This window comes from Tiliqua scincoides, chromosome 4 (genome assembly GCF_035046505.1).
Source record: "Tiliqua scincoides isolate rTilSci1 chromosome 4, rTilSci1.hap2, whole genome shotgun sequence".
In the NCBI taxonomy this organism is placed as follows: Eukaryota; Metazoa; Chordata; class Lepidosauria; order Squamata; family Scincidae; genus Tiliqua; species Tiliqua scincoides.
In genome coordinates, this window is record NC_089824.1 from 188195882 (window position 1) to 188329809 (window position 133928).

A 133928-nucleotide genomic window follows, 5' to 3' on the forward strand; every position below is an offset into this window, starting at 1 on the left:
CTACCACACTAAGGCCAATGGAGGTGTCTTGCAAATAAAACAATAAAAGATACATGTATATGTGTGTGTATATGTATATATATGCATGTTTATCTGTGTATATGTGTGTATGTATATGTATATGTGCATGTGTGTGTATGTCTGTCTGTATATATATGTATGTTTATCTGTGCGTGAGTGCATGCATATCCCTGTGCAGTGTTTCTCAAACCGTGGGTCGCGAGCCCATTTCAGGTGAGTCCCCACTCACTTCCCGGGGCAATGAGAAGCGCTTCCGGGTCGTGGCTCTCACAGCTGTGTGTAGCGACGGATCCTGCGAGGGCCCTGCGTGGCTGGCGGGGGCGGAGCCAAAGAGACACCGCAGGGACAACGTTTGACTGATTCTGATCCCACACCGGAAGCGAGAGCCACGACCCGGAGGCGCTTCTCTCGACGCCCCCGGAAGCTGCTGTTGACGCGTGCGCACGGAGGGAGCCGCCTGTACGAAGCGGGGGGAGAAGAGCGGCGACCCGGCCCCCCACCGGAAGTGGGGGGCCGGCGTCGTGCTCCCCATTGGCGCCCAGGGACGATCGCGTCAGAGAGGCGTCGAGGAAGCTTCGAGAGACCGGAAGTGCGTCAGGGCCTCGGGCGGGGGGAAGCGGCTCCTGCGGGCCTGCGAGGGGAGCTTCCTGGCAGCCATGTCCGGAGAGGCGCTGCTGGGCCGCCGGGAGGGCGAAGGCGGGAGGGAGCCGAGCGCCGGAGCCTGGTGAGTGGCAGGGGCGAGGTCGCTCCCGCGGCCCCTGGCCGGACTGAGGGGTCGGCCGGGGCCTGTGGCGAGGGGGGCCGGGAGAAGGGCGCGCCCCGCCTCTCCTCTCCTCGCGGGCTCCCCCTGGCGGCCTCGGGAAGACGCGCTCCGCCCTCGGCTGCTTCTCCTCAGGGACCGTGCGAGGGGGCCCCTGGCCGCGCGGGGGGGAGGCCCGCAGGAAACGCTCTGACGGCGGAGGCGGCCTTCCCTGCGCAGTGGAGCGAGCGAGCGCGCCCCCTAGTGGTGCAGCCGGCAATGTCGTGGAATTTATCCTTGTCTTTCATGAAGATGTCAACCAACATCCAGAGTGCGCGGCCCCAAAGCGCTACAGGCTAAGCCAGGGTGTCCAGACGTTTTGGCAGGAGGGCCGCGTCGTCTCTCTGACACTGTCGGGGGCCGGGAAAAGAATTAAAATGTGAACACATTTACATAAACGGGGTATATTAGAGATGGAACTGGTATGAATGAGTGAAGGTCTTGCAGTTGCTCAAGGCCTGCAAAAGGCCCCAGCCTTTCCTTCGCTGCCACTGTTGCCTCACAGACGTGAAACAGCAAGCGGTGGAGGGAGCCTCGTTCCTCAGATCTGGTGAGAGGCAGAACAGTCGTCCTCATGCTGAGACCAGTTGCGTCGGGCCAGCACAGGCTCCAGCAAGTCTCTGGAGGGTATCCTTTCCATAGGTCTGTGGAGGAGGTCTGTGAAACTCTTTGCCACAGGATGTGGTGAAGGCATCTGGCCAGGAAGCCTTTAAAAGGGGATTGGACAAGTTTCTGGAGGAAAAACCCATTATGGGTTACAAGCCATGATATGTATGTGCAACCTCCTGATTTTAGAAATGGGCTATGTCAGAGTGCCAGATGCAAGGAAGGGCACCAGGATGCAGGTCTCTTGTTATCTGGTGTGCTCCCAGGGGCATTTGGTGGGCCGCTGTGAGATACAGGAAGCTGGACTAGATGGGCCTATGGCCTGATCCAGTGGGGCTGTTCTTATGTTCCATGCTCACACTCAAGGTGGTGTTTTGTGGTACTGTCACGGGTGCGCGCCCTGCAACTGGGAGGGCGCACTCACGGGGACCCTGACCAACGCGAAAGGCTCGCACACATGGGGAGGGGCAACCTACCCGGCAAGGAGTGGCGGCGGTGGGCGCGAACACCCTGCGGCCAGGCTGGCGACAGTCCCGGGTGGGACGACCGCCTCTCCCCCAGTCCAACCTCGCCCCGGGACTCCGCCAAAGGTGGAGGACCAGACCCCTATCCATGATGACGGCAGTGGCCGGAGGGAAGGCACACGTCCGGTGCCTTTGCCAGGCAGCGGCCGCGGGAGAGGGCTGGACGGTGGGAGGGGGGTTCCCTGCCTGCGTTAACCCAGGAGGGGAGGAGCCTCACAGCTGGGTTCCCATGGCCTTGCCGGACCCGGAAGGGGGAGGGCGCGGGAGCCCGAGGGAAAGCCTCATAGGGAGCAGGGAGGGCAGCGTACAAGAGAGAGGAAGGACAGGGGCAGGGAGGACGGCCCGTGAAGGGGATGAGGCCACCTCCTGCCGCCCCAAGGGGAGCGAGTGGGGAGCCCAGGGAGGAGGGCGACCAGGCTGGGCAAGCCCAGAGGGAGGCACCCACCCCTGGCGCCCCAGGGCAGGCGGAAGGGGAAGGAACCCAGCAGGCACCCCCAACACTTACCCAGGCTTACCTCTGAAGGCTTCAGACACGGAACGAAAGACCAGGGACGCTTCCAGACTGCTTCGTCCAGTGAGGCAACTCAGCAGGGCGTCTGTGAGGGAGAAGGGGTGGAAGGAGAGGAGAAACTCTTGTTAGCCGGAGAGCGTTGTAACAACTCTCGTGAATATGAAGATACTCACCTGATTAAACCGTGTAAAAAGGACCTGGACTGCTGCCTCTGCTTCGGCTCAAACAGCGGGTAGGCGACAGGGAACCCCGGTGGGGGCGGCCCCCAGAATGGACATAGCAGGTACTCACAGGACCCTTGCCACCCGGCAGCAAGACCAGGAACATGACACAACAAACAGTGGTAGGAGGCTCTGAAGCATGCTTTCAATACTCACACATGAGGTGTACTTGTGGTGTCTGGTGGTACTCACAGGACCCCTGGACAGCTGCCATCTGGCAGTAGGACCAGTAACGTGATACAGCAAACAGCGGCAGGAGGCTCTGAAGCATTCTTTCCATGCTCACTCTTGAGGTGGTGTCTGGTGGTACTCACGGGACTGCTGGACACCTGTGGCCCGGCGGCGAGACCAGGATAGCTGGACAGCTGCCATCTGGCAGTAAGACCAGTAACATAATACAGTAAACAGTGGCAGGAGGCTCTGAAGCATGCTTTCCATGCTCACTCTTGAGGTGGTGTCTGGTGCTACTCACGGGACTGCTGGACACCTGTGTTCCGGCGGCAAGACCAGGATAGCAACACAACAAACAGTGGTAGGAGGCTCCAAAGCATGCTCCAAAAAGGACTCCTTTCCTCCCTGATCCTCTTACTGGTGTTGCATCACGTCTGGCCTTCCAACATTGCCAGAAGTAACTGGCAATGATGTCATCACCAGTTACGTCCAGTGGTACTTTGAATAGGTGAACTATGTGAAGTAGTACAGTGGAGGATAAATGTTGAGAAACACTGATCTAAACAGATACCTATTTGGCTACTCACTGCCCTTTGCGGTTATTGCAACACCTGCTTCCCCTTGGTGAGGATTTTTGTTGTGCTGCAAAGATAAGGGCCAACTTGGCGGGGGGGGGGGAGGTAGGCAGAGATCTTCCTTAAAGTCTTCCTTGACACACCCTAGAAACAGATCTGGTTCTATATCACTATTGTAATATTTATTAATATGTACCACTTTTGGGTGAATTTCACCAAATGGATAAGTCCAGGCTTAACCTACTTTCCAGTGCAAATGCAGCCCTGAGGTATCTCAAAGCCTGCCTATGTGATCCGCCTTGAATAAAGTCAAAGCAGTACTCCAATGACCAGAAAAGCAGTACATAAATACTGGTTATTATTATTGTTGTTGTTTTCCTTACCCTGAGGAGGCATCTGTGACTGCCCCCACTTGCTGCAGAATGCAGTGCACTCCATGTTGGCACAGCTGCATCGGTCTTGGAAAATTGGTTAGGATTGGGCTATGAGTCAGCTAAAGTTACACCTTTTTTCTCTTGATAGAGGCTCCTGTGTCTTAAACAGCTACATTGACCATAGAAATTCTCTTGGGAAGCTAGCTGTAAATAGACTCTTTATGTACTTTGTGTGATTTTAGTTATCATACCTACTCATGTATAGGTCTAGAAATTAAGTCTTAAAATTGATCCTAAAAACCTGGGTCAACTTATATACGAGGGTATACAGTAAATCTAGTTGCAAACTTGCTCTTAGAGCAACTCTGAGACACGAAGAGAGGCCTGAGAGAGAGCCCTGTTACACATGCACTCACCGGTGTTTTGTGAGCTGTACAGAGCATGTTTGCAGCAGTAATGATCTTGAGTCAGTTGAAGGAGGGAGGCCTGTATAAGATGGAACGTTCCACAGCATCACAGCATCGTTTGATTGGAGCAACACCAGCTTGGATTGGTTGGAGGAAGGGAATAAGCAAAACCTGTAAGGAGTTGACTGTTTCATTCCAGTGTTTCTCAACCACTGGTACGGGTACCACCAGTGGTACTTGAGTTGGTGTCCAGTGGTACTTGCAGGGCATCTGTCACCCAGCAACAAGACCAGGAATGCAAAACAATAAACAGCAATAGGGGGCTAGCTCTCAGCATGAGGACAACTGTTCTGCCTCTCACCAGAGCTGAGGGACGAGGCTCCCTCCACCGCTTGCTGTTTCATGTCTGCAGGGCAGCCTGTACTCCAAAAAGCCCTCCCATCCACCCTGAGCCCTGAGTACCCTGAGCCCTGTACTGTGTTTGTTGTGTTGCATCTGGCCTCCCAACCCAGAAGTAACTGATTATGATGTCACCATTGTTATTGATTTCTGCTGGTACTTTGAATAGGTGGACAATGTGAAGTGGTATGGTGGAGGACGATAATTGAGAAACACTGTTCCATTCAGCTGCAACAGCATCAAGTTTGGTTGCAAGTATACCTGCCTCAGTAGGTTGGACGAAATTAGCCTGTATAGAATGGAACTTCCAGTGGCATAGCCCTGCTTGAGTTGTTTTCACGGAGGCAATAACCTTCCCTGAAGTCAGCATATCCATGGGTCATAGAAAGTGTCTGGATTTTTTGCTTCAGATTTGTCCTCAACTTATTTATGAGATTGACTTATACTCGAGTATATACTGTATGGTATGTGGCCAGCGTTCCTTGAAAAGGGTTTTAATAGGTCTGGATACAATTATCTGAAATACATGGATTTCAGATAATTGTATGGTCTTGGTGGCAACATGAGAACAGATTATAAACTGTAGCAACTGACAGCCCAATCCTGAGCTGCCCAAGGTGCCCAGGCCCGGCTGCACCAAGAATGGCTACTGCCGGATCCTGCGCACCCCGGGCTACCGCGGGAGGCGCCTCAGGAGAAGGGGCTTTCGTCCCCTTCTCCCGGGTAAGGTAAGCAAAAGGTACCTTACAAAAGGTGCCTGTGTAGGGCACAGAGCCCTCCCCGAGTGCCTTGGATCCTGTGGAGCAGAGCTCCGAGGACCCGCCTCCCTCCCTGCCTCCAGCCTGCCCCCTCCCCGCGTCACGCCTCCCCTGCCCTCTCTCCACCCCCGCTGGCCTCCCCCCTCCCCAGAACACCTCCTCCTCACCCCCATTCCCGCCCGCATATATCATGCTGTGGCTTGGCGGTCCGGGAGACCGCTGAGCTGCGGAAGCTGAGCAACTGCCCCATGCTAGCCCAGCACCCACTGGCTGGCGGGAGCCCGGTGGTGAGGCTAGCAAACGTGCCTTATGGCACGTTTGCGACAGTGCTCGGCGGCACTGAGCCGTGCCATCAAGCACAGGATTGGGCTCTGAGGTGTTGACATAAAAAGTAAATTAGATTGACACTGATTTTACCTTCCAGACAAGATAGATTTTCAGGTCAGAGTCACATGTATTCAATGTCTGAAATTAGATGATGCACTGTTGTTAATGCAGAATAATCACAATATTATTTCTACATTATTCTTCTGCTGATGAATGCTCAAGGATGCTTTTGTGAGTGCTAGTTATTTATGTGACGTTTTTCCCTTTAAGTATTGTAGGCCATGTATATCGAATAGTTCAAACGACTGGGTTGGATGGAAAAAACCTTCTGAAGTTGCTTCCAGTTTCCAAATCTCCAGAAAATCTGTCTTTGGCTCCATCTTCAGCTATGCCTGATAATGCTAAAGGAAACATCTCAGATTCTGGCCATATTTCATTAAAGGGTCTTTTGGCAAATAATACTACATCTCTATCTGTTAAGACACCTGAATTTAAAATGTCTTCTCCTGGAAAATTAATTCTACCACAGCCATTGGGTCAAGTGGGAAATATGACAGTAACTACTAATATAAAAGAGAACCCATCTATACCAACAATTTCTAGCATTCAGAGTAATTATCTTTCAGATGATAGATCATCCTTGCAAAAGGATACTCTGTCAGTTTCATCCGACAAGAGCAAAGCTTCATATGTATTGTTGAATTCAGAAAACCTTCCAATGATGGTAAAGTCGCCCGTAGTGCCATCTGGACATCACCTCCAGATACCAGCTCATGCAGAAGTTAAATCCGTTCTAGCTTCTTCTTTGCCACCAGCAATTCAGCAGAAGATTTTGGCAGCAGCATCAAATGCCTCTGGGACATCTGAAGCTGCAAAACAACCAACAGTTATTTATATGTCTCCCGTAAATACAGTGAAAACATCTGTTTCTATCCCCTTGCAAAATGTATATCCAAAGCCTATTTCTCAAGTATCAAAATCATTGGTATTTACAACAGCGCAAACAGCAGGCAATCATTCTGCCCTCAGTATGGTAAAATCTGATGGCCAAAAGACTCAAGGAGCGCCTATGAAGTGGGTTGTCCAGGAAAACCCACAATCGCCAGCATCTTGCCTTGTTCCTGTACAATCATCAAATAACATGGCATCAGAGATCTTAAAAAGTTTGGCGAACATGAAGAATGTAAAAAGCAACCCCTCCAGTATTCTTCCTGCCTGTGCTAACAGCCTGAGTGGAAGCCAAGCAAAAATAACGTCTATTAAAGAGAATGCCCTAGTAATGTATGATGGAAAGATCTATCTGTTGACTAAAAAAGAGGCCAAAATTGTGTCAGCTCAAGATGACAATCAAATATCATCCAGTGCTGAAATACAGTCTAGAAAACATACATCACAACTAATTCATTCAGCTGCAGATAGCACCGTTACAAATCAAGTCGTCAATCTAGTTTTATCAAAAAACAAAGGTATTGTATTTAATGCAAAGGATCTGAAGTCAAGTGAGAATAATACACCTCATCAGCAATATGAATTGAATAAGAATTTAAAAGCGATACCTGTTCTTTCTACATCCCCTCATGGGAATCTGCAAGTAACCAGCACTAGCCAACATGAAGCAATCTCCACATCTGATCCTGTTCCAACTGGAATGGACGTTGCTCCAAAAACAGTTGCAAAAGAAAATGCTGTCCACCATGTCCTTGAGAAATGTTCTCTTAAACCATCCTCTGCCGTTTTACAGCAGTTTGCTTTCACAGGGGAAGAGCAAAAGGTAACTCTTCACCAGAGCAAATTGTGCCAATGTTTCTTAAATCAGTATCTTGTCAATAAGTGCGCTGTTAAAAAAAGAAAAACCACTACAGGTATAACCTAATTATCCACAGATTTTTCACCTGCTGTTTTATCTCAACATGATGAGAGGGGCCCTTTAAATTAAAGGGAAAATGTCTAATGATATCCTTGTTAATGTGAGAGAGGGCAGCCAGCTGACAATCCGTCATTCATTCTCTCTCCAGGCACTTAGAACAGCTTCACTCCAAGGCAAGCAATCCCTTCCTTCCCCGTGAGCACGTGAAAAGAGTGAAGCCTTTCTAAGCGCCTGGAGAGAGACTAATGGATTGTTTGCCTAATGACTCTTACATCACAAAGGTCAGAAAGGCTGTTTTTAAATTGCCTAGTAAAGGAACTTTTTAAAAATATGAATTTGCGTAATGCGATTTTTACCATCCATGTGAGTTGGTGAGTAATGAGACTCAACCTGTAATGATTTTGTTTCCTCACTGAAGATCAAAGCAGATTTTACTAGTGCATGTGGAGGAGCAGGTGAGGTTGGGGAAGAAATTCCCCTACCCCTGTGAAACTAGTTTTATTACCTGCTGTCTCCATTCTGTCATTTAAATAGAAAATCACTAAGCCACGTTCTGAAATGCTGCCTTCTGGCTAAGTTGTTAGATAATATGAAGTTTACATTTTGGCATCTTTTATTTTCCCCATCAACAAGGTCCTGCATGTCTGTCTTAAGAAAAAAGGAAATGCTTTGTTTACGGAGTGTCGGATATGGAGGCCCTGAAAAACCAGAGCTGCCATGCAAATGACCTTGCAGCTGTGGCTAGCCATAACCCCCCCCCCCCCCAAAAAAAAACCTGGGGAAGGGATTGAATGGATGTCTCAGTCCCCAAGTCACTTGTGTCATAGTCTCGGTCAAATTCTTCTGCAGGATTGGTTTGGGGTTTCTGGCTGCTTTGGCCAGTTGCTTTTTTCATGGAATTTTCTTTACCGTGCTAGTTTCTGAACTTTTGTTTACCTCTGAAGGGGCCATAAGAATAGCTGGAGAAAAGTTTTGAGGGAAAATAACAGCCTGGTGAAAGTTTAAGAACTCTTCTGCCCTTTTTATCACTTCCTGGTGCATACAGCCTCTTTCCAAGGTTGCTGTCAAAAGAGGGTATCACAGCTTCTTATGCACGAGTCCGTTGTAAACATAGTTTCCTCTGAAGGAGTACTGTGTTACAGATCTTACACAATACCTAAATTAGTTCTATAATACTTGAATTGAGCATTCGAACAGGAGTTCATTTCTTTCACCAACCTAGATTTAACTGATCAAAATGCTAAAGTGGTTAAGTTAGCATTTAGTATATTCTGTTCCTACATTATTTAATTCCCCTTTAAAATACAGCAAGTCCTTGCATTTGTAGTTGTTAATGTGAGCTCCCTTGCTTATTTTGAAACAGTAGTTGTTCTGAAACTGCAGTACATTAAAACATTGGTTCTGCTCTCAAGGAGGGAAGGGAGACTTGATAACTTCTTCAGGTACTAGCCTTAAACATCCTGCAGGCCATTCTGAGGCCTACAGAAACTACTAGAGTGGGTTGCCAACCTGGCGCAACCCAGAAGCAGCTTCTCTGGCACCACCCGGAGCATCACAACCCACCGCAGAGGACAAGGTAGGATGCGGTGGTTAAAAGATTGGGAACTGCTGCTCTAAAGCAGGGGTGTCCAAACTTTTTTGGCAGGAGGGCCACATCATCTCTGACACTATGTTGGGGGTTGGAAAAAAGAATTAATTTACATTAAAATTTGAATAAATTTACATAAATGAATGTATTAGAGATGGAACATATATGAATGAATGAAGGTCTCACGATAGCTCAAGGCCTATAAAAGGCCTTGCGCAAGCAAGGCTGGCCTTTACTTCGCTGCTGCTGCTTCACAGGCATGAAACATTAAGTAATGGAGGGAGCCCTCAGCCTGCAGCTTGTGCAAGAGATCGAACAGTCAGCCCTTGCGCTGACAGCAGTCACATTGGGCCAGCCTGGACTCCAGCAAGTGTCCAGCGTCCATAGGCTCATTGGAGACTGGGAGCTCCCTTGGGACGGATTGGGGGTCCCCAAGGGCCACAAATGACCCCCAGGCGGGGGGGGGTTTGGGCACCCCTGCTCTAAAGTATACCAATTTTTCAAACTTTGTGAACAACGCCCTAATTTCAAAACATAATTTAAAGTGTTTCTCAAGTCTTTAAGCCATGAATTAAAGTACATTGTAGGATTTAGTCCCGGCATTTTGCTTTCAGCTGTGGAAAACATCTTCAGGGGTTTCAAAGAATGTTCATCCTCTCAACTGTTAGTTGGCCACCAGTTTAACTGCTAGTTCCTGCTTGAGTTGTTAAAGGCATACTAACATTCTTTGTCTGCTATGTAGGTTTCTCTTCAAAGTTTTAATTCTAGTGTATTTAAGTGCTGGAAGCCAGGAATTACTTATGCTGAGAGTCTCTTCTTTTTTTGTTGAAATTCAAAAACATAAGGATGATATCAATGGCCTTTATATATTCTGGAATGGTATTATTGCACTGTGGAAAGAACTTGAGTCTGATTAAAATTTATTTGGTGACCAGTTCTCACAGCATACTCTATCACTGCCACTGCTGAAACCTCTGAAGATGCTTTCCACAGCAGAAAGTGAAACGTTGTGAATAGATCCTACAATGTACTTTAATTCATGTCTTAAAGACTTGAGAAACACTTCAAATTATGTTTTGAACTTATCCAGCCACGAAAGCCTGAGTATGTTTGTAATGTCCTAATTGTATCCTTGCATGTTTTTGCCTATGCCAAATGTTTGCCTTTTCAGTTTGAGAAGATAAAGTCCTCAGGAATGGCTATTCAGATCAAGCACAGGAAAGAACGACAGAGAAAACAATATATTGAATTGAGAAAAAAATTTGGTCTCTTTAAAGAGGAGAGAGTGTATTTGAGAAGAATTCCTTTATCAGTTTCTCTTACAAGACCAGAAGCAGCTGTATGTTCCAACAATGTACAAATGAATGATCCTTGTGAATTGCTACAGACAGTGCCTATAATACCTGACCATAAAGAGAAAGAAAAGGTACTTGAAATTTTTACTTATCACACACTCTGTTATTTGAATTGGTTGTTAGCATTTATCTGTATTGTATTATGTTAAGAGTAATGAAGCCTCAGGCAATGACTAGCCAAGCTACCGTGAGATCATAAAATGTTTGCAGACATTCCAATAGCTGAGGGGCAGCCCAATCCTGAACTGCCTAGGGCTTGGGGCTGCTGTGGCGCCAAAATGGTTACAGCAGCATCCTGAGACTGCCAGGCAGCTGCCAGCAGCTCCTCAGGAGAAGGGGACATTTGTCCCCTTCCCCAAGTAAGGGAAGTAGCCCCTTGGCTACTTGATTTTGCGATGTCTCTTTAGCCAGCACAGAATCAAGGAGTCTGCCTGCCCAGGAACTCCTCCTCCCTGCCCCGGAACTCCTCCTCCCTGCCCCCACGCCCCGTCTTTCCTCTCTGGCGCTTTGCATGGAGCACCAGGTGGCGGACCATAGCTTGTACTGGGCTAGCTCCAGCTCTGGACCCATGGTAAAGCTTGCTAACATGCTTTATGGCATGTTTGCGACAGTGCGCACCGGCAGTGAGTTGGCGCATGAAGATCTGGATTGGGCCCTAAATGAGCCACCTTCTGTGAGGACAGTTTTACTTAGAAAAACCTAGAATACTGAGTGGAAGGGGGTTGGTGAGGAAGTGAGGAGATAGGAGCTCAGAATAGACAGTGGACTGGACAGCGATTCTATGCTGACCTGCATGGCAGTAGGTCCCATTGCACGCAGTGGAGAGTCTGTGTAGATGTGCCTAGGGTTGTACTGTTAGAAGCAGAAACTTGAGAAAAAAACAGATTGAGTAAATGGAGCTGAGGAAGCTCCTGTGAGCATGAAATTGTGTAAAAATTACACATTTCCTAAGGATTTGTAATGTTTCCAGAATTGCAGTAGAAATGTTGGGCGCAATCCTAACCTCTTATGTCCGTGCTTTCCAGCACTGGCATAGCAGTGCCAATGGGACATGTGCGGCATCCTGCAGTTGGATGGCACTCACAGAGGCCTCCTCAAAGTAAGGGAATGTTTGTTCACTTACCTCAGAGCTGCATTGCCCTTATGTCACTGCTGGAAAGCACTGACATAAGGGGTTAGGATTGCACCCTTAGTATTTTATATAACATAGTATATTTATAGTACAGCAGTATCTTGACTTTTGTCCATTTGTGTTTGTTGCTTTGCTCTTTCAGCCATTTTCAATTTTGACTACATTTCAAATTTTGTCCATGTGCTTTCCTTTTTCATCTATTCTCCACATTCTATATGTCCCATAAACTCTTTTTTGTTCAGCTTTTGCAGCTGAGGCAAAAGGTGCCTTTTTCCCTCACTTAGAATTCCCCACCTCTTTTCCCCTTTCACACACCCCTTTATTTGATAGACTATGCATGCACAAGACCCTCTCCTTGTAAGGTACTGTTGGTTCGCATTCTCCTGCCTTCCTCTCAGGATTGACAGTATTGGGTCATTGGGCTAAAAGACAAATGGAGGAATGAGACATGAACCTTGTCCATATTGAAACTCTTAAATTTGTATTTATTCATATAGTATTACTTGACATTTATCCATTTGTGACTTTCATCTACGCTCTGGTCCCTAGCCAGATGAAAGGGCAAGGTATTCCTGTATTTATTTTGGGAATAGCTTTACTTGCCATTTGTAGATTAAAAGGCAGAAAATTATGAATATTCAATAATTTGAAAGGAGTAACTTATAAATGATACTATTTTATAAGGACCTGTGGTGCATGTTCCTTGCACAAATATTTTTAAATTCCAGTCCATAATTTTCCCATATGGTGACAGAAGCTCATGTAATCCTAAGCCAAGAATTCTGAGGATAAGTGAAACAATTACTTACAGTTCTAAATATGAAATAAATTTGTCAGTTAATGTGTTAGCTTAGGTAACATTGATTCAACTGCTTATAACATTATTTAAATAGCTGTTTTATTTTTATAAAGCATGGGAAAACTTTATGCTGGTATAATGCAGTACTATCTAATGATTTTTTTTTCTTCTTGACGCCCAGATAATCGAGAAACAGGGAGAGGAAGTGAATATAAAGAGAAAGGTGGAAATGGCACCATTACTAGAAAAAACAAAGAGAAGGAAAAGTGAAGTCAAATCTGCACTGGACCCAAACTTGAAATGTAGCGACTCATACCTAGAAATGGATAATCCATATAGCCCTTGCAGCCAAGTTATATCACAGCAAGAAAATCCTACAAGTTCTTCACAGTGTTCTCCAGGGGGAGATTCTGATCCCAGCCCTAGTGTTCAAAGTAATGAACAGGACAGTTTGAGTCCCGCACTGCATTATTGTGAAAATGAGACCTCTTTTAATGAGGGGTCTTTCAGAGATGATATTTTTCTATTCAGCCCTCCAGACTTGGAGGAGACAAAAAGAGATGAAGAAATAACAAGACTTAAACTCCTGCTTAAGGAACAAGAGGCAGCATTGGAGGAGATTCGTAAAAAAATGAAGCAGTCTTGACAAACTTAGTAGTATTTAAACCAAAATTCTGCTGCAGTTGTTTCACTTCAGTGACTAAAAAAATTGACGTTAAGCATAAAAGTCATCTAGTTTTCTGATGTGAATATGGTATTAATGTCTGCCAGTATAATGTATGAGTCCCAATGCCAAGACGCACATCTCGAATCTTATTGGACATGTATGCTTTGTAGAAAACATAATTGGGCTACTTCAATCTGTTCCCATTTTTGTTGAGTACAGTTTTGCATTGAATACTTGCAATAAATATAGTTTATACTTTTGCTGGTAATTTGATATTAGAGGCACTGACAATAAAATGCGAAGGGAATTTTTTCTCAACTGTAGATGTTCTTGGAGCACATGGTTTGCTTGGTATTAAATGAAACAGACTAGCATACATTTGATTTAGAACCCTTTTAATAAATAGTATTTGAATAACTTCTATTAAAAAATTGATAAAATAGTTACAGGAATAGAATAGTATAGAATTTGTCAAGGTCAGATAGTAATAAACTTTATTTTATGTTGCTCTATAAATGGTACAGTGCCATGTTAAAATTTCAAATCATAAACCTTTAACTTTGCTTTTCCATTAGAATTGATTTTTAATTGGAACTGCCACTTTGGAATGGTTGTGTAATGTGACTTTGAAGATTAACAACTCTAAGCTTCCCGGCACCTGGAGGAACAGCAGTGCAAAAAATGGCAACTGCTGTATCCCACAGGTGCCATGAGCCACCAGAAGTCTCCTCGGGCTAAGGGGCGTTCCATCCCCTTCCCCTGAGGAAAGCCCCAGGCTGTGTAGTGGAGCTTCTCATGCCTATATTGGCTATTTTGCTGGTGCAGGCTTGAGAACCTTCATGTCAGGCTTTGCAACTTGACAGAGGATAGGATCCAGTGGAGGAGACCTCTGCTGGTCTCATTCCCTCCTACCCGTTACCCATTCTGCCCTCTCTGGAATGCCTCATCCCTTCCCAAAAGAACGCACCACTACCTGGTGGTCTTACTTTCCTCCGGGTGTCTGCATTTGCCTGGCACTGGTGTTCTTTACTCCAAAGGTGCTGTAAACGTACTTTACGTCACGATTACAACACTCAGTGCTGGTGCAATGGCCTTTTAGGAATGGGCCCTAAATACCATTTTATATACAGCCCAAATGTTTTCATTAACATTTCTTTGGATCGGTTTGATCAGTTTCTTCGGATCATTCTGGGCTTTTTTCAAAGTATTAAGTGTATTTCTACTTTTTCCATAATTAACAAATAGCCAGAAAACCCCAGGGTCTTTCATAAAACTGACTGCTTTTTTAAAGTTCTAAAGTTCTTCTCTCTCTTGTTCTGATATATTTTATCATGTCAAAATGTATTTTATAAATGAAAACTCATTCACAAAGCCATTCAGCACATCAACTTGGTTACAAAACATGTCCAACGGTATTTCTGAATCATGTTTACACCAAAAAGTTTAATAGCACTTAACTAATTCCACAGTATATTTTCAGTTTTTAATCTGTTATACCCTTGTTTATTGAAGTTAGCAAGATAATGGCTTTGTACATAACAGGAAACCATGGTTTTCTTCTACAAGAACAAGCCTGGAGAGGCATAATCCTGCGCCTTCTCTCCCCCCCCCCCCAACTCAAGGTATACATGAGAGGTGGGGAGGGAAAACTCTTACTTAGGATTTGAAGTAAACCACAATTCAGACCACACATTTTGGGAACTGTAGTTTACTTCCAACAGTGAAACAAACCACAGTTTGAGTCCTGGATTGCTTTCCAAGTACAATTTCCCAAGTTGATATGCAATGCAGAACTGCAAATTGAAGAAAAAGCTTCTCTTGCAAGCTAATGAGGAGCCAATGGGGGGCAGTGTATGAGCTTGCAGGTGTTCTAGGCCTATAATCATTCCTGGTTAAAATGGATATACTGTTGATTATTGAAGGTTATACTGTTTGTTGTTCTAAAGTTTATATAGGCAGATATATGGATGTGTTCATCCAATACAATTAACTTTTGTTTAGTATTAGAATTCATTTCCTGTTGTCCATTTCAGCTTTGCACTACATAAATAATTCTATACATATCCTTATTACTCCATGTCTTGAATTCTATATATTTTTAATGTGGAATTTGAATAGTCTAGAGAAGTATACTTGCAGTACAGGAAAACCTGTCATGATTATGTGAGCACATTATGTTAAGTTATAGTCTCTGCTAGAAAGCAGACAAGAGCTTTGAAACACAGATAAGTGTTTTGGCAGGGAGGGGGGAAAATCAAATTATTCAGGAGGTCTTCAGTGAAACCAATCCTTGCAGTGGACGCTAGGCAGTAGTATAGCTGGGCAGTGCCATGGTAAGTACAGCAGTTGCCACAACTTGTGTAAGCAGCTCCCAGTTACTGTTGTTTGGGACAGTGACAGCAACAGCTATATGCAGGCATTTACCGATTGGCTCAGCAAGCTCCTGGGCATTGCTGTTACTGCCCGGAATGGCTGCAACTGGGAGCAGCTACTTATACAAGGAGTTGTGGCACCTGCTGTACTTATCACACTCCTCCCCTGGCTACACTACTGGCCCTCAGTATCTGTGGGGGATCTGTTCCAGGATCCCTCATGAGGATCCATTCCAAGGTCTCTGGATACCAAATTCCATCTGGCTAGAGAGCCTCAGAACACTTCCAGATGTGACCAAGAGTCACTAGCACAAACTGGCAATGCTGGTTGCAGCCAGGAGGTCCTCTGAGGACCTTGGAGGTCAGATAGTGAAGGCTGAAGATGCTGAACCCGCAGATAAGGTGGTAATTGCAGGATGCAGGGAACTTCCCATTGGTACAGCAGCAGCAGCAGCACTGATTAGTTGGATGGGATTGGGCCCTAAGTCCCAGTATCTAAATTGAGAACATCTTTTCATAGTAACTGTTAGCTGGCTTAAATGTATTAAGAATCTTGTTTACAAATGATAAGAATTGGAATCAGGTATTAATGTGTTTGATTTGGCCTGACTCTTAGAAACTTAGAAGTAAGCTTTTCAGCTAAGGGTATCTGCCATACTCTGTTGTACCAAGAATTTAATGACAAGAAGGTGGTATTTTTCCCCAGTATAATGCTATTTTTCAATGAACAGCTGTCAATGGAAAAACAATGAATTCTTTGTGTGGAATATTGCCATATTTAATATCAAGTGTTAGCTTTATTACTAACAGTGGATCTGGACAGTTACAAACATTAACACTAACTGAAATTTCCAAAAATGTCTCTGCCTAATAGCACATTTGCAACACTGAGCCAGCATGGAGTCATCTGTACTAGCTAAAACTTAATTTAGAATTGTGCTGTTAAAGGGTTTTTTTCTCCCACCCACATTGCACTCCATTTTCTGCATAGCTAGGACAGTAATTAAATTGTCCTCCCATACTGCTTTGATGCCACTGACTAGGGGAGGAGCATATCATGCACCTTTAAGGCTGACCCTTAAAGAAATATTGAGGAGCAACTAATAAGGACTCGGGCTTCTAGCATTGAGTAAAACAAATAACCTTAGTAACAAATGTACAGGTCCCAAAATTACAGATGTCTTACAAACAGGCTTGATTGAAGCTTTCAAGCAGGTGCTGCTGTGAAGAAATTAGCAAAATTAATATCAGAAGTTGCTTGGTGACAGTCTTAACAGCTCAATAGCTTTGAAAATATTGATCCTTGCTACGGCAATGGGGACAAATCAACTGTTTTCTGAAAGGAAGCAGTCTAAATCTTATAATGTAATCATTTATGTGACTAAAAATAAGTCAAAGGAACATTCTTATGGCAGCTCCCTCTGTGCTGTAATTGCTTAGCCCAGTGGACACCCGAGAGTCATACTTTTGCTCACAGACAAATGTCTGGAATCACACTGGCTTCTCGAGTTGTGGACATCCAATATACAGATGACTATGTTGGCACTTTCAGGCATAGTATGTCCTTCAGTGGTGCTTTTGTATATACACAATAGTGCTGGGCCAGCAAGAACCAGATGCTTCGACCTAAGTACATTTTGTCAAGTATAGGCACCTGGAACTATACTAATCTGTTGAGGACTTAAAGCCCAATCCTATCAAGCACAGGAGCAGTGGCGCTAAACGCATACCACTGCATCCTGTACTGGGTCTGAGCAGGCTGGAGGTCTCCACAATGCCCCACCCTGCTCAGTGGCACATGTTGTGACGCCGAGTGCAGGCCGTGGGACCACAATGCCCCTGGTAGGGTGTCACTGGATCAGGTTGCCTGTGTATATTGAACATCCCAAGTTTAACCTGCATTTGAAGTCCTGTCAAAGGGCATTTATTAAAGGATAGGTTGCTCACCACAGACACGTCATGGAGCTCCATGCATAGAGCCAGCCCCAGAGACTTCAAGAGTTTAGCTGAACATTCTGCCTCTGATAAAATTGCTTGCGTCTGGTATAACCTAGATCAGTGGTTCTCACACATTTAGAACCAGGACTCACTTTTTAGAATGAGAATCTGTCAGGACGTATTGGAAGTAATGTCATGACCGGAAGTGACATCATCAAGCAGGAAAAAATTTTAACAATCCTAGGCTGCAATCCTACCCACACATACCCAGGAGTAAGTCCCATTTACTATCATTATACATTTATACATTATACATGTATACATTTACATGTATACATTTACATGTACATGTATACATGTACATGTATACATTTATACATTATACATTTATATGTATAAAGAATATACATAGCTTGTTAAAAGTACAGATCTGTAACATTTCCTCAAATGCAGTCACATACCATAGTAACTTCAAGTCTAATATACGAGTATTAAAAATAAAATATAAATGAATGGGGACCCACCTGAAATTGGTTCGTGATCCACTTAGTGGGTCCTGACCCACAGTTTAAGAAACACTGACCTAGACCCCACATTGGCAACTTCACTTTTGGTGCCTGTGGCATCCGTTTATCATGTGCTTCTGTTCAGCTTGTGCAGCCTGGAGGAAGTGGACAGATTCTTCGGAGAGATTAGATCATCTACATGTGTTCTTGGCTCTTGCCCATCTTGGCTTCTAAAGTCTGCCAGACTGGCTGAATGGGCAGGGCTGGCCTTACTATGAAACCTGAAATGGTTGTGTGCAACAGCAAAGTTGGAGGGGAAGTGAATGGACAAGTCCCCACCCATCGTTCTGCCACTTCCTCCAGTCTGCCATTCCAGTGGAAGCTCCAATCCTATTCCAGCTCGATGAGACTCAGAAGAAAACTGCTGCAGCAGCCTGAGAATTGCTTGAAGGAGAAAGAAACCAAAAGCTGACACAGCTCGTTTGCCTTTCCCTTCCCACTTGCTGCTGTGTAAAGCACCAGGTGAGTGACATTCTGAAGCCTGCCCCCCTCTCTTAACTTACCAGGTGGTACACAACCTCCCTCCTCCATGCTGCTCCTGTTGCAAATGAAGAGGTGTGGTGCATGCTGGGAATCCAGTGTGACACTCTTCATTCCAAACAGGGCTTTTGGAAATATTCGTTTGGCTTGGTCTGTGGCTGGCTCTAGCCACAATGTTGTTCTTTTTTCACTTTCCACAGGGCTATCTCATCCATTCTCTTGGATTTCTGTGCAAGTATACACATTTATAACATATACACATATACAATGTACCCCCTTCCTTTTATCACATTCATTTGGTTTAGGCAAGTAACATGCTTCCATGCAAACATTCCAATTGCGAGAGTCATCCCACCAAGTTTTGGTTATATCCTTCAAGTCACATTTATCTTCCTATACAAGAAGCTCAAGCCTGTTTATTTCCCATATCCTGCATGTTACTATATACTTTTCATAAGCTCTTGACTTTATGTTCCAAAGTCTCTTTTTTCAGTTTGTAGAGGTGCCTATCAATCCCCAAGCTCCCTAGTTATAATGGAATCCCTCCGAAGATTTATAGCCATTCAATTCTCAAAAGGCTTAGGACATGTCTCCCCATCACACAAACACATCAGATCTCTATTTGAAAAAAAGGCAAACACTGAAGACAAAGAATACGCACTGTACAAACAGCTCCCAGCTATTCCAGACTTGTAGCATTGGCTACTGCTCTTCCATTCTTGTGGCAGACACTTTTAGTAAGTTGTAATAGCACTGCCTGGGGAATTAGCTCTTGCTCTTTTCCATATATGGGTCATCCGCACCTTGTCTAGAGAAATGGTTCTCTGCTTTTGATGGGATTTTTACTGGTTCTTCTGGGTGCTGTTATGTTGACCTATACCAGGGGTCAGGGAACTTTTTTACCTCTTACCCCCCAAAAAATTTATAAACGCAGACGTTACCCCCTTGATTTGAAAGTAAGGAAATAAAATAAATAAACAATAAAAATAAATAAACAATACTCACCTTACCTCGATCCCACGTCGGTCAGCGCGGCTTTTCTTCTTCCTCCCGCTCTGTCCGCTCGGCGGGAGACACTGACGGCCCGGCGCTGTGTGATGACATCATCACTACAGCGCCGGGCAGCTCCAGTCTCCCGCACAGAGCGGAGAGAGCGGGCGGCTGCGATACAGCCTGAGTGTATCGCCTGCTCCCTTCCGCTCACCGCATCTGAAGGTGAGTGGAAGCGAGCAGGGCAGCGGGCGGTGTGCACACAGCGCACCAGCCCGCTGCCGGCCCCCTGGAGCGGGTGGAGAGCGGGTGCGCTGACTCCCTCCGCTACCTCCCCGCCCGGCGCCCGCACACAGTTAGGTAAGGCAACCTTATTACCCCCAGATTTTCACTTTTACCCCATTTGGGGTAATTTACCCCTGTTCCCCGACCACTGACTATACACAGAGATCTTTTGGAATCTTCTTTCAATGTTTGTGTGTGTTCAGAATTCAAGGACCCCAGTCAACAAATTCATCTGTGCCTTTATTAGTTTCTCTATAAAAATGGTAAAATAAATGTTATAGCTTTATTGAAAATATTACTTCATATCCAGAAAGGCATTACTTCATGAGTTAATTAAAAGCTCTTAATAAGTGACATATTTCAATCATATTCTTTCATTACTAAGAGCATTTCAGTTAAATACATTAAAATGTCTTTTATTGCTTGAACGGAAGGCCAGCAGTATAACGTTTTGGTACTTGATGTGTAGATTGGGTTGATGACATAAGAACATAAGAACAGCCCCACTGGATCAGGCCATAGGCCCATCTAGTCCAGCTTCCTGTATCTCACAGCGGCCCACCAAATGCCCCAGGGAGCACACCAGATAACAAGAGACCTCATCCTGGTGCCCTCCCTTGCAGGACTTGTAAACATGTACTGGTTGGAACTTTTAGTTGCAAGTGCTGCATATGGTAGGACAGATGTCAAAAATTCCTGAGTTGTCAGAATCATGAACACAGTCTCTCCTCAGTTTATTTTCTTGTTCATATATTTCATGAGACTAGCATTCTTGTTCATCTGCTAGCAATTGCTGGTGTCTATAATAAAGATTGGGTCCATCCAGGAGGGCTTCAGTACGCAACGAGATTTTCTGCAGTAGAAAGGAAAAATATGAGGTTTGTTAAAAGTCAGCCAGTCGTCCTGGTTCTATTTTCATAGAGCTACACATAAAAACCATGTCAAAATGTTCTGCACAAGCAAACTCATCTTGATCCCACTTCACAAAGAACAAGAAATAAGAAAATTCAGGGATCTACCCTTCTTATAGGCAGATTCCTACTTGGCTCCATTTTGTGTCTATAGATCTGATGGAAAACCTTTTAATGAAACACTGATGTCTAGAAGTAGCAGAGAACTACAGGTACCTAGTCAGAAAAAGGTGAGGCAAAGGAAACATTCTGCAGTGCTCAGTGACAAAAAGTACATGTATTTGGAACTGATTTCCCTTTACTAGAGTAGGATACCCCAGACACCCAATAAAGATTTAATGCCCTGCTTTGAAATTTTATTAGCTCATAAGCAAAGAGGGTACTGTAGGCAATATTGTACTCAAAACTGGAAAAATGGTATTTATGGGGATCTCTGACAATAAGATATACAGGTACTAAGTGGTCTCCTCTTTCATCTCCTTGTGGCTCAGAGTGTGTGAAAAGAAAGAGTATGTATGGAACTAGGGTGCATTAAAAGGTTCATCTAGATCACAGGTCTATCCAACAGAAGTACATAGGTCAGAAATCATGACCTGTTCACATGAGATAGCCTTTGCCTGTCAAGACTTGCCACAGGAATTCATACTTCAATTAGTCCATAAAGTATCTTCCACTTGTGCCACTGGAGTTGACTGCCTCTACTGCAAGGTGGTTCACTAGTACATAGGAACAAAATGATTCACTAATTTCTTATTCAGTAAAGAAATACTGGTTTACCTGGAAGTCACGGATGTAAGTAAAGAAAAAGGTGAGGAAAGAGAAAGCCAAGGACCACTCAGAGACTGTGCTTGCAATGTGAACAGCATAACCCTGTAGAAGACAAAAAATAACAAAATCTATATAATAAGAATGTTTTTTTTTTACTTTTCTTGTTGTTTCAAAGCAAAATGCATTGTTTAGCTGGCAGCCTTACTAGAAAATAACCCCTTACAACAAAAACTTACAGAAGCTGCTGAAAGGCCTATGGCTCTCAAAACACTTAATATCACTGATGGGAATGATCCAAGCAGCTGGCAGGTAGTTTATGTCTTCCCATTTCTTTCTCCCAACACTTTGGTTCAGTTAATCACAATGAATATGATAAGTTCAGAAGGTCTTTGTCTTGCTGTGAAGTGCTGTGGCAGAGAATCTGATGTTTTGAAGCGCTGAGTATTTCTGGAAAACTGGTTTGAACCAATGGGGCTATTATAAGTGGGTGAAATCATTTCTCTCTCTCATTTTAATGAAATGAACTGTGTGTCGCTCCAATTGCCAATGCTTGCCAATTGCCAGTGCTTGGCACAGAAAGCTTTTTGCTGCAGAGATGCTTCCATCAGCAGCCACAGAGAATCACAGCCATTAACAAGACATTCTTCTCTTATTACTCATAACACAGATTCTCTAAGGGATTTAAGTCATTTGCCTTAGACATAGGAGCCACTATCAGGTTGGTCCTGGGGCTCAGTGACTGAGCATGAACTTTGCACACAACAGGACCCACAGTCAACCCCTGGCTTCTCCAGTTAGGGCAGGAAAAGACCTCCTCCTGAAATCCTGAACAGCCACTGCCAGACGGTGAATATAATACTGAGCAAGGAGGACCAATGGCCTAACTTGGAATATGGCTGCTTCATATGTTCAGTGTAGTACAAGTGAGCCCTGATGTTATAACCACCTTCAGCTTAGATGTGGATACAATTTACAGAGTATAAAGAAGCACTGATTTATGGAAAGCAGACAGGAAGCCCAATCCTGAACAGCCCAGTGCCCAGGGTTGCAGCAGCACCGAAAATGGTTGCTGCTGCACCCTGCGTGCTTCGCAGGCGCCGCCGGCAGCTGCTTGGGAGAAGGGGACTTTCATCCTCTCCCCCCGGGTAAGCCAAGTAGCCCCACAATAGGGTTATTCAATTCCATGCTGACCCTTGGGTCAGCGTAGAATTTTGAGCCTCCAAGTCAGGCCGACGGCCCGAAATGGAGGCTCAGGACCCAGTGGAGCAAAGCTCCACCAGTGCCACCTCCCTCCCTCTCCCGGAATGCCTACGCCCACGCCTCTACCTACCTCACTACTGCTCAACGGTCTGCATGACCACTGAGAGGCAGAGCTCTGGTGCTCGCCTGGCAGTAGCCCAGCACCGACCAGCGCTGGGCTACCACCAGAGGAATACCAGGATTAGGGATTGCAAATGTGCCTTATGGCATGTTTTTGTCAGTGCGTGTTGGTTGCGAGCTGGCGCACTGAGTTAAGGACTGAGCTTACAGATTGCTTTTGCCAGAGTTATCTGTCTGTAGGTATACAGAATGATGGAAAAACGGGCTCTGATTTTTCCCTCTACCTTCATTTTAGGCATAGCGAGTCAGGGGTCCCACACAGCCCATCCACAGTGGTGGGTCAGTTCCACTGAAAGAAAGCTTTTGCAGGAAGAATTACAGAAACCTTGGTCGAGACTAATAAGACAACCAGTGCCTAGTTCACATTTATCACACGGTTGATAAAACATTTAATTAGTCAATCAAATTCTCTACTGGGTTGAAACTGGAAAAGGATGGCAGGAGATGGGTCTTCATTCTCAGAAACATAAAAAGCATATGCATCATGCAACATAAATAGGTGTATTAAAATATTAAGGGGAAAATTGGAAGAGCTTAGCAGACTGGCAGGAACTCAGGCAGGACATGTATCCAAACTGAACACAATGATCTTGTCAACTGTGGGTTTCAGCCCCATGACAAACCCCTTACCTTTCTTTTCTGTGTTTTGCTGTAGCAAAACGTCCCATTTGGAAGAACCAATAGAAAGACAAGTAAATGTACACAGATTACTCAGAACATATCCTAGGCGAATTTTCTTTTCATCTTTTCTTTAAACAAAATCAAACTTACTTTTGTCTGAGGGTCCCAGTGCTGCTTCTGCACTAAACCTGTTCCGTACAATCCACTGTACAAAACAACTGAAGAAATAAACACTTTAAAATAAAGTTAAGAAATATTTGAGACACATGGGAAATGTCGCTTCACATTGACCTTTGTTTGTCCCCGTTTTGCTTTTTTCCCCTGTGACTTTACAGACAGCCCCGCAGGCAGAAACTCAAAGGATGTCTTTCTTGCTCTTTATTAATTTTTCCTTCCATCATCTCCAGTTTCTGATAACCAACAACAAAATCAAATACCCCCAACACTAGTTTTAAATGATTACTTATGCGTTTCATACAATGACTTGGATCCAGAAGTGCAAGTAGAGTTCAACTAATGACAGAGGACTTTCCCATTCTCACCTTTACATGCATTTATATATAATGCTTTCCACCATGAGTGAACTTTCCTTTATATTTTAAGTCTATTTCCTAATTAATCAGGTTGTTGAAGCCTGCAATCCTGTGCGCACTTTCTGAGAAAATAAGCACCAATTAAATTAATGGGACTTAATTCCAAACAAACATACTTAGAATTGCATTACAAATGGCGCTAACATTCTTTGGTGTATTCATATAAGACTTCCATGCTGTTTTGTGGACTGGTTCACACATTCATTTTCAGCAGTATAGAGTGATGACTTCAGTCCTATGCAGTTAGGCATACCTAAAACCTATTTACCCATCTACCTAAAAAGCGGTATATAAATACTGTTATTGTTAATAATTTAAATTATTATTATTAACATTATTAACAGTTTAAGGGGGCACAGTGTGCATGTGCGATTGGGATCAAAACCATGGCAGGAACAAAGCCCTACAGCGTCCCTACCTCCTCTCATCCACTATCATCAAAGGGATTTATTTATGAGTGAGCAAACAAGGGATTGGGCTGTAATCCTAGCCCCATTTAGGTTGGGAGGGTCCTGATGCCTATTTCTGAAGGAATGTGGATAAAATTGACCAGTAATCCTACAAAGAAAATAAATCCCACTGAATTCAGTGGCACTTAGTTCAAGACGTGTTTCTTTTTGATAGTAGATGCACGCAATATGAACACTGCACAACATATACTTAACAGCTATTGAAGTATGTACATTTTGTGTTTTATTGTTCAGTATTGCCACAATTGAGTTTGTTTAACCCTATTTCTTTGCATATAAATTATCAATGGTATGCTTTTATGGAATAGCCCTCAGTCTCAGTGATGCTTTACAACAAAGGATACTACTAACTATGCTTGATGCACACCACAGCAGAACTGTCAATCTGATCCAAAAAATGTCCTTCCCATGAATTCCTGGTTGCATCTTATAGGAAAGGATGGTGTGAACCAGAATGTATATGGTACCTATTCCAAATGTGAGACAAGCTCCAATAACATGCATATAAATGAATGTGGTTTTCTACAGGAAAAGAACATCAGATGATTCAGAATTCACAAAACAGAATGATACTTGAAATTGTGCATTCAACAAAGCAATCAACAGTCCGAGTGGGAGACTCCAAAGCAGAGCTTACGTTGACAAAACATATTTTATATTGGACCCCTTTTCCCCATAGCATAAGTAACTGGAGATGCTTCATTTTTGGAAGTTCTCTACAGTCAGCAATACTCTGAGCAGATTATCCCCGTAATTCCCAGAAAATTAAAGATGAAGCACAAACCTGGAAGTTTGCGATGATGCAAAGCCCAAAGCTACTGACAAGTCCTAATGCAAAGCCTGCTTTGTTTAATCGCAGAATCTCGAGCTCTTCAGGATTCAAAGCATTGACTTGTTTGTATCTGACATACACAGTAGCCATGCCTGTGAATGAACAATCCAAATGGTTGAAGCAAAACATTCAACAGCAAAAGTAGCGGAAACCAAACCAATTGTAGCCATCAAGTACTTGAAATGCAATAAAACAAATGTAGAAATTAAGAATGTGCATGTAGACCTAAGCGAATGAGTTTTCAATGGCATGGCTTACAACCATTGCTCACAATGCAGGCAGCTTCAGCAGGATTATCTATGAATAATAATCAATTTTGATGCAGTTTCTTGAATTTCCTATTACATTCTTTAAGATTCTCCATACTGTGAACCAATTCCAAGTGCACCAATTCTACAGAACACGTCCATACAGAGAAGAGCTCTGCTATACTACAGCTATAGAATTTAATCCCTCCCCAAAGCCCAAGTCAAAGCACCTTCCAGAAGAGCAGGTACTTACCCAGAGCAGAAGAAATATTTAACATTATCCCAAACAAGCATCTTTCAGGAGGAGTTGTCCCTGAATCACTGAAAGAAAAACAAAGTATGATACTGTAGGCAAAGGAAGTCTCCTTTACAAAAGGCAAAGGAAGTCTCCGCAAGTAAATATACGGAAGACATCTCAATTTGTAAATTCTCATGCTAATATTAAGAATGAGCATGGGATGGGGGAAAAATGGACACAAAGAAGCCATGACAACAGGACGCATGTCCAGATGGCACTTGGACTATTTCAGTATGTGCTAACTTTGGATTTTCCCTCATGTGAAAACATCGTGACATTTACAAAAGTCTGCAAAATTATTTAAGAGAAGGAACTGGCTACTGCCAAGTACTGTATAGCTGCTTTTTCAGCATCAGCAGTCATGCCTGGCTACATTCCCTAGACTTCAATGGAACTCACACATACAAGACATCTCAATTCCATGCTAAGCTGATTAATATGGAGGATCAAATACAAGTCACTCCAGGGCAAGCTGAAGAGATTTTGGCATATAGGTGGAAAATCCAAATGGTGTTTTGAAATGGGGGTAAAAGATAACAATAATATGATGATTTGTTGCCTTTTAACAATGCCAAATTCTGTGGCCTGAGATAACCCCCACCACCACCACCTGCCTCATGGAGGCTTGATCTTGAGTTCTGGAAATAAAGAGTTTTGGGAAACTTCAGCTGGAGTTGCAAGATAACTTGACACAAGTACAGCAGAAACATACAGTCCTGATTTTAAGAACATGCTGAACCCTGTTCATGATGTTACAGAATAGACACACCAAATCCAAGGCCACCTTTTGGAGCCTTGGCAGTCCTTTGCAAAAGCAAATATATGCATGACAAAGAACGAGCCTCCTAGGCTCAAATATTCCTGGAGTTTACTTTGATATGCCCAGAAGCTATGGGAGGGGGGAGAATACGCAGCCACAGGGCTGTTTTCTCAGCCACTTCTTCCTGAACAGTTCGTCTGCTATCACTGGGACTACTTTAGAGCAAGCTGATGTTGCACATTAACGTTATCAGAACAGACATATTGTGCTCAGTAGCAACACAGCCAGGTGGCAGAACATAGCTTGGTTCATGATACAGCTGGGCTGCACATGTGGGCCCTTTTCAGATCTGCTGAGCACCTCACTAGGTGGCATGGGGGAGGGTGGGACCTATGGTCTGAAGGAGAACCTTCTTCCCTCTGGTCCACTCATGAGATGTAAATTCGGGCATGATCCAGACGAAGACTAGTGTTTCCCAAGCTGTGGGCATAAACAATCAAGGAAATTTTTCCACAAGTGAGGTTTAAGTTGGGTGTTCTTTAAATTAATTCATCTAATACTTGTAAAATCCAACTGACCTTCTCTAGGACCTGTAGCTGGAAAGTTAAAGAACGAATATTGAAATACATGCTGCCTGCCTCTTGGCCTCCACTGACCACAGCAACTACATCTCTACCACCCAGGAACAGCTAAATAGGGATCTGTACTGTAACTCAGGTTTCCAAGGATATATGCTTAGTTATATTGGAAGCATTAAGGGCTTTCCAGCCCAAATCCCTCTACTTCAAATCTCAGAACGACAGGATTTATACAGTTAAAAGTGCTCACATTCTCTGATAAATAATGCATTGATGCATGCTGTACTAACCTAAATTTACAGCCAACCATAAGAAAAGGAGAAGTACGTGAACTTCACCTTCTATCACAAGCTGGGGAATAGGTAGGCTGAGGAACAAATATTTAAAAGGTATTTTGCACTGTAAATTAGTCACCAATATGGCAAAACATAGTGCCAATATGGAAAAGTTATAGTCTATGTTTATAGAATCAAGACTTCAGGTACCACTGTTAAGAGATAAGAACACAAGAAAAACCCTGCTAGATCAGGCCCAAGACCCATATAGTCCAGTGGCCCACCAGATAACTCAGGGAGTGCACAAGACAAGATACTTGCATCCTGCTTCCAGTTCCTTGCATCTGCGTTCCATTTACCCTCGCATGCGCCCACCCCCCCCCCATGAAGATACCTGCCTGCGGCTTGGTTTTAACTTGGCCCACTTTATTAAACACAAGTGACCAATTTTTAAAACATGAAACCTCCCTCCTGTCCCTCCCTCACCAGACTGGGGTAGGAGAAAAAACTGCCATACATGACCAAGATGAAATATAGCTTGACAATGAAATCATTTACATTCGGTTTGACATTTCACTCTGCATGAATCCAGAATAGTTTGATGTCCCAGCTTTTAATTTGCAGTCACATGGCATTTAAAAAAGGTGGGGTCGGATTTGGATAAACTGCTTTCCTAGGGAATGTTACTCCGTTAGGCAGAAAGATAACAGTGCAAGAGTATGTGGATTTACTGACCTGATGTAGGGCACCAAAGGGTCGACATGACGCAAAAGGACTGCAGTAATGTAGGACAACAACAAGGAAGCAGCTGTCCAGATAACCAATGCCGACGGCAAGAAACTCAGACCTTGCTGAAACCACCACATCTCAAGCACATCTCCCAAGTCCAAACACTGCAAAAAATGAAGGGATGCAAATCACTGGGCTTTGTCCCCTCTGGGAAGCAACCCGGTTATTTCTGCTATGCAGACCTTTTGCTTTGTATCCAGAAACAAACTGAGCAATTTGTGCAGACTGATCAAGTTCAGTTTCACTTTGAATACTATGTTGCAATACCAGCTCAAGAAAGAGGAAACAGAAACTTGGCTATGGTGGAAAACAGAAATGCATTTTGGATACTGTCAGGCCTGGGAGATGGGGGGGGCGGGGTCACAGGAGGCAGCTGCAGGGTCTGGCCTCAGCAATACCAGCCCAGCCCAAGTGGCCTCAGTAGGGTTGTGAGGGAAGGGGGTTACATCACCCAGGTACTTCTTCCCATGATCTGGGACTCTCCTAGTCCCAGGCTTCTTTGGTTAACAGGCTAGCCACCATCTGCTCCAGCTGGTTTCCTAGCCAGTTCTGCCCTCATCCCTGACTGAGTTGGACTTTAAGTTGGAGAACAGCACCCTTAGGCTCCGCCCCTTCCTTCCTGTGAGGGTTATAATGCTGGCCACCTAAGCCTTCCCTCCCTCTCCTCACCTGTGCCACACCCTCCTGCTCTGCCTGCCAGCCAGGCTGCAGGGACTGCTTCTTGCCCCTTGAGTGGACTGGGTTTGTGGGCGGTGTTGCCCCTGCAGACTGGCAAGCAAGGGGGCGAGCCCTCGAGCTTTGAGCCATTTGCTGGCGGTCTGCCCAGTCGGTCAGGGACTGGCTTGTTCTCCCACGGTCCCAGCAATGGGCTCAGGAATAGGCAAGGTTTACCACTGAGCGCCCAGTCACAGCTTGCCATAGCTTGCTTCCAGGAGTCTGCAGGCCAATCTCTGGCCTTGCTACTGCCCTCCCAGCGGGCCTGAGGGTCTGCCCATGGCTCTATTTCCCCTGCCAGCCATAGGGGCTGAGGCAGGCTCTCTCCTCCCACTGCTGTGGCTACCCAGCCTGGGGACTTGCTCCTGGGTGGCTCTACTCTCAGGTAAGTCAGGGGAACTCTAATAGATACATTTAAACTATAATGAAAAGTCACACTGAAACAGGCAAAGGGAGAATCCTTCACCCACAATGTTGGAATTCCTGCTTTTTTCAGCACTTTTATTTCTTGATAGGAATATCAAAAGGATCTTTGTATTATGTTTGTCTGTCTCTCACACACAGAATATCTTGTGAAGTTAAACTGCCCAATCCTATGACAGCCCCACACTTGCTGAAGTCTACCCATCAGCAGATGTTCCACACACACCAGAACAATGTCATGCCAATGTACCTCAGGCACTGGCACAACTTCATGGGTAGACAGGCCAAAATGGGGAGGAGATTGGAATGTCATGTGGGGCAGACAAGGAGAAGCTGACATATGCCATATCCCAATCCCCCTTCAGACAACCAATATACCCCTGACACCAGGAAAATGCTACATCAATAATCGTCTGCCACCCCCACCTGGCTCTCTTTCCTACAACAGAGCATAGGACACAGACTACATTTGGCAGCCAATCATATCACACCAATCCCAGCACTAAAGCCCCTGCCAAGGAGACCAGTGGTGTAGCTAATGATCATGTAGCCCGGTGCCAAGCTCAAAATGTTGTCCTGGAAGTGATGTCACAACCGGAAGTTATGTCATGGCCAGGCTTTTTAAAAAGTGAAAATTGGGAAGAACCCATGTCTTCTTCCCAGCAGCTCACCACCTACTTGCTCTGCTGTCTCCTCCCAGTCAGTGGCACAGGTAAGGCATGTATCTACAACCTGGGGTCAAAGAACATTTTGTAGCCCCCTGCATGACAAAATCAAATTTAATTAAATAAATAAAAAGTAATTGGTTCCATGCTGTATCATAATAACATCTCATTGGCACTCAGAACAAACAGTCTCATAGGTCAGTTTGGAGTTAAGAAAATCCACTTTTTGTTCCACAAGGCAGTTGTGTTTTCATTTTCTGGTTAATTGGCCATAACTTTTGATAGAAAACAGATAATCCAGTGCAGTTTGTTTCATTGATTCTGCATTAATTACCTTTCTAATGATATATAACATGATGGTATTATTCATACCTACCAAGATTTTCACAATTTTGGTCACTAGTGGCAAGCTCAGCTTGTTGCTCCCTAAAGCTTGATGCCCAGTGCAACTGCTATCCGCTGCACCCCCTTAGCTATGCCACTGAAGAAGACTACATCTCATATAATCAAACACATGGCATGGGGCCATACCTCTTTGCTCTCTCAAAAGGGAATGTTGGTTATAGGAACTATGGTGAAAGGAGATTTGGCACACAGAGGGAACACTTTACACAAAAAACCTCTTGTCCCTCACAGTATGTATGGCAAGATATTAATACTTTTTTTTCAGAATTCTTATTGCAGGTATTATTCTGCCCCAGGATGACTCCACACACAAACACCAAACTAGAACCTCTACCTCATCATCCCAACAGGGGAAGCAAGCACAATGCACCCCACACAGGTGCAAAGGGAGCAGAGGAAATTCCATGCTGCAATATATTGATGTTGCGCTTCTGTTTTGCATCTTTATCTCTTCAAATATTGATCCTTCTAGTTTGTCAAATGTGTCTTTGCTTTGCTGAAAAGGGATGTATGAATACTGTTTAATAACAATAGGCTAGTCACTGGGCTGGCATGTGACACAAGGCACCTCCTGCAGCAGGGGTAGCTCAACCATGAGGCTGGTTGGGCCTCTTGCCTTGGTCGGCAAGTCAAGGAAGACAGCAAGCTGATTGAGGATACAGTATGCAAAGGAAGCATATTTACGCAAAAGGAGTTTAATCTGCATAAATTGTATAGGTTGAAAAAGTCAGGTTTTTTTCCTTGATGTAGTATATATGTAGGTATAAATGTTGTTGTTGGCATCCTTCAGTCTCGGAAGACTATGGTGTCACGCTCTGAATGGTGGTTCTGGAACAGAGTGTCCTCTCCAGTGCGCGAAGCCTGGGTAAAGTAGGTATGGAGGATAGGCTGTTACCCATGCAGCAAATCCCCCCTCTCCATGTCGCTGAAATGGTCCAATGGAAAGGCAGAGGCCAATACGGTTGGTTCCAGCGGCATCGCAGGAGTTGCCAGAACATGACTGTGTTCAGCCATGAACTGCCTCAGGGACTCCGGCTCCGGATTTTGCCTCGAGGTTGACTCCTGAAGCCTTTTCCACAACTGGATGTAGCCACAAGGCAGTGGAGGTTTGGGATCAGAGTTTTCCTTCTCTCAGATGAGCTGCCTTCCCAGGCTGAGGAGTCCCATCTACCGGGTGTCTGTTTAGTCGCCTCTTACGATAAGTACAGCCAAACTGAGGGCCTATTCTTATCCCCAGCCCCCAGGGGTAAGGTATAAATGTAAATCCACCAGGTATAAATGTAAATCTTTCACATTAAGTGCATGCAGAACTGCTATTAAGGCCACTAGGCATGTTCCCTCAGGATTCTGCCCCCTATTAGGAAGTTGTGCCCTGTCCTTGGCTCATGTTCATAAGACTGCTTACATGGTGCTTACATTTCACAATATCTGACTGATAAGTGGCACATGAGATATGCAAGACTTTCTGCATGACTAAGATCACCTCAGAATGTCTGAAAACAGCAATTGTGTGACCCACTTCCATTTTGCGATTATGAAACCGGAAGTGGGTTGCAATTTTATTCTGAGGTTCCCTTCATCTCTGGCAGCAGTGAGATCCGGGCAATCGCATCACTGCCACTGCATCACCCCACCCCTTAAGGGAGAAGAGAGAGGGCTTCCCAGTTTGGGAAACTGCCTGCTATTCAAAAATCAGATTGCTGCTAATTGCCTTGCAAACTGCTGAGCTCCTGCAGTTTGCAAGCTTGTTTATATACAGCAGGGGTCTCTAAACTTTTCCGCAAAAGGGCCACGTCAAATATATAGCACAGTGTCAAGGGCCAGAAAAAAAAATTAAGTATAAAATTTAAATAATACATTAGAGATGGAACTTAGATGAATGAATAAATGAATGGGCTCAAATATCCAGGACTTCTCCAAGCACCAATGGAGCCTAATAAATAAAACACACACTTAAATGGACCCCCATTCTTCCACCCCACAAGCACAACTCTGGTTGTGTTTGGTCAACTGGGCCAGAGGCTCTCAGGAGATCAGAGGCTGGCTGCAGGCCAGATAGAGGCTGGCCGCGGGCCGCATTTGCCCCCCTCCCCGTCTGGGGTTTGGAGACCCCTGATATATAGGAAGAGAAATGTTTGAGCGTCTTTTTCAAAGTCTGTCAATGACAGGTAGTGGGGGCAGATGAAGGCTGGGTCACATAACTAAGCTCCTCAAGCCTTGAGGCTATTCATTAGGGCTGCCTCATTATGAGAAATGGATTGAGTGTTTTTGCAAATAAATAAACAAAATATTGCCTGTAAATAAATAAATATTTCTTTCTATATCTAGACATTTTAAAAAGTCTTGTAATGTTAGGTGGGTGCTAATCGTGTCTGACTGTAAGCAAATTTTTACTTGGAATAAATACCACTGAGTTCAATTATATTTGTTCTCCCAATAAATATATTGGTGTATGCATGATACTGCAGCCCAAACAAGACCCCAGAAAGTATATAAGTATCTTGTACTATACAGTGTGTGAAAATGCTCATAATTTTAGCATTGCCACTCCCTTTTAAAGTCTCGCCTGACCAGTTCTTTTATTATCTCTTTAAGTCAAGGTGTTCAGGAATACCTGTGTACATGGAGTTGGGTGTCTGCTAGGGGAGCACGGTCCAGTCCCACTGTTTGATAACTATGAGACTTATGGCAAGAGGTCTCAGATTCACAGCTCAAGAGGAAGGCCACACTTTTAATGTGTGACCTTAATGTGACCTTTAATGTGTGACCTTTTAATGTGCGAACCTTACAGAATTCTTTGAAAAGGTCAACAGGCATGTGGATGCGGGAGAACCCGTGGACATTATATATCTGGACTTTCAGAAGGCGTTTGACATGGTCCCTCACCAAAGGCTACTGAAAAAACTCCACAGTCAGGGAATTAGAGGACAGGTCCTCTCATGGATTGAGAACTGGTTGGAGGCCAGGAAGCAGAGAGTGGGTGTCAATGGGCAATTTTCACAATGGAGAGAGGTGAAAAGCGGTGTGCCCCAAGGATCTGTCCTGGGACCGGTGCTTTTCAACCTCTTCATAAATGACCTGGAGACAGGGTTGAGCAGTGAAGTGGCTAAGTTTGCAGACGACACCAAAATTTTCCGAGTGGTGAAGACCAGAAGTGATTGTGAGGAGCTCCAGAAGGATCTCTCCAGACTGGCAGAATGGGCAGCAAAATGGCAGATGCGCTTCAATGTCAGTAAGTGTAAAGTCATGCACATTGGGGCAAAAAATCAAAACTTTAGATATAGGCTGATGGGTTCTGAGCTGTCTGTGACAGATCAGGAGAGAGATCTTAGGGTGGTGGTGGACAGGTTGATGAAAGTGTCGACCCAATGTACGGTGGCAGTGAAGAAGGCCAATTCTATGCTTGGGATCATTAGGAAGGGTATTGAGAACAAAACGGCTAGTATTATAATGCCGTTGTACAAATCTATGGTAAGGCCACACCTGGAGTATTGTGTCCAGTTCTGGTCGCCGCATCTCAAAAAAGACAAAGTGGAAATGGAAAAGGTGCAAAAGAGAGCGACTAAGATGATTACGGGGCTGGGGCACCTTCCTTATGAGGAAAGGCTACGGCGTTTGGGCCTCTTCAGCCTAGAAAAGAGACGCCTGAGGGGGGACATGATTGAGACATACAAAATTATGCAGGGGATGGACAGAGTGGATAGGGAGATGCTCTTTACACTCTCACATAATACCAGAACCAGGGGACATCCACTAAAATTGAGTGTTGGGCGGGTTAGGACAGACAAAAGAAAATATTTCTTTACTCAGCGTGTGGTTGGTCTGTGGAACTCCTTGCCACAGGATGTGGTGCTGGCGTCTAGCCTAGACGCCTTTAAAAGGGGATTGGACAAGTTTCTGGAGGAAAAATCCATTATGGGGTACAAGCCAAGATGTGTATGCGCAACCTCCTGATTTTAGAAATGGGTTATGTCAGAATGCCAGATGCAAGGGAGGGCATCAGGATGAGGTCTCTTGTTGTCTGGTGTGCTCCCTGGGGCATTTGGTGGGCCGCTGTGGGATACAGGAAGCTGGACTAGATGGGCCTATGGCCTGATCCAGTGGGGCTGTTCTTATGTTCTTATGTTCTTATGTAGAGCAATCAGCCCTCCAAGCAGGCTGGCTCAGATGGAATTCTGCCTGCTCCAACATCATAAGGAAGTAACCACACCTTGCTGGTACAGCAGATCTGATCCTGTGATTAAAGCCACTTTCTAAGAGCTTCCCAACTTAGTAAAAACTAATTGCTAACAAAAGGATCTCCATGAAGGATCTCCATCTGCAGTTGTCCTTAGCAACTCTACAGCTAAACTCAAGCAAAGAGACATGCTAGTGAATCAATGAACCTCCTGAACTAACTACTCTACCTTCACCCAGGTGAAAAGACAAATGCGTCCATCACATAGCAAAGGACAGTCTTTTGATGAATTTACCAAACAAAAGAGTCCATAGGATGCTATGGTGAAGGGTGAAGGGGGGAAAAACAGACAAAAACCTGGATCACTAGATCAGCGATTTCCAACTTTTATCATCTCACGACACACTGACAAGGCACTAAAATTGTCAAAACACACCATTAGCTTTTTTACAATTGACCAGGCACACTGTGCTCCTGGCTCACACTCCACCCCTTACTAATAAATGACCATCCCCCAAACTTCCACAGCACAGTTGCAAATCATTCACGGCACATCAATGTGCAGTGGCACAGTGGCTGAAAATTGCTTGCTATTGTTTCTGTTCTTTGCCTTCATCCCGCCTTGTTGTTGGTTTGCCAGTAGGTCAACCTGTTGACTCTTCATGAAGCCACCTCCATATCAGCTTCCTATTTATAGACAGAGAAGCTGAAGGACAAAGTTAAACTTCAGTCTTTCAAAAGGCATCAAGTACCTCAATTATGGACATAATCTTTGTTTAGTTCATGCAAGTAAATGCAGGTGTTTTTTCCCCTAATACTCTTTCCCCCATACTACTAATAGGTTTTCAAATCAGAAAAATATTGATTAGCTCAGCTACCCCCCAAAAAACCACTTGTCGGTGAGACCACATGCAACCACAATTGTCTGCAATTATAGTGAACCTAAAGGATGTGTCTAGGGTGAAGTGTTTTGCAAGGATCAGTACAGACAAATCATTGCACCTGATATCCTGTGCCATGCTGACAGCAGCTACTCTACTTGGACTAGCATGGATGCACAGTTTAGTTCACTCATTCCACTCACCGCATCCAGTAGCGAGGCGTTCCACAGGCCAATGCTCTCACCGCATCCAGCGGCGAGGCGTTCCACAGGCCAGTGCCCTCACCACATCCAGTGGCGAGGCGTTCCACAGGCCAGTGCCCCTCATCGCATCCATACCTGCATCCAGGAACCTGTGGCGGAGGCTCTTAGAGGCGGAGGGAGCGCAGGGCGCAGCACCCGCCCGGTACAAGGAGAGAGGCGGCTCCGTCCCTTTCCCCGCCGCGGTAGCACCCAGCATGACCCCGTCAGCGAGCACACACAGCAGCCTCCTAGGACGGGGTTGAAGGGAGGGGCCATTTGAGGGAGGAGGCGGGGCAAGGGGTGGGGGGCCGAGGCGCCGCCGAGCGCCTACCGCGCACGCGCACACCCGATCCCTGCCCACTCCTTTTCCCCGCCCACTGCCTCAGGCGCGCGGTCTCGGGTCTCGTCGCTTGCCTTTCTCTCGGTCGCGCGCCCTTCGCTAAGCAACCACAACCCCGGGCCTGGTTTACGGCCGTCGCAAAAGGGACGTGAAAGCGCCGCCTGGGTTGAGGAGGCTGCTTGAGGTAAATGCCGGGTGTTGTCGGCGCGCTTCAGGACGGGGGGGGCGCGCGCTGAGGTCGGCCTTCCCTGGAGGTGGGTCTGCTCCCGGCTGGGCCGGGGGGGCTGCCCGCCTTCGTGAGAGAGAAGCGGGTCGCCTTTCCCGGCTGAGCCTGGTCTCCTGCGTGCGGGGCGGGGGGCAGCTGCCCTCGCCTCCCCCTCCCCCCAGAGGGCTCGTGTGCTGTCAGTCATCGGGCGGCCAGTCAGTCCTGGCAGCGCCCGCGCTGTAACCGAAGCAGCAGGCGACGCTCCAGTGCCGGGCAAGTCCAAGCGACGCCCCGCTCCTCCTACCTGCACGCCAGGCAGAGCTGGTGTGACTGGCCCAGGCCCCAGTGCTGGCAGGCGTGAGGAGCCTGGGCTGCCAGGCCAGAGGGCGAAGGGGTCCACAGGGTCGGTGGCGTAGCTGGAGGGGGGCGGAGCACTCAGCCAGGCAGGGAGGTGGGCGAGCGGCCCCTCCCTTCGGAGCCATTCTCGGTGGGGGGGGGAAACGGAACCGCTCGCCCACCTCCCTGCCAGGCTGAGTGCTCCACCCCCTCCAGCTACGCCACCGCACAGGGCTGGTAGTCCTTGGCATCTCACGCCCCCCAGCCCTTCATACTGCTGCCTGGCCTGGTAGCCCTTTGGACCAGCCACCCTGCAGCACCCTGCACTGCTCTCAGTTGGCAGTCCTTGCTCTCATTCAACCACTTGGAACTCTGAGTGTGCAGCTGCTCTATAAGGGCAGGGTGACCAGGCGTCCTCTTTTCCCAGGACATGTTCTCCTTTTGAGCCTCAAAGAAGAGGCCTGCTGGACCAGGCCAAGGGCCCGTCTAGTCCAGCTTCCTGTATCTCACAGTGGCCCACCAAATGCCCCAGGGAGCACAAAGACAACAGACACAACCTGCATCCTGGTGCCCTCCCCTGCATCTGGCAGTCATGTAGCCTGCCTGCCTCTACCTTTCATGTACCTACGATGACTTGTAACCTGTGATGAACTTTTCCTCCAGAAATCCCCTCTTTAAGGCATCCAGGCATGATGCTGTCACTACTTCCTGTGGCAAGAAGCGTTGTGTCCTGGAAAAGAACTGAAATGTCCTCCTTTTCGCTGTGAGCAGGCGGCGTATGGCCTTCCTTTAATTCATTATTTCTCAAACTATGGGTCAGGACCCACTAGGTGTGTCACGAGCCAATTTCAGGGGCCCCCCATTCATTTCAATTTTGTTTTTAACGTACAGGTGTGTGCGACTTTGTGATCTTCCAGCTTACGCCCAGATCACATAACTGATGACCATGTGTGGTCATGTGGTTGTCAGGGGGTGCACACCCCAACCTTCCTAAAGCTCCGCTCCCCTCTGGAGAGTTGTCTGAGCCTCCCAGAGGCAGTGCATGTCTGTGCGCTTCCTCTGCAAGGCTCAGACTGACAGAAATTGCCTTTCTCACATGATATCCAGTTTCCTCCATGAAACCAGAAGTAACAGACGCAATTTCTCTCAGTCTGAGTGCCACAGAGGCAGCATGCATGTGTGTGCTGCCTCTGGGAAGCTCAGTCAACCCTCCAGAGGGGAGCAGAGCATCCCTTCCCTGTGGAAGGACCAAATTGCGTCAAGCCCCGAATGACGACAGGGATTGCAGTCCTGATCCCTGTCGTTAAGCGGCACATGACTGTATTAGACTTGATGCTATCATGGCATATAACGGCGTTTGGGGAAATGTTAAACATCTGTACTTTGAACAGGCTATTCTGTATATGCTTTTAACAATATAGTCAGTGGTACTTATTCCTAAGTAAGTGCGGGTAGGATTGCAGCCTAAGGGCCCAATCCTATCCAGTTTTCCAGTGCTGGTGCAGTTCTGCCATTGGGGCTTGCACTGCATCCTGTGGTGGAGAAGCAGTCACAGAGACCTCCTCAAGTTAGGGGAACATTTGCTCCCTTACCTTGGAGCTGCATGGTAGCTGCACCGGCACCGGTGCCGGAAAGTTGGATAGGATCGGGTCCTGAGGGCGCAATCCTAACCCCTTATGTTAGTGCTTTCCAGCACTGACATAAGGGCAATGAAGCTCCGAGGTAAAGGAACAAATATTCCCTTACTTTGAGGAGGCCTCTGTGAGTGACATTCAACTGCAGGATGCAACACATGTCTTATTGGTACCACTATGCCAGTGCTGGAAAGCACTGGCATAAGGGGTTAGGATTGCACCCCAAGAATGTTAAAAATTTTCCTGCTTGATGATGTCACTTCTGGTCATGACATCAATTCTGGTGGGTCCTGACAGATTCACATTCTAAAAAGTGGGACCTGGTGCTAAAAGTTTGAGAACCACTATTTTAATTAATAAATTATATGTAATAAATTAAATGTAATATAGTTTTAAATTTAATAAGTAATGTAGTGTTTAAATTGACCACATGAAATCAATATAAGAGTGTTTTTAGAATTTATTTTTGTCACATCCTTCATTTTTCTTGGATGTCCTACATTTTGGAGTGTCTTGTACTCTTTTGCACTTATGACATCTGGTCACCCTGTCTATGGGTCATGGCCCTCCCAGTTTAGTACTCTGTCCTGGGATCCTTTGCTGCTCTTGCCCAAGAATAGTATAGTGGGCTTCTCCCTCTCAAGATCAGATTTAGGAGTTTTTTTCCCCCTCCTTGCTCTTCCCTAGCGTGCTTTCTGTGTTCCCAGGGCCCAGTCCTATCCAACTTTCCAATACTGGTGCAGCCACAGTGCAGCCCCAAGGTAAGGAAACAAGCATTCCCTTACCTTGAGGAGGCCTCTGTGACTGCCTCCCCATTGCAGGGTGGCAGCATATGCCCCAATGGCACGGCTGCACTGGCCCTGGAAAATTGGATAGGATTTGGGCCCCCAGTCACCTGCACTCATACTGGTGTCGTGATGGTTGCTGCACCTGACATTGTGCCAGGTCTTGTGTTGTACTTTTCTTTTGCAATCGTTCAGTTTGTGGCGGCTGTTGTTTTTAGGGAGTGATTTTGATCTGCTCACTTAATAATAAATTAAGCAATAAATTAATCTGCAAGAGTCTGGTAGGCTTTTGTTTTTCTCCTACTGAAGATTCCTCAGGATTGCTATAAAACCTCAACATTTTTAAACTGGGAAATTAAAAAAAAAAAAAAGAAGCCTGGAATATGTGCCAAAATAGTAGTAATTGGATTCACTTAGTATTATCTAAGGGGCTTAAATTTTATGTGTGTGTTATCAATTTATCTTGCCTTGTTTGAATCCATCAGTTTGAATAGCTATCTCGGAAATGACTTCTTATAATGTACTAATTGTCGTTTGCATGCAATACCAGCAAAAAAATAACAAAATAGTGGTGTACATTCCCTGAAGCACAGGCTTCATTTTGGAGAAGTTGGCACCTTCATTCTTATCAAATAACTGATTAAATAGAAGCTAACTATTCTTCTGTTCCATAATTACCTTTGGATAGTTTCTGACTGTTGTTTGGTATCCATGAATTATGTTGAGATTTTTTTGAATGTGCTTGTTGCTGTGACTAGGAGATGCTATGAGTTTTACTCATAACTGTGACAAGAATGGTTTCTAGCAAGTCTTTGTTCAAATGTTTTCCCCACTCCGATTAAGAGAGGAGCACGATAGCCTGGTACAGGCAGTGTGAAAGACTTTGTACTTGCCTTACTTCTTACAAAGAATCAACATCACATTGCTGCGTTCAAGAGCAGCATTTCAAACAACCCCTAGCTAGGTGCTGTCCCTATTCACTAATTCAGTGTATCAGGCCCATATTAACTCATTTCATACTGCAAACTGCAGGCAGGTTTTGGAATTAATAATCCACCATCAGTGTACATGGTGCTTTGCAGAATAAGGTTAAAAAAGATGTCTCTGCCCTGAGTCTAAATTTTTACATCATGGGAAAGACAACAAAGGGAGAGGGGGGATGGGAAGCAGTATGGGTAAGAAGTAATGTGACCAGATGCTATTAGTCTTTGCTTACTTTGGGATTGTGGATTAAAGGGTTTAAAGCAAATGGCTTGGACGGGATTCTGTTGGGCAGTATATTCTTTTGCATTTATAACAGACTTGCTTTTGCACTTGAAACATCTTATAAAAGCACAAATTCAATTTTCAACATCCGGAACATTCTAGATCAGTTTTCTCAACGTTTGTCCCCTGCTGTACCACTTCGCATGGCCCATTTATCAGAAGTACCACCGGAAGTAATTGGTGATGATGTCATCACCAGTTACCTCTGGCCTGGGAAGCCAGATGCAATGTGACAAACAAAAGTAAGAGGCTTAGGGTGGACAGAAGAGCCTTTTCAAGCACATGAAAAGTGCACACTGGAGCTCTGCCGGCCAAGCTGAGCCTCCTACCACTGCTTATTCTTGCTTATACCACGTTGCTTGTCTCGCTGCCAGGCGGCAGGGGTCTGGATATTCTGCGAGTAACGCTGGACATCACCTCAAGTCCCAGCAATGGTATGAGTACCACAGGTTGAGAAACACTGTTCTAGATGCTAAGTAAGGAGCTTAGCATTCTTGAATCAATGCAGAAATTCACTCAAACTTATTTTTTGGCCATGGCAAGACTCGTGTCAATGTAAAGCACTGACATGAACATTAAATCTTAAGAACATATGATACTTCATCATACTTTTTTCATAAATGAATAAAATTATAGCATAGTTATATATACAGTATAGCATAAACACATAAGCATCTAAAAAGGGCATGTTGGCTAATTCTGAAAATTAGTTAGCAAATGTTTAGGATTCATTACTGTCTTTCGTTTTAAGTTGATAATACAAAAATTTTCCTTGAAGTGGATGGAGAATTTCTGTAGCATGCATTTTCAATGGGTTGTAATCCTAGACAGTTTGGATTCCTACTTCCCCTTGAAATTAATTCGGGTTTCAGTTAGTCATAATTAATTTCAGTGGTGCTGAGTCATGACTAGCTTTCTAAGGGTACAACCAATGGAACTGCAAATTAATTTGCTATTCTTGACTCATTTGTTGAAAAAGGAAAGAATTGCAGCAGCTGCAGCTGAAGTTAATTGTTACATGTTCAGTAGTTGGACCCTCATGTTCTGTCCTTATAAATCTCTGCTTGGTGGTTGAGGTAGCTTGAACTTTCAGATAACACACTTCTAATACAACATCACAGTGACTATTAAAGACAATGTTCTTTTTCCTATACTTTATGTTCCAGACAAGCAACGATATCGACATATTTTACAGCAATTCTTTTGGATATAAACTCCAAAGCTAACCAATCCATGAGTGGGAATCGACCTGTGAAGAAACGATGTGGGGAATTGCATTTGGAATCCCCTGTGCGCTATGGTCATGTTTCTTCTGCCGGATGTTCACTAAGCAAGTTGATTCAGTTGCCTACGCCACCTTTGTCAAAGCATCAGCTAAAACGGTTAGAAGAACACAAATATCAGAGTGCTGGACGATCCCTGCTTGAACCACTAATGCAAGGTTATTGGGAATGGTTAGTTAGAAGAGTACCAGCTTGGATTGCCCCTAATCTGATTACAATAGTTGGACTGATAATAAACATCTGTACAACCATAATATTAGTGTTTTACTGTCCCACAGCTACAGAGCAGGTAAGCAAAGATCTCTGTTGGTTTCTTTGGGAATGAAGTTGTACTTCCTTTAATGACTCAGTGGAATCCTATACTTACCATACACCAGCACAGCAGGCTCCCAAGTTTTACAAATGTGCCATCATGCATGTTTTTGGTGACTTGAGAGCAGGCCGCAGTGGTGCAAGGATGTGTGCCGGTCTACTTCTGTTGAATTCCATCCCTGCACCACTTGAACTGGGTAAGTGGGAATTGGCTCTCCCAGGAAGTGGGAGAGGGCGGCAGGAATGAGTCATGGGCAGGGAGGGGGTGTTTGGGGACAGGGTCGAGGAGGCAGATCAGGCCCAGGGGTGGGTGGGACCTGCTGCAGCAGCCTGTACCATGTCCTAACCCCCATTCCTGGCCAAGCAGCCTTACACGGGCTGCTCACATTTGCATCTGTGCATTAACTGGCACAGATCCTAGTAGCTCTATGAGGTGGCTGAGGTGTTACTCAGGGTAAGGGGGAAAGTATAACCTTGGGGGGGAGGGCGGAGCAGGGGGTGGAACTGGTTCAGAAGTGGGATGGAATCAGTGGAGGAGGTTCCTGCCATATCTTATCCTGGAACCAGAAGCCTGGACCTGGAAGCCCTCCATGAGGCTCATTGGACTTGTGCCAGCTAAATAGCTGGCACAGATCCAGGTAGCTCCATGAGGCAAGCTGCGGAAGGGGAGAAATATCCCCTTATTGTCAAGGAGACCTCCGGCCTCCTTCTTACCTGCTCTGGATACAGTGGAGGTCATGTGGCCAGGAAGGTTAGGATTGGGCTGTCCATTCCCTGTGAGTGAAACTTGTTTCTGTTGAGATACTAGCTTTTCTTCCTGTGCTCGCATAGTGCTTACTGGCTATTAAGTGGGATTTCTGGTTGCAAACTCACATGTGAAAGAGGCATTAATGCTGAAGATATGTCGCTTAGCTAGCACTTTAAAAATTATTTTTAAGAACTGGAAAGGTAATTAGATATTCATCTCCCTTGCCCTCAGGGTTCAAACTTCCCTATTATAGAAACCTGTTTGAGAATAGGAATTCCACAACTTAACAAAGTAGTTTGTTCAGTAGGTTAGCTGACAGTATTCCAAATACAGGCACACTCCGCTTAACAACCATTCACTTAACAACAGACCATGTATATGATGGTGGTCAAAGCGCAATCAAAATGCTCTTAATGAGGCAATTGTGTCTCCCATAGCCTGCAGCAGAGTGTCAGTTTACACAACAGAGAGGCTCTTAATGCAAAGAAGAGGCAATCTATCTCCAGTAGCCTGTGCAGCCACCTAGTGTCTGGCAGGGAGTGTCTGTTTACACAACAAAGGCAATAGATTGGACTGAATGTTGACTTAATAACCTAATCGTGTAACAACAGGGATAGGAGAATGTATCCCTGTCATTAAGTGGTGCACACCTGTATTTAATCTAAATTTGCTTCCATGTACTTTATAATCTTGTCAGTGAATGATATATTATTTTTTTCCTTTCTGATTCTTTTTCAAGTGTGTTTTTCCCACACCCTCTACTGTTTGAGGTTTCGAAAAATGAATATTGTTTGGCATGTAAAGAGCCACCTTCTATTTAAAATATGTCAGTAATAAACTTGTTCTTTGAAGTGGATGGAGAATTTCTATAGCACTTAACTTCTAGTTCCATTCAAAATAATTTGCTGTTTTTCCAGACATTTGATTGTCATACATCAAGTAAATAACTAGAGCAGTATTAGTCGAAACACCTTCTTCAAGACTGAGTAAGGAACATTTTGCTAACTTTTTGTTGTCCTGATTAAATAGTTGATTCCTGTTAATTTTGTTGTTTAGCGATGCTGCAGCTTCATCTGTCCTCTGTATCTTGTGCTTTTGCCTTTTTCCCTCAATTATTCTTTTTTGTTTTTCTGCTAACTCTAACTCATCAATTTATTGGTTTCACTTTGAATTTGTAATATATTCTTTTAACATGTTGGCAATCTTTCCTACTCTTGTATCCTTTTGTGTATTTGATGAATGCACTGTCCATTCCTTCTCCCTAGTACTTTAATGATAATACAGCACAGCAGTATCTTGTGTATGACTCTGCTTGATACTATTTTATATTTATATCTATTCATTACTACGCTTAAGTTTTTTTGTTATCTGTCTATATTAGTATTTCTCATTTGTCTTTCACTGTACCACTTTACATGGTCCACCTGTTTGAAGTACCACCAGAAATAACTGGTGATGACATCATCACTAGTTACTTCTGGGTTGAGACGCACGTCACAAGTAAGAGACTCAGGACAGATAGGATGGCTTTTTGGGTTTGGAAAAGCATGCTTTGGAGCTCTACCCCCTGAGCCAAGCCTCCTACCGCTGTTTGTGTCACATTTCTGGTCTCACTGCTGGGTGCCTGGTCTTGTTACAAGTACCACCAGACAGCACCTTAAGTACAGCTAGAGGTACCTGTACCACTGATTGAGAAACACTGTTCTATATAACTGGATACACTGTAGTTCCAATTGTTTCTAATTCCAGGTAGTTGCAATATCTGAAATGCTAGCGACCTTAATGTTTGCATGACTGATAGTGTTGACTATGTATGGTGGAACTTAAATGATTGAAATTCACAATAATATCTTCTTAAACTAGCCCTTATTATGTCAAATTCTGCTGTTATTAGCAGTTGTGGTCTTTGGCTTCTTATCACAGTCTAGGATGAGAGATGTATTTTGTAACAGTCTTGCAAAAAATAAAAATAACAAAATGCAGCATCAGAAGGCTAGGAGGTAAAAAATTTTTAAATCTTGCATTTGTCTGACATATTTAAAACACTTCTTGGAAATCAATTTATGTCAAATTGCTCAGAAAAGTGTTGCATGAAGGTGGGGAGCAGCAACAGTTTTCTTGTCCAAACTCATTTCACAAGTATAAATACATAGTTCTGTGCGATGTTCTAAATTGTATGCAGATGACTATCTTTTCTGCTATGGACTATTCTAGGTATTCCCCTGTAGCACAAGTATGTAATAGAGTACTTAGCAAACATCAGTATGACCAGTAACCATGAGAGGAGCAAGTTGACATATCTTGAGTTACAGTTAAAATGCTGCCTCGGCTCTTTTGTATAACTATCTGTATACACCCACTCCTCAGGCTTGTTTCTGTGTGCAGGATGTATAAGACACAGAAAGAGGATTTTGTTAGGATTTTAAGACGTTTGCATTAATCAGGCACAAATAAATAGGATAGCAGCCATGAAGTTGTATTTGGGGATGACATCTTAGGGAAGAGTGTCCCGGAATGCACGAGTAGTGAAACACATTCAATTTTGCATTAAAGAATCTTACCTGTAGAAGAAGGAGCAGAAAAACTACAAGGCAAGAGCTAATTTCTTTACACTTCTTGCTGAGTATCAGGAAGACCTACTTGCTAATTTCAAATCATACTGAATTGTACGTATTTCCTTAGCACTGGTGAGTTAAGGGGAAAGCTAGATAAGGAGTGCCAAATTTCTCTTGAAAATTCTGAGTAGGTATTTATTCATTCTGCTAGTTTAATTTAGTTTGGAGATTTCTTTCCCATCTTTTGGCTTGGGAGGTCCCCCAGTTGGCTTGTATTTACATACTTATGTATGCTAGTTTCAAGTGGAGGCTTTGCTGATCATACAGGTAACAGTACCAATCTAGATGAAGATTTCTCCTTCATACAAGTGCAACCATGCTTACTTGGGCTTATAAGTGTTGCTGTAGGCTCTGTATCCTGCTGTAGGCTCTAACCAGCTAATTAAAGATGCAAAACAAAGAGAAACAGGAAGCATTGCTAGGTTTTTAATGTACTGATATGTTGTTTTAGCTTAAATTGTTTTTCCTTCCTATTATGTACTTTATGATTCTATATTTAAAAATACTGTGCAATGCTTTCACAAAGGATTGTGATTGCATGTCACCTGAAGAAATTATTAGATTTATAGCTATCAAGATACGTGTCCAGCTTCATCAAGTTTATCTCTCTTTCTTATTGCATAATATTGCTTCTGTAGTTTGGTCTTGCACCTGTTATGGTTTGCTTGGTATGACAGATGGGCTGTTGCCATATATAAAAAGGGTATATACTGTATGTGTTTGTCATAAACTAGAAAACTGGGACCAGTTTCTCTACAGAACATCAAATTGTTCTCTTATTCATATTTATGGAAAAATTCCACCTTTTCATTATAATCCTCTTAAAAACATCTTTATAGGTAGCTATAAAATATTTTAAGAATGGGTTGTGATTTATGACGAAGACTGTGAGGAATCAAATACAAGGATCCAATATTTCCATAAAATTGACAGTATTAGAGATGTTATGAAATACTAAGGTTACAATCCTATACACGTGTAATTCGGAGTAAGTTCCATTGAATTTAATTGAACTTGCTTCTGAGTAGACATGCCTAGGATTGAGCTGTTAGATTTGTTTGAGACTTGACCAAATGCTGGCTTTGAAGACTGTCTCCTTTCTCCCCCCCCCCCCAAAAAAACAACAACCTTTCCTTTTTATATATTTAGATTGCTCAGATAGTTTATTTGTTATGCTTGGAACCATAATGTCCACTTCTATCACAGTTATGCACTGTGTTAAAGGATTGTTATTACATGTAAAGTTTTATAAACCCCTTCCCTGCCCCACTTCCTGTTTCTGAAGTATTACTTACCAGCATTAGAATCTGATATGCCACAGAATAGACACTCTACTAAATAGTTACTAGTTAAATGATAGAATAGAGAATCCAGAGACCAAGTATTTAGTGGGGATTTTATCATGTGGTTGTCAAAATTAAGACTTCTCAGGAGCATGGCAATTTAACACTGTGCTAGATTTTTAAAAATGCTATTGCAGGAACTGTGCAAAGGGGAAATTTCCAAATAATAATGTAGCATCCCAGTCTTGACGGTTCATTATGGTTGCAATCCTGTGCAAACTCACTTGCACATGAAAACAGCAGGACTAACAGCCCAATCTTAAACTTCCCGATGCTGATGTATCCTGTGGAAGCTGCCAGAGGTCTTCTCAGGGAAAGTGGACATTTGTCCTCTTACCCCGAGTAAAGCCCCAGCCTTCGCAATGGAGCTTCTTGAGACTATGCCATGTAAATCACTGGCGCAGACTTGAGAAGGTTCACGTCAGGCTTCCAAGCCTGACACAGAGGATAGGATATGGTGGAGGAGGCCACCGCCTGTTCCCACCCCTCTCCTGGGCTGATCTCTCATTCTGTTCCACCCTCTTCCTCCCAGGAATGCCTTCCCCATATCCTCCTGCCACGCCCCTACAGGCACTTACCTTCTCTCCTCTGGCAGCTGGGGCTCCAGCAGCAGCAGCAATGGTGCAGCACAGGTCTCCCAGCTGGCACCACTTATTCTGAGGGTGACACCCAGAGCCTGCGGTACAAGCGTACTACTGGCGTAGAGGCCAATAGGATTGGGCCCTTAATTACATGGAACATTCTTAAGATTGGCGATTTACAAAACAAGCTTTTGTAGTTTGTTTAACCTTGATTTGATATATTTGCTTCATTGATGTGTGCAGATACACACAGACACTAGATAACAAATACCCTCACTTATCGGTATCTTTTACAGATAATGAAGAATAACAGAGGGCTTGTAGTTTATGAGAATGTGTCTGGTTTTACATTGTATTTCTTGTTTTGTAAGCCACTTTGTTCTCCCCTCCTTTTTGGGGAGGGGAAAGGTTGGTAGAAATTGACTAAATTTCATTATAGTTCATATGTGTGCTCTTGCTTTCTCTCTTAGGCACCTCCTTGGGCATATATTGCATGTGCTTGTGGGCTTTTCATATACCAGTCTTTGGATGCCATAGATGGAAAGCAAGCAAGAAGAACCAATAGTAGTAGCCCTTTGGGTGAACTTTTTGACCATGGATGTGATTCGCTGTCCACAGGTATTGCATTATATATTACAAAGAGATAATGGTGGGGGAGTCATTTACAGTGTGGAGGATATTATGAATATTAAACTGGAAAGCAAAATGACAAGCCCTTTGGTGCTGTAGCAGAATGAAAAATCTTACACTGTAATTACACACTCAAAGCTTTGGTAGAATGTTTTATACAGAATCAAAATTTGATTAATATTCATATTTAAAATGTCATTTAAGTGGATTTTTATAACATGGAATACTTGGCACGCGCATTCTAGTGTTTAGATTTAGAATCTATCTCAGAATTGTTGAGCTGTGACACAGTCCTTTAAAGTAGAATTGATCCAAAATGATTGGTTTAGGTTCATTTTCACTTTTGTTTGTGTTGAAAAACATCACAATTTCTCAGAGTACTTTTAACTGTCCCATTGAAATTTCATCTCCTTCTCATAGGTGCCCTAGACCAGGGGGCAGCAACCTTAAACACTCAAAGAGCCATTTGGACCCATTTTCTGGAGGGAAAAAAACCTCAGGAGCCACAAAACCCTTTTGACACCTAAAATGAAGAAAACACTGCATATATAGTTGCTTTTTTTTTACCTTTATGCTCTTATAGGCCCCATTTTTATAATGTAGCCCCCTCTTGTAGCTTTTAGTTAGTTTTGTCATACATTCTTGTTCTGTGTTTCCAGACGCCTGGTCCTCTATGGTGTTTTGCCTGATTCCAAGGCCATTCTCTGCCTGGAGAATTATGCCCACTTTAAGCAAATTAGCTCCCCTTCTTTCCCCCAACAAATGACCCTGGTTCTGCCCTGCACTCCTGCTGGACCCCACCTCCAGGGTAGCTTGACTGTTCAACCTGCCGAGGTCCTCTCTCCTGCCTCCCGCCACTACAGCAGACTCTTGGTCCTCAGCAGGTCTTGGGCACAGCAGTCACACACCAAACTCCAGTGTCTCCAGCAGTCCCTTAGTCACAAGTCAGTCAGAGTATCCAGGGCAGAGTCCAAAGTCAATAAGCCTAGTCACAGTCCAAGGTCAGATTCCAAAGTAAGTCAGTCAAATTAATCAGAGTATCCAAGTCAGTCTCCTCTCCAACCTGCACTCCTTCTCCAACCCACACCCCCCTTCCTGCTTCAGGTGCTACTTATATCCCTGAGGGCCCTATTGCCTTCAAATGGCTGCAGCTGAGCAGCACACTCTACTGGGTGCCCAGGCCTTACCCTTAAATGGGCTACTGGTGACACCACTTCTACCTCCTCACCAGATCTTCCAGGATTCCAATACATATGGTGGTTATGACATCTGCTTATCTTACATGGATACTAAAGAACTCCCCCCACCTTCCAGAGGCACCCTGCTGGAAGGAAAAAAGGACACAGACTCCAGAGGTGGGGAAGAGAAGAAGCCGGAGCGGGGAGGGGGGGCAGCCACAGGCCAGCTTCTACCCTGCCTGCCTGCCCTCCCTCTCTCAGGCTGCAACCCTCTCCATACTATCCTGGGAGTAAGCCCCATTGACTACAATGGGACTTCTGAGCAGACAGGTTGGTTGGCGCTTTCAGGCTGCAGTCCTCTCCACACTTTCCTGGGAGTAAGCCCCATTGACTACAGTGGGACTTCTGAGCAGACAAGTTGGTTGGAGCTCTCAGGTTGCAGCCCTCTCCACACTTTCCTGGGAGGAAGCCTCACTGACTACTTGTGAGTAGACCTGCATAGGAGAGGGCTGAGGCTGCAGCCCTCCACACCTTCCTGGGAGGAATCCCCACTGACTACATCGGGGCTTACTTGTGAGTAGACCTGCACAGGAGGGGACTGAGGCTACAGCCCTCCACACCTTCCTGGGAGTAGCCCAGGGACTACATCGGGGCTTGCTCTCGAACAGACCTGCGCAGGCTCCCACTCACCCATCCTTACGCTTGTCCTTGAGCAGGCTGCTCAAGGCACCCTTTCCTGGGAGTAAGCTTCATCCCCTGTAATGGGGCTTACAACTGAGTAGACACACAGGATATCTCAGCCGTGGAGGAAAAGCCTCTCCTTGTACTGAGTGGGGACCTGCTCAGGGAAAGGCAGGCTGCAAGGGCTTGCAATGGCTGAGGAGGAGGGCGTCCTGCTGGAGAGTTGGGGAAGGGAAAAACAGGGAGCTTAAGCCTGCAGAGCGGGCAAAATTGAAAAGGGAAACCAATGTGGGGCAGGTGGGGGTGAAGGGAGAGAAGAGCAGTGAGCTCAGGGGGCGGAGGGAAGCAGCCTGACCTCCCAACACAGGTGCCTCCTGTTACCCCGTTTGCCACTTTCACCGGGAGGAGCCGCAGCAGACAGCTGAAAGCCGCATGCGGCTCTAGAGCCGCAGGTTGCCGACCCCTGCCCTAGACACTACTGGAGGGTAGTGGTCAGAAGCTCCAGCACTGCATAGCTCCAGGACCTTCCCCAAGCTGTGCCCTATGGGCTAGCGCAAGAACTGCAGTTTATAGAGCCTTAAAAACCAGCTTTTTAGGGTGGGTTGTACAACCTAGGGCGCAATCCTAACCCCTTATGTCAGTGCTTTCCAGCAGTGGCATAGCAGTGCCAATGGGGCATGTGCTGCTTCCTGCAGTTGGGTGTCACTCACAGAGGCCTCCTCAAAGCAAGGGAATGTTTGTTCCCTTACCTCAGAGCTGCATTGCCCTTATGTAAGTGATGGAAAGCACAGACATAAGGGGTTAGGAGTGCGCCCTTAGTCTGATCTGTGATTAGTACCCAGGATCTGAATGCAAAACATGCAAATGCTTTCAATTTTTATATGATTCAGCTGTTTGACAAAAGGATCTCTCTCAAACACTCAGATTTTAACATTAAAAAGTTAGACTCGGCTCTACTCTAAACCAGGCATTAAGTACAAAATAAAAGTTACTAAGAGCAAAAGATTAGTAAATGTAGGATAGGACTAAATGATCTCTTATTCAAACAGCACTAAACATTTCCCTACTAAGTAAAATAAAAGTAAAATATACTGAAAAATCTTTCCATAAATGTAATCTGTACTTAGAATCATCCAGTTGAAAATTTAGAACTACACCTTGGTTTGAAGTTGCATATGTGTTTAGGTCCCTGTCCAACACACAGATTTCTCTGCAGTTAGAATGATGCAAAGGATACAAAGAACAGGGCCAAAGGGTTCCAAATACTTGCAGGGCAATCCTATTCATTCCTACTTGGAAGTAAGCCGCATTGGGTTCAGTTGGATTTACTCCATGCAAGGTTGTGCTTGCATGATCATGTCCATGGCAGTGGCGACTTCTCTTTTCAAAGAACTCCAGCGGGGTTGTTCTGGCTCATCTTCCACCCCCACACCACACATTGCTGGTTTAATACCTATCTCTCACCTGGGTCAGTTACTCTTGTAGATCTCTTAGCTCCTGTGAGGCCAGATGCCCATGTTGGACAATGGCGCTCCTAGCGTGCAGGATGTGCACCCAAACCTCTGCCCAAGAAAGAGCATGAACACCCCATGGGGCACTCATTATTATACTTCTTATGCTAATAGTGCTGAGGTGACTTCATACTTATTTAAACTGTCCAATCAGAAACTTTTGAGGACAGAACCTTCACGGAGTGGGTCTGGTTGCTAGCCCTCCTAGTTCTTACCCCTCCCAATTGGAGATCCACAGCTGCACTTCATCAGCTTGATAAGGCGCCTTTCTGTCTGCAGAGGTGCTAACATTCGAATGGGTTGTAATTCTTGTTGTCTGTCCTTTCTGGCCAGCAGAGGAGAGACAACAATCTTTTTGTTTTGTTTACTCACATTCTTGCAGCTAGGAACTGCTAGCCACTTCTCTGTTACTGACTTATTTGGTTCAGACTTCACATGCTAACCAAGGCCTAACGTACATATCCATGACACTGAGGTTTTACCTTGTAAACTGTTCCTTATCTGCTGGAGTGTTTGGGCTTTTTTGTCCCTAATTTCAGTGTTTGTTTTTGTTCCACAGCAGTGTTTCAAGAGTATTTTCTTAAAATCTTTTTTGTTCTTGTGCACATTCAGAATATTATTTTAAAGATTTTCCTTTATATTAGCGTGAAATTGTTTAAACCAGTTTCTTAAAGCTACTTAAAATTTGGTCCTGTCAATTTCACCAATCCTTTGGTCCTGTCAATTTCACCTAATCCTTTCTATAGGATTAGGAGAAGTAGAGTGGAACTGGAAACATGAAAGGAACATGTTTTTTTAATAGAAGCCAAGATTCCACTCTTCTTCATTTATAGTATGATAATTGTAATAATATCAGTGTAGCGCCACAGTAGCAAGCTTTGTTTGCTGTAGCAAAGTGATTGAAATAAAACTATAGCAAAGCTATAGGAATACCCAATAAATATGAAATATTAATAAATTATAGTAGTTTGTTTTGGACTTGGTTTACATTTTATGTTCATCTTTAAAATGATATGAAGTTCTAAACTCACTCCCATGACAGCTATGTAACAGTGTGAACTCTGCTAAAACAGAAAACCTGGCAATCCTACTGAGTTTTATTTGGTTGTTGATGTTTGTTTCCTGTAATACATTATGCATATATCTTACACTACAGTATGCATTCATTCTGAATCTTGACATACTTACCAGCATGCATCAAAAATGCAGAGCAGTAAGTGAGAGCACCAATTTCATACAGTATGCTGTTGAATAGTTTTTTTAAGTTTTATTTTAAACCATCAAAAATTAACAAATACAAACTCAGAAAATTAGAAGTAGAAATAAAAATGAAAGCAGATATTAAAAGCTGTGTGCCAAGTGTGGAGTTCTAAACATTTCTTTGTTCTTCTGCAAAGTCGTATAACTTACTAGCTATCATATATTAAGTAATCTGTTGGTTATTTCTAAGATACATTTTCAACAAAAACAAAAAAATTATCATTATATCAATTACCTACTAATTGAGGGCCCAATCCTATTCAGTTTTCCAGTGTCGGTGTTGTTGTGCCTAGAAGGGGTATGCACTTCTTCCTATGTTGAGAGGCACTCACAGAGGCCTCCTCAAGGCATGGGAACATTTACCTTGAGGCTGCATTGCGGCTCCGCCGTTTCTGGAAAGTTGGATAGGATTGGGCCCTGAATCCGTAATTCACTAGACCCATTTTTTCCTTCATATGCAAGAAGTCCATGAATGGTTTCCAGTTGTACATAAAAGTCTTTACTGACTTGTCTTTAAGAAAAATAGTAAGTTTGTGCATTTCAGCTAAGTCTAATATCTTTACCCAACTGAAGGTATCTCTGGAACCTTCCAATATTCTTGCCAATATTCAACGCTGACTGTTCATTAGAAGGACAGGTGCTGAAGCTGAAGCTTAAATACTTTGGTCATCTAATGAGAAGGGAGGACTCTTTAGGAAAGACCCTGTTGCTGGGAAAAATTGAAGGCAAAAGGAGAAGGGGACGGCAGAGGATGAGATGGTTAGATAGTGTCACGGAGGCAATGAACATGAATTTGGACAAACTCTTGGAGTTAGTGTTAGACAGGGGGCCTGGTGTGCTGTGGTCCATGGGGTCACAAAGTCGGACACTGCTTAATGACTGAACAACAACATTCTTGTCGCAGTTGTCATATATAAAAATATAGTTTCAAATCCTTTCTGAATCCAATCATTGAATATTCCCAACAGAAAAGCTCCTGGTTTCATTTGCAGATTTGCCTTAAGTGTGCTGTTGAATAGTCATAATGAACTAATGAACACTAATCCATATTTCTGTCTTGAAACCTGTCATCTGCTTAACTTACTTGATTTTTGTCTGCAGTTTTCGTGGTCTTAGGAACGTGTATTGCTGTACAGCTGGGGTCAAATCCTGACTGGATGTTCTTTTGCTGTTTTGCGGGGACGTTTATGTTTTACTGCGCCCACTGGCAGACATATGTCTCTGGAACATTGCGCTTTGGAATGTAAGTAAATCTGCTAAGAGTGAAACCTAATATTTTCACACATTGCATTGCTAAGTCTTTATGTCAGTAGAACATATTCACACATTTATAAGCGATGCCGTGGATTGTATATTGAAACAATATTGTAGCCAAAATTAAAGTAGTACTGAATAACTTGGGGCCCAATCCTATCCAATTTTCCAGTGCCTGTGCAGCTGTGCCAGTGGGGCATGCACTGCATCCTTTTGTGGGGAGGCAGTCACAGAGGCCTCCTCAGGGTATGGGAACACTTGTTCCCTTACCTCAGCACTGCATTGCGGTTGCACCGGTACTGGAAAGTTGGATAGGATTGGGCCCTCGATCTCTCATTCTAGAAGCAGTGATAAAACGAGACACATTTTGATCATTGGAAGTAATCTGGTTTTAAACCATATTGTTCAGAAATTGCAGGTAGTCTATAATGCAGCCATCAGGGTATTGACTGGTATTGGGGTCTTGATTATGTTGCATCCCCGTTCTGCCATCTTCATTGGCTGACTGTATGTGTTTGGGGACATCACAGAGTGCTAGTGATGACCTTAGAAGCCCTTAAAGGTTTGGAATCTAAATACTAGAAGGACCAAGTATGAATATGAATCTGCCTGTCCCATGCGGTCATCAAGGGAGGCACTGTTGCAGGTGCTGTCATTGGAGGTACAGTTGGCAGTAACCAACTAACCGCCCAATCCTATCCATACTTACCTGGGAGCAAGTCCCATAGAGTACAATGTGACTTACTTCTGAGGAGGCATGCATAGGATTGGGCTATAAGCGAGCTGTGTAAATTCTTGTTTTAGTAACGGAGGTGTGGGGTTTTGTATTGGCTCTTGATTGTTGTTTTTGCAGTTCTGACTTTCTTGTTTTGTTTAGTAACTTTAATTGCTGTATGATTTATTTTGCATTGATATATTTTGTAAGCTGCCTTGGACTTTCCATTTTGTTAAAAACAATATTCATATCTTTTTCTAAATAAAATAAGCTATCAATATACCTGGAAAAGCCATTCCCTGAATACATCATGCGCAGAGTGAGCTGTTTTGCGCTTGCACAACAGCTATGTGTCCTGTCCTAAGCATTTCCTTGCTTTTGTAGAAAAATCCTTGAATTGGTCCCTTTAAAAAATGTGATGCAGTGATAATTGTATAAATTCTAATGTAACAAATTTAAATAAAGTACGATAAATGCAACTATTCTAAAAAGTTTCCACAATTTTGGCCGTTGTGTACATACCCATCTCAAATATATGTTCAATATGACATCATCCCTCAGTTGACCCCTTGTAACTTCTGCCTCTACTACACAGTCACAAATGCCAGGATCACTTGTTGCATTCCTACAAGATAAAAAGACAGTTGGATTCAGAGGTTTTTAGATTTTAAGAGTGCCAGAATAGCGGCATAAAAATGTTTTAAATTAAATTTTTAAAACACTGGATTCCTTAGATCAGGGGTTCTTAACATTTTAATGATTACAGACCCCCCCCATGAATTGCCCAGTATGTTCCCATGTACCCTTTGCCATACTAGTAAAATCATTACCACCAATTTTATTAGATACCAGTATGACTTCAAAATATGTCAGTAGCTTGGTTTTGCTTAACATATGGGTAACTAGGAACAAAACATCTCAATCCGTATTGTTAATGGTGATAGTCCACAAAAATTGTTTAATTGTTCAAAGATTGAGCCACATACGTCATTAGGTACCCATATCCCTAAGCCTTGGGGGTATGGATACCTCCATTTAAGAATCCTTGCCTCGTAAGGTGATGGGAAAGGGTCTGACATCTAATTTTCTAACAGGATCAGTTAAAAAAAAAAAGGTATTAATTAGCCTATTGTGAAAACAGATTCTTGGGGTGAGCAGTTCTAATTATGCATTAATTGTGTCTGAAAAATTGGCTGAAGAAAGTGCATCTGATTTAGAAAACTTGTTTTTGCAGCTTTTTTCAAAGCTGTGGCTTACCCAGAGGTATATACAAGTTCAAGTCATAAATTATAAACGTGATTTTTTTTTAAACTGGTAACAAACAGGCAAAATTAAAATATTGCTGTTTTAAATTCAGGTTCAAGATGCATCAAACTTGAGCATTAGAGTCTATTCTGGTTATTAGTTTATGTAATCATGAGGGAGCATTTTTCAGGTTCTATATTAATTTGATGCAGAATCTAAAATTATTCTGTTTATTTGACATAATTTAATATAGCTATAGCTATTGATTCTTTATTATCTGCCTATTATTTTAATAGTCTATGTAATGCAATTTTAGTACTGCTGCTATAAATTATGTTCAGGTATGCCTCTGTATCCGCGAGGTTTCTGTTCCAGAACCCCCCATGGTTAAATGAAACCATGGATACCAGGGAATGCCCCCACCTTTCAAAGGCTCCCCTCGCCTCCGGATAGTACTCTGAGCCCAGCAGAGGCCACCCATCTACAGCCTCTGCTGGGCTCAGACTGAGCCATAGAAAGAAAAAAAATTCCATCTGGTTTGATGAAAAACAATTTTGTGATGGTTTTTCATTCTAAAGCTCAGTCTGAACCCAGCAGAGGTTGTGGACAGATGTGCACAGCCTCTGCTGGGTTCAAAGAACTCTCCAGAAGCAACAGGATCAGAGCCATACGTAAACCTTCCATTTGGATTTGTGTGAGATGTTTAGTAAGCCTTATGTATTGCTTTTTAGAATATTTTTCCAAATTTTTTGATACTGATTCAGAGTCATTAACACTCAGTGGGAGCTTTTCTATTAGTGAATGTGGTTTGCATCCATTATCTCTGCTGTTTGTTCTTCTCTAAGAACATAAGTGTAGCTGGCCGTAAAATGTTCAGTTTTCCTTTTCAGTCCATATCCTTTTAAAAAAGTAAAAATCTGTTTTCATGGAGCTGCTAAGCTGAAGAAACTTTCGGTAAAGTGTTCTTAAATGTTTCTTTCCCTTGTGCATAGATTTGATGTTACAGAGTCTGAGATCAGTATTATTATAATACACCTTCTCACAGGAACTCTGGGACCTGGGTTCTGGAATGACACGGTAACTGATGCAAATCTTATCCATTGAAAAATGGCATGAATTCTGTAGGCAGCCTTTTTGTCATGCACAGCGTAACAGAAAAAACAATCATTTTCCTAGCAAAATTGGACCAATATGAAAGGCAATGGTAATGTCTAAATAGGAAATTCCAAATCAGAGTGAATTCTTAAGTCTTCTTTCCCCCTTGTTCACAGTCGACTCTAAATAGTTATGATTTGAAACTCTGGTGTTTTTCTTCCCTATTGGCTACTGTAAAACATGTGGAACTGACTTCACGCCTTTGAAGAGAAGAATGCCAGAGTGGTGGAAGCATCTGTTTGTGTAAGGTCTGGATTAATTTTGTTGGAACCTCCTTTGGAATATTTCCTTCCTCTTTTGCTAGAAACCTTTCCACCAGAAAAAAAGAATTGTTTAGAGTATGAATTAACTTGAGATATTGATGTTAGAATAATGCTTTTAGTTATTGCATAGAATTGCTTGTCCTCAACCTTAGGAAAGATCCAATAGGGCTCTTTCCTAAGAAGCCATGTAATAGTGATGTAATTTCCTCCTAAGCCAAAAGTTCCATCCTCCAACTTCCCTTTATTTAAATAATAGGAAGAGTGAATTTAAACTTGTATATTAAGCTTCTTTTGGTTACTTTATGGAATCCAGTATACGTATGTCTTCAATATACTGTCAACTTGATCTAACCATAATTTTATAAAGTCAGCTTGGGTCCTTTGCATTTCTCAATGTTTCTTAACCGTTCTGTTCTTTCCCTGAACCTTGTTCTTACTATTGTGTTTGAAAGTAAAAAACTTTAAACAGAATTTCCAATTGGGCCTGAGTATAGAACAACACCTATAACACAGGCCAACACATGTTTTGCTTCCTTAAACGTTACACCAATTCCTGGGTATATTTGGGGTGTTGATTCAAAAAATGGCATCCATTTTGCCCTATCACATCTAATTTTGAAGACACAGCATAGCCTCTTTAGTGAATGGTTCAAGTAGCTTCCTCTTGAGGCATACATATGCCAGTCGTACTTGAACTTTGGAAACCCTTTGGCGGGATGGGCAGCAACACGATCGGACTTTGGGAACTGTAGGACTCAGACTTTTGGAACCGTGGGGGGGGGGAAGGCAGCAATATGATTGCTATGATCAAGCTGCTACTCAGTAGATTTTCATTTACCTGGGGGTCGCTGTGGCTCTCCGGAGGGTCTGGGCAACCTGTGACTCCCCCGCAGCCCTTCCGGCAGCTTACAAGGCTTGAAAAAAGAAAACCCACTTCCTGTTTTTGGAATGTTTTGTAGTTGATTGTATTGCTACCAATTGTATTGCTACCTAAGGGGGAATGGCCCTTTTCCGGCTCCCGTGCTGGGCAGCAACCCACCAGTTTGGGAACCATTAACCTAAGTTGATATACATAGTATCCACAGCATTCCTAAATCCCAGCACATGCGTTTATCAAGACACTAACAGTTCAGAAATTGTCATACAGTCGATAAAGGGATTGGCTGGAAACAATCACATTAAATTAGGCTAGGATTCCCATTGTTATTGCTCAGTTCATTTCCTTAATTGCAGCATGATCTACTTTAAAAGAAAGCTCCTGTATAGCATTCGGTAGAACGGACTATCTACTAGCTGGAAGATATTTCTCCTAAACATACATTTGTGACTGACTTGATTTGTTGCAGCAGTACATTAAGCCCACTTGGAGTCACTGTTTTATTGAAAGTTCTGACAGGCTTGCTTAAAACAATTGAGAACTTTTTAATGACTTCTTAAGGATTTAAACAACTTAAAATAAGAAAATGTATTTTAAAACCAGTTGGTTTTTTTTTAACTTTTTAAACTCAAAAGGCTGGCACTTCTTATCTCAAAGGAAAGATGTTGGGAAATGATCAAAGTTGACTGCAAGGTTGTCTTTGAGAAGATACTTTGAATTTCTTGTATAAAAAAGGTGATGACTGCAAAACATGGTGTTTAAATTTTAAAAGCCTTTAAATTTTAATTTTTTAATTTTAAAAATTTTAAAAGTATTTGATCGCTTCAAATATCCAGTTGCTCTTTAAGCAGTCCTGAAGTAAAATGAAATATAGTAAAATATGATGCAGACAAGATATTCCTTTTTCCTGTTTCAGGTTGATAGGAATTCTCCCCTCCCCAGTACATTCACTGATAATGTTAGTGTGGTCCTCAGGTACCTTAGAGCTTTTTTGGTGGGACACATCACAGGTTTAATATAAATTTGTAAATATTTGGGGATAGTATGTGGGAGGTTTTTATTCCCTTTTTTTTTAGGCTTCATATGCTAATCTATATTCTAATAAACCTATCCTGTTCTCCCTCACACATTTTTTCTTCTTTAATAGCTCTAGCATTTCTGCATTTAAATTTACTCTTCCTCAAACAATTTATGCAAGATTGCCTACTCCATTGACATTGACAGTTTAAACTGTCTTGAACTTCTAGTTGGATATTGAATTAGTGACTAACTACCAGGCAGTCTGTGGCATCTACCACAAATGGGTACACAGTGTTTGTTAGCAGTGATTAGTAATGACATATTTATTAGAAGTGATTAGCATTATTGTAATTGGTGTTTAGAAAGGCTAACATTTGCATTTTGCTTGGGGACTTGAATCTTTACAGAAAGTGCAAGGAATATAGATTGTAAGGATAAATGCCATAGAAGCTGAAGTATTTTACTTCTATTGCCAAGGGAATATCCCAAGTTTTCTTTCCACCTGTTGGGAGGGCATCCTCCACCTACAAGAAAAACAGTCCATAGTTTATATGTTTGTCTTGTTGGGGAGATTGTGAAAATACGGGAGTGAATTGGTTTGCAATGGTAAATTCTTATAGGAAAAATAACATATAAAAGGGGTATACTATTTATGAAGGCAATTTCTTTCTCTTAAGTACAAACAGATATGTAATCAGTATACATGGGGAACGTTCACACAATGGAACATTTTCTAAAATGTTCTTATTCACTTCTCTTGAAACTCAGCAATAATCCCTTCTCACTGAATTCTTCTCACGCAGAGTTCTTTGAATTGACTTTTTTTGGAGACGTGGAATGATCTTCCTCCACTGAGCCAGTGGTTAACACTTTCAACTTTAGCAGCATTGGCTGCCTATGGGGCACAGAAGAGAAGGGTGGTCTAGAATTGGTGCCTCAAACCCCAGCATGATAATCTGGTTGACAGGAGCTCTGTCCTCCACTGCCAATCATGGCCTCTTGGAGCATAAAGCTGCATGATACATGTGGTGGTGAACCCATGTTTATTGCATGCAGATGTGACATGTACACATTAAAACTGTAATGTAGAAGTTGGCCCTGAATGAGACAGGAATGCAGAAACTTCAGATATAAAGTTGAGTTGTCTGATATTTTGTTCAAAAAACAGCCATAACCATAACCAGTGTTGTTGTTTTTTAAATCTAGTGAAAAGTCAGTTGATGGTGACTGTGGCTCAATGCAAATGTAATACTGCTTGATCCATGGTTAAGAAACTGGGAGCATGTTACAGGCTTATGCCTTATTCCTTTCTTCCTTCTGATACATATCTTCTTCCCCCCCCCCCCCCCATTGTGTGTGTCTTTTAACATATGGCTTGATATTATCTGCCCCAGTCTTAACCAGGGTTTATAAACCCATTTGAACCTTCAATTTCAAACTTTGGTTACGAAAAGAACCCAGTTAGCTTGTACAGTATAATGGTTTAGTGCCTGCAGGCACCCCATTAAATTGTTGCTAAGGTAAATTAAGAAAGGGAAAAAAATAATACCTGAGAAAGGGGAAAAACATTGGCAGAGCCAGAGGAGAAGAGGTGCAAACTCCTCTCCCAGTTAAAGCAGCTTACCTCTGCACCCACTTACTCTTCTGGACTCATTACTGAAAATTTAAATAAGGCTGGTGTCCTAAGCATGTTTACTTAAAAATTAACTTTATCAAAATAAATGAGACTTGCTCTTGAGAAAATATGTTTAGGCTTTATATATAAAATGGCTTTAGCATAAAATATACTGTTTCTATTTTCAGAAATCTAACATACTGAATGTAACAAAGCTGTCTTTCCACCTGAAATGCACTTCACCCTTCCTGTTTTTCCCCTCTCCGTATTTTTTTCCTGGTAGTGCCACTGGAGAAGAGGATGCATGTGAGTCTCTGGCAAGCTCCCAATCACTTAACTATGATAGCAGTGTTATGTCTGCACCAGGCACATGTCAGTGGCACTGTGGAGCTAAAGGAAAAAGTAAATAATGAGGACAATGCTTTTCTAGGTAGTAATGCTCTAAATTCTTTTTGTTGGTGGGCAAGGTTTAACAGTTACATTTCTGCAACTGCCTATAGTCAGTTGAAAGAAGTAAACAAGTTCCAACTACTCCTTTTGCTGTACTCCTGGGCAGTCATAGTGTGAGCTGCAGAGAAGCACATGCATAGCTAGAAATATTTTGAAAGTTTTCTTGCAGCTGATCTGTCTGATTAAATGGGAAAGCTGTTCAAAATCAGCTTGCTCACATTGCCAGGTGATTGATGGCAGTAGAATTATTCAGATCTCTCCAGCTGTGTATGCACTTGTCCCCTGCTTGCAGTGTGACTCTCTAGGATTACAGCTTCAGTGATAACTGTTATCAGTGCTGTGAAGTTAGAGCTGCTGTTCAGCATGAGTAAATTTTTCCACTTAATTTTCCATTCCCCCCCTCCACTACTTGTTTTGTGTTTACCCTGTGCATGATAGAGAAGAGCTGACAAGCTTGCAAATTGATTGAAAATTGCTTCAAGTAATTCTGCTTTTTTGTACCTAATCAGAATTGATGTGACTGAAGTGCAAATCTTCATAATAATCATGCATTTACTGGCAGTAATTGGAGGACCAACTTTTTGGCAAACAATGGTAATCCTGCTCCTTTTGTATATTGCATCTAATGTATGTTTTTAAATACTTGGTTATACATATGAAACTACCATTTTCATTTTTGTTGGATGAAATTCAGTGAGTAAATATTTGAGTATTGTAGTAATTTTGATGACAGACTAGTAGTGCATTTCTGAAGCTAGTCACTTTTTTTGCATAATGTGCTGTCATTCAGCCAGACAACACCAAAACCTTTTACATAAGAAATCATTTTGTCTGCAGTTGAACAAAACATTCACACCTAGGTGGACTATTCACTGGCCCAAACCAGCTGAAGGTGGCTGCTTAGATTGGAAAGGGAAGGTTGTATCCCGTAACATGTAGACCCTAATAGCTGTAAATGCTATTCAAATTGTGGTAAAATTATATGAAGTTACTTGGACAGAAGCACTTATCCAAGATGATCAGGCTGCCCTAAATGCTTGAGCATGTTACGTGTCTCTCCTAAAACATAACATGTTTGTCCATAACACAGCAGGTGTGTGTGCTTTTTTGTATGTTGCCGTAAAATCAAAGTTAATTTGTTACCACCATTATTTCTGCTACAATTTAATTATTACAAAAATAAATAATATGGCAAACTTGCCAAATACTCTTTTTTCCTAATGAATTGAAATGAGTAAGCTTCAGGAAAAGGCAATTTAGTAGATTTAAAGAAAATCTAAGCTTTTCTTGAAGTATGAAACACATGAAAGTTTTTTGAAGTTCACAATGTTGGAGAAATTGAATTTGAGCTATTTTTACTTGGATGGGTGAATGTCTTGACAGTTGTAGTTTCCTGTGGTCATAGGTTGTTTCAAATTCCTGGGGGGGAAATCATGGATTGTCTTGTACAGTATAGAGAAAAATATCATTTGAATTTTTGCTTATTAAACTAGCATGAGTACTCAAACATTCCACTTTTCTCTCCTTTCTGCATAACTTCAGCTTTTGCATATTAGTCTCATAAGCCTCCTATCATTGTGAGATCCTTTCTACACATTATGAAATGGAAGTAGATGGCCTTGGATGGTAGAGCTATGCTGGTGATGCTTTCCATGTCTTGTTAACTTGGTTAGATATGCATGTCAGTATAAAAGATGGAAATCACATAGTCTGCAGTGATTGAATTAATGAAAAGGAGAAGTTAACCATGCTGTTCCTCATGCTTTTTTGCTTTTTTGTTTTTCAATTGGAGGAGCTCACATGCTCTTGGGTTGCACAGCCACCAAAGAATTTAAAAGAGATGTTTACCAAGTGGTGTGAGAATTGTTAATTACCTTGAGGGAAAACGCATGAATTGATACAACATTCAAGAAACATTTGTTGTGAAATAACTAGGAAGCAGGATAATTGAATACCTGATGTGTTGACTTCCTATTTTTATATACAAGAACTTTGAAAAATCTAGTTGATGTGCCCATGTATTTTCAGTGATTGGAAATTTATTGCTCTTGAAGGGGCATCTTCTAGCCATAGGTAGGACTCCTGCATAATTAGTAATGATGGAATTAGTGCAATTGCATGGAAGCCTGAGGGAATTGCCAGCAGCCACGATTTAGATTACATGCTCTGTAAATTGGAACCATATTGTCATCTTACTAATTTTAAAATGTGCGAAGCAATATATGGCTTCAAAGTTTTTATGAACGCTTGCCAAAGCTGTGTAAAATCCTAAGAATCCCAGTTGTCTTTTTTGCTCCCCACTGTTTCTAACTCTTAAGATATATTTCAAATATATTTCACTACATTTTTGAAATTTGTGATGATCCCAAGCATAATGGAATAACTTTATGGAGAATAAAACAATGGCTATTACTCATAATAACTGAACCTCCCTGTTTCAGAGGCAGTACACCTCGGACAACCAGATTCTGGGGACAAACGACAAGGAATGGTATCACCACATTGTTTGCTTGTGAACTTCCCAAAAGCATCTTTCTAACCACTATGCAGAGTGTTGGAAATATAGCAAATTTCATCCACTTTTCAGAAATACATTCTTAATTCTCTGGTTCCGTTTCAAGCATGTGGCTTGATATCTTGGAGTACTGTTTATCAAAACATTGTCCTCTAACTCATTACTCAACATGTTCTCTACCAATTGACTATATCCAGTCTAGTCTTTTCATTACATCAGATTTGATCTGAATTGCAACTTCCAGTTCATCCTCGTGAATCCTGATTTTTGAATACTCAAAAATGATAGCCTGAATATATAGCTTTCTTCTTTCATTCATCCCTGTCTCCTACCTTCAAGAAGAAGTTCTCATGTACTGGTATTTCTTCATTGCTGTGATACAGGGGTCTAGCTGTCTGAAAAGTAATGTAATTGCTTAACCCCTGTTGTTCCCATGTACAGATATAGAAAAGTGGAATGTGTTGAGTTACGTGACACTTAGAAAAATCATTAGAAATATCAGTAACTCTAACAATTGTTAAATGTTTTTCCTCTCCTGTTAAGATTCCAGTGCTTAACATCCCACTGAAAATACTTCCAGCTCTCTGTACTGTAGCAGGAACCATATTCTCCTGTACAAACTACTTTGGTGTGATCTTCACGGGTGGTGTTGGCAAAAATGGATCAACTATAGCAGTGAGTGTTTCCTTATTAAGTCTGTTTCCTCATTTTTGTAATCCTAACATTTTTGCTCCTGCCAAGCTTTAGAATCTTCAACTGGAACCATTGTTCTGGTGGGATCTTTTTACCTTGCTGACTGGCATATTCAGCTCCTGTAAATGAAACTTGCAAAATAATGTAATAGCTTTGAAAGTGAGGGAAGAGCTTTATATATATATAATCATTATCCAATGACAATTGCAGGTCACATACCTTCTGGTCATTCTGAGTTGAATTTGTTGATTTCACATAGTAAAAGTTACATCAGATCTCACCTGCTATACTGGTTTTGTAACAGTCACTCAATTCCAATGGGTAGAAATCTTCAAATTAGTTTTGTAGTTGAAATAGCATGTAGTCTGTGTGTGCACAGTGCCTGCTTCTTTGTTAGGAACTCCAAACACAAGTCAGGTGACATCCTTCACTGTAATTCCCCTTCTCACCAGCTGATTGGGTTCAAGATTATACAGTTGCCATATAACATAAGCAGTGTGGCCGCTGTGTATTCTGGAAACACCATACTGGCATTTATACTTCTTTGGCATTATATGTAATTTAATACTGAACTCTTTCTTCACTGTGTAGGGAACAAGTGTCCTTTCACCATTTCTTCACATTGGGTCAGTTATTGCATTAGCTGCCATGATCTACAAGAAATCTGCTGTGGAGCTCTTTGAAAAGCATCCCTGCCTTTACATACTCACTTTTGGTTTTGTATCTGCTAAGATAACTAACAAGCTGGTGGTAAGTGCTTTGCTATTCTTGTTTCCTTATCTTATTGAATGCTAATATGTTTCCTACAGCAAGCACTGAATAACCACACTATTTCAAATATTGAAAACAATTTCTCTCTGTCCCCGAGTCAGTGATATGTCACTTTCACTTGCCTACTAGTAACATAAATAGGAGCCAAAGTTCAATCTGAAGAGAAACGTTAATCAAATTTAATCAGAATTCAGTTGCTTATTCTACTTATGCTGTGCAGCATGGCCTTTCCCAGTTTGAAGAGACACTTTGCCAACAGTCTGAGGCTAAGAGGCAAAGAAGGAAGGCCCATAGCCAGGGAGACAGACCAGGGACAGACTGCACTTGCTCCTGGTGTGGAAGGGATTGTCACTCCCGGATTGGCCTTTTCAGCCACACTAGACGCTGTGCCAGAACCACCTTTCAGAGCGCGATACCATAGTCTTTCGAGACTGAAGGTTGCCAATACAATACAATATTCTACTTAAACTACTACCTCTCTTTGAATTGGGTATAGTTCATTGGAATTGCTAACACTAAATGTTCATCTGGATTATTTATTTCCCTTTACAGGTTGCACATATGACCAAAAGTGAAATGCATTTGCATGACACAGCATTTATAGGCCCAGCGCTCTTGTTTCTGGACCAGTATTTTAACAGCTTTATTGATGAGTATATTGTACTTTGGATTGCTCTGGTGAGTATTCATCTATTTTCTGGCATGAAAGCTATTTTGATGAATTCTTTCACATAATACAGTATATGTCATCTTAGTTTTGTAGTAGTAAGTCTCAAGTTAGATAGAGAAGGTTGTAGAGAAACTTGGCTAGATTCCCTAAATTTTGTGGGATCCCCATAGTCTGGGCAGGGGTGTCAAACTCATTTCATATAGTGGGCCAAATAGCATTCATGGTGCCTGCTGAGGGCAGATGGCTAGAAATAAACACTTCTTTCCTGAGAAGGAAATTCAGCTGCAAAAGGCAGAAGACAAATTGTGCTAATCTAGATCATATTTTCAAGATATGAGAGCCCAGATTGTCATGCGGGCTGCCCTTTCTGCAGCTCCACTTCTGCTGAGGCATCACTTTGCAGCTCAGCAGCTGAGAGGTGGTCTGCAAAGTGATATATCAAATCTCCTGCCTTTCCCAAGCCAAAGTAAATGCCCAAGTTGACTTACAAAGCTTTATAATAAAGTACCAAGTATCACAACAGGTAAAAAGAAAAACATCCATCAGGGCATTAAAACATTAATTTTAACATTACATAGTGAAATGTAAACCAAAACAGAACAAAATCTAACAAATAACATTGAGTGTCTCTGCAGAAATGGTGCTGCTGAAAGACGACTCTAGAACCCAGTTACAACAGGGGCCAGATTAAAAGCTTCCAGGAGCCTTATGTTTGACACCCCTGTTTTAGGGCATACTGTGCTGGGTAACTTTTTGCAATCCTTTGTGCAAAGCATTCTCTGACCCTATGAGAACAGGGCAGTCCTTGAATGTGTATAGCTCTGTGAGTGCATCCGAATACCTGTGAGCTATACAGATGTGATTGGGTTGTGAGAATTATGTTTAACATTGAAAGAATGTTCCAGTTCATCATATTCTTGCCTTACTGTCCAGCGAATATAATCTGAGAAGACTTAATTTTTTAAAAAATGCATTTTTCTGTTCTTGGGCTCATAGCAGTTGAAGCATGATTCATGAACCTTACAAAATCTGGGAAGCTCTCACATGTTTGATACTGTGAAAGTGCATCAGAGCTAGCTCACATGATTTTGAATAGAAAAGTAGTGGTTATAATTGCCATGTGCATTGAAAACATCCAACTTGTAAGTGTTCATGTATTATGTTTTAAACCAGGGGTGCCCAAACCCCGGCCCAGGGGCCACTTGCGGCCCTCAGGGACTCCTAATCTGGCCCACAGGAAGTCTCCAGTATTCAATGAGCCTCTGGTCCACCAGAGACTTGCTGGAGCCTGTGCTGGCCCAATGCAGCTGCTCTCAGTGTGAGGACAACTATTTGACTTCTTGTATGAGCTGTGGGATGAGGGCTTCCTTCACTGCCTGCTGTTTCACGTTTGTGATGCAGCAGCAACAGCGAAGGCCGGCCTTGCTTTGTGCAAGGCCTTTTATAGACCTTGAGCTACTGTAAGACTTTCATTCATTCATGCAAGTTCCATCTCTAATATATTAATTCATGTAAATTTATTCAGATTTGAAATGTAAATTAATTCTTTTCCCTGGCCCCTGACAGTGTCAGAGAGATGGTGCAGTCCTCCTACCAAAAAGTTTGGACACCCCTGTTTTAAACAATCCACTATATCAGAGTAGGTATAATATTGCTTTAGGTGTTACTCTTGAGACTGAGGAAGGGCTGGTGCCTTTAAATTATGGAGGAAAGAATTCTGTAAGTGACAAAAGTAATGTGTTTTTTTTTTTTTAAGGAAGGGAGAAATCCTATTGGTTTATGTAATTTGAAAAATGAATGACTTCAGGGCTTTTATGACTAGCTGTCACATGTGGTTGTGTTCTCCTTTCAGATCTTCTCTCTTTTTGACTTGCTCCGGTACTGTGTTAGTGTGTGCAATCAGATCGCTTTCCACCTTCACATCCATGTCTTCAGGATCAAGACCCCTACCACACATTTTAACCATCACTAATTAATGTGGTCATCATTACAATAAGAAATAACTGACAACTGTTTTATACAGGAGAGAATGCAAATATACTGGGAGGACTCTTTGCAAAATGGAAACTGGAGCAGATAGGAACAAATCTAATTTATAATAATGTTTAACTTCTACTTTATTACTGATGACACTCCTTAACTAGCCACATCTGATGAAAGGGGAATCTCAAGCACTCTCCAGTTAAACATGCATATTGCCTGCTTTGCTGGTCGTGCATCCAAGAAAGCAGGCAGAAGATAAAGCTTCGTCTTTGTAATTACCTTGACTAAAGAATAAACTCTTGGGTGAGCAGATTCCCAACACAGATTTCTAATAGAGAGTAATTACTGGCTGCAAGACAAATTGCTTTCTAATTTTAATAAATCATCTCTTAGTAAGATACTCATTGCCCACTCAAAATTTACTGAAAGAGTTGAGCCTTGTGACACACAGATATCCCACTAGCTTTTGTGGCTGGATTGTCTTGGACTTTTGAGCCTAGACTGATCTCATTATTCATCTGTTGCTGATGATTGAGGTAGACTTGTTGAGTCCAGAGCGACACTTAGGCACATTACCACCAGGGTCCCTGGAAGCTGGGTGTTTTCAAGTGCCATCTTTTGAAGCAGTCCACTCTGGCTGGGCAGTTTGCCTTCATTTCAGTCGAGTGGTGTTGGTCTGCTAAATTCAACTTGCTCAACTGCTGTGCTTGATAAATTGCACCTTTTGTCTTTAAAACGTTACCCCCCTCCCCAGTGCCCTGTGAAGTGGGGGTGATTGTCGGCATGCAGTATAGTGTGATATCTGTCAGTTTATTTTATTTTTTAAAATAAACATTCAAAGAATTTACTTCTCAGTTTTCTTCAGTGGAAAGTCTATACAAAATTTAGTTACATTTTTGTATAAAATTTATGCAAAAATTAATTTCTGCTGTTTAATAAATAAGAATTCTCATAACTATGACCATCCTGCTTGTTTTGAGCCATTTTGGCAAAATGCTAATTTGAATCAATGAGTCGGAATGCGTCCTTAAACGACTGACACACACTGTAGCTTCTCACAGGGTTCTGATTTGAAGCAGATGAAACAAATACCCATACAAGGATGGGTGTTTATGGCTTCATTACGTAGTAGAACGTTACCAATGTGCCAGTGTTAAACCAATGAAATCACTGTTGGGAGTGATACCATTTGGATACCATAAGATAGTACCATAAGATGGTACCATAAGATGTTATGGTACCATAAGTACCATAAGATGGTACCATAAGATACCATAAGATACCAACATAAGATACCAGCAGGGATACCATTTGGAACAAACAGATGCCTCAAGAGGGTGTGTTCTTATGACTCAGTACAGGCAGCTGCAGGTAAATATTGAGGTGCTTATCTGGGAGGATTAGGAACCTAAAGGAGTTTAGGCAGTGCAGCTTATTGCCTCAGAGTGGAGAGAATAGAACTGGAAAGGAAAACCTGCTGCTAGAAGTGCGTTTCCAAGGGTTCGGTCACTGTGCTGTGAAGCTTGTGCCAGTACAGGTACAAGCTGTAGGCAGTTTTGTTTCCTCTTGGTGCATATAGGAGACTGGCACTTTCCCTTCCTTATTGTGACACATGCCAGTTTAGGTAAGGGTTTATTTTTAGAACATTTCTATCCTACCTTTATACAACTTGGAGACAGGAAGTTTCAGTGGCTATTGTTCTTAGGTTTAAATCACAATTTACAAATACAGTGAGATGGGAAAACTGATTTGCCTAATTTTAAAAAGAAAAAAAAACCTTCAGAGTGTGTGGTGTTACAACAGTACAGAAGCCCTATTAGCTGTAGTGATAGCATCTTCATCCTTGCTCCAAGACCGTAGCGCTAAATGAAGGACACACACGCTAGATGGCCACATAGATAGTATTATAAGGGCCTCTTGTTCCCATTGGAGCCTTAACCTCTGGCACAACTGTACGTCAACCTCCAGCTTACAGTTCATATTGTATGCCAGAAGAATGTTACCCCACCAGAGAGCAACTGCTGTGGTACATATACCATGGCTTGCAACTAATGGAATTCAATAGGCTTAATAACATAAGAGCCTTGCTGGATCAGGCCAATAACCCATCCAGCTTTCTGTCTTACAGTGGCCCACTAAATGCCTCTGGGAGCACACAAGACAAGATACTTGCCTATTGTAGCCACTCAGCACCTGGCATTTAGTTGCCAAATCTAAATCCCATAGGTTCCATACAGTTATTGAGACTTGTAAGGTGTGATGTATTTTTCCTCCATATATCTGTCTAATCCCCCTTCAAAGGCATCTAGGCAGGTGCCATTGCCTCCTGTGGCAAAGAGTTCCACAGATCAACTACATGCTTGGTAAAAAAATATTTCCTTGTGTCTGTTCTAACTCTCCTGCCAGTCAATATTGGAGGATGTCCCCTGGTTCCGGTCTTGTGTGAGAAAGAAAAGAACTTTCCTCTCTCATCTCATCAGGCTTCAGCAGTCCACTCGTTTACATTGTGCAGATATTACATTATAATGGTTATTCTGCCTGTTCACTCCCCTTCTTCCTATTCCCTACAAATCATTTTCAGAACCCTCTTGTCATTCTTTTGCATGCTGTTGTTTAGTAGTCAGACTAAACTAAAAGAATTTCCTTGAGAGAATTCATTACAAAAGGAGTGGAGCCATTATTATTAGGGTTTGTGTAGAAATCTTACAAAACCAAAAATAAAAGCACCATCATATGAACAACAGGATCCCATCAGAAATAAATATTTCAATATGAAGTCTGAGCTGGAAACTATTTTAATAAAAATATTTCTTATGGACATATGCTCTACATTCTTTGTCATCATTTGTCACCTCACTCTTTCTCCATTTTAATGACCTTCTAGAGAAATCAGAGTTCTATTTTGACCAAGATGATCACTGGCTTATTACAATTTTAAATTGTCATTTTGTTGTCTGAAGGCTTGCCCAACGGCCAGTTGAGCTCTCAATCACAACCAAACGGTAACTATATAAACGTTGTCTGTAGTGCCAGTCATGGAAAGGATGGGATTGGAGTCTGAAACCATCCTGGCATCACCTGGTTAACAGCTGAAGGTGGGACATTACCATGAGAGCTGGCAAAGCCAAGCATGCTATTCCTCCTAGGGAGTTGTTGCCTTGGTCCAAACAAGAAACTACTGTGGGCACAGGCCTGTATAGTTGCTGGTGAATGCTCTTCTCTTCTAGGTTCAGGAGAGTTTCCTTTGCCTCTTTTGTTCTTGATATTCATTTAATTTCTGCTGAAAATACCCTGTAGAAGAGAATATACATACTAGTCAGCATACACTGCATTTGGATTTTCTTCTCTATGTTGGCTACTTCCACCTTCGTGCAAAATATTTTGTCTGGGCAGAGTACTATTGAGTCAGCAGTGCAGCTAAGCTCTATTGAAATGCTAGTACAGAACGGGTGTTGAATCTTGTAGGATCCAGAAGTCTGAAGAATCAGGCACATAGTGCACTGCCAGACAATGCATGTTTGCACAATAACTGTCACTGGCTATTTCATTTGTATCTCATCTACAACACAGTAAATTATCATACTGTATACATAAACAAAAGATACAATAATCATACTATAAAACTACTTAAACAGCAGACTATTAAATGTTACAAGACTGCCTCACAGATTTTCAAAGTCTTTAGAAGTGGTAAGGGATGGAGTATGTCAGAGCAACCGAGTGAAGCTATTCCAGAGTTTCCATAGTGCCACAAAAAGGCCCTTAAGTTTTTGCAAGTGATCCAAATGTATGGCAGGGATATTATTCAATAATAATGCTACAGTGTTAAATACACATTCTCTCCCTTCCAGTTACTGTGCCAATTGTGGGCAATAAATCTTTGTGGATCATGGCTGAGCAAGAGACACAGGTCCTAATTTAATGTAGCTGGAGACCAACTCCTCTTGCCTTGACTACTGTAGAACTTTTTTCTTTTAAAGTGTATTTCCTGGAAGGCTGAATGTGTTCATGCTGAACCTCTCTACTCATGAAACTCATGCTCATGCAGCACCACTACTCACAAGAACTAACGAAACCCACATCCTTGCTATCACCATCCCCCATCTCAACTGCAGCAATGTTGTAGTGAGTGTAGCACAGTGGTACATAACATGAGCAACTTTGGGGCCCAACGCTTTGATCAGTCATGACCTCTGGATCACCTTAGGATGGAACTACATTTTACAGTTGCACTATTTTTTTTGCAACATTAGATGTCAAAAAATGCAGCTTTTGTCACAAAACACTGAACCAGCAATTTGAAGTGGAAAACTGGTGCAAGATGAGAGAGGCTTCTTTCTTAAATCTCAATTTTTTAAAAAAATTATTTGTGTGTATTGCTAAGATCCCCATTGCTTCTCACCTGTGTAAGAAAGCAATACAGATAACAAATACTTTCCTGAGTTGGACAAAAGCTTCAAAGGTGGGGAGGTATGCTGCCTTTGGCTTGGCTGTACCTGCTGCCCTAAACAAAGTTGGAGTCTCCAAGAATCTCTGAAGGAGCTAAAAGGACTGCATTCTAACTCTGGGCAAGGGCAGCAACAGAAACCAAGGGCCCAATCCTATCCAACTTCTCAGCACTAATGCAATCAACGGGACACGTACTTCATCCTGCTTGGTGGGGGCAGTCAAAGAGGCCTCCTCAAGCCTGTATCAGCACTGCAAAGTTGGATAGGATTGGGCCCCAAGTGAAACATGGCGTGTGAAAGAGTGCCAATTTCAACCAGTCAGCTATCCCATGTGAGTCACTATGCCCTGCAGTGCCCTGCTTATTCACAACACTTTCATGTGCCAAAGCAGATAAACTCTTATGTTAATCATTGGCCTTGCTTGTCCAGTATGTGTCACCTAACGTACACACAGAGGAAGCAACAGCATAAAGAGTCAACTAATCTACATGTGGGTTTTACATACTTTCTGACACATCAGTGTGGAAAACAGCATAAGAAAATTGTAGCATTTGAAGCAGCCCTTCTCAGAAACATACTGGGAAAGTTTTCCATTTGGTGAGCCATCACAAGCCATTGAAGCCTGGAACTGCAGAGATGGGGGCACACCCAGGGCTAGGAACTTACCTTCTACACACTTTCTGCTCTTTTCTGCTTCCTGAATAAATAATGAAAACATCTGAGTCTTCACAAATTTTTTCAGAAACCTGCGACTGGTCTTGGAGGTGAGGGCCTTGCAGAAAGGCCGCTCTTGGAAGCAGCCTTCGCCGTTTCTATTCCATTTTATGTGTGATGGATAATGGCCAATCATTTTGACAAAAAAGTGAACAAAAGTGTCTGAAACACGAGCATTGAATTCCTCAGATGCTGGAAAGAAAATGGGAGAATGTACAGATTGTGTACAGCAGAACCATCACCACCTCCTCCCCAAGTCTCAAACCTCAGGATTGGATTATATTAACTCCTCTCTCACTCACTGACAGAAAATTCCAGAGGCCGCATATGCCTGGGGCAGTGCACATGTTACAGCTGTCACATGGAAGCTGATTTAAACATAATTGCACATTGCATACCTGTACATGGATACCTGTTTGTGTGCATCTGCTAATGGTGCAAATTGGGTGGTTTTCTGAACACTGACAAAAGCCTTTTAAGGGAAAGTCCATTCATACTTTTGCACACAACACTGCATGGTAAAAGCCACGATACAGAGTGCTTTCATGTGGCTTCTTGGTAGAGCCCATTCGGGTAAGGCAGTGGTTTTCAAACTCTCCGGGAGTTTGACAACTGCTCTAAGTTCTTGCAGGGGCGAGAGGGAGGCAGTGGCGTAATCCCCAGAATCATGCCACTCAGGGGGTTGCAGGGGCTTGGGTGCACTTACCCGAGCCTCCTGCAGCCCCCCGGGGGTGCGTGGAGCCCTGCGCAACCTTCTGCAGGGCTCCCTGCAGCTTTGAAAGTGAAAGTGGAGCGATTGCGCTCCATTTCTGGTTTTGCGGAAGTGGAGCGTGATCGTTCCACTTTCACTTCTGAAAAGCCTCTGCAGCCCCCTGAGTGGTGCAATCCTGGGGATCGCGCTGCTGCCTCCTCCCTGCCCCCACTCCTTAAGGGGGCAGAGGTCAGGGCCCACAGGCTAGGGCATCACAACGCCCCAGTCTGAAAAGCCCTGGGATAAGGAAATCTTGTTTGTTCTAATTCTCCTGCCAGTCAATTTTAGTGGATATCCCCTGGTTCTGGTATTGCACAAGAAGGGAAAATAAGGCTGCAATCCTAACCTCACTTTCCTGGGAGTAAGTCACATTGGACACAATAAGACTTACTTCTGAGTAGATCTGGTTAGGATTGTGCCCTAGCTTCCCTTTATTCACCCAGTGGTGTTCTGGGGAGGGGGGAACAACGCTAAGTTTTTCAGGTGCCTGAACACCCATGTAAAATGCCCCCCCCCCCACTTTCAGAGCCACTCGCAGCTGTGAAAACAAAGCAGTCTCTGTTTTTAGTTCACCTATCCAAGGAAGGTCACTCTGGACTCCTGCACTCATCCTATGTACAAACTTTTCGAATGCCCCTATTTGCTATGCATACATAAAGAGAGGAAGACAGAAGTTCCTGCTTACTCTGAACATTGTTGTTCATTGTGGGTAGAGACAACAACATCTCATTCTGTAGTTTGGGGGGTAAGATCTCTTCTTCATCATCAGCCTACAGAATTAAGGGGAGGAGGTTACAACTCATTGAAACACAGCACAACCTTTTCAGAAGGTTTTCAAGGGAGGAGCATGCATAGGGGAAGCAAGGGAGAATGCACTAAGAGTAAGAGACTCTCAAGGGGCTGAGCATGGGAGAACTCGAAGTTGTAGGCTGAATCTAATGGGAAATAAGAGCTGAAAACCAAGGTGGGGTAGGGCCATGGGAACTTTAATGATAAGGACTTCATATTGGATAAGGTAGACAACAGGAAACCAGAGAAAGGAACAGAAAATGAGAAGTGAAAGCCCAGGCCTTAATCACGCATCATTGTCAGGAAGTCCCCATCCAAGGTCCATGGCTGGAGATAACGTGGAGTTCAGAGTGGACTTACCTGTTTCAAGAACTTTCCTTCACAGAGGTCAACAACTAGCACCTAAAAGGGAAACAACATCCTGCATTATTTATCCTGCACTGCCCTGAGAAAATGACCCAGAAAAAGACAGTTCAAAATGAGATATCTGCCCAGACCTGGGTGCCCTGGGCAAATCCCACTGTGTCCCACTGTACCCCCCTCCTCACTCACCCATTATGGCACCAGCACTGCCACTGAGTGCTAAGGGGTTGACCCAAAGTGGGCCCTCAGCCAGTGCCATATCTGGATGCCTCCCCTGCATCCTAGATGATGCTAAGACAGAGCAACATTTTCCTTGCTTGCCCATACATTACCCCAATTTCTCATTCAGAAGAAAGACAGTACCTCCTCCATGGGTTGCTCGAGAACCTCTCTGAGGTAGCGCTTTTGGATTCCAACCATGAAAGGTGTGGGACAACAGACAGTGCAGAGGAGCTGCTCTGGAACTACTGGAATGTATGTATGTGCCCAGGTAAAAGGGTAAAGAAGAGCTGCTGCTGCATGGATGCACTTGGAGAGCGAACTGACAGAGACACAACAGGTAATGGGAAAACACTCCATGATTAAGGTGAACACCTGAAAAATCAGTTATACAAAGAGTACTCATTTACTGTTCTCCTTTACTATCTTGCTTAAATGCATTGACATGTCAGTTTTGAAAACCCAGGTGGGTTCTAATGTTATAGATGTTATTATTGATTAATAATATTATGGATTTAAACATGTAAAACATGCCACTGAAATTCATTTAAGCAACATAAGACTATATGTGAGACCTTTCAGTGGTCTTCTACTAGCCTAACTCTCATCCCCCCAAACTAGACCCAAATTAAAACATCATACATGGTTGCAGAAAGATACAATTCTCAAAGAAGAGTAGCTTACCACCTGGAGAATGCTTCTGTCTCCAATAGGAGATGCTTCTCCCACTCTGTCCTCTACCCTCCCTTCCTGTCCACCTTGTACAGAACAAAGTACTTGACGGATCGAACAGACATGGAGGAAGACATGATCAGGGATTCAAGAAACTGCAGGTTGTTGCTACACAACTGTTAAAAGGTATGGGGGCATTTGCTGGTTGCAGTTTGGAAACCCAAAAGGGGAGAAACCAAAAAATGTCAAGCAGTCATACAGATGGCCTCTATACACACCCTGTGTAACTCAGGCCCCAATCCTATCCAACTTTCCAGCACTGATGCAGCCATGCGAATGGGGCATGCGCTGAATTCTGTGGTTGCGGCGCAGTCTTGGAGGCCTCTTCAAGGTAACAGAATGTTTGTTCCCTTAGCTCCAGGCTACATTATGGTTGCACTGGTGCTGGAAAGTTGGATAGGATTGGGCCCTCAGTGTATTACTAATCACCTTAAGGCTATGGTCTTAAAATGCCAACAGTACTGAGAGATGCCACAATATTGGTTTTTTTAATGTATGGAAGAGTCTTTGCTGGCTGTACTTGCTATCTGCATGCAGAGTGCAAAAAGACGCAAGGTTGAACCCCCCCCCCCCAGACCAACCAAAGGACTACAGAGCTACAGGACAAGGGTCCCAATTCAAACATACTTAGGTTCAATTATTCCATGAGGCTTAAGTTAATCCTACTAACTTGAATAGGACATAAGCACCATTAATGTTCTCTTCAGGTAGGTTGGAATATTTACCTGAGCTCCTCAGCCAGAAAAACTATCCGTCGTTCTAGAGCCGCCGAAGCAAATATCAAAAGGATCTTCTCAGGACTGAGGCACTGCAAGAGGGCCTGAAATTCCACATGTTCCAGGTGAGAGTCCAGGGGCCGTGTTAGCTCAAGAATCTGCAGGGAAGCAACCAAGACCCAGGGGGAATAACATTAACATATGTAGACTGTGAGAGTTGTAACATATGTAACATATGTGAGAGTTGACCTCTTTTGGTTCATTGCTTAAGGGTGCATCCTGAGCACCCCTTGGGTTGCACAAGTCCCTTGCACTGGCCCAGTACTGCCACAAAAGTGCCATAAAGCACTTGTGAGTTGGGGAGGCCAGCATGAGGATGCGCACTGGCCTCCCCATGCCAGAGCAAGTCAGACCTGTGCAGAGGTCTAGGGGGGTGGGAAGAGGGCAGGAGGGAAGCATTTTGGGGTGGCAGAGGGTGGGTGGTCAGGCTGCTTGATTCTGTACCACCTCTTTAGGTGGCACCCTACCCTGAGTTGAGCCACGTTGGGCCCCAAACTCACACTGGATACGGGGCAGGCCAGCCAGCCTCCCTGTTCCAGCATAAATTACAATTGGGCTGCCCAAGCCTTCGTTCTAATTTCATTGGTATTAAGTCAAATTCCAAGACTCAATATCACTTTAAAGAACATTTTCTACTGAACAACTCATTCATTTATTTATTTGCATCCATGCTTTAACTTACTTTATAACCCATTTTTGCCCAGCCCACAGGCATACACATTTGGTCCCTGTTGCATATATGCAACGTTGGGCAGAAATGGTTTAAGACAGTGTTATTCAAACTGTGAGGCGCAGCTCGTTAGGGAGGCACCAGGAACTGAAAGGGGAGGCACGGGATGACCTCTCCCAGAGACACAGTCGCACCCCTGGGCAGAATACAAGCCCGTCTTCTGCCCGTCTCTGTGCTTTTTTTTAAAGCAGAAGAAACAGGAGTTGCTCAGCTGCATGAGTGGCTGCTGCCACCCCGTCCTCTTCTCCCTTCACTCCAAGGCTGCCGCCTTCTGTTTTCGCTGCATGTTGTTTCCAAAGCTCTTCCACTCCAGCCCCCATCTGGCAAGTACTGAGCATGCTCAACTTACAGTCCTTGTCCTTGCTGACCTCCTTGATCCTTGTCTGGTTGGTTCCTAGTTCCCAGCCTGGGATCGCTTCTCATCAAAGTGAAATCTCTCTTTTCAACCCCCTCCCTCTTCCACTCCCCCCTTTCGATCTCCAAAACTTCCAGCTTTCCTCCCCCTCCCCTTAAAGTTGTTTCCATGCAGTTGGCAAAGGGGGAGGGGAGAGACAAGCACACACTTTACTTGGCCAGGAGCAGAAAAAGGGTACTGTCTTTAAAGTGATTTATTAATCTTGTTGTTTGACTGAAGAGGAAAGGCTGTATTTTTAAAGTGATGAATCTTGCTATTTGAAGGGAATACATATCAGCCATTGATGAAGTGATTGCCAGCCCAATCCTATCCACACTTTCCTGGGAGTAAGCCCCATTGACTCTAAAGGGACTTACTTCTGAGTAGACAAGCATAGGCTTGAGCTGTGCATCTCCTGGTATAGGAGACAAATCAGCCTCCTAACCAAACCCTTAACAGCTCTGATATACAGGCTATATATATATATAATATATGTATATCGTATTTTCATGGTCTATTTTTGTTTTCCCCACCAGCTGCTGGAAAAATTAAATTAAATTAAATTAATAAAGGGTTCAAGCCTATCCAAGGAGAATGGGAGAAATGACTAGTTGGATTGGGGTCCACGGGGTGTGTGTGTGTAATGTTGGTCAGACTGGTTGTTCACAAAGTTCATTTGATAAAACAATTCTATTGGTATGCTTACAGAGTTTAAAAAAATGAGTCCTCCTGGACCAGACAAAATCTACCTACTCCAGCATCCTGTCTCCAACAGTGATCAGCAGCTGATCATTTATAAAGCATGTATATTGCTGTGTATTAATAATATATATTTAAGATCTGCATTTAATTAATGATATGATTAATATAATTAATATTAATATAGTTAATATTTCTGGTCACTTCCTGTTTAATTATGTCTCTTCCAGCCCTCAGGAACATGATGGGAAGTCATGGCCAACAGCCGCGGGGGTCAAGGGAGTCATTGGCCAGGAAAGTTCAAGTACCACAGGTTTAAGGGCACAATCCATCTGCCACACCCAGCAGTGCACCAGTCCAGCAATCTGCGGATTCACACACCACATTGTTCATCCTCAGGCCATGAGCACACATTGCATCTGCCAGAATAATATGTGACACAGGAGAATGCTGTGTGCATAGAAGGGCCTCAACCACTTATGAGGCAAAACAGAGACTGAAAAACAAAACATCCCATTGCAAAATGGGGAGTGAAGAGAAAGGGGTGGGCTGGAATGACCTCTTCTCCACCCCTCCCTTCAGTCACCAGTGAATAACAGTGGCCTGGGAATAGGATTAGATGTCACTATCTGTATCATGGCTGATCAGCAAGTGATTGGAAGGCAGGAAGCAGGAAGGAATATGCCAGGCTTTAACACTAAGCCCCCTTCCTTGGGAGTCACTTCCACTAAATTCAGTGACAGTTACTTCCAGGACAACATTGCAAAGGATTTCTCCATCCCATCATTCACCTCTCCTTTCTTTACACATGCAACACCTCTGTGTATCAGAAGAGCACTGGATTATGCCCCAAATCTTTAGTTCAAATGGCCACCATTACAACACCTTGAGTAAGCCTGGAATTTGCCATGATGCATAGAAATTGCTGAAGGTTCAGCAGGAAAACAAACATTTGTTTCCAGACTGAACGTACGAGTACTTCACCTGTCGAGCTTCATTCCTCTAAGGGCTTAGCAAACACCCCAGGGCAGCTCTGGTCAATGTTGCCTGTATCCATCCTGAGCCAGAAAAAGCCTGATCTCCCTATACACATTATTCAGGACTTGCTGCATTCTCCCCCTCCCCCCACCATTCCCCCCTGCTTCACAGTGCAACTGACAGACATACCAACCAGCTAATTCAGTAGCCTACTTTGACTGGCCCCCCACCTTCTTTTCTTGTTAAAGCACCACACATACCTTTGCTCAGTGCAGTAAACGTTTTGTTCTCCCTTTCTATTTTTAAATAGCAGAGCATTGTAAAACTGCTCTGGGGTTATTGATGTCCCTGCTGTTCCCACCAATCAGGGGCTGCGCAAAGCCAGCTTCCACAGCAAATATGGCAAACTGATTTGAATGAGCTAGATCCTGCAGCAGTGTTTGCACATCTACACAAGACACATTGAGTGCACTTCCACAGCAGCTTGACTGATGACATATTATCTTCCCCGTGTAAACTTGACCTCCCCAAGGAAATCAAGTCAAAAATCCAAGTCAAGAATTATCTTGAACAAGTCGATACTGCTATGCCCATTTAAGGGCAAGGAGACGATGTTGATGCTTTTGAGCAAAACGCACTCAGCAACTATCTAACTCCTCCAGCTGCCAGAAGTACTGAGCAAGCCAGGAAACTGGACCAGGACTTCATTCTCTGGCAGATAAAATAGAAACATTTTTGACACTGGAACAGGAAGCCAAAGATGTAGTGAAGAAAGCAGCACATAAAAAAAAAAGGCAGCAGAGCAAAGCAAGCCTGTTGTTGGGACCCAATATGCATGGCAACCTGTTAAGATCTTAGCACCATGTTGACATATTGATATACTTTCAGGTTTTTTCCTTTAAATTAAAAAAAACAAAGGCACACACAGGTGTTCCATGTACACCTGCCCACGCCCACAGAAACAACAAAAGAGGAAGAAGGGTGGAAAAGCTGTGTGAAAGAGGGAGAGCCATGGAGGGATGGGGCAGGAACAGCAAAGAGCAAATCAAAGCATTTGGAATGTCTACTTACATGGACAGAAAAATAGCACTGAAAAAGTACACCAACAGTGGAAAATGCCAGAGATGATGTTCTAGTGGCATATTGCAGAAAGGCAATGACAGAATGTCACTTCACATACCACATCTAGAGAGGAAAGAGAGGAGGCCCTGCAATTGGGCTACTCTATTTAGCCCACGCAGAGTAAAGCTACCCCGTCAGGCCAGGAGGTCTGACACAGGGCTCTCGATCCACCAGAGCCAAGTTCCTCAGGTCCCGCCCCCTCCTGCCTCCCTTCTTGCCACTGCCCTGCCTTGCCCCACTCTCCCCCTGCCCTGGAGCACCTCCCCCTGCCCTCGCTCACCTTTCCGCTGCCCGGAGCAAGGGACAAGCTCTGGGTGGCGCTGAGGGGCCTCCAGCTGGTGCTGGCCCAGTGCAGACAGGCGCTTGGCCAGCAGAGCGCATCACAGACATGCTTTATGGCATGTCTGAGATGCTGAGTGCCAGCAGTGGGCCAGCGGAGGCCTGGAAGGATTGAGCCTTAAGACAGTTGCATCATGGTGCAGTAGTTTGGTAGAAGTGCCCATCTCTGTCTGCCTATTTTCCTCTACTGCTCCTTCTCCTCATCCTGCACACAGGATTGAAAACTAAGAGGAGGACAGAGTTGAAGAGAAAGTGGGAAGCAGAGAAGAAGGTGAGCTAGAAGGGCAGAGATGCTCTGACCAACCATTTTCTTCTCCTCTCCTGCTCTGTCCCTTTCCTTTTTATCTAATCCAGGAAGTGAGAGAAGTGGGGATTTCACAATGAAAGGGAGGCAGCATTTGCTCATCCTCATAGATACCATAAAGTCTTGGGTCAGTCCCGAGAAGAGAATTATGGGCAAGTGATGCCTGTCATGCAAAAATGAAATTCCCTTTTCCACACTGCAATTAACAACCCAATCCTATCTCTTGCCTGTCCATAGCATGCAGCGCTGCCAATGGAGCATGTGCTGTATGCTATGGGGTGTTTGTGTGTGTGTTAGAGAGAGAGATCAGATGTCTACTGAAAGGTAAGTAAAAATAACTTTTATTCACCTTTGGATAGGCTGCCTGATCACCCATGGATCCTTGAATCCATGCCAGCTATTTTGTTGGAGGGGGATGGTCCTGGTCAGGAAAGGGAGATAGGATTCATCTGTGTGACTGCCAGTGAGATTCTCCTGTCCCACCCCTTGCTCTCCCCTTGTTGCAAACTTAGGGGGGTTTGGGGTGCTCAGAGTTCTCGAACCCTAAAGCCCTCAAGGCCCCCCTGTCCAGTAGTACTGCCATCACCCTGTATGTGCCAGTGCCTCAGTCCAGGGACACTGAGACCCTCTAGGCTTAACTCTATCCCTTGCAGGCACTGAGCTCTTTCTCCAATTAAAGCTTCAGTCCTCAAGTTACTAGACCTCAATGAGCACTTGGTAGCTTGCTGAATGGCTAGGCAGGATTCTGAACTTTTGTTCCCAACAGACAAGGAAACAACTTGGTAAAAGAGATTTTAGTTTATTAAGTACATAAGGTTACATAAGGCAGCAAATGCTAGAGGCATAAACATCTAGGAAACATATCAGCAATAGAATAATAAAGCTAGCCGGCTATCTCAACTTTCCCCCCAACTTTCCCCTGCCACCACCTTACCTACTCTGGCATGGGCCGGGTCCATTGGTAGGGGACTCATAGAACTGCCAGCTGTCTGTGACAGTGGCTCCAACACGCTCAGTAGTAGCACACCATTTACAGCATCATAAAGGCATTTATAATAGTAGAGCATGAGTTCTGCCATCATAAATGCCTGATAGGATTGGGCCATAAATGTCCAGGAGCCTTGTCCCCTTTCACATCTGGTCATCCTAAATGACAGTGTGAGCAGCCATCAAGTATCACTGTCTAAGTGTAGAACTCTGCATAACCTTTCTCTGAAACTGAGCATTGGCTCTGAATGCATATCTGAAGCATACGCTGGGTGGTTCACATGTCCCATCTGCCCACAGCCAGGTGCTTTTTAAAAATCTCAGCTAAACTGCATCACACTCAGAGTCACAGTCCACACAAACAAACTACAATTTGGTACATTACTCCAAACCTTCCTGAGGTGCAAAGTAATGATTTGTGCTCTTGACGAAGAATCCACACCCAGACAGACAAAGAAAAGCACGTGACACACAAAGTATTTTTTGAAAATCTGCTCTGATTTTGTTGTCCTCTCAGCTGACCTCTTGCTGTTCCCAACTCAATAATAATAGAACCAGCCAACAGAACCAGCCACTGAACAGATCACTGAACAGGTACAAACCTCTGTCCCTGAGCCAGGGATGAAGCTTTTAATCTTGACAGTTTTTCCTGGTGCCGGAAAAGGGGATTCACGAAGACCCTGCATAAAGGGGTAGGTAACTGCTGCAGAAATCTGACGCCTTTTCTCCACCTCATCCAAAATCTAAGGGAAGAAGAGGCACAGCAGTCACGAAATAGCCACTCAGAATCTGCTCCTGACAATGAAGTCACCCCTCTGAAGACTGCCTAAAACAGAAAACAAACGTTCTAACCCCAAAAGTCACATCATGAGAGGTAATACTTTTGTTTGCTTCTCTTCCCTAACTATCTTGGTATCCGCGTCCCTCTGTATCCTGCTGCTTCTTCAATGGCATTTCATCACTATGTACGATGAGGATAGTGTCTCCCATATCTCTTTTACTGTATCAGATTAGCTCCTCATTCTCATAATCAAATGTGTACTCTGCACATGTACTCAGTACATTTCCACTCATCACTGACTAGCCAGAGCCAATTCCCAGACATCTGGGATTAGAGGTGTAGCATTCAGCCAGGGTTGAGCCTGCCTGCCTGCCTTCTATCTTTCTTTCTAATTGAGCACTGATCCTTCACATGGTAAATACAGGAAGCTGATAGATTTTATTGTAAAACAAGTCAATCAGCTCTGAACCTAGTTATTTGCTGCACACCCTGGAGAGCAAAGGGATTAGGGAGTGGAAAGGAGAGACAGTTCAGAACTCCTACCTTTGAGAATAGGCCAAAGCAACCCAGGCAGCTTATGATGCAGTAAACTTCTGGGAGACGGGCACCTCGTCCAGCTGGCTGAAACATTATTTTAGATATATAAAAAAAGGTTAACCACCACCAAATTCCATTTTCTGGTCATGCAGCTTCTTTATGCAAATATACACAATGATCTCAGAAAGCAACAAGAAGAGTTGGCTCAAGTGACATACAAGGTTAAGATTAACCATGTATGTCACTTAGCTTTGGTTAAGTATTAACTCTGGTTACAGTCAGGTCAAGGAAAAATAATGATGGGCGATCTGAAAAGACTCCTTGAGTAGATTTTATTTCTTTATAACAATCTCTGTAATCTGGATCTCTGTAACCACAATTGTGGTCTACGAGGAAGATAGGCAAAGGCAGAAAGAGAGGCTGCCTCCCCCTTTTGAACAGATCTACAGAAACTTAGCACATGTGACACCCAACATCGTAAGTGGGGGGAAATACTAGATAATCCAGTTTGGTAGAGAGCTCCTGCAGAATGTACAAATTAGATTTTGCAACTGGTAGGAACATACTCTCAGTACACTGGCTGACTGAGCCAGGAAAGCTAATGTTTTTACAAGCTACCCAGTATAGTTTAATTCCAAACATAATTAAGCTGAAGCAAGTTACAGAATACATCTTCTCGAAGGGATATTCCCATGGCACAAAATAAGCTTCAAGTCACCCCATCCAGTGCCTCTTCTGAAACACGAGAATCCACAGACATGGGAAAAAATGGTAAACAGAGAGTGGACAGTGGCTTCAATTCTCTGCAAAAGAACCTAAGCATAGTAGGAACCAGGCTCAGGTAGCCTTTTTGGACAAGTAAATTCTAGGAGGAGGAATGGGATTTCTTTTGGAGTTCTGGCACACCCATTGAGAGCATACTGCCATTGGCAGCCAAGTGACACCTGTGCATACTCATGGCAAGTTCCATGGTAGTTCATATCACAGATCAAGAAGAAAAAACCAGTAAGAGTTCCCACCCTGGAGAAGGATTTGAAGCAGATATATGCAACACCAGTGCTAGGTTGCTGGGTCCCCTTGCACCCTCATAACACACCCATCCAGGCCCTGAAGATACACGGGCAATATCATTGCCACTAGTACTGAGGGTTCAGGGGTTGGTCTGGCCAGATGGGCCATCGATGGGTTTGAGGTCTCAGCCAATGGCTGCCCTGGCAGATATGTCTAGCACATACAGGATGCTCTGACATTCATAATCCAGCACTCCCTGCCAACAACAATGTAAGGCTATGTTACAAATCTTTTCTCTCAGCTGGGAGCAAGGTCCTCCTGAGACAGCCTCCTGAGACAAGTTACCTTGGCTAAGGGGAAGAAGGAGGTGGAAGCATCTCAACCAAAGATGCCAATCAGTCTGTCCGTCCCCCCACAAGCACACTCACTTTCATCGGCCTCTCTAGGTAGCATTAGCTGGGGTAGGCTAAAGCAGATTTGAGGCAAATTGTTTTGTTTTTTCACATACAGAATTAAGCAGGTTTGTTAGATCAAAAACAAGGGAAAAGGTTTACTGGAATGTTTTAAAAAGCTGGGAGCAGGTGAGTGAGAGAAAAAGAAAGCAGAAGACAAACCACTTGAGATCAGAGGTAAGAGTCATTGAAAAATAAATTGGCTTTCTCATTAGGAACTTTCACTGATAAAGTTATTTACAAACAGGAACCTCTGAATCCTGAAAGGCAAGGATTCTTGTGAATTAACCCTGTCCTTGCTGGACAGACCAGCGTTTCTCCTCACTTGACTCCTCACTTAAGAGTTTCACAACCTGATTATAGTGAGTTCCTTTTTATCTCTTTTGGGGGAGGACTGCCCCCAAACTCGGATAGGTTTAAACCAATTCTACAGTCTCCCAAATTTACCACTTCCAAGTCAGATGAGTGGACCTGGACCAATGATCAGGTGAAAGCTAAACTTGGCAGACATCCAGGGCCTTCCAGACAAAGCTTTTGGTTGCCTTGTTGATACAAGACACATGATACACATCTCAGGTAAAAATCTACCTGTCATATATGACACAGAGTTCTTGACAGAATGGAGAAGGTGACAGGTTGATTTCTAAGTTAGCACAGTGAGCTCAAGGAGGCAGGGTTGTGGTGGATGGGAAGGATGCTGGTTTGCTACAACGGGAAATGCCATCATCAACAAATAAGACTGTTATTGCTTGATATGTAGAAACGAATATATATAACTTTTGATGTCATCTCAACTGGGGGGGAGGGGCACCCAGGTCAGGCACTGACTGATGGCCAAAGCTCATAAGATAATCCACTCAGCCATGCCCACCTTTGAACCTTTAGTAGCAGAAATATCACCCAATGTGCCATCAGGGTGGGCTGAGGGTGATGCGGGAAACCTGATGCAAGGCTTTGTGCAATTTGGAATCAGTGCTGATCTCCAACATCTCTTCCACCCAAAAACAGTAAAACAACAGAATCTAATTGCACATTGTTCATATTAATGATGCCCGATCAAAGGAGCAAACAACCAAAACACAATATGTTCAGTTGGCTGGATTGGCAAACAGAAGGCCAATATGCAAACTCCTGAGATGAACAAAGCCACATCTGAGCTGGATTGTGACATGTCCGTTCACAGTCATTGCTACTGCATTGGCAAGCTGTCTTGCTCTCAATAAAATGCAAAACAAACAAAAGGCAAAACTCCCACCATGCATAGAATAAGCATCTTCAAAGAAAAGGTGGATATGAGGAATATTCAAAATATATTTAAAGAACAAAACACATTCAAGTCAAAAAAGAACAGCAGTATAGAAAATGGTCACAAAGTCCCCGTGCATGAGATTGTGTGGATTTGGAATTGAAGCCATTGAAGCTTTCATAGGGACTTTGTGGTCACCTTGTAGAATGCAGACTTGGCAAACGTAAATCTGTAGGACTATTGACAAAGCAAACATCAGAGTGGTACCAATTTGCTCATTAGTTAATTCAGATTACAAATGTAAGTGGAGGGAGACTTGCATCCCTGGTACAATGGAGTTAATTAAAAAAAACAAGATGGCACCCAGTGATTAAGATATGCTTGATTTTATGAAAGTCACACCAAATACAGGTTGGGTGGCAGCATATGAAAGCTACTGTTGCTACAAAGTGCAATGTTGTATCAGGAATTGGTTATGGTCTAATAAATGTGAAAAATCAGTATTATTGTGTCTAAAAGATTATTTGTTTGTTTTCGGTGATGTCACATCCCACCAGATGTTTGGACTGGGATTTTTGGGTGCTCATTAATTCAAACTCTACCCATTTTAAGAGATTAAGAACTGGTGAGATCTTGCTATATATGTTTGATGCTCCTAATAGTACAGCTTGTTGCAGTTATTCTACTGTTATCTTCTCAATGACTATATTGGCCAGATATTTCTCAAGGGCCTTGGGGACTGCGCCAAGTGCACCAATAACAAGAGGGGTGGTTGATGTTTTATTTCCCCCAAGGTGCTGTATTTCAATTTCCAGGTCTTTGTATTTTGTGATATTTTCCAATTGTCTCTCCTCAATTCAATTTTCTCCTGTGATGGCCACATCAATAAGCATCATTTGTTTCTTAACTACAGCAATATCTGGCATGTTGGGTTCCAATTTTTTATTTGCAAGGATTTTGAAGTCCCACAGAATTTTTTCCTGCTCATTTTCTACCAGCTTTTCAGGCGTGTGCTGTACCATTTCTTCACTGATGTTATTCCATATTTCTTGCATAGCAGCAACTTTACTGTTTCTATTTTTGTACAAGTGCACCACAGTATCTGCAGGGGTTCCATTTCAGACCCCCTCGTCAATACTGGGGATGCCCCTACGCCCATTAGCACAATTTTAAGACTTACCCAGGTGAAGCTTCTTCCTTAAACAAGGTCACTATAAGCTTAGCAGCTCTTTGCGACATTCAGGCTGCCTCTCAGGATGCCTGGTTGATTAGTAAAAACTACAAGGAGGTTAACAGAAAGTGGAACTGGCAGTATTCAAAGGAAGGAAGAAATGAGTAAAGATTCTATAGGTAAGGAACTCAGAGGTGCAAAGTTGGGGATGAGAGAACTGGGGGTTGATTGTGTTTTTTCTTTTACTACTGCTGTGTACAGGCTATTCTCCTCCGTTGGCTCTGAGATACCGAGCTTCCTGTTCACCTCCATGTAGCTTCTTTTGAAGCAACCAGGCTGCCAGGAGGCAGCCTGAGGGTTACTATGAGCTGCTAAGTTTAGAGTGACCTTGTTTAAAGAAGAATTTTTGCCTGGGTAAGTCGTAAACTTTGCATGAATGGGTGCATGCACGGGGCAGTCGTGGGTGCCCATATCCACAGAAATGGGTTCTGTGGGTATGGGTGTCCTTCTGTAAACACTCTGTGCAATTTTGTTGCATCCACTCACAATGTGATCAATTGTTTCAACTTTTTCTGTACTGAACCTACATTTGGCACCATCTGAAATAATTATGAGGATAAACATGCCGCTTTTAAGCAAAAGAATTCACAAAGCAGAAATCTAATAACTATAATTACACAATAACCATTACCTATAAGTAACAGTGTCATTAGATATATTTTCTTGTTCTTCAACTGCTGACAGACTAAGTGTCCAATCCTGATCCTTTGCACGGCGGCTTACTACTGGTGCACAGTGTTGGAAACATGCTGTAAGGCATGGCTGTAACACATTCTGCCCAGTTAACATGGGTGCTGGCTCAGCACATCCACGCTGAGCCAGTACTGGGGGGAGGATAGGCGGTGGCCGCCCAGTGCTCTGTGGGAGTGACAAGCGGCGGAGAGATAAGTGGGAGTGGGGGGGCATTCCACGGTGGGGAGAGGGTGGTAAGGCATGGTGGGGAAGAGAGCAGGCCAGGAGGTGGTAGGACCAGTGGAGCTCAGCTCTGCAGGATTCGGAACCTGGCGTTGAGCCTCTCAGCCCGACACAGAACTCCTTCTTTAGATCAACACATGTCACATACGAACTTTACATAAAAATGTGATAAGGGAAAACTGGGTGTCCCTGGCAGAGCAGGAAGGAGGGAAGGAAGGGACAACAAGCACTGTGCTAAAAAGGAACTCATCTCCATGACAATGATCAACAAGTCTGCATGATGGTAAAAGACAGGCCAGGCACTGCTGTACGATCATTGGGAGTGTCTGACTATGCACTGAGTGCCACAAGATTTGCTCTCTTCCATCATGACATTTGCTGCTTGGTGTTTGTTCACAAAAAATGGATCAGCTGAGATCACATTTTCCCAGGGACTCCTCCAAAACTAGGGCAAGTACAGCAAACTACCAGTAATCAATTGACAGCAAAAAAATAGTCTTGTGTTTTATGATGGAAGCCATTTTCAGGTGTGCTTGCTGAAAGTATGCAAAGACCCAACAAGGTTGAAGAGGAAGCAAACATTTGAGGAAGCGAGTCATCTTTACAGGAGAGTGGTCCAAAGCTTGCGTACAAAACACAGAAAAGGAGGACTTAGAAATGAAGCTAGCAAGGTTGAAGAGAAGATTGTGTGAATGACCTAATAGGAGAGAGAGAGAGAGAGAAAAGAAGTTAGAAAAGGGAGAGACAGAAAGCAAAGCTGAAACAGAGCAGCTGAGGGCTACTTCACACCACGTTCACTTGGTGTTCTTACAGTATACAAGTAATCCCTGAGTTATGGATGTCTGACTTACAGACATCCTGACTTACGAACAACCGTGTTGGTACTTTCTTGCATGTACAGTCTGCCCACCTTTTGCTCCAAGCCAATTGAATCAGCTGGATGGCCACATTAGTTCTTTTGTGCCGTTCATTTACATTGATTTCGACTTTTGGACAAGCCTCCAGGAAAGAACCAGGACGTAAGATGGAGACTACCTGTATTTACCTAGCCCACTCTATAATGTGAGAGCATGTTTATTTCACTCTCAGCTCAACGGAAAAAAAAAATGCTACAGGAAGCCACATTTGGTCTCAGCTTACCGCAGTGTGATTTCATGGTGAACATACAATAACATAAATGTGTGCAGCTACCTCACCTGTTATAGTTCACTGCAGAAAATACTACTAATATGCGAGGCAACTCTGAGAAGAAAAAACTGCACACGCTTTTCTGGAGTCAAGGAACCAGGAAAGAACTGCTTCATAGTCTGCAGAAAATATATGCTCTGTTCATTAGCTACCCACCCTAGGTTCACTAAGTGGGGAGCAGGACGATGCTAGCTTCCCATACCTCTGAACTCTGTACACTCAGCTGAACATGTGAAAGATGCCCCTCTGTGTATACAGCTGTAGAGGCTACAAGTGTGAACTGTGTACTGACACATGGTCCCAGTCCCCCTGGGACTGTGTGTGGGAGGAGGGAATGAGTGAACAGAGCAATATTGGGGTAGCTTCACAGCAGTCAGTGCCAGTGGAAGAGGCATGATAAGAGGAAGAGGCCAATAAGTATAAGTTGGGCTCCGCTGGTAAGTGGAGAAGCAGGGAGGTACTGCCTATACCAGTGATTTTCAACCTTTTTCATCTCACAGCACACTGGCAAAATATGCACAAATATCATACACCAAGTATTAATACAGTATTCATTTCTATACATTAAATAACAAAAGAAAGCACCATGATCATCTTTCGCAACCTGTGCAAAGATCTAGTGCAGGCAACAGTGTTAATAATTTAGAGACAACCCTATACATAATAATAAAATAATAATAATAAAACTTTATTTTTATCCCGCCCTTCTCCCAAAAAGGGACCCAGGGCAGCTAACAACATATAAAACAAATTAAAACATAATTTCACAGATAAAAACATATTAAAAAACACATTAGCAGAACCCATAAAAACAGTAGTCAGAAGAGTCAGAATAAAAGAGCACAAAACAGCAGTTCTTAGAGGAATCGGGCCTGTAAAAAAGCAACTAAAAGATATATAAAAGATGTTAAAAAGGCCATAACGTCAGAAGGCTTGGTTAAACAACAAGGTCTTCAGGCCTCGCCGAAAGGACTCAAGAGAGGGAGCCATTCTTAAGTCAAGGGGAAGGGAGTTCCACAACGTTGGTGCCACTACTGAGAAGGCCCTATTTCTTGCCGCCGCCCCACGTACCTCCTTAGGCGACGGCACTTGTAAAAAGGCCTTCTCTGATGACCTGAGAGGACGAGCCGGATTGTACGGGAGTAGGCGATCTCTAAGATAACCTGGCCCAGAGCAGTATAGGGCTTTAAAGGTCAAAACCAGCACCTTGAATTGGGCCCGGAAACGAATGGGCAGCCAATGTAGCCCCCGGAGAAGCGGGCTGACAGAGTCAAACCGCCTAGCTCCAGTGACCACACGGGCCGCCGCATTCTGCACTAGTTGCAGTTTCCGAACCGTCTTCAGGGGCAGCCCCACATAAAGCGCGTTACAATAATCTAACCTCGATGTCACTGTAGCATGGATCACCGTGGCCAGGTCTGCACGATCCAAGTACGGACGCAGCTGGCGCACCAGCCGAAGCTGAGCAAAGGCCCCCCCTAGCCACAGCCGCCACCTGGGAATCCAGGCTATACATGGGACACACATTAGGAAAATGGTAACTTATGGACCTGCCCTAAGATCACATGGGGCTGTGAGAGCAGGGTAAGGCTTGATGCACCTATATAAACAGATGAGCCACTCTGCAGATTAAACAATGTGGGCCAAATCTCATCCAACTTTCCAGTGCTGATGCAGCTGAGCGAACGGAGTGTGCACCGCATCCTGCAGTTGGGGGGGGGGGTTAGTCACAGAGGGCCTCCTCAGCCCTCCTCCTTGGGGCTGCATTGCACATGAATCAGCATTAGAAAACTGGATAGCTCAAAAATCAAATTTCACTGTTATTGATACAATAAAATTGGCCACTGTTTCATTTGCCTGCAACCAGTCTAGAATTTGCATCAGATGCCATGGAATGTAGGCCCAGTTCCCTCCAGAGGTAAAAGGCCCTGGCCATAATTCAAATACCCTTTGTAACACACAACATAAAACTCTGAGCTCCTGCGGAACATTCTGACTCCAAGAGAACTGGAGCAGATCCAAACTGCTCACCCTGAAAGAAAATTGTCTGTCTTGTACCCTCCAGCCCCAACTCACTCCATCAAAACACTGAGCCAACAACTAATGTAGTTATGTGTTCTTGTTCTTTTCTTTTCCGTTCAATGCGGAGAACTTATCTGAGTGCTCTCCAACACAGAAATTCCACATTCTTCTGTAGACATAGGCTGAACATACACGTCTGATGTTTACAAAATCACAGAGTCCGAATGCCAAAGGCACCACTGCAACAATTTAAAACAATTCCCTATATAATAGAGAAGCATAACAGAAACTCTTTTCAGTCATGTATTTTTTTTTGCAGAATTACTTAGGGGAATCGCAAGTGATCTAGGCAGACTTTTAAAAAAAGACTTCCTAAGTTTTAAATGTATGTATAAATGTGGCTTATTCACTTGTATTGCACCAAAGTTGCCTTGGCAGTCTCTTGTTGGGAACAAAAGGCGGTATATAAATATTCCAAGTACATAATAAATACTGTATATTGACTTCATTCTAGACATTGTACAATTATAGACAACCTCTCTACTCTTTTTAAAATGCAACACATTATGTTTGGATAACAGCACCTATTTTACAAAGGCATGGTCATCTGAAGAAAGTCAAGGCCCAGTCCTATGGGCGCATTATGCTGGTGTAACACTTGTGACGCACTTTGTGGCTGTTGCAACCATGACACTGCTGGGGCAAATAGCCTGCAAGAAGTGGCCAAGTCCATGTGAAGATGGACTGAGGATGTCTGCTAGTGCAGGTAAGGCCACACAGGGGAATGGAGGCAGGAAGGGGTGGACAGAACAGGGGGATGGAGTGGGTGGAGGGAGAATTGAGCCTGAGAAGGGGGCAGGTTTAGTGGAAGCATTGCCAGTCAAATCCTAACCCTCTTCCCTGAGCTGATCCACCTTCACAGGTCAATGCAGACTTGCAAGAGTGATATTACTAGCACAGGTCTGAGTTGACCCGTGACAGCAGCTGGGGCGTACCCCAGGGCAAGGGAACAAATGTTCCCTTAACCAAAGGAAGACTCAGTATGCTGAAACTTCCCCACTGGATACAGTGAGCATCATGTTCGTGCTGCTGCATTGCCACATTGGGAGTTATGATGAATTGGGCTGCTAGTGTTGGAAAACCTATCTAACTATTTGGCAGCCTCTGTCATCATTGTTAGTCATTTGTGCCTTTCTAATTCAAACCTTCATTGCTTTCACTTCTAGTATTTGACTTTCTTCCTACTTATCTGTTCTAAATTGAAGCAAGTTTGTTTTTACATCTCTAGTCTAGTTATGATAAGCAGTTCATATTGAGTACTTCTTTTTGGTAACAAACCAAGCGCTTGAACCAGCACTCTACATTTTTGGAAAGAATCTGGTAATTGTCATATAATTCATGTAGAATCCTGCCAATAGCATAGGCATTAGGACCTGACAGTGCTCACTGTCTGAAGAGGGCTCATATCCTTTCACTGTGCGTTTACTGCCTTCCTCCCCCAAGCTTCAGAACTTTCCACCACTTGCCCGCAATGCTAGTCTTTGGAAGAAAGCAATTCCATTACATTTAAGTCAATACATTTATTCATTACATTCTATTTGTGGAACCACAGAGCTCCACTTGCTGAACTGTCTTCCTTGTTTTTTTTGATACTGCACTTTAGGAACCTAAATTTTAATTTAGGCCCCTAAATTAAATCATTGCGAAGCACAGCAGAACAAATAAAACATCATTCATTAAGGCTGAGCTGGTATGTTTCAGGAAATCCTGTCTGAAGCAGGCAGGAAAACCTGTTGGTTCCAATTCTTTCCAGCAGAGTACCTGGGACTAACTGATGGTCAGTGTGTGGCCATTCATCTCCAAAGGAATGGAAAGCCAGTTTCAGATGGTCTGCCCCTGAAAGTTAAAGGGCTGGGATGGGTCCCAGAAGGCTTTAGGAACACTCAGCAGACTCTGCCAGTTCTTTTTGCTGAGGCCCTAATGGATTTCTAGATATCACAGCAAATGAAGAAGCAAACTATCTCTAAAAAATACGTTTAAAGTAAAAGGATATTCACCAATAGTCGCCTGCAGTAGCCAATCTTTCTACTCCCATCAACATTGGTGAGGACAAAAGAAAAGGTTTCACTGAAAAGAAGAATAAAGACATGGAGTTTTACCAGTCTACTCAGTCCAAGGCCACTGAAAGGAAGGAAGAAAGTGCTGTTTTGGGACCCAGTGATGTAGGATCCAATCCTATCCAACTTCCTAGCATTGGTGCAGCTGCAATGCAGACCCAAGGTAAGGGAAAAAATGTCCCCATGCTTTGAGGGCGCCTCTATGACTTCCTCCCCAGCACAGGATACAGTGCATACCCCATTGGCACAGCCGAACTGGCACTGGAAAATTGGATAGGATTGGGCCCACAGGCTTTAGGGTTGCACTACATATCAAAGAGAATCCTATGCCTGACCCGAACTTCTGTATATATAAAAAAGGACAGGAAATATCTGAGGTGCAATTTACACCCCACTGTTATCAGAATAGCAGGATGTGTCGTCCCCCCTTTCCAAAGCTGCTTTATGTTTGTTTAAGTATGATGCTTTTTTCCTCTGAACCATGAATCATGAATTTCAGGAACAAAAGGTGTGATTCTGCATACCAGCCCAAGCCTTCCAGATACAAGTTAAATAGTACTGTGTCAAATTATGACTTTACTTCATGACAACTGATTCAGACAACCCAATTTGCTACAAACAGGAAGTACCAAAATACCTTCTATCTGAAGATCTGTAAGTTGTTCTGTGTTAAACCGTGTGTGGGTGTCATGTTTTCTGACTGCATACCCAGTGGTGTGCCAGCTTTGCTTGGTAAGCTGTACCATGACGGGTAAGCAGGGTTATCTATTCTTGTGAAGTGAACTGAGATAACAACTGTTTGCTCAGCACTCAACATTTACATTTGTTGCGTGAGGCCAACATATGGGGGGAGACTGAACTCCCGAGTTTTTTTTTATTTAAAAAAAATAAATGTAGGAAAAATGTGTTGTTTATAAGGATCTCAGCTATTTTGTATTTTTAAGTCATTGTGAAGAGAGTGAAAAAATGAAGTAAGCAAATATTTCAGTCTTCAAAGGGAGCTTACAATGACTGTTTAACTTCAGTCCTTTGAAAAAACAGTAGGACAAATAGACTCCCTTAACTCGAGCAGAAACTAGCTAAACCAGACCAAGATTACCAAGCCTCACCCTTGTCTGGAATTAAGGTCCATGAATTGGTGGTTTTATACAGTTCCCAAAGGGAAGTTCTGCCCACAAAGACACCAGCTGAAGGCTCTGTCTTTGTCTCTTGGGACAAAGCAGAAGGATATTGTTTTGCTTCTCCAGTATTCAAGATTAGAGAACACCCTGGTCCTTTTCAGCACAGCAAAAATTAAGAGTGCCGCCCCTCATCTCAAGACAATTACCTGGTATACTCTGTTAGTGGTGCCCATTCATTGCCATCAGGAAAGCAGAACAAGGGAATGGCCTGCAACAACCTCTCCTCCTCTTCACGCTGCCCCCTCATCAAATTCTCACGCTGAAACCAACAATAAAGATAAAAATACAAGAGGTTACTTTTTCATTTTTCATTTCTCACATATATTATTATTATTAATTATTATTAACAGTATTTATATACCGCTTTATATTTATATTTATATATATGACTAAGGGTGCAATCCTAACCCCTTATGTCAGTGCTTTCCAGCATTGACATAAGGGCAATGCAGCTCTGAGGTAAGGGAACAAACATTCCCTTACTTTGAGGAGGCCTCCGTGAGTGACACCCAACTGCAGGATGCAGCACATGTCCCATTGGCACTGCTATGCGAGTGCTGGAAGGTTAGGATTGCACCTTAAGATGCTTGTGTTATGATGCATAATTAGGATGCTTGCAAATATCCCTGACAGATGGCTTCACTGTCAAAACTAGGATTGTTCTAAGGATTATTGTAATCATGTGTAAGCATTTTGATCATTCTAAATTTCTAATACAAATGCTAAGAATTACAATGAATTATGGATGGATATTAGGATTTATTTCTCAAACGTGAGCCTCCACAGTGAAAGACACATGCTTATCATCATTCTCAAGAAAAGCTTGTCCATGTTATGGACCTGGCTCAAAGAAAACCCATTAAGGTATGCAAAGAAGATGTGCATCTAGGAAGGTGGGGGCCTAGAAACTGGCAGCCCAAGCAAATGCTTACAGACCACTGCCTTTGCAGAAGGTTCACTGGTCCAACCAACAAAGCCAGCCATGGTTTTCTAGCAGAAGTACACTGCCTATACTTGCCTGTACTCCCACCCCCACATCACCCATCCCCAGAGCAAGAGAGGATAAGAATGAAACTGCTCTGGGTTCAGACACTGGATGTCCTCTTCCCTATCCCAGTGAGTTGTGAAAAGCAATCATGGAGCCCCCTCTCCATGGTTGTTATTTTAAAGAAAACCCCAAACTGGACAATGGTGTGTTTAATGTCATTTCTAGTTTGATTCCAAATGCAGTGGCGTCGCTAGGAGGTGCAAGCCCGCACTGGTTGAAGCGCAAGGGGGGGGCAGGGTGACACCTCCAGTGATCAAAATTGCTAAAATTGTGGTTTGTAGGAATAACACCATCATGTTATATTCAATGTGTAATTTACAGCAGAATGCAATGAAAAAACCGGAGTGAAATATCTCCATTCTATCAAAAGTTGTGGCCAAATAAAGAGAATATAAAACTGCAACTGTCTTGTGTAACTAAAAAGTACAATTCCTTAATTCAAAATAAACCAATGAGACTGATTGTTCAAAGAGCCAAAGAGATGTTATTATGACATGGCATGGAACCAATAAGGTGTTAATAAGGTGATGCCGGGGGGGGGGGGGGAGTTGACACCATTAGTGACCAAAATCACTAAAATCGTGGTTTGTAGGAATAATACCATTATGTTATATAAAATTTGATGCGTAATTTACTGCAGAATGCAATGAAACAAACCACTTTGAAATATCTCGATTCTATCAAAAGTTATGGCCAAAAAACCAGTGAGGGTGAGTCAATGGTATATCACCATCCAGGCCGCTGCCCCGCCCACTGCATGAGAGGAGGTCCATCATGGAGGTGACACACTGGCCTTCCGTATCGGGTGACACAAGCCCTAGTAATGCCACTGCCCAAATGCCTCATGCAAAACTCTACCCAGGTGTGGAATTTAAGGGCAATTGCAAAGCTACCTGCAGAAGTCAACCGGCAACTAGAACAGCAGATTGAGCATTAGGTTTCTCTTATTCACATCCATACAGTGGTTCATGCCTCACCGCTGTGTGAAGTACAGATGCATGGACTATCGGCTTGCACTGAATGGGGCTGCACTCCCCCTGAAGGAGCAGGTCCGCAGCTTGGGGGTCTACCTGGACTCACAGCTGCTCCTGGATTCCCAGGTGGCAGCTGTGGCTGGGGGGCCTTCGCTCAGCTTTGGCTGGTGCGCCAGCTGCGGCCGTACTTGGATCGTGCAGACCTGGCCACGGTGATCCATGCCACAGTGACATCGAGGTTAGATTATTGTAACACGCTCTATGTGGGGCTGCCCTTGAAGACGGTTCGGAAACTGCAACTAGTGCAGAATGCGGCAGCCCATGTAGTTACTGGAGGTAGGCGGTTCGACTCTGTCAGTCCGCTTCTCCAGCGGCTGCATTGGCTGCCCATTTGTTTCCGGGCCCAATTCAAGGTGCTGGTTTTGACCTTTAAAGCCCTATACTGCTCTGGGTCAGGGTATCTTAGAGATCGCCTACTCCCGTACAATGCGGCTCATTCTCTTACGTCATCAGAGAAGGCCTTTTTACAAGTGCCGCCGCCTAGGGAGGTACGTGGGGCGGCGGCAAGAAATAGGGCCTTCTAAGTAGTTGCACCAACGCTATGGAACTCCCTTCCCCTTGACTTAAGAATGGCTCCCTCTCTTGAGACTTTTCTGCAAGGCCTGAAGACCTTTCTGTTCAAACAAGCCTTCTGAGTTCTCAGCCTTTTTAACATCTTTTCAACATCTTTTAATATTTTTTACAGGCCCGATTCTTTTATGATTTGCTGCTCTATGCTCTTTTTACTTGACTATTTTCTATCTGACTGCTGTTTTTATGATATGTGTTAATATGTTTTTATTTGTTTTAAATTACATTTTTAACCTGTTGCAAGCCGCCTTGAGTCCCTTCGGGGAGAAAGGCGGGGTAAAAATAAAGTTATTATATTTTATTTTATTATTATGAGAGATCTTTGTTTCTTTTTGAAGCAATTAAGTAACGTTCCATAGAGCGCATAGGTTGAAGGGTGAAAAAAGCTGTAGAACCACTTGTACAAAAGATCTCAAAATGAAACTGCTGAAGTCAACCCACACTGCTGAGGTCAACCCACAAAGGAACCTGGGCTTTTTTCTGTTTTGTTTTCTTCTGCTTCATTTTTAAAACAATAACCGAGGTGCCAACTTTCACAAAAGATGTCATACATGACAAACTACGTGAGTAAAAGGCCTCTTTCTAACTTATCTGTGCAATGACCAGCATTCCCTCAGTGGCACAGATTACAGCACCCCAAAAAGACATAATTAATATGGCGAAACACAATATTAGGCCAGGACAGCACAGGATTTGGTGAAAGATCCTTTCATCTCTCCAACAGCCATGGAACTCCACCTCCATGGAATCAGCTGCTGATTCCCAGCTCAGGCCACTTTACTATGGAGTGAAAACAACACACAAGCAATCTCCTACAAGATATTTCAAGACAAAGTACTATAACACATGTGAATTTGAAGTTGTTCAGATAAATGGTCTGCAAGCTGTGGCTTTAATTCGGGCCTGGTGCCACCTCCCCTGGGTCCACACAGGTTCAAACCTGATTGCAACTGTATTTTTGTACAACATTTCCATTTTCAGTACAATGCTTAAAGCGGCCAGCAACATATACAAGTAATCTAAATATAAAAATTCAGCAATGACAATTAACAATAAAACACAAACATCACAAATACATCTGTGTTCGAAGCTCTCAATGTCTTTTTCTTTTACAGAAACCAGCGGTGGGGCCCCCAAATCCAGACTGTAAGCATAGTGTGGGAAGGGGGACAGAAGGAATTTAACCTTTTACTGCACCATTTTCTTGTTGAAAAAGTGGAGGTGTTACCCCATCTGGAAAAATATACCTCAGCCACTTCTGAGTATTCTTGTATCTGGTCCTCCCCCCACCCATCATTAGGTGGGCAGCCTTGTTTCAGTCAGAGTTTGGCATACTGCTGTGTTTGGCAATGATGCTAGTTTAAGACCTAGTTCTCCCTGTGGTAGTTAACCTGTCTGAGCAAAGCCATTTCAAACTACAGGTGGAGCTTCAGAAAAATATCCCTGCACAATAAAGAGTAAACAAGCTTACAGGTCATGCCTTGTTATCCATGGGGGTTCTGCTCCAGAACCCCCAGTGGATTCTTAAAAAATCAGTGCATACCAAATCAGTGGAAAAATAGTTTTAGAGACCCAGTTTCAGATTTCTTGCTGCTCTGTTGTCACCCTAGAATGCACTGGTATATCAATGCATAGCATATACATTGGTACACACTATAACAGGAGAGCCCAAACCCCGGCCCTGGGGCCACTTGCGGCCCTCGAGGACTCCCAATGTGGCCCACCAGGAGCTCCCAGTTTCTAATGAAACTCTGGCCCTCCAGAGACTTGCTGGAGCCTGTGCTGGCCCAATACAACTGCTCTCAGCGTGAAGGCCAACTGTTTGACCTCTCGTGTGAGCTGTGGGACAAGGGCTCCCTTCACTACTTGCTGTTTCATGTCTTTGATGCAGCAGTGACAGCAAAGGAAAGGCTGACCTTGCTTTGTGAAAGCAAAGGCCTTTGTGCAAGGACTTTTATAGGCCATGAGCTATTGCAAGACCTTCATTCATTCCTATAAGTTCCATCTCTAATGTATTCATTTATGTAAATTTATTCAAATTTGAAATGTAAATTAACTCTTAATTTGTTGCCTTGGGTGATCACTTCAGTGTGCTTGATTGGTGGCCAGCTCTAATTGCCCAACCTGCAGTATCACTCCTACTTCCACTCTGACCAGGTGATGCCTTTATCCAGCAGTAGATTAATAATGTTTCAGAGAAGACATGTTTCATGAAGTGAGAGGCATTTCACAGAGACAGGTACAAGGGATACTATTGTAAGCAAAATTTTCTGCATCTCTTAGGATGAACTAAATCCAATACAATTTCACAGACTCCATCTCAACAGAAAGGAGATTCAGTAGAATTAGAAAAGTAGGCAGTAGGCAATTGAGAGAAGTAGGCTCTCTGAGTTGGCATCCTTTTCTGGGCTTCTTTTCTCATTTTCTGGAAATGGCTGGGCCTACCAGAGTAAGCTGCAGTAACAAAAGTGGTCTACCATTCCCTCAAACTTTGCACTCATGATTGTTCTGAAGTGACTCTGGTTTTTTGGACATTATACCTCAAATAAATGAATGTGTATGTGTAGGTGGGATAGCAACAAGGCAGCAGTCTCCACCTCAACTTGCGAATGTTTACTTCTGTGTCTGAAATCAGTCTAAATTAGTATGTGAGAACAGTTTTGTATGCCCAAAGGTTCACCCCAGTGAAATGAACTCACAAAGGCTAGAGCAGAGCCCACAACTCTGATGCCCATCCTTGCAGACCAGAGTTCATTTCTCATATAATTTCTCAGAGTTCATATAATGCCTGTCAATGGTTTCCCTTGAAAGTGTTTCAGCGACTCCACTTGAACACACAATCATGCTTGACTTCTTACCTTTGGAAACTGATAGGTAATCTTGGGCTCATAATCTCCATTAGTGTTCTTTTTCAATGAGACCACAACTAAATATTCAAAGAAGAGTTGCCCTGCAGAGTAAACAAAGCTCCTTCTGTCTTTTGTTCCCTCAGAAGTAACAGGTTTGCTTTCTACAGGTCCATTCTGGGGGTCATCTGAAATGCAAAGTGACAGTTACACACACAAAACATTAAGCCTTGCAGCAGGATCTGAGGGGTAAAGAACAATTTATACAATCAGATTGACAAGAAGATAAACAGATATCTTAAATACCAAGACCATGGTTTGAACTTCACTGCCCTGAAAACAAATGAAGGAAGTAAATGTGCATTCACAACACTTTCACCACACTTTAGAAAGTAACCGTAGTCCCATGCAGAAGTTTGGGCATTGAATGAAAATGTTTCCGGTACAGAGACAACAGACTCCACATCCTGTCACCGAGTAACTGGGAACTTTGCATAGTCCTGTCCACCCCCATTATATCTGCTTTCATTCCATTTGCAAAGCCCTCAGTTAAACAAATGCACAGGGCTCATATATTCACTCAAAAATCTATGGAAGTGTGTCTCATACACAATGTTCTCACCATTTGCCTTCCTGTTCATGTCCTACAGATAATCAGAATGTTTAGATTAGACTGACAGAATCTGAAGATCATCAGTTCCAACTGAGGCATGATACTTCATGTCTATTTTTACTACCTGAACATCAGCAGCCCACACCTTTCAAATTGTAGTGTCCCATAAACAAAGAGCAGGACAAAGAAAGATGCGCTATTGCAGAGGCATCTGTAGTGGAACAAGGGAAAATCTGTCGAGGAGATAGAATGTGGTGTCTGCAGTGACCCCTTTAAGAGTTAAGGCCTGGGCTTTCAGCAAAGGGTATGCTGCACATCTGCAGCCACTTGAAGGCAATAGGGCCCTCAGGGATATAAGGAGCACCTGAGGCAGGAAGGGTTTGTGGGCGGCAGAAGGAGAAAAGCTTGAGGAAGGGGAGACAGGATTAATGGACTGAGGAATTGATGGGTGAACGGACTTTGGAGAGTGCTGGAACAGACTGCTGGAGACATTGGAGTTTGGTGTGTGGCTGCTGTGCCCAAGACCTGCTGAGGACCAAGGGGCTGTTGTAGTGGCGCGAGGCTGCTGGCAGGAAAGAGGACCTCTGCAGGTTGAACAGTCGAGCTACCCTGGAGGTGGGGTCCAGCAGGACTGCAGGGCAGAACCAGGGTCATTTTTGAGGAAAAAGGGGAGCTAATTAGCTAAATGTGGGCATAATTCTCCAGGCAGAGCTTGGATTGGGATTTGGCAGAACAGCATCTTGTCAGACAAGGAATACAGGTACACACCCAAGAACACTACTAGTACAAGGAATGAAGTTCAGAGGAATGTCACAAGCAACCTCTGAAATGCTGACCTTTGAAGAAACAGAACTATTATAATCCAGCAGAGTACTGTACACTGAACTGGGAATTCTCCCTTTGTCTTTGTTGTTGACAGTCTCAAATGGCACCTAGTTAATCTGAGCATGAGTCAGCTAAAGCTGTACTCTTAAAACACAGTTACTCGGAAATAAGATCCACTGAACTGCCTTCTTCAGGAAGTAAAAATTACTGTGTTCACTGCACAGTTTCCAAACACTTGCACTGCTGGATTGACATTAATCATTATAGTAGTTAGGGTAATACAGTAGTGTCTAGGAAAAAAATCCCACTGAATTTTATAGCAGTAGATATGGTTGAACTAGGCTGTTGATTCCATCTTAAATCAATAGGATTCACAGGTTCTTATCTTCTGCCTGGATCATGCCCTAGTTGGCTTTCTGGGAAATTAAGTAAAAAAATGCTGATTCTTGTTATTATGACTTCATGTGTTCTGCAAAAGCACACTGGAAGAACCTCTTTGTGTCTTGAGCACATAACCTACTATCCCTTGGTAAATTCATGCAAGCTTTGGTCTGAAGAAAAGAAGCCTCTATTTTAAACAGTCATACAATAAAGCTGATTTGGCCACACACTGCGGAATCCCCCAGGGTACTGAGGCAATTGAATAGGTTAGTCAGGTGATCTGCCCATGTGTTTTTGTTTTTTTTAAGCCTCTCTGCAACAACTTTTTCAAATTGTATGGTTTCCTTTGCAGGTGTTTGGTTGCAGATCTTGTCTTATCACAGCAGGAAAGTTGCTAAGGCTCACTGAGTTCAAGCTCCTCGACAACAGCAAAGACCAAGCACGCAATTGCGTCAGACAGGTTGGGTGCAGGAATGAAGGATTAGCAACACCCAGGAAGTACACTAGCTTCAATGCACCCAGAAAGGAAATGGAGCAAGCAGCAGAGTAACACTCATTACAACAGTTCAGGCAGCAACCCCGCAGTTACAGGGTTTTATATTTCAGGTCCTGATTTCAGCTGCTCCTGCTACTGCAGCGAGATTCTCCACTTGTGTAAAGGGAATGGTAACAAATTCAAGGACTCTACCTATAGAAGGAGGAGAGAAGTGGTGTAATCAACCTCTGCTATACACTAGGGATTTCTACTTCCTACGATTACCCCTTGACACAACTAACAGCCAGATCCTGATTGTTAATACAGTACAGGATTGTTGTCCTATGAGAGCAAGCACTGAGAGTTTAATCCAGTGCTCTGAGTAATCATTCTGAAGGTCGTGTACTCAAGGTGGGTGCTTAAAGGGACAATGCAGAAGAACACTGGAACATATGCCTTGTCACATTTCCTTACTGCCATAACTAAAACTTTCAGAAACAGAACAGCTAAAAATATCTTCCTCAATGTTCAAAATGGAGGCTAATTTTTTTTACTTATTTTCTTCTGGGCAAGAACAAGTTCAGCCAGTTTTTGTTTTAAATTATGCCATTTCTTTAGGCATAAAAAAAAATCAAATGATCTCTCTCTGTTTCAGGTCTAGACAAATTATTGTACTTCTGCATGTGTTGGGGGGAGGGTGACAGGAGGGACTTGTCCAGTCAGTGTGTTCGCTTTATAAGGCGCGTCAATCCAACAGTGATAGTCTGGATGCTGTGCAGGGAACACAGTTGTGTTTACATCCAGAAAAACATAACTACTGCATTCTTCAAGTTCTTCTCATGGTTTCTTAAGAACTGTCCTAACTGAATATTTATTGCACATTTATTGCGAATGCATGTGATGTGAACACACTATAAAACCTATGGTGGCTTGCACCAAGCTGCTAGAAATCAATGTAATCCCCATGGTTATCATACTCCTAAGAATCCCAGGTTAAAAGAGCAATGAATGTGATTCAGGAACTCTGCAATGTCTCTCATTCCCTGCCCAATACTTCTGCATGTCAACAAGCTTTTGGCAGTTCCAAGGCAAACCTAGAATCAGAAGAGATACCACAAAGCCCAAAGAACTGAATCCTGGAATATAAATGCTCATAATTGCATCAGAAATGCTTCAACAGTAAATGCAAGTACAGACTGCACAAAATGTGAGCTAATTGTTTTTCCTTCTTAATGGTTTTCTCATCTCTGTAAATGTGGCCAAAGCTTCTAAGCAAACACTGTTTTATCTAGGTACTGTTGCACCTCAAACCAAAGGACAATGCAATACTCCAAAGAACGGCTACTTTCTCAAAGAGAATGTGAAAGAACCCATATGAGCAGAACCAATGTGCATCAAGAAACATTCATGTGGCGTTGCACATAAGCCTTTCTGATCAAAGAGAGTTGGATTCAGTATTGTCCTGCCTAGGATGAGAAAGAAGAGACGTAAAATGGGTTGCACCAAGAGCTCTGTTCAGCAGAACTCCACATGTATTTTGTGCAGGGAAAATCCCTCTCATGTTTGCCTTAGACAAGTGACTCTGGAGATAACAAGAACATTAGAAGTGACAAATACTAGTTCCGTATCACAAGATGGGCCTGCATAGCCATATGCTGTTGTAAATCGGCCATATGTCGTTGGCCCAAGACCTCCAGGTACGTAAGGCAGTGTGCCAATGCTGCCATCTCTCACTGGAAAATATACCAGTCTCTGCTCTTCCTACTCCCTGGACTGAAAACAAAAAAGACGTTGAAGCAGAAGAGGCAGAGGAAAGGAGAGTGGTGGGTTGCCCACTACTACTCCTCTTCCTTTCCATGCCCCTATTCCTTTTCTAACCCAGAGAGTTTGTGGAGCAGCAGCAGCAGCAGCAATGGAGGCAAGTAGGCAGATGGAAGTGGGTACCCTCAGCAACCTGTTGCTTGAGACAACCAGGGCTCATGGTTGGATCAGCCCTGACAACAGCCTAAGTAGTACTGAAAGTTCACATTTTCCCAGTTGACATTAAGTGACATTCAGCATCACGTCCCTGTGCACACAACCCTTGAATTCTTGGGGGCAGTAGTACAAATTGGAAAGATTTTTCTTAAGCACAGTGTGTGAAACGGTTGTTAGCCCACCCACCCCTGTTGCTTCCAGCTATGCAAGCTAGTGTTTCTTGCACAACCTTAGGGCTGCCACACATAACACAGAGCAAACCCTACATAATCTGACCTGCCAGCAAATCAATCTGCATTGCCCAAGAAGTGTACCAGTATGTTACACATATCTGCAAACACATGTTTGTTGTTGACATGTCACATTTTTTTGGGGGGGTGTGCCTCTAAAAATATAACGTAAGAAGGGGACTTGAATTTTTGACTTGAATTTAAAACAAAAAAAACAAAAAACAGACATTACATGCTAATTCTAAAATCTGGAAGGTCTGAGGGGTCACTTGGATGAGACTGCTAATGGGCAACTGCTCACATTTCTCACAGTATGGTAGCCTTTTTTCCTTGGGGGACGAGGACAGAAAGGATAAAATACCAACAGCCCCAGATAAATGTCAGCACTGCAGATCAACCTAAGCATCCCATTTCACGTTGTATCTTGCTTTGCCTCTTCTACATTTTTAGGGGTAATTTGGGTTTCAGATTTTGATCTGCAATGACTTCCTGGGAAAGAGGATCTGTTCTGGCTCATTCTGCCAAGCAAACAGCTAAATTACTGAAGCACTCATCTATCTCCATAAAAATGTAAGGGTGTGGTTTTATTACTAGATTATCCCACCAAGAGAATATTTCGTTATTCTGGGCATATCTGATAGTCCCATTAACTGAGACCGTCACCAACATTTTATTTCACTGTAGTATATTGATCTTGGCCATCGGCCTACTTGCTCACTCACAAGACTCTCAAAAGTATTATGGTTCAATTCTGACATTTACTATGATGAAGTCTATGAGTGTTTGGTGAAGGAGGGAGATGCACCCACCTCCACCACAGAGTTTAACAGTACAGATGATGCAGACTTCTCCATACTGATGGACAAATACAGATGAACAAACAAACACTGTCAATTATAGCAATCTCATGTCCACAATTTTCTTAGGGGAAGAACTATGTGAAGTGAGAGTCTGAGTGATTGAGTGAATCTGAAGTGGGAGTCTCTGTGTCTCATGAGACATTATTTGAGGGATTGTGGAGAAGGGATTCTCCTGGTTCTCTGACACACAAAGATCCTTGCAGTTCAGTGAATGTCTGAATAAGGGGCCTATGTCTCACTATTTAGAACCATTCTGACAGGGGACTAACAGCCCAATCCTATCCACACTTTCCTGGGAGTAAGCCCCATGGACTCTAATGGGACTTACTTCTGAGTAGATGTGCATAGGATTGGGCTGTAACACCATTTCATCAAGTTATACAGTACCAACACTGAACTTGTCAAACACAGTTACCAGATCACCAGTACTCTGTACACCAGGGGTGTCCAAAGTTTTTGGCAGGAGGGCCACATCATCTCTCTGACACTGTGCCAGGGGGGAAAAAATAATTAATTTACATTTAAAATTTGAATAAATTTACATTATATAAATGACTATATTAAAGATGCACTTATATGAATGATTGAAGTTCTTGAAATAGCTCAAGGCCTTTAAAAGGCCTTGCACAAAGCAAAACTGGCCTTTCCTTTGCTGCCACTACTGCATCACAGATGTGAAACAGCAAGCAGTGGAGGAAGCCCTCATCCCAGAGCTTATGCGAGAGGTCAAACAGTCGCCCTCATGCTGAGAGCAGATGCGGGCTCCAACAAATCTCAGGAGGGTCAGAGGCTCATTGGAGACTGGGGGTCCCTGAGGGCTGCATTGAGAGGCCTTGAGGGCCGCAAGTGGCCCCAGCGCCGGGGTTTGGGCACCCCTGCTATACACCATAAAAATGGAAAAGTCTGTACATTGACAACACACTGAGGTAGTGAACCTGTTGTTGCTGATATTATCTTGACTTTCTGTTCAAATGCCACACGTTGTCTCACCCATAAACATGAATTCAAGCCATCATACTCTGGATGAATTAACCCCAAATAATTGCCATGCCCTTGTTCTGTATCCCAAGTATTAATCTGAATTACCCAGAAACTACAGTGAAAGGGAGGCCAGGCCACTGTTTAAAATAATTTGCAATGTTATCCTGCAGATCGCACCCTTGTACTCTGCATTCATTAATCTAGAACAATAAACATTCATAATTATTATGGCTATTAACTGCATGCAATCATTGCACACATAACTGCATGCATAAGCATGCACTGAAAGAACAGTAAAACAATTGCACATTTTACTATTTTTCACATGTATCTATCTTCCCTTCTAGTTATCCTCACAACAACCCTGTGATGTTGATTAGGCAGAGACAAGGTGACCAATCCTCTTTTCCAGGATATGTCCTCTTTTTCAGCCTTGTATCCTGGAAAATAACTTATGTGTCCTCCTTTTCCTGTGAATGGTTCTTGCAGGCAGTGCAGAGCCTTCTTGCAATTAATAAATTATATTTTATACAGTTTCAAATTTAATAACAATTAATCTAGTGTTTAAATTAACCACACAAGATCAATATACAAGTATTTTTAGCTTTTATTTTGTCATGCCCTACATTTTTCTTGGATGTCCTACATTTTGGGGTGCTTTGTTCTCTTTTGTGGTTATGACTTCTGGGTCACCCTGGGAGGAGACATAGCAACTGGTGCAAGGTCACCCAGTTAACTTCATGGACAAATGGGAATTTGAACTCAGATTTTCCAAGTCCAAAAAAAACTCCAACCAGGATACCACACTGGCTCACAACCACACAACTGAGAGCATTTAAAAGGGAACGAAAGGAAACCCAAAGCAGGTAAAAGGACTTTTTGCACCCTGAACCCAAAGCAGGTAAAAGGACTTTTTGCACCCTGAACCCAAAGCAGGTAAAAGGACTTTTTGCACCCTGAACCCAATGCAGGTAAAAGGACTTTTTGCACCCTGAACCCAAAGCAGGTAAAAGGACTTTTTGCACCCTGAACCCAAAGCAGGTAAAAGGACTTTTTGCACCCTGAACCCAATGCAGGTAAAAGGACTTTTTGCACCCTGAACCCAAAGCAGGTAAAAGGATTTTTTGCACCCTGAACCCAAAGCAGGTTAAAAGGACTTTTTGCACCTTGAACCCAAAGCAGGTAAAAGGACTTTGTACACCCCGATGGACTTTTTGCCCCCTGACTCTGAAGGCGTGTGGCTTGTGTGTCAAGATGAAAGTCATCTGCCTGGCACGACCTTGAGCCTGCAGCTCTTTCCCTCTGCTGAAAGCGACCCGGCGATCGCCATTCACCCGGACTGCCCCTTCGCAGCTTCCACCGCTTCCAGAGCCCTTCAGAGGCGACCTTCCCCTCCTTCGCGGAACGCCCGAGGCGAGAAAGCCGGGAGGCTCCGGGACTTTCCGATCCGCGGATTTTCCCGGAGAGGGCGGCGTGGAGGGAGGGGTGGAGGCGGCAGCCCTCCGCTGTCCAGCCGTCCGGGAAGGGGACTGGCTGCTGGGATGACCCCGGGCGGGCGTGCCCGGCTCGCTCGCTCCGCCACTTACGGGAAACTTTCCCAAGTTCACACGCTAAGCTGCAGGGGCGGCAGCAGGAACTGACGGGGGGCCCGATCCTGGGGCGGCTGCTCTCCCTGGGTGGGGGGACGGACGGGAGGGGGTGTCCCAAGGCGGGTGGGGGGCTTGGAAGGGGCCAACGCCGAGGAGGTGGGGGGCTGGGGAGAGACCTGCCGCCACCCTCCGCCTCTGCTCACCCCGGGCCCTGGACGACCTCCTCCGCAGGCTGTTTCGGAAGAAGCGGGCGATCCCCTCCACCGACATCCCGCGCGGCTGCTCCATGCGCTGCCCGCCTGCTCTGCCGCTTCCACGCGCTGCGAGCTCCCGCCTCCCTGGCCGCTGGCTCGCCTTCCCCGTCGAGCTTTCGCTTTCGGCGCGGCTGGGCACCTGCCCGGGCACCAGCTGGCAGGGAGAGCTTTGCACCTGGCTGGGGCTGGGGGGAGGAGCTCCCCTTCTCACCACCCCCAGCCCTGAGAAGGGAGGCGATGAGAAGGAAGCAGCAGCCCCTGGAGGAGGGAGAAGGAACACCTGAAGGAGAGGGAGCGGACGGAGAAGAAGACAGCCTGGATTGGGTGTGTGGGCAGCAAGTCAAGGACTTCCGTGGAAGCCACACATCCTCAGGCATTTCCAGCCCTCGTGCAAGGCTCTTCCGCTGAAATTGGGAGAGTTAGGACAGACAAAAGAAAACATTTCTTTCCTCAGCGTGTCATTAGTCTGTGGAACTCTTTGCCACAGTGATGCCACGGTGATGACATCCACCCTAGGTGCCTTTAAAAAGGGATCAGACAAATAACTGGAGGAAAAGTCCATCACGGGTTACAAGCCATGATGTGTATCTGAACCCACCTGATTTTAGAAGTGGGTTCCCACAAAATGCAAAAAGGAATGGCACCGGGATGTGGGTCTCTTGTTGTCTTGTGTGCTCCCTGAGGTGGGCCACTGTGAGATCCAGGAAGCTGGACTAGATGGGCCTATGGCCTGATCCAGAAGGGCTGTTCTTGTGTTCTTATGTTAAGGCCCTGCTTGGATTATGTACCTGGCTCACAATAGTTCTCACCTAAAAAAAAGGTGGTTTAACCACAAGGTGGTTCACCAAAAAATTAAACCTAAAACAAATCCATGTGCATCTTTATCTTGAGCTTTCTAAAATATCAAACTGCTAAAAGTGCCTGCCATCATCTCCTGGCGCTTTCCCAAATCCTGATGCAGTATATACGCACACTGTCAGACTGCACAAATGTACATGGGGAAACGTGTGCATTTTCTGTGTTTCTACATCTTTTTAAAAGAGCCGTGTAATTTTTAAGCCTTTAAGATATTTCTGGGCCTTTGACTTTTCCCAGATTTTCTGCTAAACGTGAAATATGGTTCTGAAATCATTACCGGTAACTTTTAAGAGTGGTTCTGATGATCTGAGAGAGGGTTCCAACCTGTTACAAGAAGATGGTTTTAGCATATATGATACGATTATATGATCCTTATGTCTAACCTAGTCAGTTTACAACATGCCCAGTTATAGACTGGTCATTCTGGATTTTGTTTTTCAGGAGGGGGTTTAATGCTCTTCGGCTGCAATCCTAAACAAGGGGTAGACATGCAAAGGATTGTGCTTTTAATTATGCTTTCCTAGGCTTCAGTATGCTGGACTGAGACCATGTGACACCAGAATGTACATATTTCCAGGGGTGGAAGCTGTGAATGTGGGATAAGAATACAGAAATCAAATGTCTGCTCCAACTAATTCTGGTTTTACATTTCCATTATTGACAGATTTAAGCAAAACCTGATTTAAAGTTCACATGTGAAAACATTCTGAGTTTCCTCCTATGTGAGCATTGATTTTTAAGGCTGCCTCTGGAAGAATAAAGCCATGTTTCTTATCCTCTGCTACTGTAGGAAAAGGGTCTCCTTTGTGTAGGCCATACAGCTGAGCAAAATTCAAAGGGCTGAAATTTTCAGCTAAAAGAACCAGCTGAAAGCTGCTTCTGGGGGGATAAAGGCCGCCCACAGTGTGAAAGAAGAACAGTCCCCCTCACAGGACATGTCTTATGTATCCACTGGGCTGGCAGCCAAAGCAGCAACAGAATGCACAACAGGGTCACGTTTCCCACTGATGCTCACAAAGGGAGAGATGTTCCTCTAGACCCAATTAGAAGAAGCTGGGGGGTTATTTTCTGCAAACTTTGCACTCTCCCTGGGAAACTACCATGCTCTCTGACCAAGCGCTAGAACAAATGTTGCTTTGTTCATATGGTTTCAATATTTTCAAAAAGGTTCGCAAAGCTGTGTAAAAACCAGAAGAAAGAAAGCCGGTCGGATCTCCGCAGGATAGACATTCCAAAATGGTGGCACCACCACTGAGAATGCCCAGTTCCTAGTACCCACAAAAACCTAAACTACATGTTGTGTTTAGCGTGTAGCATGCAGTTTGGGTCTTTTTTATAATGCCTATGTATCAGTACTTTCAAGGGTTAAACAGCTGCCTTTGGAGTTGTGCCCTTTCCACCAGGAAAGTGGCCTTTACCTCCACATTGTGATCCCAATCCAAGCAGTACAGCTGCTAGTCAGAAGTTAAAACAAACAAATCAAACAAAAGCAAAAACAAACTACATATCATGTGGTGTAAAAGTAATACATGGGTTGGGTCTAATTTAATGTTTAGCAAGGAAGTGGCAGACAACAGGAACTCCAACACTTATCTTAAGGCTCAGACAGGCTGATCCATGGTGAAAGAAGTCCTTAAGATAACCCAGTCCCAGCTGTTAGGGCTTTAATACCAGCATTTAAAACCGGGCCTGGAAATAAATAGGTAACCAATGAGGTTGGTATAGCATTAATTAGATATGCTCTGATCACAGTGTTCCTGACCACATTCTGGCAGCTACATGTTGTACCAATGGAAATTTCCAAACTGTTATTAAAGGCAGCCCCCTGTAAGGAGCTGATGGCCAGAGCAAAGTGGAAGTGGATCCTGCTATTTCCTAATACTGCCTTGGGTTGTTGTTTTTAACTGGATTAAAGACATGCATTGAAATCCATGGGTCATAGAAGTGCTTTCTGTTGTCTGCCCGTTATATTCTACACTATCTATTATACTGTAAGAACATAAGAAAAGCCCTGCTGGATCAGACCAAAGGTCCATCTTGTCCAGCATCTTGTCACCCAAAGTGGCCCACCAGCTTCCTCTGGGAAGCCCTCAAACCAGAGAAAAGGGCAAACTCTTCTCCTGGCATTGGCATTCAGAGCCACACTGCTGCTGAATCTGGAGATAGCAACAGCCATCATAACTAGTAACCGTTGATAAACCTGTGCGCCATGAATTTGTCCAATCCTCTTTTAAAGCCATCCAATTTAGGAACATAACAGCCCAGCTGGATCAGGCTTAGGCCCATTTAGTACAGCTTCTTGTATCTCACAGTGGCTCACCAAATGCCTCAGGGAGCACACAAGACAGGAAGAGATCTGCATCTGGTGCCCTCCCTTGCACATTCTGAGGTAAACAGTGACCATCACCATGTCCTGTGTCGATGAATTCCACAGATTAGTTATGTGTTGTGTGAAGTACCTCCTTTTGTCTGTCCTAAATCTCCCACCAATCAGTTTCATTGGAAGATTCCTGGTTCTAAGCAGTGGTATAGCTAAGGGGGTGCAGGGGATAGCCGTTGCACTGGGCATCAAGCTTTAGGGGGGCAACAAGCTGAGCTTGATACTAGTGACCAAAATTGTAAAAATCTTGGTATGTATGAATAATACCATCATGTTCTATATCATTGGAAAGGTAACTTAATGCAGAATGCAATGAAACAAACCACAATGGAATATCTGTATTCTATCAAATGTTATGGCCAATTAACCAGAAAATGAAAACAAAACTGCCTTATGGAACAAAAAGTGGATTTGCTTAACTCAAAACTGACCTATGAGTCTGATTGTTCTGAGAGCCAATGACATGTTAATGTTATTGGTATGTTGTAATGACATGTTATCATGATACAGCATGAAAACAATAAGGTGTTAATATGAGTGAACTCCCATTCCATGTTTCATAATACAGTTACCCCTGCTAACTGTGTAAAAAGGCACTTCTTCAAGTGTGTCCCTCTTATATTTAGGAGGGGAAGAATAACCATTCCTCTTCACCCCAGGACAGTGTCTCGAACCAATCAGGGGCACACTTTTTATTTATTTATTTAATTAAACTTGATTTTGTTGTGGAGGCGGGGCTACCAATCTTTTGACCCCAGGTAGCAGATAGATAGCTATGCCACTGAAAGAGGGGAGGCAGCAGAGCAAGTGGGTGGCGAGCTGCTGAGGGGAGGAGGTGGGTTCCTCCCAATTTTCACTTTTTTAAAAGCCCAGACATGACATCACTTCTGGTTGTGACATCACTTCTGGGGCAGCATTTTGAGCTTGGCATCGGGCTACACGGTCATTAGCTACACCACTGGTTCTAGGACTGTGTGTGCCTGTGTGTGCAAGAAGTGCCTTTTTTCCAACATAAAAAGGTGCTCCAGTCTTCAGATCATTTTGATTGCTCTCTTTTGCACCTTTTCCGCCTCTACACTATCCTCCTTGTGGTATGGCAACCATAACTGTACACAATATTCCAAATGCAGCTTATTATATCTATTATATTTGGAACTTCCTTTTGTTTTCAGGTGGCTAGCTAATGAGAGAATAACTAGCAAACATGGGTAGACTCCATTACATCTGTGTACAAATTCACAGTAATGTGTGCAGTGTAGACACAGACTGTACACATGTACAATCGGGCTTGGGTGACCTCGGCATTGGTGTGAATTGGGTTTGGGTGGCCTTGGGCCACTCACTCTGGCATGTTCGGGTAATAATTGCTGAACCGACCCCTCTTTGCCTGAGCAGAAGTGGGATCCTACATCCCAGTTCTCCCTTCTTCATTAAGTAGTATCTAGATCTGTGTGAGGTAGTAGATCAGGTCCCATCTACCCGGTATTCCGGGTTCCAAACAACACAGTTCCAAACAACACAGTTCTGGAACGAGCTGGAATCCCTAGCATGTATGCACTGCTGAAACAGAGATGCCTGCGTTGGCTCGGTCATGTCGTGAGAATGGATGATGGCCGGATCCCAAAGGATCTCCTCTATGGTGAACTCGTGCAAGGAAAGCGCCCTACAGGTAGACCACAGCTGCGATACAAGGACATCTGCAAGAGGGATCTGAAGGCCTTAAGAGTGGACCTCAACAGGTGGGAAACCCTGGCCTCTGAGCATCCTGCTTGGAGGCAGGCTGTGCAGCATGGCCTTTCCCAGTTTGAAGAGACACTTGGCCAACAGTCTGAAGCAAAGAGGCAAAGAAGGAAGGCCCATAGCCAGGGGGACAGACCAGGGACAGACTGCACTTGCTCCCGGTGTGGAAGGGACTGTCACTCCCGAATCGGCCTTTTCAGCCACACTAGATGCTGTTCCAGAACCACCTTTCAGAGCGCGATACCATAGTCTTTCGAAACTGAAGGTTGCCAACAGAAGTAGATCAGGTGATTTCCCCCCCCCCACCACCATGTGATTGGGAAAAGGGGAAAGGCATGTTGGAAGGAAGAGCAACCTCATTGCTCATAAACACAGGGAGAGGCTGGTTTGGTAAGTATCAATGGAGAGAGCCTCCCCACCCAATCTCTCAGTCTAGCCTACCTCACAGAGTTCTTGAGGGGGAAAAAATGAAAGAACCATGTGCATTGCCTTGAATTCCTTGCAGGGAAGGTGGGATAAAATTTCACCAATAGGAGCCGACTTATGCATGATGTGCAGACTGGTTTGAATGCCACTCTGAGGAGTTGACACCAGTCATTGAGGAAAAGAGGAGAGCTCTAGCAGCATACAAAGCCTGTCCCAGTGAACGCAACCTGCAGGTCCTCCGAGCTGCTTGCAGCAAAGTCCAGCAGACTGCCAGGAGATGTGCTAACAACTACTGGCTCCAACTCTGTTCCCAGATGCAGATAGCAGCTGACACAGGCAACATCAAGGGGATGTATGATGGTATCAAGCAGGCCCTAGGTCCAACACAGAAGAGAATTGCCCCTCTGAAGTCTGCCACAGGCGAGGTCATCCAGGACCGGGTGCAGCAGATGGAACGCTGGGTGCAGCACTACTCTGAGCTATATTCCAGAGAAAATATAGTTACTGAAGAAGTGCTGAACAACATTGAGTGCCTGCCTTTGCTGGAGGAGCTTGACAGTGAACCAACCCTAGAAGAACTTCACGTGGCCCTGGACTCCCTTGCCTCTGGCAAGGCACCTGGGAAAGACAGCATCCCTGCTGAGGTCCTAAAGTGCTGCAAAGAGATCAATGCCACTGAGCTGCATAAAATTCTCTGTCTCTGCTGAAGAAAAGGTGGAGTACCACAGGACATGAGGGATGCAAACATAGTCACGCTGTACAAGAACAAAGGTGACAGGGGTGACTGCCATAACTATCGCGGCAGCATTGTAGGAAAGCCGTTTGCCCAAGTTGCACTAAAGAGGCTCCAGGTACTTGCAGAGGGAGTCTATCCAGAATCACAGTGTGGATTCCGAGCCAACAGGTCCACCACTGATATGGTATTCTCCCTTAGACAGCTGCAGGAGAAATGCAGGGAACGACGACAGCCACTCTTTATAGCCTTCATAGATCTCACAAAGGCTTTCAACCTGTTTAGCAGGGATGGCCTCTTCAAGATTCTCCCCAAGATCGGATGTCCACCCAGGCTCCTCAGCATCATCAGGTCTTTCCACAAGGACATGAAGGGCATTGTAATCTTTGATGGCTCCACATCAGACCCCTTTGACATTTGAAGCTGAGTGAAGCAGGGCTGTGTTCTTGCACTGACCTTGTTTGGGATTTTCTTCGCTGTCCTGCTGAAGCATGCCTTTGGAACTGCAACAGAAGGCATCTATCTTCGGACCAGATCAGACGGAAAGCTCTTCAACCTCTCCAGACTGAGAGCAAAGTCCAAAGTCCAGCTGAAATGCCTGCATGACTTCCTCTTTGCCGATGATGCAGCTGTCACTGCCCACTCTGCCAAAGATCTTCAGCAGCTCATGGATTGTTTTAGCAAGACGATCCATGCCAAGACTTTGGACTGACAATCAGCCTGAAGAGAACACAGGTCATGGTTCAGAATGTGGACTCACCTCCCTGCATTACAATCTCTGGGCATGAACTGGAGCTTGTCCATGACTTTGTGTACCTTGGCTCAACGATCTCTGACACTCTTTCTCTGGATACCGAGCTAAACAAATGCATCAGTAAAGGAGCTACCACGTTTTCCAGACTCACAAAGAGAGTCTGGTCCAACAAGAAGCTGACGGAACATACCAAGATCCAGGTCTACAGAGCTTGTGTCTTGAGTACACTTCTGTACTGCAGCAAGTCATGAACTTCGCTCACAACAGGAGAGGAAACTGAACACTTTCCACATGCGCTGCCTCTGACGCATCCTCGGTATCACCTGGCAGGACAAAGTTCCAGACAACGCAGTCCTAGAACGAGCTGGAATCCCTAGCATGTATGCAGTGCTGAAACAGAAACGCCTGCGTTGGCTTGGTCATGTTGTGAGAATGGGTGATGGCCGGATCCCAAAGGATCTCCTCTATGGAGATCTCATGCAGGGAAAGCGCCCTACAGGTAGACCACAGCTGCGATACAAGGACATCTGCAAGAGGGATCTGAAGGCCTTAGGAATGGACCTCAGCAGGTGGGAAACCTTGGCCTCTGAGCGTCCCGCTTGGAGGCAGGCTGTGCAGCATGGCCTCTCCCAGTTTGAAGAGGCACTTGCCCAACAGACTGAGGCAAAGAGGCAAAGAAGGAAGGCCCACAGCCAGGGAGACTCACCAGGGACAGACGACATTTGCTCCCAATGTGGAAGGGATTATCACTCCCGAATTGGCCTCTTCAGCCACACTAGAAGCTGTTCCAGAATCACTTTTCAGAGCGCGATACTATAGTCTCAGAGACTGAAGGACGCCAATGATGTCTTCCCTGATGTGTGTGAATAAGTGCTCGCACAGGTGGTTTATTCATAATGTGGAACATGAGTAGTCACAACAAAATATGTACAGTATTTTAATTTCATCTTTGCTTTAAAGAGTTGAGGGCAGCATGCATTTTACCCTCACAACAACCCTGACAGGTTAGGCTGAGAGTTCAGTCTTATGCAGACATTACAAACCATTTAAGGTATGGAGCACCCCCAGAATTGTGTCAGCTTATCCTTGGTCCCACACATTCATCTTAGGTCTGCAGCAACAGCAAACACTGAACATGGGAAGGCACCTACTCTTGATTGTTGTCCTGGATTATACCAAGGTGGTGACTGTGGGGAGAAGCTCTCCCTGTGTTTAGAGTTACTGAATGCATGAGTGATGTTGTATGCTTGAGGACAGGGCTAAACTAGCACAATCTGGGGGAGGGGGGAGGCCTCCATGTCACCACATTCTCTTACACTGCATTATGAAGCCTAAACAGGGCTAGTGAAAGATTCAAGGTCAGAATAGGCATTTCTAGTGGGATGTGTGAGTGGAGCCAGGCAATTGGTTCTTACATGCACATGGTGATGTGATCAGCTTGTAAATGATCACCAAGGTCCTGAATTCAATACAATGGACTGCAGAATCCAATCCAAAAGGATCCTGACTTAGCTAGAGAAAAATAAAAAAGCAAGACAGAGAAAAAAATGAAAAAGCAAGATAGGGGGTTCCTGCTGAATTCATTTTCTCACCACCAGATGGCAGGAGAACAGCAAAGAAATTCGGTGGTTTCAAAGAAAAAACCCCTGCTGATATAGCCTTGCAGCCTATAACTAAAATTGCATCAGCAAATTCCCCCAACTCTTGCAACAAGAATCTGCCATAAATTGATTCCTTGTTTTGCGAGCAGTTTGTGACTATTTTGAAGTGAAAATTGCTTTTGAAACAGCCAAATTGCACCCGGCATGATGCGCATGTATTGTGGCCTGAGGGCATAAACAGACTCTCATTGCTGATCTATATGTGATTTAGGCCTGAAGGGAACTTGCTGGAAATACAGTGAGGGTGAGGTGGCTGGGCAAGCCCTATTGGCTGCCGGTGTCTTTGCAGGGCTATTGGTTGCAGCCCTATTGGCTGCTGGTGGCTTAGCCTATCCCCCAGCACCCCATAGCCCCCTTTGGGCACCAGTGCCATCCCCTCCCCATCTTAGGAGGACGAAGAATTTGACAGCATACTGGGTTGGTTGGTTGTGACCTCCAAAGCGACCCTGAACAGCCTTTCCTGCAGGACAGAATGGAAAAGGAATTAGAGAGCTTGTTGTGAGTGGGAGCTCTGGACTGGTCCTTGTGTCCTGCAATGTGCTGGAATCTTCACAGTCCGGTCCTTCTCTTTTAATGAGAAGCAGCAGGAGGAATTACACCAATCACTTCTGCTTGCAGTGATTTATTATTATAGGGGTTCCCAATGGAATGAAGGCTGGGTCGGCCTCCTGCCTAAGTTTGCCAGGAGATAATTACGAAGGTTGGAAGCCTCCTTGGCCAGTCAGTTTGGAACTCTCGTTTGAGCTGTTTAATAAATTCTGATAATCCCTAAGTATTTGTTGGCATTTGAAGCAATAATTTACTGTGTGTCTTGCCACATGGAGTACTTTCTGAAAGGACATGCTAAGTTTACCCTTGAGCTTGTGGGATCAGGTATCTGGGTACTGCTTTCTCCTTTTGTGCTCTGGCACTGCAGATCCTGACTGATCAGTGCATTTCACTGACCTCATGAATCACTGAGGGCCCAATTCTAACTGGGCTTTGTGATGACAGTGTACGTCCCTTTACAGCATCGCAAACAGTGCAATGCTGGCAGCTGTTTTGGGTCACCGCTGCAAATGGCAGCAACGGGCCCAGCACACTGCCACAGATGGCAATCTGCATTGAGGCAGGGAAGCTGGCATGGGAGGTGGGCAATGGTTGAGGGGTGGAACAGGGCTGCGGAAGAGGAACAGGGAATTTCTGGATGGGAGGGGCAGGCAGGAGGCAGAAAAAGGGGAAGGATGGAGGTAAATCCCAGCGAAGTGTGCCAGGATCCTATTTCTGTTCCTTCCCCCAGTCTCTTTCCCTTACCCTCTGTCAGGTCAGCAGGGGAGGATAGCCCTTGCTTTCCCAATAGCAGAAGGGCTCGGGAGCGTAGGGAGACAGCAAAAGAAGCAGGCAATCCCAGACAGAACCAAAGAAGCAGACATAGGTTTGTTTGTTGCAGAAGCATGTATTGGTAAAAGGAGCAGGCAGAAGAGTAGTCAGTCAAATGGTCCAGAAGTCAGGGATACAGCAGGTCACAGTCATGAGAAGGCAGTCCAAAACAGCATGCAGAAACTCCACCACAACAACCCACACCTTGGTGTCTGTGCTTGCCCCATATATGCTGGGGCCAGCCAATCAGAGTAGGGTGACCTCATAGTCACAAGACAGTCTTGTGACCCACTCTGATTGGCTGTCCAGTGCTGCATTGCACCACTCCACCATAGCCTACGTGACTCTGCACACATCTTCCCAGAGTCACGTGACTTCCACCTGCAACAGGTACAGCTGATTGCATTCAGCAGTGTTGCATTGCTGATTGCTTCACACCAGGCCCAGATATCAGGACCTCCTGCCACATCCTGGCTAATAACAATCTCAAGCCTGGGATGCCAAAAACCTGACACCCTCCTTGGTTCTGCACCAGCAAAATGGCTTCTGCAGATCTGAGGAGACCCATTGGGGAAGAGTTACCGTACTCAATGTAAGGGAATAAAAGTTACCCTACCTCAAGGAGGCCATCGTGACTGCTGTCCCACAGGATGCAGTGGCATGGCTGCATCAATGGGGGGGGGCAGGAGTTAGGATTGGGCTGTAAGAGAACAATCCTATACATGTCTGCTCAGAAGTAAGCTCCACTGAGCTCAGTGGGAATTACTCTCAGATAAGGACTGCAGCTTCTGATATCCAAAGAAAATGAGCAGTTACACTAATAACCCTCATGCCAATTTACAGTAGGTAAACACTTTGCAAACTCTTTGTTTTTGAATGTGTGGTTACATCAGTTTATTTAGGAAGATTTAATTGATGTTCCTGTCATTTTATTGCAAAAATTAGATACCGCATGAATACTCTTCAAAATTTATTAAAAATACTTCAGTGTAGCCCAGCAGTTGGCATGCCCCAGTAAAGAATTTTCTAACTAGAAAACTCATATTTTGCCAGTTGGATATCACAAATCGTACCAACGGATCTCAGAAACACTATAGCTTTCCAACTTCAAGCATCCGTCTACACAGCACAACATTTAACATAACAAGCAAGTATTATGGTATGCAACCAGCCAGATTCGAACAGCTGGATGATACACTCCAGTATTGTGTACGAATGTGGTTCATGCTGTCATGTTTAGAAGTCTACTCCCTGGAATGCTGATTCAAGGTTTTTGAGTAGCTTGAAGGGTTAGAGAGCACATTACTGTCACAACAGGGGTGCTGTCAAAATGTGCTTCCCCATGGTAAGTGATTCCTGCCCAGCATATGCTTAAAAGCATTTACTATTCTGTCTTCAGCAGTCAAGTTGCAAGTCTTCAGGATCCCTCCAGTAACCACAGAGACATGAAGTCTTATTATGGACCTCCTCCCACCTCCCTGAGCAGGAAGAAGTTCAAAGGCTGTGCTACTGATTTACTTTTATTTGGATGAGAGATTACTAAGGCTGCTTTAAAAAAAATCATATTGATTGAAATTATTGCAGGAAAAAAAGAGCTCACAGCCCAATCCTACCTAGCTGCTATGCCAGCACAATGTGCATTCTGCCTTCATAATGTGTTTTATGGCAGTTGCAAATGTGACCATGCCAGTGTGCATGGTCTGACCACTGCCACAAGCAGTGAGCAGCCAGGTTCGTGCTTCAACAGATTGGGGATGCCGGCTGGAGTAGGTAAGGCTGCACAGGGGTGGAACAGGGCAGGGGGAGGGTGGGGTGGGGGGTTGGTGGAACAGGGAGGAGATGGGGAGGATGGACCAGGCCCTGGGAGGTGGTTGGTGCTTGCCAAATCCTAACCCCAGTCTCCATCCACCTGCATGGATCAACTTGGACTTGTGCCAGCTATATTGCCGGCAAAGGTCCGAGTTGTCCCATAGCGGCTGCCAGGGCTTGCCCCGGGGCAACGGAACAAATGTTCCCTTGTCCCAAGGCGGCCTCCAGAGGCCAAAATATCCCTGTGCCATTCCCCTCAACCCCCCTCTCACAGTAGCAGCACTGGTGTTCTTGCATCGCTGAGCAGGGAGTTAGGATTGGGCTGACAGTGACAATTATAGAAAGATATTATTCAAAATAAAACAAAAAAGAAATAATAATCAAAAAGACACTCTCCAACATTTAGTATAATGAAACATTGAATTATGACGTCTTTGTAATACTTGCATTATTTACAAGTATTTCAGCAGGCATAACTGGAGGCAACAAAATACTAAAGCCTGCAGGTGTATGAGCCCACATCAACTACACGGGGGGAGGGAGAGAGAGAGAGAGAGAGAGAGAGAGATATCCTGCAGGACAAGGTGTTCTAGCTTTAACAACTCACAACTCTTGGTTCCTGTCTCCTATTTTTAAAAAGGGAAAGAGGGGGGACCCGGGAAACTATAGGCCGGTCAGCCTAACATCCATACCGGGTAAGATGGTGGAATGCCTCATCAAAGATAGGATCTCAAAACACATAGACGAACAGGCCTTGCTGAGGGAGAGTCAGCATGGCTTCTGTAAGGGTAAGTCTTGCCTCACGAACCTTATAGAATTCTTTGAAAAGGTCAACAGGCATGTGGATGCGGGAGAACCCGTGGACATTATATATCTGGACTTTCAGAAGGCGTTTGACACGGTCCCTCACCAAAGGCTACTGAAAAAACTCCACAGTCAGGGAATTAGAGGACAGGTCCTCTCGTGGATTGAGAACTGGTTGGAGGCCAGGAAGCAGAGAGTGGGTGTCAATGGGCAATTTTCACAATGGAGAGAGGTGAAAAGCGGTGTGCCCCAAGGATCTGTCCTGGGACCGGTGCTTTTCAACCTCTTCATAAATGACCTGGAGACAGGGTTGAGCAGTGAAGTGGCTAAGTTTGCAGACGACACCAAACTTTTCCGAGTGGTAAAGACCAGAAGTGATTGTGAGGAGCTCCAGAAGGATCTCTCCAGACTGGCAGAATGGGCAGCAAAATGGCAGATGCGCTTCAATGTCAGTAAGTGTAAAGTCATGCACATTGGGGCAAAAAATCAAAACTTCACATATAGGCTGATGGGTTCTGAGCTGTCTGTGACAGATCAGGAGAGAGATCTTGGGGTGGTGGTGGACAGGTCGATGAAAGTGTCGACCCAATGTGCGGCAGCAGTGAAGAAGGCCAATTCTATGCTTGGGATCATTAGGAAGGGTATTGAGAACAAAACGGTTAGTATTATAATGCCGTTATACAAATCTATGGTAAGGCCACACCTGGAGTATTGTGTCCAGTTCTGGTTGCCGCATCCCAAAAAAGACATAGTGGAAATGGAAAAGGTGCAAAAGAGAGCGACTAAGATGATTACGGGGCTGGGGCACCTTCCTTATGAGGAAAGGCTACGGCGTTTGGGCCTCTTCAGCCTAGAAAAGAGACGCTTGAGGGGGGACATGATTGAGACATACAAAATTATGCAGGGGATGGACAGAGTGGATAGGGAGATGCTCTTTACACTCTCACATAATACCAGAACCAGGGGACATCCACTAAAATTGAGTGTTGGGCGGGTTAGGACAGACAAAAGAAAATATTTCTTTACTCAGCGTGTGGTCGGTCTGTGGAACTCCTTGCCACAGGATGTGGTGCTGGCGTCTAGCCTAGACGCCTTTAAAAGGGGATTGGACGAGTTTCTGGAGGAAAAATCCATTATGGGGTACAAGCCATGATGTGTATGCGCAACCTCCTGATTTTAGGAATGGGTTAAGTCAGAATGCCAGATGTAGGGGAGAGCACCAGGATGAGGTTTCTTGTTATCTGGTGTGCTCCCTGGGGCATTTGGTGGGCCGCTGTGAGATACAGGAAGCTGGACTAGATGGGCCTATGGCCTGATCCAGTGGGGCTGTTCTTATGTTCTTATGTTCTTATGTCTCTGTACCTCAACCCAAAATTGCTGGTTTCTCCCATACACACCTCCCCTCTTACTTCTTGCTGGAGTGGGATCACCTTCTCCAAGCAATCATTTAACAAAAGAAAAAGATACCCTCTCAAGGCTGGTTCATCCATGCAGCCAACCAGTTACAGCAGATTGATGGGGTATGCCGATCTCTGTCCACTTATTTGCCTCCACTACCCCTCCTTCTCTTTCCACTCCCTAGATTGGAAAAGATAGAGGGCGACTGAGACGTAGAGGAAATGCGAGAGGGAGAAAGAGAAGAGTGCTAAGCTATGTAGAATGTTGGCGAGTGGGAGGAGCAAAGGCTGGCACATCATCGGGTAAGGGGGGAAGCATTTGGCATGCCACCTCAGATATCAGGAGACCTTGGGCCTATACTCTCTTATCAGGAACCCATCTCCTATCCTAGCTCTTGTGGATGAAATATCAACCAAGGATTCTAAGCCTAATAGGCCACAGTTGTTGATCTGTACTTGCTAAGTTTTTCTAAACATTACAGGCTGAATGCGAATCACTCATCACAGAGTTTTTTTCAGGGGCATCTTGATGGCAACTGTCATGACTCGAGTGTCAGAATCCAGAGCAGTCCCTGACAGCTCAAGAGTTTCAGTATCTTTCCACAGGCTGAACCTGGCAGGTCAGGCAGGAAAGAATCTTGTAGGTCTAACTCTGCATTTCCACATTTACCAACTTGCATAAAACCAGTTGGCTTGCAGTAGCATTTTTGTGTGTCCAAGAAGTATATTGTGCGCTACACATCATCAACTGGCATGCCTTGTGAGAGAACCAGTACAGGGCATGCACAAAGTCATATAAAAAAGTTGGAGGCCAGGAAGCAGAGAGTGGGTGTCAATGGGCAATTTTCACAATGGAGAGAGGTGAAAAGCAGTGTGCCCCAAGGATCTGTCCTGGGACCGGTGCTTTTCAACCTCTTCATAAATGACCTGGAGACAGGGTTGAGCAGTGAAGTGGCTAAGTTTGCAGACGACACCAAACTTTTCCGAGTGGTGAAGACCAGAAGTGATTGTGAGGAGCTCCAGAAGGATCTCTCCAGACTGGCAGAATGGGCAGCAAAATGGCAGATGCGCTTCAATGTCAGTAAGTGTAAAGTCATGCACATTGGGGCAAAAAATCAAAACTTCACATATAGGCTGATGGGTTCTGAGCTGTCTGTGACAGATCAGGAGAGAGATCTTGGGGTGGTGGTGGACAGGTCGATGAAAGTGTCGACCCAATGTGCGGCGGCAGTGAAGAAGGCCAATTCTATGCTTGGGATCATTAGGAAGGGTATTGAGAACAAAACGGCTAGTATTATAATGCCGTTGTACAAATCTATGGTAAGGCCACACCTGGAGTATTGTGTCCAGTTCTGGTCGCCGCATCTCAAAAAAGACATAGTGGAAATAGAAAAGGTGCAAAAGAGAGCAACTAAGATGATTACGGGGCTGGGGCACCTTCCTTATGAGGAAAGGCTACGGCGTTTGGGCCTCTTCAGCCTAGAAAAGAGACGCTTGAGGGGGGACATGATTGAGACATACAAAATTATGCAGGGGATGGACAGAGTGGATAGGGAGATGCTCTTTACACTCTCACATAATACCAGAACCAGGGGACATCCACTAAAATTGAGTGTTGGGCGGGTTAGGGCAGACAAAAGAAAATATTTCTTTACTCAGCGCGTGGTCGGTCTGTGGAACTCCTTGCCACAGGATGTGGTGCTGGCGTCTAGCCTAGACGCCTTTAAAAGGGGATTGGACAAGTTTCTGGAGGAAAAATCCATTATGGGGTACAAGCCATGATGTGTATGCGCGACCTCCTGATTGTAGAAATGGGTTATGTCAGAATGCCAGATGCAAGGGAGGGCACCAGGATGAGGTTTCTTGTTATCTGGTGTGCTCTCTGGGGCATTTGGTGGGCCTCTGTGAGATACAGGAAGCTGGACTAGATGGGCCTATGGCCTGATCCAGTGGGGCTGTTCTTATGTTCTTATGTAAAAACATAAGAAGAGCCTTGCTGGATCAGGCCAAAGGTCTATCTTAGGGGTGTCAAACTTGTTTCATAGAGTGGACCAAATAGCTTTCATGATGCCTACTGAGGGCCAGAAGTGATGTCATTAAACAAGTCATAACTAAAAATAAGTATTTTTTCTCACTTAGGGACTCATTAGCTACAAATGACAGAAGAGAAAATGTGCAAATCTTGATCATATTTCAAGATATAAGACAGTTTAATTTCATGTGGGCTACCCTTTCAGCAGGAACACCTCAGCATTGCTCAGAAGCTGAGAGCCTGAGGGCCGAATAAAAAGCTTCTGCGGGCCACATCCGGCCCCCGGGCCTTATGTTTGACACCCCTGATCTATCTAGTCCAGCTTCCTATATGTTAGATTGGCCCACCAGATTCCTCAGGGAACACTCAGGACAATAAGATACCTGTATCCTGTTGCCACTCCCTTGCATCAGGCATGTCAGATATAGCCTATTAAAACCAGGAGGCTGTGTATACCCATCATGGCTTGTAACCTGTGATAAATCTGTCCAATCCCCTTTTAAAGGCATCTGTCATCACCAGATGTCATCACCCCATCCTGCGGCAAGGCGTTCCACAGATTAATTACAAACTGGGCAAAAAACATTTTCTTTTGTCTGTTCTAACCATCCTGCCAGTCAATTTGAGAATATCCCCTGGTTTTGGTGTTGTGTGTGAGAGAAAAGAGAAATTACAAACAGAGCCATGAGCACACAGGCAAATAATGAAACGATAAACCTAGACTTCCCTTTCCCCATGAAACGGATTGCCTGGCCAGCAGTAGCCCTCTGCAGGGTCCTTCAGGGCCTCACAGGTTGTGATAATTAAGGTAACCCTTTCCTTGTCAGATCTCTCAAGGCTGTAGAGTTCTTAAAACTGAACCAGCCTCTCAAACTTGGTGGCACCTTCCTCAAATCCTTCTCCCCCTGGATCCCAAATATTGACAGGCTGGGCAATAATGTGAATCCCTTGTGTTCCGGCAGTTCTCACTCCATAGGATCCCAGAGGGGTTTACAGACTGTGAAGCGAAATGTATCCTTCACATTCCAGCAGGAACTTTTCTTGGTAGGGTCCTAGAATATTTATAGACTACTTAATAACTGCCCCGCTAGCATTCTTTCCTCCTTAATAGGACTGTCAATCAGTAGAAGAAACTGCTCCCCTCGCTAGCCCCCTCTGGTTTATAGAGAGTTAAGCTAGTGGTTTTCAAACTAATGCCAGCCCGAGTTACTTTGGTGCCTGTGTGAAACATCCAAAGAGCACCTGCAGCTACCAACAAGTATGGGGCACATGTAGGATTCTTACAATACTTCTCTTCATTGCGCAGCCTCACTGCAACCGGGATTGTGTAGGACTTCCCAGGATATCGTGCCCCATGGTTCATATGATATGCAAACGTGTAACTCTATCCTACTGGCCATTTTTTAAATGATCAGAAGCAATAGTAGTTGCTTCTAGAGGTGTTGATCAGGAGTGGAGAAGTGATAGAGAGGAGGGGTGCTTCACCACTTATCTGCCCACCTTCCCAATTTTCACCCCATAGTGGCTACTCCCACACTAGAATCCTTTAGCACTGCTGAGGCATTTTCTGCAATTAACTGGAAGCAGAATTTAACAGAGGTCCCACACAGCATTTAATATGTGATACCATATTGTCCAGCAACATCCCTCTCCATGGCCAAGATCTTGTTTTGGTCCAATCCTAACTGGGCCTTCCATTGACAAAACTTGTTCCATTGATGAAAGGCCACTGATGTGGCAGCCACAGCAAAAGTGAGGGGAACAGGGCCACCAGTACAAATGGCTGGTGACCACACACCACTGGAGCACCCAGCAACTCCTGGTACCAGTACATTGGTAGTGGGGGTGGGCCATGGGCAGGAGGAGGAGGATTAGGGCAGGAATCAGGGACAACCAGGCGTGTGTTGGGAGAGGACAGGGAGACGGTATCGGTAGCAGCAGCTCCACTGATATCGTATGCCCCCTATCCAGACTTAACATGCTCCCCTGGGGACACTCAGACTTCTGCCAGCCAAAGAGCTATTGCAGATCCAAGTAGACCCATTGGGGACTATGGTGCAGTGGAGTAGGTAAGAAAAAATTCTTTTACTTCTCCATTGCCTCATGGTCTCTGGATGGCCCACTGAATGCAATGGAGCATGCATTGGTACTGCTACACATTATGGGCCAATCAAGCATAGGACTGAGCCATTAAAAGGTTTACTCACAAAGGCCTGTTCAGGATAGGTCCATGACAACTTCTGTTACAAGTTTATCGCCTTGCAGGTTCAGTCCATGTTGTTGCTTCCTGTAGTACCTGGATAGGAGAATTGTGAAGAATTGCCCCTTGAATGGCTTCTGTTAATTGCCCCATGCCAGTTTCTGTTTCTGTTTGTATGAGAAGCTTTAATTACTGGTTTTCTCCCATGCTTCTTCTTTGAAATAACTGGTACCGCAATGGCAATTTATTACAAAATGCAGGAAAAACACAGAAGGGAAGCACTGGAATGCAATGGACCACTAAATCTGGATGGTTCGTAAGAAATATATGAAGAAAGGATGGTGACTACCATGGAAGCAACCAAGGTTTCAAAGGCATGTTTTTTTCCCCCATTCAAGAAGTTTTTAATATTCTTTTCACCCATCACCTTTTCTACAGCCCAGCAATGTGAGAGCCATTGTCATATTACACTTCAAGTCAGCAAAAGGGAGGGCATAGCTTTGTGCAGTTTTCTTTCTATGGCACAATCTTATTAATGCGGTCTGTTCCCACCCAGCAATGTCAGTGTCTGTTAGGCTCATGTCTGGAAGTATTTTAATGCTTTAGGGCTTAGCAATCCACACAGAAGCATGTATGAGTGTTTACAGAATGTAGGCCAGATGGCAGCGTATTTGAAGAATGCATGCCCCAATTGACTTCTTTTTGGTCCTGCTAAATATTGCTTGATACAAAGCTGAATGTTTGGAATTGCAATATGTTCTCAGTATAAAACAGGTACTGAAATAGATAAGATTGCACAAGTCCATTCAGAGAAATACATGTTCGCGGAGCCAGGGAGGCTGCCCTTGGTCCATCTAAGTCAGTATTGTGGACATTGACTAGCAATGGCTCTCCAGGGTTTTAGATCGAAATCTTTTTCTACCCAACCAGGTGATGCCAGGAACTGAATCTGGGATGTTCTATATGCAAAGTGTGTGCTCTACGATGAAGCAGTGGCCCCTTTCCAATGTGACTGTGCGCACTGTTCCCTTTAAGTTACATGGCAAAGTGACAAAGCAGTGCAAATTCCTTAGCAGGAATATTGGCTACTGTGGCTATGGGTAACTGGTATAATAGAACTTGCCCAGTGTGAACCCCACAAAGATCACACTGCACGAATCAGGGGGTGGTAAGTGGAAATGATAGTCCATACAAAGAAGGGCTTTTACTTGATATGTGGATTTTCTGCTGGAGAAATCACCACTACTCAAGTGGGACACACTTTCCCATTGTATCACCTGAATACAAGAAGTTAGGAAATATGATCGCAACAAAACAGAGAATGGAGAAATGTGCTGGTTGCACTTAAAGATACCAATATTCCAAACCATCATCAGACAATCAGCTGGCTGTTTGCTGACAAGCAATAATGAAAATTTTTGAAAGCCCCGAATGGGGGCAGTTACTTCCTCTCAAACACATACAGGTCTCAAAACCAGCGGTCACACACAAACACATACCAAACTTCCAAACCATTCACAGACTCCATTTATGGTCCACTTATGGCCCAAGCCTATCAGGCTCACTGCAACATTGGAACCCTAGTTATGACATTGCAAAGGCCTTACAGCATTGCACAGAGCAAGCCACTGGCAGCCATTTTGGAGCCACCAACCAAAAGGGATGCAGGGGGGTGGAGGGTTTCAGTAACCGGTTCCTCACAGGAGCTCCTCCTCATGGGAGGAGCTGACAGGGTGAGCGGAATGGGATGGAAACCAGAGAAGGGAGGAGGTGTTTCAGGGGTGGGAGGGGATGTGTCCTGGTGCACGTGACCTGTGCCAGTATGCTATCCCCTTCCTTGCCTCCCAACATGTCCCCTTCCTCTCCTTGGACTTGCGCCAGCTAAAGAGTTGGCAGTCGGGATGCTTACAGGGAGAGCAGGGAAAATATTTCCCTTACCTCTTCCAAGCCTCCCTATCAGCACCTCCCCCCACAAACCAAACCATGAAGTTGAGTGCAGCCTGCTTTTGCATGGCTGCATGCAGTGGTAGGAAGGAAGGCAGGGTTGTGGCCGGAAAAAGTATAGGATTGGGCTGATATGCATACATTTATAATAGTTATTTGCACACACACACACACAAACCCCACTGGTTCCCCACACTACCCCAGCACCCTCACCAGCAAAGCTATACACTAATGCAGTGGTTCCCAAACTTTTTAGCACTGGGACCCACTTTTTAAAAAGACACTCTATCAGGACCCAGCTAGTTTTACAAGTCTAAAAAAAAGAGTTTCATTTGATGAGCTGCTCAGTTTTTATCCTTTTTCTTTACCAGCTGCTCAAACCTCTTTTTATCTTTCTTACTGGGGAGGGCAACCACCTTCTGGAGTGTTTGTTGAGCTCCACCTTGCATTTCCCCTCACCTTGCCCAAAGGTGGCTGCTACCTGATTTATAAATGCCAAGGGGTGAGGCTATAATGGTGCTTGTGTAGCAGTGCCTCCCCCCTCCAAGTAACAGTTTGTTTAATCCTTGATGCACAAAGCCTAATCTGCCCTGTCAGTTTTGCGACCCAGCAAAAATTGGGTTGCGACCTACTGGTGGGTCCTGAACCACTGCACTAGTGGAAGCAGTGAGAGCACTTCCCAGTTTTGCCAGTTCCAGGATTCCTACTGCCCTACTTTGCTTTCAGTGCCCATTTGAAATTAGCTTCACCAATAAGGAGCTGGGGCATTGGAAAGAGCCACAGCTCCTCCCTGTCCCAGAACATCACAGGCAAAAGACTATTTTTGTGGCCATTAGGACATTCATATCTGTGCCTCACCAACTGTCCTCAGATGCCAGCAAATATTCTTTACATTCATTCATACTGAAGTGGAAATGAGCAATAGGATAAGGATTTACCTTTAGTCTATTAAGTGGAAACTCTCCATTATGCCTCAGTCAATGCACAATGCATCTGTCACAGAAAACCGGAGTAGAATTTGTGGTGAGACTTGCCTACCAGGTCATATATCTGGTCCCAAGCTACAGTTTTGTTGCTTGGCAGCACTTCCATGCATCAGACCCTTATTACAGCTCGCACCTGCTGTTTTCAGATCATACAGTCCTTAGGAGTGAGGTGGCCCCCGTGAGGACAAATAGGATAGATGGATACTGACCCTGGCAGTACACAGCAGTCTCCAGCAATGGTCTGGATACTTGGAAGGCTCTTTCTGGGCATTTTTGAAGTAGATGGGATTTTCAGACCATTATAGGGCGTGAACTCTCTACAGCAGTGGTTCGCAACATTTTTTTCACTTCCTACCCCTTGGCAGCCCATTTCCATAAATTGTGACTCTCATATTAGCCCCACAAGGCATTCTAATGCCAGTCCCACAAGGCATTCTGCCTTTTCCTGCCATTTTTCAATTCTTTTTCAAGTACCATTAAAAGTCCTGGTAAGTACCCCTGGGGGTACACTTATCCTGGGTTGGAAACCACTGCTCTACAGGAAACACTGGTTGCAACACCCTAGTTTTGAATAACCAATGGGCATTGACCAGGTTCTACCTGTAGGTTGAATACAGAGGGGGGGGGGTGTCTCAAGTTCCTGAATTTCCCACTCTAGGAAATCAGGTGGGCTTCGCAATCCAGTGACCTGTTTCAAACTTCAATTCTTTCTTTACTGGTCCACTGAAGAAGATGCTCAAATAGTAAACAGCAATGCAATATGGCAAACACAGCTATTGGGTTTGAATGACTTAGCAGCCCTGTCAGGATACTGAGACAACCACAGAAGCTTTTGGGAGGCAAGATTTTAAAACAGGTAAAAAATAAAGCAAAAATAAAACAGGAGAGAATAGGTCTTTTCACCCCAACGACATTATCAATTACATTGTTAGGTGAAGTATTTCAAAAAGAATATCCCCTAAGTGCACAGTGAACCAACCGGTTGTTTCTTACTATAGATGTACTCTCTCTTGAGTGATAGACTCTGCCCTGTCTCCCAGGCTCACACCTGCCACCGTTGTTCACAAGTGAGGTAAGTCTGCAAACGTGCGTCATATACACATAATGAGAGCAGCCTCTCTGTTTGTGCTGGGTATCCGAGGCAATGTGACTAAGCCTGCTCTGAATGTCAGGGTGACACCAAGTCTGAAAATGTTACTTCTCCAAGCCTAGAGAGACCCATGAAACAAAACTCTGTTTTGCCTTGAAGGGGGCCTCATCTGCCATGGCATTTGCAGACGATGCTTATGAACTTCGCCCTAATCATTGAGGTCATGTATAACTTTTTTCTTATTAGTGAGGTGTGCAGGCCAGGCGCAAGTGGGATGGTGAAGAGAATGTGCACACAAAAGCAAGGGGTAAAGGGTCAAAAGGGAAGGAAGCCCTGAAGCTTGTCAACTGTGTGTCATACCCCTTTACAAATGTACTTTGGTACTTCATGGGCAGGTAAAGTCTGAGCACTGATTACTAAAGAGAAGATGATTCAACAGTGTATGGGGCAGTGGGTGACTTCACTTTTGCAGACTAAAGACAAAATTTTTCAAAGCTGGACTCTGTTTCCAACACTTTCACCAAAGTCAATAAGCAAATTCTTCCTGAATTATGTTTCGCTAGAGGCTAGTCTAGACCCAAATACTGACAGTAACTTATGCCTTGATTTCATAGCTTGAAATGCTGAAGCTAATCCACAAGAGCAACGGTTTTCAACCTAAGAAAACATTGGGATTCCCTGGAAGTTTAACAGGAGGTTCTTCCATGAGAACAACCATGAGATCAACCACTATTGATCTTCCTCTGCAGTACTCAACCTCAAGGGAGTGTTGGGTGTATTCTAATCTAGGGCATGTTTTCAGGTCATGTGAGCCAGTTGTGAGACCAACTGGCCTGGCTACAGCTATGCATAAGGACATACCCTTGAATCTTCTGTAATCACAGTGAGGGCGCAATCCTATCCTGCGCTGGAACAGGCAAGCCAAGAGGCTTGCGCTGTATCCAGCGCAGGATAGTGGCCATAAGCGGCTAAGCCAGAGGCAGGGGGAAATATCTCCCCTTACCTCTGGGTAAGGGCCGCTGGCCCCTATGGGTCTCCTCAGACTTGTGCCACCTCTTGAGGTAAGCACAACTTGAGGTGGCACAACTCTGAGGATAGCAGAGTGGCTTGAAGCCGCTCCATACTCCCTAGGAACGGGTTGGGATCTGGTATAACTGCTGGATCCCAGCCCCACCTCCCGCTCCCTGCCCACCTGCCCCCGGGCCGCCCACCACCCACCCAGGAACATCTCCCTCCTGCCTCCTCCCCCGTGCCTACCTTTCTTCCTTGCGTCAGCCCAGCCGTGCCAACGCAACTTGCGAGGAGGAAACCGATGTGGAGGCTTGCGTTGGGCTCCACAGGCTGGCGCTTCCTTGAGCGCTGACCCAGCTTCCTCCTGAGGAGGCACAAACGAGCCTTATGGCACGTTTGCGAACCTCCTGGGCCGGCGGAAGGGACTTGTATCAGCCCATGGACGCCTTTGTATTGTGCCCTGAATCCATGATAAATGTGCAGGGATATGTTGGCAGATAAATCAGGGTGAAAAGTGTTATCTGAAGGCAGAAAGTATGAAAACTAATGCACTATGGTAAACTTCAGTGATTGGATTGACTCCATAAAGATAACAAGAACTTCCAATTTACTTCAGGTTTGGGGTGTCAGCCTGTTATATTTATTTATTAATGGAATTTTTACCCCGTCTTTCAAACTATGCTTGGCAACCAATGTTAAAAAGCAGTAAAAGTAAGCAGCAACAATAGAACATATAAAACAGTGACAACAAAAATAGATTCAGCAGCAGCTGTAAACAGAAGCCAATAAAACAGCGTATATTCAGAAGCCTCATGGAACAAGAAGATTCTCAGCTGGTGCTGAAAGCAATACGAGCTTGGTCATATTCTGTGTCGGAGGTACAGTATCTCTCTAGGGATGGCATTCTCCAAAAAGGTTATGGAATGATGTTGATGCCTGCCTTTTGACAACATATCACCTTTCTCTTGCCCTGTCTTGGACTTGTTCAAGCAAAAATGCAGAGATGCGCTAAATGCCTCAGGTTAGTTCATAGATATTTGGCCCTGGCACCTGAAGGTATTGAATATCTGCCTTCCTGTGATGTACAAAAAATGACCAGTTTGAGTACGGAGTCCATTGTTTGCATATCTTGTAGCCCAATATTATTCTTTCCACCCTGCCAATGCTGCTGCACCATAATGGCACTACATCCTGCGGGGGGTGGGTGGGATGCAGACATCTCCTCCTCTGGGTAAGGGAATAGTTGCCTTACCTCGGGGTAAGCCTCTGCAGTGCAGGGTAGTCTACTCAGATCTGTAATAGTGAAATTGCTGGCACAAGTTCACAAGGGCCTATGTCGCAGGACTGGGACCAGGAAGAGGGTTAGGATTCAATGGCTATGCAGCTGCCAAACCTGCTCCCTTCCCAGATCCAATCCACACACCCCCTACCCCCATTGCCACACCATTCTGCCCTTTCCTTACCTCTGTTCCGCCCTCCCCCATCCCACCCCACCTCCATTTCCACCTTACCTGTGTCTGTGGCATCTTCTGGCTGCTGGAAGGCTCTGGCCTATCATCTGGTGCTCCAGCAGCGCGCGAGTTTGTGCGCTGCCAGAGTACCTTTTACACCCAGCACTTCCACTGCCACCTGGCCCCATTAGGATGCCAAGTAATATCAACCTTAAAATAATCAGAAAAGGATTAGGAAAAGGATCAGAAAAGGCTGATCTGAAAAGGATTTCTAAAAAAAAACAAACGTAGCAACATGAAGCCAAGGAGATGTGTTCCTTCAGAGAAGCCAGGCATGAACCTTTCGACCTTTAAGATCTCCTTCATCAAGTGCTTTCTCAAGCTACAGGAAAACTGCTGGCTGCTCTGTAAATGAGTCATTGGAGATGGAACATACATCAAATCAAACACCTGTCAGAGTGTGAGAGCAGAATTAAGACATATGCCCAGGAAACACTGAACATTGCAGCAGGGGTGAGGCAGAGGCACCATAAACTGTTCTCAGTAAGCTTGATAGTGGGAAATCACTGCCAAGGCTAACTGAAATTATTCTTTGTTTCTCTCTCCAATGATCCGTTTCAAGAACAATGCCTAGCAAGTGGGCCAGAACAACATAGTTCCGCTCATGAATGGGGAACAACTCACTGCCACCCAATGTATGACTCTTAGGATGTGTTTTGCAACATGGATCCCACAGCCCAGAAGGTTTGATACCACACTGCAATTGTGCAAAAGAAGTAGTGCAGGTATGCCCTAACAAAGGAGTCCTGCTGATCCTCTTTCCATGCTGAGCTCTTACAACAGAGAGTGCAACAGGCAAGATACTACTTCAAGAACTGCTTGAGCGAG

General features: G+C 44.1%; 4 protein-coding genes across 12 annotated transcripts; 2 read left to right on the forward strand and 2 right to left on the reverse strand.

Annotated features, from left to right (window-relative positions):
* The first annotated feature begins 469 nt into the window (after positions 1 to 469).
* Positions 470 to 13361, forward strand: LRIF1 (ligand dependent nuclear receptor interacting factor 1). Of its 2 annotated transcripts, none has more exons than XM_066625504.1 (4): positions 470 to 745; positions 5964 to 7464; positions 10320 to 10574; positions 12616 to 13361. In XM_066625504.1, exons 1-4 carry the CDS (start codon positions 678 to 680, stop codon positions 13078 to 13080), a joined length of 2289 nt encoding a protein of 762 aa, XP_066481601.1. In that variant the 5' UTR covers positions 470 to 677; the 3' UTR covers positions 13081 to 13361. The 2 variants fall into 2 exon arrangements, with proteins under 2 accessions (XP_066481601.1, XP_066481600.1); XM_066625503.1 differs by lacking the exon at positions 470 to 745 and adding an exon at positions 1129 to 1370.
* Positions 13362 to 19959: 6598 nt separating this feature from the next.
* DRAM2 (DNA damage regulated autophagy modulator 2) lies at positions 19960 to 36016 on the reverse strand. 6 transcript variants are annotated; one of them, XM_066623715.1, is made up of 9 exons: positions 35859 to 36016; positions 30071 to 30152; positions 28202 to 28359; positions 25809 to 25876; positions 25260 to 25399; positions 24820 to 24997; positions 23563 to 23645; positions 21421 to 21513; positions 19960 to 20585 (listed from the first exon to the last, which is right to left on the reverse strand). In XM_066623715.1, exons 3-9 carry the CDS (start codon positions 28330 to 28332, stop codon positions 20496 to 20498), a joined length of 783 nt encoding a protein of 260 aa, XP_066479812.1. In that variant the 5' UTR covers positions 28333 to 28359; positions 30071 to 30152; positions 35859 to 36016; the 3' UTR covers positions 19960 to 20495. The 6 variants fall into 6 exon arrangements, with proteins under 6 accessions (XP_066479812.1, XP_066479809.1, XP_066479810.1 ...); XM_066623712.1 differs by having other exon boundaries at positions 35724 to 36016; XM_066623713.1 differs by having other exon boundaries at positions 30064 to 30152; positions 35724 to 36016.
* A 165-nt stretch (positions 36017 to 36181) lies between these two features.
* Positions 36182 to 70494, forward strand: CEPT1 (choline/ethanolamine phosphotransferase 1). 3 transcript variants are annotated; one of them, XM_066624984.1, is made up of 9 exons: positions 36182 to 36286; positions 41495 to 41900; positions 47681 to 47828; positions 53572 to 53713; positions 56677 to 56761; positions 64123 to 64254; positions 64864 to 65022; positions 65596 to 65721; positions 67566 to 70494. In XM_066624984.1, the coding sequence occupies exons 2-9, from the start codon at positions 41562 to 41564 to the stop codon at positions 67683 to 67685; spliced, it is 1251 nt and encodes a 416-aa protein (XP_066481081.1). In that variant the 5' UTR covers positions 36182 to 36286; positions 41495 to 41561; the 3' UTR covers positions 67686 to 70494. The 3 variants fall into 3 exon arrangements, with proteins under 3 accessions (XP_066481081.1, XP_066481079.1, XP_066481080.1); XM_066624982.1 differs by lacking the exon at positions 56677 to 56761 and adding an exon at positions 61574 to 61658; XM_066624983.1 differs by lacking the exon at positions 56677 to 56761 and adding an exon at positions 61574 to 61658 and having other exon boundaries at positions 36277 to 36356.
* Positions 70474 to 108606, reverse strand: DENND2D (DENN domain containing 2D). The gene is made up of 12 exons (XM_066624980.1): positions 108355 to 108606; positions 100233 to 100408; positions 94869 to 94981; positions 93482 to 93551; positions 83366 to 83443; positions 82644 to 82784; positions 76438 to 76586; positions 75125 to 75302; positions 74759 to 74800; positions 74295 to 74379; positions 72811 to 73050; positions 70474 to 70987 (listed from the first exon to the last, which is right to left on the reverse strand). Exons 1-12 carry the CDS (start codon positions 108437 to 108439, stop codon positions 70926 to 70928), a joined length of 1419 nt encoding a protein of 472 aa, XP_066481077.1. The 5' UTR covers positions 108440 to 108606; the 3' UTR covers positions 70474 to 70925.
* Between the last annotated feature and the right edge of the window lie 25322 nt (positions 108607 to 133928).

Bases quoted from the DNA above. Each gene is read 5' to 3' on its own strand.
- LRIF1 (XM_066625503.1), top strand. From the start codon at position 1,249: ATGAGTGAAGGTCTTGCAGTTGCTCAAGGCCTGCAAAAGGCCCCAGCC. The intron at 1,371-5,963 runs GTGAGAGGCAGA...TTTCCCTTTAAG, and splicing joins AGCCTCGTTCCTCAGATCTG to TATTGTAGGCCATGTATATC. The intron at 10,575-12,615 runs GTACTTGAAATT...CTTGACGCCCAG, and splicing joins ACCATAAAGAGAAAGAAAAG to ATAATCGAGAAACAGGGAGA.
- DRAM2 (XM_066623711.1), bottom strand. The intron at 25,400-25,808 runs GTAAGTACCTGC...GTTCATTCACAG, and splicing joins AAATATTTCTTCTGCTCTGG to GCATGGCTACTGTGTATGTC. The intron at 20,586-21,420 runs GTAAACCAGTAT...TTTCTACTGCAG, and splicing joins CTTACATCCGTGACTTCCAG to AAAATCTCGTTGCGTACTGA.
- CEPT1 (XM_066624984.1), top strand. From the start codon at position 41,562: ATGAGTGGGAATCGACCTGTGAAGAAACGATGTGGGGAATTGCATTTG. The intron at 41,901-47,680 runs GTAAGCAAAGAT...TTTCTCTCTTAG, and splicing joins GTCCCACAGCTACAGAGCAG to GCACCTCCTTGGGCATATAT. The intron at 53,714-56,676 runs GTAAGTAAATCT...CCTTGTGCATAG, and splicing joins GGAACATTGCGCTTTGGAAT to ATTTGATGTTACAGAGTCTG.
- DENND2D (XM_066624980.1), bottom strand. From the start codon at position 108,439: ATGGAGCAGCCGCGCGGGATGTCGGTGGAGGGGATCGCCCGCTTCTTC. The intron at 93,552-94,868 runs GTAATTGTCTTG...TCTTCTTTTCAG, and splicing joins CCACTAACAGAGTATACCAG to TGAAACCTTTTCTTTTGTCC. The intron at 83,444-93,481 runs GTGAATATCCTT...ATAATGTTTCAG, and splicing joins GCTACTGCAGGCGACTATTG to CCAGCTGGACGAGGTGCCCG.